The sequence below is a fragment of the Schistocerca gregaria genome, chromosome 7, assembly GCF_023897955.1.
Source record: "Schistocerca gregaria isolate iqSchGreg1 chromosome 7, iqSchGreg1.2, whole genome shotgun sequence".
NCBI classification, from domain to species: Eukaryota; Metazoa; Arthropoda; class Insecta; order Orthoptera; family Acrididae; genus Schistocerca; species Schistocerca gregaria.
Window position 1 is genome coordinate 472327210 of NC_064926.1, and position 144179 is coordinate 472471388.

Consider the following 144179-nt stretch of genomic DNA (forward strand, 5'->3'; position numbering starts at 1 on the left):
ACCCTCAACTAAATATAGGTCCAAAATGTGATGAAGCAGTCAACCTGACAATCTACATGGGAGGGAATAATGCTCCAGGAAAAACACACGTCTATATTGAATCTTCTCAAATTTCCACGAGACCACGAAAGCTGTCCAACACATACTAAGTATTAGTCCGCTATTCGGCCGTCTAGAGTTAAGTGAGCTACATTCCTGCACCCCATAGGCATCTCCATTCAGAGAGTTCACCGTTAGCTGGAAACGTGAATTATTCCCACCACAGGTAACTGGCGCTGCTCACCAACCACGTTTAGGCAGTATCATCATCCTAGGAATCCGTCCACACATATATTTTATCATTGTACCTACAATTAAATATTACGATCGTGGCCACAATTGGACGACATTCGTCAGTGAGCGAAGTATCAGAAATACACCCTGGTGATGGCTGTGGCTCTAGAAATAGAAATATCTGTACCATTCTTATGACGTGACATACTCTTCCCTTTGCTATCACAGTATTACACGCCAAATCCATACCTTCCTTACTACTGAACATAGTCATTTCCTTTGCACATGTCGGAACACAAACAGATATTTCACAATTCTGATGCTCAAGGCGAACCTATCACGCATCCCCTACTACTGAGTATAATACTCTGCCAATAACTGATTTCTGGCTATATGAAATAATACTGAGAGAAAATCGGTAGATGTCTCGTAAATTCTTCCTGCGAGTGCGACCACTGTGTCTTAGAAAGAAAGGCATAATCGTCTCACAAACCGTCAGATATTAAGAACATGATCGCAACCACCATATTACTATCAGAAGCGGTTTTGATTCTACAGGTGTATACAAGTATCCATGTTAAAAGCTTTACCCGCTTTATAAATCGACTTACACGTCATTATCTCCGAATGAAATGGTTTTTCCAGTTAAATACCGTGGCACTGGATATAGATGAATATAGCTGGAGTGTATATTATCAGACCAACAGTGCAGTTACACGCAGCACACGATGCAATCTCGTGATAAAATCAAAGAATTTTGAAAGTAATTCGGATATCGAACGTGGTATGATATTTCTTCAGTATTTGTAACGTATTGTGTCTTGACACCCTGTCAGAGGTTCTGCTATGTATCCAGTGGAGTATACAGTAGGTGAAGTTTGATTGAGGAAGATCCCAAACTGTAGATGGTGTGCGGACTGAGGTCGTGAGAAATGTATGCAGGCTTTTCAGATCTCTAGTGTTACACTCTCCGCTAGAAATGCTATCTGGAGTTATGAATCTTGCCATTTAACTACATACCAGCGTTCGATCCTATGGAGAAGTCCTTTAAGAGATCTTATTAAATATACAGCTACTGACCCATTGCAGGGAACAGCGTAAAGTTGCAGCGCCTGTACTGTTGGACGATGACTGTATCCTGTATCCCACAAGCTTTGATATAAGTATAAGAGACCCTCCCCGTGACCGTGTATCGTTGTTGGTTGAAACACTTTTTTTCTGCTGCAATGTTTTGGTGCTAGCCACCCCCTCCCCCCCCCCCCCCCCCCCGCCACCTACCCTCACAGTAAGTGTTGCCCAGCTTTTTCCAACTCAAACAAGCGATATCAGTCAATCATTATGTGGTAACCAACAGCATACCAGTGGACGGACGAGATAGAAAAGACACCGTCGATGTACTGTAACAATAAGCATCACAGTTAATAGTGCGTTCAAATTTAGCAATTTTACAGTAATTTCAACACCAACCAATGATGCAGCAGCATGTTCCCCAATTCCAGTATCATATATCATAGCTAAACCATCTCTTCTCTACTTTGCGAGTATCATTGCGAATGTACATAGATGACTGTGCAGTATGTCCATTCATTGTTGATTCTAGAACACATATATCATCAAAGTATTCCAGCCAGGTCTTTACATATCTCTAGCACCTCGAGCATAGTGCTTAATTTCCGATCGATCTCTATGCAGATGGGAGTCACAGAGCGTTCTCACAGTCTTAGGATAAAATTAGAGATTGGAAGAGTCCCTCACACTGCCTTTGGAGAACCCGCCCTGCAGCACAGTTAGCGATTTAATCTGCAGTCGACCAGAAGAAGACCACTACATTTCACGTCTCATGAATGAAATGAGCTTGCTGAGACCTCACCCATCCAAGTACACAAGATTTCTCCAGATGCGCCCACATCGATGAGGTTAGTACTCCTATCGATACTTAGTAACAGATTTGAAAGTGTTGTGATGTAATAGCAGACGGTTAAGAAGAAGAAGAAACGAGTGATTTTTACGCACGATGGAGCTCCAGACAGAAGGAGTTCGAAGCATTTTACGTAAATCAACTACACTGTCAATTTGAAAGTATTGTTCTAGTGTCTGGGATCTGTACCAGGAGGTTATTGGTAAGAGAGAACATAAACACACGCACTGCTAAGGCTACACGGTTATCCACTTAAAACCGGCTATAATGTTAGATCGTTTGAGTTTCCGACTTATCAGTCATGTCAAATGCTGCACTGTTAACATTCCCAGTTCATGACATACATCCTTCCTGCAGGTTTCTCTACGATAAACTAGGGTAACCAATTGTAACACAAAGAAACCACTTCTTTAAAATAGCAGCTCTTTGTGATACACGCACAATATAGCTTTCCAGAGATGTATAGCGTAAACTGTTCACATTCTATCACAATTCAGAAATTATACTGTACCCACATCAGTCCTATACAGGGTGTTACAAAAAGGTACGGCCAAACTTTCAGGAAACATTCCTCACACACAAAGAAAGAAAATATGCCATGTGGACATGTGTCCGGAAACGCTTACTTTCCATGTTAGAGATCATTTTATTACTTCTCTTCAAATCACATTAATCATGGAATGGAAACACACAGCAACAGAACGTACCAGCGTGACTTCAAACACTTTGTTACAGTAAATGTTCAAAATGTCCTCCGTCAGCGAGGATACATGCATCCACCCTCCGTCGCATGGAATCCCTGATGCGCTGATGCAGCCCTGGAGAATGGCGTATTGTATCACAGTCGTCCACAATACGAGCACGAAGAGTCTCTACATTTGGTACCAGGGTTGCGTAGACAAGAGCTTTCAAATGCCCCCATACATGAAAGAGGGTTGAGGTCAGGAGAGCGTGGAGGCCATGGAATTGGTCCGCCTCTACCAATCCATCGGTTACCGAATCTGTTGTTGAGAAGCGTACGAACACTTCGACTGAAATGTGCAGGAGCTCTATCGTGCATGAACCACATGTTGTGTCGTACTTGCAAAGGCACATGTTCTAGCAGCACAGGTACAGTATGGCGTATGAAATCATGATAACGTGCTCCATTGAGCGTAGGTGGAAGAACATGGGGCCCAATCAAGACATCACCAACAATGCCGGGCCTAACGTTCACAGAAAATCTGTGTTGATGACGTGATTGCACAATTGCGTCCGGATTCTCGTCAGCCCACACATGTTGATTGTGAAATTTTACAATTTGATCATCAGAATCGAGGAAGTACAGTACATACTGACGAAACTAAAATGAGCTCTAACATGGAAATTAAGCGTTTCCGGACACATGTCCACATAACATCTTTTCTTTATTTGTGTGTGAGGAATGTTTCCTGAATGTTTGGTCGTAGCTTTTTGTAGCACCCTTTATAAACGATCGTTAGTAACGGAGAATACCTCTTACAAGGAAACAGATAAACGCATAGCAGCAGTGTCCAGCATGTTAAATTACAAGTCATGCCGCCACTAACTCTGTAAACAGCACATCTGTCAGGCATATGTATACACAGGGATTACAGTGTCTCACAAACACTTACCGCATCTTAGTTATGAAACTAAAGTATCGTATTTACACCCAAGATGCGACAGAGGAGTGGTGTACATCGCATAAATCTTCGTTCATTTAGAGGAATGTGTCACGTTTCATCACACATGACATGGAAGTCCTCTGCTGACCGAGAGGTTTACTGTCAACGATCGCAAATAGACACTCCTCTAAGACCCACACAGAACACGAGGTTGTATACAAGTCGAACGCAGGCTATGTCACACGACTGATGCATCATGAGAAAACACCAGGAAAAAAATGGCCAAATGACATGCACTAACCTCTCTCGCTCTCTCTTTCGAATGCCTCATCAGTCTACCATTAAATTGTACCTCATTACAATTCCATCTCAACTGACCACTCCATCGACTCTATGTCATCCTTTAACGCAGATGCAAGTAAGTTTAGAGGCAGATGCTAATCTGTCTTCCTGAAAAGCGTCAAATACAGTAGTGAACTCGCGTGTATCACTGATACCTCAATAGAAATGCAGTAGAAGGCTGCCACGACAGAAAAAAGTAACTGTTTCCCTGGTTTTCTCGGATTCCTCTTGCTGAAGCATACTTGTTCCCATGAACAATTGTCCTGTGCCAACCAAAATACACGCAAGTACTTCAACAATTTACCCACATTTCGGTGTATGTTCCATCAATTTATACCTGTTTTTAGCTACTCTAACGAATTTATGCCAGTTCTACCCATGCGATCATGACATAACCTCTCGTTCCGTGTTCCGAAATTGCTTGTAAATGTATTATAGCTCCCAACACTTAGTGCAAATGCACCGATCGGGAGGCGTAGTATAGCACTGTACTCCATTGTAACCAGTCGCCTCCAACCCACATATTCCACAGTTGCAGAGCGTCTGCTCTGTTTTCTGTATGTTAGTGTATGTGCATGTGTTACGGATGTGTGTCATATTAGCAGCAGTGAGAACGTCATTTATACCATGCGATGTCTAGTTTTCTGTGGGAAGCAATGTATCAGAAAATGTTAATGTCAGTTTAGAACCTGACACAGCCCTCGAAGTCGTGGCGGAAAAAACAAAATGTATGGCAGTGTACAAAGTGAGTTACAGCAGAAAAAATAAACAGTGTATCAAGCAATGACACAGGTAGGGTTTCTTCGACTTTAGTATACTGTAGTTTGTGGGATACAGTCGTCGTCCTACAGTACAGGCGATGCAACATTACACTGGTCCGTGCAATGGATCAATACCTGTATATTAAATAATATCGTCATATGTGCTCCATGCCAGCACCTGAACGGTATTTGTTTTCAGTATGTGGGAGGAGAGAAATGCGGTAAAAATCTTATCGAGTTCCCTTATCAGGTGAAGTCAGTGGAGCTTTTACAGTTCGTAGACGGTTCAGAATAACGAAGATAGCATGTTTGGGCTGATAGACGAGATTGGGCCATGAGGGATGCGGATGTGCTTCGAACAGCAGTAATGGTATATAATTTGGAGGCGCACCACAGTGCAGTAGCAAAACCCTCGTCCTTTCCCCAATTCCCATAGTCTTTTATAAAACCTCGCGTTGCAGGAGCAGGCTTCATTTCGCACTGACCTTACACATCGTATGTTGTTGGTGGAGCTACAACATGTTCCTTTTCCCACTACATGGTCAAAACACGGCCTGTTCTCACTGTCTCAGGTCACTCTGTTTCTACATGGGTTGCAGAAGGTGGTGGCTATAACTCTCTCTGACTTCTGCTCAGCTCTGACTTAAATTGAAACGATCTCATGCGCAAAGCTGCAGAAATGGCAGCAGTTGTACGAGGCACAGGGACTACCTAAAATTTTACTATAGTTGATAGGTTCGAGAAAGGTGACTCGTTTCGAGATATGACAGAGCCAGAAATATGATCCACAAGTGACAGTAATCCTTAAAGGACGTCTTCATAGGAACCAACGCTGGTACGTAGTTAAATGGCAAGACTTTTTCATAATTCCAGACAGCATTTCTACCAGAGAATGTAACACTAGAGATCTGAAAAGCCTGCATACATTTCTTACTACCTCAATCAGCACACCAACTACGGTTTGTGACCCTTCTCAATCAGCCTTCACCTACTGTATACCCCTCTGGATATATCACAGAACCTCTGACAGGGCATCAAGACAGAATATCTTAAAAGTACTGGAGAAATATATAGCGGCGGCATGAGAGAGTTGTAAATACCGGTTTCATACCACATTCCTTAGCCGGATCACTTTTCAAGATTCTGTGGTTTTGACAGAAGGTTGCTCCGCGGGCTACATGTAACCGCACTGTCGGTCTGATAATGTACACTCCAGTAGTCACCACCTTTATTCAGCGTCGCAGTTCAAAAAATGGTTCAAATGGCCCTCAGTACTATGAGACTTAACTTCTGAGGTCATCAGTCCCCTAGAACTTAGAACTACTTAAACCTAACTAACCTAAGGACATCACACACATCCATGCCTGAGGCAGGATTCGAACCTGCGACCGTAGCGGTCGCGCGGTTCCAGACTGTGTAAGGTGTCAGGCAAATCCAACACCTTCCGTGAAAACCCTGACATAATAAGCAAATCTAGTAGTATGTCACATAGCTCCGAATAAATCGTGACATTAAATTAACCAAAGTAATACAAGTAACGATTGAGCAAATGGAATACCACAGACTAACACAAGAATGCCTAAATGCATGTCGTACCTTCCCACCGTGAGACCGATGCAGTTCCGAGGGGAGAAACGAGAACAGAAGCCGAGAGCAGAACCCTGTTGAGCTAGAAGGCCCTACGATAAGGGACGAACTGGACACCCACGTCGCAAACTAACCACTAGCGCCACACAACCCGCACGTTTTAGCGTGAGACTTTTTCGCGTCTCTGTTACGTCAAGGACCACCCCCCAGCCCATGTTAAAAGCTAGAGCCCTCCAGAAGAACAGTATAGATCATACGATAACACAAAAAGCGCCAATACCACCCGCAAGTTTTAGCGTGAGCTTTTTCTCGTGTCTGTTACATTTGGACCACTCCCCAGCCCATGTTAAAAGATAGAGACCTCCAGAAGAACAGTATAGATCTTACGATAACGCTAAAAGGACCACACCAGCTGCAGGTTTTAGCGTGAGACTTTGTCGCGTGTCTGTTACGTTGCAAACTTTAAAAACATTGCCCCACCACGAAAAGTATAACGTTTCTCATTGGATAGACAGAATGTGCGTAGGCGGAGCTTAAGGTTAACATTGAGACCCTGATTGGTCAGATGCAAACACAGCCAGATAGGTTTTTTTAAACCAACTTCGGTAAATTGTAGTAAGGAGAAGTTAGAAGGAGTTAGTTCCGAGACGGCGTGGTGAGCGGAGCTGTGCTGCCCGTCGCTGCCCTGACGCTGCCTAAACACTGACAAGGTAATTAACGCACGCGACGCCGCATTTTTGAGCGCATCGGGCTTCACTCAGAACTGCAGAAGTATCATCTGTTACACCTCCTTTTTGCGTAATACTAGTGTCGATCGTCAATTAAAGCTCATGGTGTTCACATTTGCCACTTGAAGTAAAAATCTGAAACGCGATGATTTTTCTTTTATATAGTTATTGAGAAGCCACATCAGCCACTGTAATTTATGACAAGTTAGATAAGTAATTAAAGATAATTGAGGGTCGCTGTAGACCATTTTGATAGTTTTCTCTTTTGTGAAACTTAAATTAAACATAGAGTATAGATGTGATATGGCATAGGTCATCCTTCGATCGATTGTAGAACTTGGAAACCCATTCAGGGATTATTCGTTCACATTTTTGTTGAACGCAGTTGGTTTTTACCATCCTGTATTAAAACCTTTCCTTTTATCAATAGTGCAATTTACAAACGATGTTTTGTGAGTAGAATAAAATTTCCAATGGTAAACTTAACTGCTTTTTCGAAATTATTTTACCAGCTAACTAAAAATAGGAAAGCATTGAACCCTTTCCACTATATTTAGTTAGTATTAAGATTCTTTTACAGGGAGTGCAGTGGAGCTGACGCTGAGATCATTTAGTATTTGGTTATATCATCGCTAGTCTCACTGAACTCTTCTGAATTCTACATGTCATGTGTGGTCTGGCGCCTCCTTACCAGCAACAGGTCCCAGGTTCAAACAAGTCAACTCCCTAAAAAACACCCTCAGAGCGTCGTTGCGCGAAAGTGGTAGGGAGACACGATATAGAACAAAACAGACACCACCATGAACGTTTAGAACTGTAGCGCCTAGAACCACTCGGACACCACTTAGTGTCGCGCTATTTGGCTGGAAAAACCAATTCATTTGGAGGTCTAGACATAAGTCGACTTATAAAGCGGTTATAGCTTTTAACATGGATACTTGTATGCACCTGTAGGATCAAGACCGCCTGTGATAGTAACATGCTTGTTGCGATCGTGTTTTTATCATCTTGCTGTTTGTAAGACACAGAGGTCGCACTTGCAGGAAAAAGTTACGAGACATGTCCGACTATAACTGATGTTCTCTCAGTATTATTTCATATCGCCAGCAATCAGTTATTGGCAGATTATTATAATTAGAGGTAGGCGATGCGTGATAGATTCAGCTTGAGCATCAGAATTGTGAAATATCTGTTTGCGTTCTGAAATTTTCAGAGGAAATAACCATGTCCATTCATAAGGAAGGTATGGATTTCACTTGGAATACTGTGATAGCAAAGGGAAGAGAATGTCAAATCATAAGAATGTTACAGATAACTCTTATTTCCAGAGCCACAGCCTTCAGCAGGGTGTATTTCTGATACTTCGCTCATTGTCGAATGTCGTCCAATTGAGACCATGATCGTAATATTTAATTTTAAGTACAATGATAAAATACATATGGAGCTGGCTTTCTAGAATGGTTATTCTGCCCATGCGTGCTTGGAGTGCAGCGCTGGTGACCTGCGGCGGTAATCATTCCAGCTAATGCTAGGTGCTGTCTGTATGTAGAGGCCTGTTGGGGTGCAGGATTGTAGCTCACTTAACCCTGTCGTCCTCTAGATGGCCGAATAGCGAACTAATACTTAGTATTTGTTGTACAGCTTTCGTGATATCGTGGAATTTTGAGAAGATTCAATATGGACGTGTGTTTGTCCTGGACCATTACTGCCTCGCATGTAAATTATGTGGTTGACTGCTTCTACACTTTTGCATCTTTATTTGGTTGAGGATACATCGATTGTGTTTTGTGTATCTATCAGGTGATAGACAGGTGTAAGACATGTTCGCTGATTCTCTAGACATGAGAAACACCTTAGTTGACTTTGTATATTTTTTGGTATGATTTGGAATCTGTTACATCCCTGACACCTGTATTTGCGAGTGCAGACAGGTCCCGGCAAGAAACAGTAATGCCTTTGTGCTGAGGTCTAATTTGTAGAACAGTTCTGAGAGTGACTCCGGTCCACTGAAGGCACTCTGGTCACGTGTGGGGGAGGGGGGAGTAGGCGGATGACCACACGACGTCGTCGAAATATCTAAAGCAATGAGGGTGTACCTTTGGTGCATGTGCTTATGTTGTCTGTCTTCACAGTATATGTAGAGTGTCTGGCGGAGAACAGCTATGCAAATGATGTAAAAAGTGTGATTTTGTATGCCACAGGATACGAATTGTATGTTTATTACACCGACATAGTAGGACGAGATGTATTATCAGGTTGGAGATCAGTATCACGCTCTAATATTCAAGCACCCGTCCTCAGTGGCGGAGTAGTGTTATTGAGTAAAGAGTCTTCGTGTATTTGACGATATGTAGGCCACTTAGCAGGGTTTAATTGTCGGTGCAGTATGGTGATATGTACAAAATAGTTTTTACCACTGAAAGTCTCATCTGCAGAAGGAAAACAAGGGGGTCAGTGCTTCCACACCATTGGCATCAGCAATTTGGTGGGTAAATTCAATAAGAGCCAATCATAATGCTGCATTCATTCATAAGATGCAGCAGTGAGATCGTTTGCGTTTTTGAAATGTTTGTTGAAAGCAGTACTAAACGATTTCCACGAAGGATAACACATGATGGTCGGGGTGTCCCATTAGGACCATCAGGAGGAACGCATTCGTCATTATTCTGTGCTGTTTTCGTGGTTCTGTTATTTCCATGCAGACAAGCTGAGACATCACGAAAGCTCCTACAAAAGCCACCATTAACTATTTATGGGACACTGTACAATTTCCGAGAGATCGACTTGGCTCTTATTTTATATGGCCATGTGATCTCAGTATAACATTGAGAACATTTTACATGTGCTTGCGATGGTGTGTAGTTATGTGAGTATTTTGCAGCGATGCGTCAGCCATGCTTGGCTGGTAAATGCGTCCATGGCTAGAAGCAGCTCCTATTAGGGTCGCTAGGAACAATGCTGCCTGTGCTCTAGTGGGAATAAATGGAATGGATAGCTACACCATCTGTGAAGGTGAGTCGCTAGGCAATTAGATCTTCACTGGACTGCATATAGATTTTTTATTTTTTATTTTTTGGTTTTAGGGTGCACAACTACAGTCGTATTTCTGAGGGTGACTTTGCGCTTATTTATATTGACATGTGATGTCAGTACAACACTCAAAGAACTTTAACTGTATACCCGAAAACAGACGCAACTTTCAGCTGGTGTCAGCAGTGGTGGGATAGAGTGGCTCACGCTCTGGCACTGGCTTGCGTCCAGCTGGCCCTGCAAAGCATGTGCACACATTGTAACAGTTTGCTGATACGTTGCGTTTTTTATGTGCACTGAGTGTTTGTGTACTATATTATTTTCAGGTGTTTAAGCATTGTGAGATTGTTATTTTTTGACAATTTACGAGTTGTTTTCGTGTGTGCTGCATTATTTTGTGAATAGGTTTGCAGGCTGTGCAACGCATGATTTTGTCAGTTAACGCTTAGCAAGTGTGTTTACTGCGATCTCAAGCACGTCAGAGCGAGTGTTTTGTATCAATGTAATAAATAAACTATGTGCAATCAGTACCTAAATAAATTGTTCCAAAATAAATAAAGTACATTCCTTTCTCTCTCCAGCATCTCACAACAGTCTGAGTCCTTTTCCCGCCTTTTGTTTCCATTCCAGACCGCCATCTTGGATTACATCACAGAAGGACGATGGTGGCCTCTGCTGGCAGTACTGTATACTACGTCAGTTGGTCTCTGGACCTTGTGGTGAACACAGTGGATGGTCGTACTGCCCCAAATTGTTTAAATGAAGACTGCCTGCAAAATAAAGACTTACATCCATCTTATCCAGCACAGGCTGAGTCCTTTTCCCTCCATTTCCCCCCAGGCTGCTATCTGGGAGGGATGACAGTGCCCTGTAGTGGCAGCACTGTATACTAACTACATCAGTTGGACTCTGGACTGCATGGTGGACACACTGAATGGAGCTACTGCCTCAAATTGCTTAAATAAACACTGCATGCTAAATAAAGCCTTACGTCGATCCTATCCAGCACAGGCTCAGTGAAAATATGGTAGGGTCAGTGGTGTGAAATGGAGGTTAGTTAAGTACTGCTGTTCAGGCGAATGTTGGGTAACATCAAGAGCAGTAGACAATAATGTAATGGGAGCAGGATTCCTGACAATTGGATAGGAAGAGCTGAAATTGAGTTACCATGACCACTTGAGTGATAGGGTTATTTTCACCAGTACCGGCAACAAACCAACGCCAACAACAATGTTTCACATATAAATGGCAACATCACAGACAATGAAGCCATGGAGACAGAATATGAGGTTATTTAACGTGTAATTCTGTGCGTAAAGGGAGTTAAATATCTCATAGTTATGCGTTTTTTGAACGCTGTAGTAGGGGAAGGAAGAGAGGACACAATAAAACAGAGACATGGAAAGATTTCAGATAGACTACAGACATTCCAGGATCATGTATTGTACGATAAGGCTTAGCCAGGAAAACATGTAGACTCAGATCATAGTTTAGTAGGTATGAAGAGAGAACTGTCCAGAATAATAAATATAGAAAGAAGTGGGATACTGCACAGGTGACGAATGACAATATGTGCTTGAAATTCTCTAAGCGTTATAATTACTGCGAAAATGAATACCTCAGTAGGCAATTATAGAAAAGTTGACTTCATTAAGAGGTAGAATTACACTCCTGGAAATTGAAATAAGAACACCGTGAATTCATTGTCCCAAGAAGGGGAAACTTTATTGACACATTCCTGGGGTCAGATACATCACATGATCACACTGACAGAACCACAGGCACATAGACACAGGCAACAGAGCATGCACAATGTCGGCACTAGTACAGTGTATATCCACCTTTCAAAGCAATGCAGGCTGCTATTCTCCCATGGAGACGATCGTAGAGATGCTGGATGTAGTCCTGTGGAACGGCTTGCCATGCCATTTCCACCTGGCGCCTCAGTTAGACCAGCGTTTGTGCTGGACGTGCAGACCGCGTGAGACGACGCTTCATCCAGTCCCAAACATGCTCAATGGGGGACAGATCCGGAGATCTTGCTGGCCAGGATAGTTGACTTACACCTTCTAGAGCACGTTGGGTGGCACGGGATACATGCGGACGTGCATTGTCCTGTTGGAACAGCAAGTTCCCTTGCCGGTCTAGGAATGGTAGAACGATGGGTTCGATGACGGTTTGGATGCACCGTGCACTATTCAGTGTCCCCTCGACGATCACCAGAGGTGTACAGCCAGTGTAGGAGATCGCTCCTCACACCATGATGCCGGGTGTTGGCCCTGTGTGCCTCGGTCGTATGCAGTCCTGATTGTGGCGCTCACCTGCAAGGCGCCAAACACGCATACGACCATCATTGGCACCAAGGCAGAAGCGACTCTCATCGCTGAAGACGACACGTCTCCATTCGTCCCTCCATTCACACCTGTCGCGACACCACTGGAGGCGGGCTGCACGATGTTGGGGCGTGAGCGGATGACGGCCTAACGGTGTGCGGGACCGTAGCCCAGCTTCATGGAGACGGTTGCGAATGGTCCTCGCCGATACCCCAGGAGCAACAGTGTCCCTAATTTGCTGGGAAGTGGCGGTGCGGTCCCCTACAGCACTGCGTAGGATCCTACGGTCTTGGCGTGCATCCGTGCGTCGCTGCGGTCCGGTCCCAGGTTGGCGGGCACGTGCACCTTCCGCCGACCACTGGCGACAACATCGATGTACTGTGGAGACCTCACGCCCCACGTGTTGAGCAATTCGGCGGTACGTCCACCCGGCCTCCCGCATGACCACTATACGCCCTCGCTCAAAGTCCGTCAACTGCACACACGGTTCACGTCCACGCTGTCGCGGCATGATACCAGTGTTAAAGACTGCGATGGAGCTCCGTATGCCACGGCAAACTGGCTGACACTGACGGCGGCGGTGCACAAATGCTGCGCAGCTAGCGCCATTCGACGGCCAACACCGCGGTTCCTGGTGTGTCCGCTGTGCCGTGCGTGTGATCATTGCTTGTACAGCCCTCTCGCAGTGTCCGGAGCAAGTACGGTGGGTCTGACACACCGGGGTCAATGTGTTCTTTTTTCCATTTCCAGGAGTGTAGAAAACTTTGACCAATATAGGTAACTGGAAGTTTTTGTATTCCGACATAACTGACGTCAAGGACTGTGACTAAATGTAATTTAAAATGTTTATTTGACACCACGAATGGTTATCAAACCACAGCCACTGTAACAAAACAATTTTTACAAGGTTAGATAACTTGTTTCGACGCACTGAGTCTTCATTTTGAAATTTAATCGCAAACATGGGAAACTGCATTAATAATTACAATCACGCTTCTTTCTAATTTTACGAAAAATCCACTAGGACCAGTAAACTGAACCAAAGGCAGCAGAAACAGGTAACAAGACGTCTTGACAAGTTTTGGACTCTCAGTCGTTTCACATCTTAATGCATTGTAGATGAAAACTCCGTTAGGTTGAAAGGAATTATATACTCTTACAGTTGCTAGAAGGCGCCAATGTCAAATTTCTATGAAAATGTCTCTCACTAACACTAAAACACAAACAGAAGGTGCTACTCATTATTTACAGCCTTTAAGGACAGCTGACAGAATGCATGGTCGTAGTATACGAATTGTAAGAAGTTAGAGCACGACGTTTCCTTACAGTGTAGCATTATGACAATCTAAGTATTGTTATAAATACAGTATAAAGTGATAATCCTACTAAAATTGAAACAAATAAGCCCTTGTTCACAATTTTTAGGTTTCAACACTTCTAAGAGCGCCTTCATCAGAATTTAAACGTTTAAAGTGGCCTATAACATAATTACAAATTTATGAGAAAAGAAATTTTTTATACAAAAGTGTAAGTACTGGCTGACAATACAAGACAAAGACAGCAATTAAATGCCACGTATTAAATAAATAACAGGCCAGACGGGCTTTAGTCACAAATATTTTTTAAGAGGAATGCATGAAGGCGAGCCACTATGGGCTAAAGCCCTTCTGGCCTGTTATTTATTTTATACGTGACTGTCTCTGTCTTGTATTGCTAGTCAGTTCTTACACTTTTGTATAAAAAATTTCTTTTTCCATAAATTTGTAATTATGTTATAAGTCACTTTAAATGTTTAAATTCTGATGAAGGCGCTCTTAGAAGTGTTGAAAGTTGGTTAATAAGACCAAAAATTTTGACCGAGGGATCATTTGTTTCAATTTTAATTTATAAACGGTCTCTGAACCAAACAGCCGTGTTTAAAGCCTTTTAATAGTCCTACGTTCACTATTATGATGCCATCTGCTACCCATTATTAAGTAGCTATGTGCAAATACATCTGTAATGTACTGTGTTAATACAAAGGTACTACCATCACATGTAGCAGAAAGGGAGGGTTGGGAGGGGGGAGGGAGAATAAAGAAGTGATTCACATTCGATGATTTGTCTTTGACTAAAGTACGAAAAATGTATAACAAATACATAACAGTGCCACAGTGACATTTCTTCTCAGTGCAGCACTATGGCAACATAAATGTTGTTGTAAATACAGTATAAAGTAGTAATCCTATGCTAATCATTACAATGACGCATCTTACTCTCTATTACATAGGTACACACATAATAAGCAATCAATACCAACTCATTACATCTGTAATGCAATGTGGCAATACAAAAGTATAATCGTTATAGGGATTGAAAAAGAAAGTGTTGGAAGAAAGGGGGTTTAACAAGTGTTTCATGTCCAATTTCTTTTCTGTTTGACCTAAGGTGCAACAAACGTGCAGCCAGCACAGAAAAGTGTCAGAGTGACACTACATTACGCAGCATGTAAAACAGGGCAGATAACATGTATATTTTATAATAATAAAAAAATAATGTGGTAGGCAGCTCAAGATCTGAGTTATATATGTAATTCCGAACATTGTATATAACCATGTCTAAGTGACGGCATATAACTAAAACATTCACATATTAGGAAGACAACATATATTTTATAATTAATAATAAATGAAGACGAAAAAACAGCAGGTACCGTCAAGTCTGTACTACTCCATATGTGCATTGTTGGTAACTTGAGGTCTAATTAACTGCATGTCACATCATGTAATACACTCTTAAAAATTATAGGTTATTTGACAATGTACATCTTCTTATTTCCACAAATAACTACAAAGGCAAATAAACAAATACAGTGGCAGTAACAGTGAAATGAAGACAACACCTCAGTGACAGTGAATACTGAATATGCAATGAAATATTGATTCATAATACAGAGCTGTGTCAAAATGACATATCATAACAACACATATATGCAAGGTAAACCACAGTATTCTCACCATTAGGACAGACAAGTGATATATCACAATAAGTTATCTATGAAGAAATTTTTGGAACATAATAAATATGAAACTTCCTGGCAGATTAAAACTGTGTGCCCGACCGAGAGTCGAACTCGGGACCTTTGCCTTTCGCGGGCAAGTGCTCTACCAAGTGAGCTACCGAAGCACGACTCACGCCCGGTACTCACAGCTTTACTTCTGCCAGTATCCGTCTCCTACCTTCCAAACTTTACAGAAGCTCTTCTGCGAAACATGCAGAACTAGCACTCCTGAAAGAAAGGATACTGTGGAGACATGGCTTAGCCACAGCCTGGGGGATGTTTCCAGAATGAGATTTTCACTCTGCAGCGGAGTGTGCGCTGATATGAAACTTCCTGGTAGATTAAAACTGTGTGCCCGACCGAGACTCGAACTCGGGACCTTTGCCTTTCGCGGGCAAGTGCTCTACCAACTGAGCTACCGAAGCACGACTCACGCCCGGTACTCACAGCTTTACTTCTGCCAGTATCCGTCTCCTACCTTCCAAACTTTACAGAAGCTCTTCTGCGAAACATGCAGAACTAGCACTCCTGAAAGAAAGGATACTGTGGAGACATGGCTTAGCCACAGCCTGGGGGATGTTTCCAGAATGAGATTTTCACTCTGCAGCGGAGTGTGCGCTGATATGAAACTTCCTGGCAGATTAAAACTGTGTGCCCGACCGAGACTCGAACTCGGGACCTTTGCCTTTCGCGGGCAAGTGCTCTACCAACTGAGCTACCGAAGCACGACTCACGCCCGGTACTCACAGCTTTACTTCTGCCAGTATCCGTCTCCAACCTTCCAAACTTTACAGAAGCTCTTCTGCGAAACATGCAGAACTAGCACTCCTGAAAGAAAGGATACTGTGGAGACATGGCTTAGCCACAGCCTGGGGGATGTTTCCAGAATGAGATTTTCACTCTGCAGCGGAGTGTGCGCTGATATGAAACTTCCTGGCAGATTAAAACTGTGTGCCCGACCGAGACTCGAACTCGGGACCTTTGCCTTTCGCGGGCAAGTGCTCTACCAACTGAGCTACCGAAGCACGACTCACGCCCGGTACTCACAGCTTTACTTCTGCCAGTATCCGTCTCCTACCTTCCAAACTTTACAGAAGCTGTTTCGCAGAAGAGCTTTTCTGGCTTCTATACTTAGATTTTCTATATAACCTTGATGTATTTCTGAACTTAAAATTTATTTTAATTGTTTCTCCAACAGTTGTCTTTTTTTACTGTTTACTTGTTTACCTGCAAGGTTCACTAATATTGGGTAGAATTTATGTTGTTTTTTTTGGTTGTGTGTGGAGTAGTTTTGTTGTGATTAGAGTTTTTGGAATTGTCTTATCTTTCTTCTACGAACTGTTCCCATTCTTTGTACAGCAGTTTTTGTTTGACTTTCGACCTTGTTGATGGACGGACAATTCTTCCATATGATTAATGATGTTTGGAAGTTGCAAATGTCTTATATAACTCGTGATTTATCTGTTGTTTTGTAGGGCATAGGTATTTAAATTCGACTTTTAACTACATTTTATGAACACCATGCAATGCTTTTTGAGCGCTGAGAGAACTGTGTTTAACCTTTACGCTGTTTAGGTGCAATATATTTACATTTGCACGTAGTGTTGAATTTTATGTGTTGTATGGTTTTATGAACGTTCAGGTGAAGTCTTCTCAATTTATGGTATAGACGACATGGAAAATTTACAAAACGAGTATTTCTGTGGTTCCTGCAGAGGATGGACAGGCAAACAAACTTGTTAATAGCGTCCATACTTCGGTTTCTGTTGTCACTGTTACATATGAGTACACGCGGAAGTTCTTGCCTGAGCTACAGTAGAAGCAGCGGCAGTAGCCGTCACTGCCCACAGAATGTATTTCCAACATACCGAAAACAGTGCCGTTCGACATTTCAGGGTCACAAGTGCAGCCTGAATTCGAGCCGCAGGGAAGCTCCGCAGGAGTTGCATTCACGCCAGTTGTACACACCACACATACATCACGATGTCGACTAACCGTTCGATACTTTGCCTAGGAGACTTTGGCGTCTCCCATCTCTCGTCGTTTTCTTCGTCGTCGTAGTGCTGCCCACAGCTCGTTCTAGCGGTGTCTCGCTTCTTGTAGTTTCTCATTTAGTTATACCTCAGGGACGTTACCGCTACGCAAATATCTTTGTAAAAGAGACGTCTGAAGCCTAGCCTAGTTAAGAATCTTTCTATGTGGTTCTCAGTTAACCTTTTGTAAAATTCTAGCCTGGATAATCGTAAATGTTAAGAGAAGCCAAGCTGTTATTTTTACGTAATGTTCTGGATTTATCACAGTTGGTAGGAACTGTTCATGCTAATATTCTGTATCTTTGGCTAAAATGTTCATTCTTGCCTATTATGTGAATATATCTGTCATTTGCATCAGTTTTTTTTTTTGTTTTTTTACATGAGGTTTTCAATAGAATAGTCCACTCGAGAGACATCATCATTATCTCTGCATCTTTTGGCGAAGCACGGTGCTCGGTTGATAGCATTGGGCCTACTGAGGGCTGCTTGGATTGAGCTCCTTAGCTACAGTTTTCCGAGAGCAGAGTCCCTGTCGCAGGGAAGGCTCCAGTGGCTACTGACTGGGATGTATTGTAGCAGCAGTAGTAGTAGTAGTAGTAGCTTTATTCATCCGTATATCTCTTTTTACAATGATATAGGACATGTCAAAGTATTTACAAATTTAGATTAATTTAAAATAAGCTAATTCGTATACACATATATTTACAGGCTTCTAGTTAGAAACAGTCATTAGATTTACTTCTGGTATACAATACTTTTTTTGCAAATAACTTATTAAATAATGTAATGCCACATTGTTCACTCATATCTCACTATCAGTCACTGAAAACACTATACACACATTGTTTCATAACACTTCACTCACTACACACACACACACACACACACACACACACACACACACACACATACACTGGTGATCTCTGGGCCATTTTCTGTACTGCAACTACCGATTTGCTTTCCTGAGAAACTGAGTCGCCATCCCTCGGTAATGAGTGAGATTCTGAGCTCAGAAAGAGGAAGAGGTGTTAGTTTTGTGCTATGCATTACTTGGGGATAAGTATTTCTAGAAAGGAAAGAAAGAAGGAAAAAAGAATAAAGTGAAGGTGTTAGGTGGAATGTTGGATATTTTATAATCAATATTATTATTATTATTTATTTGTATAACATATTTTATCAAACCCCTACTCTGTTTTAGCAAAGTACTCCTTGAATGTATAAAATATATTGCATAACCGGTACTTTTTAGCTGCCTTTTTAGATAAGTACATTTTGGCTATTTCTTTAATCTCTTTTGGTAATTTATTGTACAGTTTTATTACTTGGTAGAAAATGCTGTTTTGAGTTTTATGTTTACTTTCTCTTGGTAAATGTAAGTTGAGTCCATCTCTTGTTGCATGGTCATGGACAGAGTATTTGTGCAGTAATTACCAATGTTATTTTTGATGTATACAGCTGACTGGTAAATATATTCACATGGAGCAGTTAAAATCCCCAGTGTCTTGAACATATCTTTACAATGAGCTCGACTAGTATTTTTCGTTATTATTCTTATGGCTCTTTTCTGGAGTCGGAGAATTGTGTTCATACTTTGTGCATTTGTTCCCCAAAAAGGAAATCCATAGATAAGAATTGAGTGTACATATGAATAATATGTAATGTGGTACTCTTTCTTCTGAAAGCGACTTCAGTCACTCAACAGGGGCTCATTTCTCACTTTCTTCCACTGGTGACCAGTACTCTCCGTCGCTCCACAACAACGCGCGACGAACGGCAATCATCGTCTCAGTCGTACCTTACGACATCCTAAAGTGTGGGAGGGGAAAAAGTAGATGTGTGAGGCAGCTGTGGAGGCACAGAGACGCCCGAAGCCACGGCGCAAATCCCTTTCTCCGTGCAGTCGCTAGACGTGTGTACGCATTTCTCCTCTTTATGAGCATGGGGTCAGTGTGAAACGTCCCCTTAGAAAAATTATACTAGACTGGTCTATGTGAAACGTCCTCTTTGAACAATTATACACGAATGTGCTTAAACTGACACACAATATTTTTAGGGCAACGCAATCTGACTTCCAAAAATCCCTACGAAAGAATGGCCCTGACTAACATTAACCTATATGTTTCACAAGTCACTTACCGCACAAAAATCTTCGTTACTCGAACTACTGCAATACAGCTAGCGCCACTACCGCCAGCTAACTAAAAGATTCAAACTACAGAAGTCACTAACTACTCAGGCACAGTTAGCAAATGAAAGATTTTAATAGAGAACAAACAATGTATTTACCTTAATAGTCATAATATAAATATCACTTCATGAGACCAATTGTTACAAATTTCAAAACTCCGCCATCTCTCTCCCCACGTCCACCACTGCTGGCGGCTCACCTCCAACTGCGCAACGCTACGCGCTGTTAGCATCCAGCTGCCGCTGCCCAACACTACAATGGCAGACAACAATGCAAACCAGCCACAGACAGCACATGGCACAGCCAGTGATTTTCATACAGAGCGCTACCTGGCGGCGGCGTTACCAATAAAAAAAAACCTAAACAGGTTACGTACATAGCCCCCATGCTCACCACAAAAATTTACAAATTGTTTTGGGCCGTGGCCAATACAGATTTGAAAAATTTTTTCATAATTACAATGACAAAGAAATGAAATGCACACACTTATCGATACAATGTTGGTCAAAAACTAAAATTTCCTCACAGTCCATAAAGACAGTCCTGATCATTCATCAAAGTAAAATTTCAGTGTTTTTCTCAAAGTCTGAGTAGTAAAAGAAAATGAACACGGAAGTAGTGGATTTCCATGCAGTCTTGAAGAAGTAGTGTTGTCCTTCCAACGGAAAGACATTGCTGATTCTTGACATGCAGACAGGTAATGGGCCACAACAGAGCAAACCCACAGCAGAGTCAGTCGAAGTTTTGAAGAATATTGGTGGTAGGTCATCACAGAGTAGACCCCTTGTAGTCCTGGTACAGACTACGGTATTGGTGGGCCACCAGAGGTGCAGACACGCTGTAGACCTTGTAGAAATAATGGTATTGGTGGGTCATCAAAGGTGCTGACCCACTGCAGTCCTTGTAGAAATAATGGTATTGGTGGGTCATCAAAGGTGCAGACCCACTGTAGTCCTTGTAGAGACGGCCAGCAGCCATGTGTTGCAACTGTGCAGGTGCACAATCACCATTAAAGAGGCTTGCAGAGAATACAGCAAGTCCATAAACCACCACTTGTCCACTCACAAAAATTGTTTTTGAAATGTCCTTAGAACCAGCAATGCTGTTATCCAGTCCCTTACTGAATTATTAACACACGTGCAAACACTATTAGTCCCTACTTCTCACATATTGTCCATATACTATGAACAACAGAAATGTGTGCAGTGAAATGTAACTTACAAGTTACTTAATTTGATGAATAGGTGTCAATTACAGTTTTATAACATGAGAATACAATAACAAAGGTACAAAATATAACATTAAAGAACATAATAGTACAAATAACATTTGCAGTAATACAGGCTTTACAAAAGAATCGAAATAACATATACATCAGTGTTACAGGAATTATGACAGGAGCACATACATAAAAAAAATCAGAATAAATTTCGAAACATCAACTTCACACATGAGCATTAAAACAAATAGAATAAATAATGTCTAAACATCTTTACAAAGTAAATAACATGTTATTGATGCAAATTATATTTGAGGATAACAGTATTCCTCATCATAGTGAATGTAGCTTAGTATTAGAACAGAAAAAATTCTATGAAACAGTACACAGAGACAGGAAGAAAGTAAATACACAAGGGTACACAAACACATAGTGGGATAACACAAAAGGAAAGGACAGGGTTTGTTTTCAGGGTAACATTTGGTACTGCAGTTCAACCAAAACTTCATTCTGTAGATCTTTCGTCGTATCTCAACATCTGTTTCCTCCAAAAAAATCCTATCCAAGCATGCTTACTGTATTTTGTTCACATCATCTTTCAAAAATAGTTTTTCTCCACTGTACACTACTTTTTTGGCCAAATCATTTTCTTATAGCTTCTCAATGCTCTTCTTACAATTCATCATAGTTAGATTCTTATATAGTCTACCTCCTCTTAAGCTAACTTAAATCTACTGAGCTCAGATGCTAAACTAAGGGACGAGGCAAAGCAGCAGCACAAAACAAATTAATACAAACAGCAATGTCCCAAAAAAATGGAAATTGGTAAAGTAATTGCAATATTACAACTAACATAAGGCGCTGTGCAGCAAACAAGAAAAACAAATCCCTAGTGAAACTGGCTTAACAGAGTAATACAAAGTCAAATTCAGTAACATTACGCCTGGCACACAGCAGCAGCAAATGCAATAGCTTATAACTAAACATGACAAAGCTCAAGCAGGAAAAATTGTTGCACTAAAGACAACAATGCAGAAAAGGGAAATGTCTATTCACATATTAATATCTATGTCATTAAAGTGGTGCACCACAAGAAGTTATCCTACCATAAAAATTACCAAGTACTTGAAAAGAAAGTTATGTATGCAGTTCCTGTGAAGGGAAGTCTTTTTGGTGCTCCTTCGTTTTTTTAAGTACATCGTAAAGTTATTATTTACTGCATCTGTAGGCATAAAATAACTATATTAGTACATCTATTAAATTGTATTTTAACCAACGCTGCAGTGCAGATAGAAACTAGATATTAAACAAAATGAGTAAATAAATATATAAAGCAATCCATATGGCATTTCTCTTAACTAGCAAGACAATAGCCATGTGATGTTTCTCATCGGTTCATTAGGCATTTTAGTAAATATCATAAATTAAGAGCTCCACAGTATAATCATATGTTTTCAAGTTTGAGCGTGTCGTATTTGCGATGCTTTCTACAAAGGAATGAATGTCAATAGCGAGGATAATAGCCTCTTTTTTTTTTTTCTTTTTACCTGTGTCTCTGAAAGGCACACACTAATGGCTTTATTTTTGTCAGGTGGTTGTCGCGCAGCTGGGTGCCCACAACGCATTACGTGCAGGTGGTCACTTAACTGTCTTATCGAAATATTTACGATACCAGTTTCCGCTACAGTGGCAGTCTCATATAAAAAAATTCACAGTTCAAGAATTAGCGTTACACATCAGTAGAAACAAAATCCTATTGATATAACAGTGTCCAAAAATTTTCGTCGGCATTGTAATACATTCACACATTTACATACATTTCATAACTCTTAAAGTACGATTCTTGGTTTCCAACAACCATTTTCACAAACCAGAGTCCCTAACCTCTACTCATTATTTCTTACCTTATTCGTCGACACTTCTTCAATATTCCATCATAACATATAAGTAGCATAATCAAATAAATCATATAGCATCAGCCTATTGATCATAAACATACCGCAACAGCGTAATACACATCGTCATCATAACATCATAAAACCTCAGCCAAATCTCAAAATCGTCATAGCTTGTTCCAATAATTTCAAAACCTAAAAAAAATTCTCTGCTCATGTCAAAAGTGTCATATACCTCAACCGTACTTTAAAAATCATAATCTCATACCCAATTATTTCATTCAAAGCTCTCATAGTAATACAATGGTTCCGAAAATGTATGAACAGTTCACAAAGTACAGACAAAATACAATTTCGTAAGTGTGAAGTTATCCGACAGTGTAATTACGTAAACATGTGTCACTGATGTAGTAAAAAAAAATGTTTGTCTCTCAGTTAAATGATCAGATAGCTGTGCAATTTATGTGTTAGATAAATATGGTACCGATGTGTAAAGTTGTATAAGCAAATACCATATTAGCTAGGGCTCCTTGTGCTTGCCAAACACATGGTACACAAAGTAAGCGTGTACCCCCCTGAGGATTAATGTAATTATATCCTCAGGTGTTACAGATTACAGCAATGGAATGAAATGTATCACGGAAAACCTTTGTATCACTGTACTTCAAATATCTTTAAAAATAAGTGTTTTAAGTACAAAATTAATCACTCAAATACGTGTACTGTAGCGATAAACTGTGCGTCTTGTTGTAAGGTAATTATGTGGAAGTGTCGTAGTTATCGTCCTCTGTAAGCAAAGTTCTGCTGAAGTCAATGTACTTACCTCATAATAAACGAAGTGAATTGCTTTGCGTATAAATATCTTAGTTATTACGCTTATTGCCGTGATGAAGAAAGTACTGTGCTGTAACGTATTGCTGTGCTATGGAAAAGGCTGTCTAATTGTAGCTATACAACAAAAGTTACCACTAAAACATGTTTTACTTTCCAGAATAATTCAGAAAAACTGTGCAGATATAAATCAGATATACTGCAAAAGCACATTGTAAATTGTGTCACACATTAGTAGCGTCGTGATATAATCGTGTAGCTATCAAAGAAATCAAACGCTAAGTCATCTTTAATCTCACAGAAAGTATTTCAAATAAAGAATGTCTTTTCAACTGAACTAAAATGTTGCATTAAAACCTCATTAACAGTATATGTTCAAAGTATGTAAGCCTTCTATTCGTTACGTAATAGTGCAACTAAAAAGCAAGAATGTACAAATAACAACACTGTGTCGTCTGTTCACTATAACAATGCATTCGTAATTTCTGTTTAAAAATGTTCCCTAGGTTCTAGACTGTATAGTTAACTTCAAAACATTGTTGCATGTTAACAGTTTCTCAGTGTGACAAAGCATACTAGAAATATGAAGTGAAAAGTTTTATGGCAAAGACAAAGTTAAAAAGCAGATTATATTTCAATAAACGGTTTTACATGTGAAATGTGGTGTAAACCTTTACTCTTCCTAGTACGCAGAGTTTCAACTTCAACGCAATTATTTTGTGGTATACGTCGGATTCTGTAAGGTCCATTGTAAACTAGAAAGAATTTGTGACTCACGTGTTTCTTCTTATGTGACAATGAATGAGCTTTAATGAGAACTTTCTGACCAATATATAATTTCTTTGCATTTGCTATACCGTGTAATTCTCTCCTTTTGTCTGCAGCATAATTTATATTTTTAATAGCAAAGTCAATAATGTCTTTGTGTCGAAGTTACGCGTATTCGGAAAAGGTACAAGCTCTCTGATTCTGTTCGGTGGTTCTTTATTCTTCAGTACAAGAACAGGTGGTAAAGCAGTGGAGTCATGAGGCATTTCATTCAGCACGTTTTGAAATAAGTGTAAATATCTGTCCCAATGCTTTCTGTGACAATAAAGTCTGCAAAGCTTATTGATTTCTTTCATAATCCGTTCAGACGGGTTACAATGTGGTGAGTACAATGAAATAAAAACAGATTTGATTTTATGGTTACGAAGCATGCTTGACCAAACAGCAGATCTGAATTGCGGTCCGTTATCTGAAATGACTTTACTAACGTGTCCAACTTCACGTAAGAAATTTCTAACAAAGGCGTTGGATACAGACCGTCCAGTGGCTTTACGTAATGGAGTGAAAGAAACAAATTTTGAAGTAAGTTCAACAGCGACTAGAACGTACGAAAATCCATCAGATGTTCTAACAAGCGGTCCCAAGAGATCAACAGCAGCAAATTCTTTTAATTTAGTAGGAATGATAGGAAACAATGGAGCACGATCCGAGACAGTAGATGGTTTCGCCTTTTGACAAAGTTTACAAATAGACAAGACTCTTCGAATTCTCTTTTCCATATTGTTAAAATAACAAGTCGTTCGAAGAATATGATAACATTTTCGTGGACCAAAATGTGCATAGCTGAAATGAATGGACCAAATGAGCTTATTAACAAAATCGTCTGGAATGCATAGTACCCATAGCTTGTCATCAACAGAGCATCGTTTGAACAGTATGTTGTTTCTAACCAGATAATAATGCCGAATCTGTGTGTGTGTCTTTTCATGCCATTTACTTTTGATGTCTTTCCAAATCGGATCTTTATCTTGTTCGTGAGCAATGTCCTTTAAAGATGTGGTGATGAAGTTTTCAAAGGCGACTTTCTGAATGTAAAGAATACTGAAATTTTTCTCGAGGTTGCTTTCTGTGTTACTTTTCTCAAGCCCAGCCGGTGCACGGGACAGTGCGTCCGCAACAATGTTCTCCTTGCCGGGAATGTAGACTATTGTGAAGTGGAATTCTTGCAGAAACAATGCACAACGTTTTAACGTGTCATGATTTAATTTTGAAGACATAAGAAATTGTAATGCACGATGATCACTGTATACTTTTACGTGCTTACCATAAAGAAAGAAACGGAATTTGTTAAATGTCCAAACGATAGCTAAAGCTTCTAATTCAGTAACTGAATAATTTTTTTCAGATTTTGTTAGCACTGGGCTAGCAAAAGCAATGGTTTTCTGAAAGGTAGTGTCATTTTCTATGGCTTCTTGAAATAAATGGGTACCAAGACCGACTTTAGAAGAATCCGTGCTAAGGCAGAAATCTTGTGAGAGATCTGGATGAGCTAGTATTGGCGCGTTAAGTAGCGATTCTTTCAAAGAAATGAATTCCAACTGTGCTTTTTCGTCCCAGTTCCAAATAGTATTTTTTCCAGTGAGAGAACAAAGATTTGGTGTAACTAGAATTTGCATATTCAGAAAACGACGGTAAAAATTTACGAGACCTAGAAAACTGCGGACTTGTTTTTTTGTGGATGGAACTGGAATGGTTCTGATTGCTTCTAACTTTTCAGGATCCGGCTGAATGCCTTCAGAAGAAATAATATGTCCCAAAAACTTCACTTTTGTCCTACCGAATTCAGACTTTTCCAAGGTAACTGTAATTCCAGATTCTGCAAAAATATGTAACACGCTATTGAGGATGCGATTATGTTGTTCCCATGAGGCTTCTGCTATCAGAATATCGTCCACATATAAGGTGATGTGACGTTTTAAGAGCTCAGGTAATATGGAATTTTAGCCCGCGAATGAATGCTGCTGAGGAAATGTTCAAACCAAAAGGAAGTTTCCGAAACTGATAACAAACGCCGAAACAAAGGAAAGCTGTGTATTTTCTACATTCTGGATGATGTTCGATCTGATAAAAGCTGGATGTGAGATCAATGGAAGACAACACTTTTACACCATTAAAATTTTGAAGAAGTTCTTCCAACGTTTGCGGCCTTCTGTTTCAGGAATAATGATAGTATTGATTTGTCTCGAATCTAAGACAAGCCTGATCGATCCATTTTTCTTCTCAACAACATGTAATGGATTGTTGTATGAGCTTACTGCAGGCTCAATAAATCCCTCGTCAAGCATAGATTGTATTTCTGTTCTAACACGTTCCCTATAATGTGCTGGAATTACATATGGTCTAACAAAAAAATTTAGTATGCTCACGAACACGAAATTGGTATTGAAATCCCTTGATTGTTCCTGTTTTGTGAGTAAAAACTGTGGAATGTGCTTGTAAAATCTCAAAAATGTCCTGCCTATCAGTGTCATTACAATTCTCAATTGTTTGAATTTTATTCTGAATTAACTCATTAGTTTCAATTGTGCCGCCGATATCATCCCTGTCAGTACTTGCAGAGCGACTGTTAGTGCCTAGATCCGTAGAAAATTCCGAACTGTTGTCTAACAGAAGGTAAAGCCGATTAATTTCCTCGTCATGGTTTGAGAGCCAATCTTCAAATTTCAAAGCTATTGACTTACCTTCTTTCTCTAAACTTATTTCAGCATCGTGAAAGTTTAAGATTGCTTTGTATTCATTCAAAAAGTCTACCCCCAGTATAACTTCCGTCGACAATAATGGAACAATAAGAAAGTTCATAGAGAAGCTGTGGCTTTGACAAAAGAATTCTAAGTTGGTTTGTTGGCGTACATCTACACTTTTTCCAATGACTGCACCTTGTAATTTAATCTTGCGTAACGGAAGTGTGGGGCAATCGTTCGATTTGTTGCATTTGCTAAAAGCTGTTTCACTAATTACTGAAATGGGACTGCCTGAGTCAAGTACTGCCGTAAATTTTACGTCATTTGCTGTAATGTGAATCACAGGATATGCAATGTTGTTATGTTTTACGTCGTGTTCCTGGAGTAATATGTCCCTAATGTCTTCCATTTTAACGTAATTACTAGCTACGGCAGCTGCGTCGTCAGTTTCATAAGTACGTTTTGTGGCTGCCAGCGGTATGGGTCATTGCCTATTGTGTCTTTGTTGGCGCGCGTCGTTATTGGGATTTGGAGACCTAACTTCTACAAATTCACCTTGTCGAGAGGGCCCTGCTCTGTTTGAATCCCGCCAGTTCTGCTACAATTCAGGTCTGTCGTTACGATCATATCGTCTGTCGTCATGTCGGTAGATTCCATAGTTTCTTTCTTGTCGGTCACGTAGTGGAGAATTTCTCTCTGAATCGTAACTGCGCGCTAGACCGTTGCGTCTTAAGTTATTCTGTCTCCCTTGATAATAATTATTTTGGTTCCCATATTGTTGTTTCTCTGATTGTCTCTGTGATAGTCACTACTGCGGAGAGGTGATCTTTCCCTGTAATTATTGCTACTCTGCCAACGGTTGTCATACGGGTGGTGTCTGTTTTGGTCCCGATTTGTGTTGTGAGAATAGCCTTGTCGTGTCCAGTTATTATTTCTTTCATCGCGGAATTGCGACGGATGTGACCTGTATTTGTTGTGTTCCTGTTTTCGCGTTATACGATTGTCGGTGTCAATTTCTAATTCTTGTAAGAGTCCCTGAAAAGCTTCAATGTCGTCTTTGCAACGGCCTGCCAAAATAATATGCCGTAAATGTTCAGGCAATTTGATTAAGCAAATGCGGATGAGTTCTGACGGGCTGTATGGGTTTGAAAGATACTGATTCTTATGTAACATGTCTTCAAAATATTTCACAAGACTTGAAAATTCAGATTGTTTGAAATTTTTCATCATTATGATGCCATGTTTTACTCGGTCTTGTGTGGCTTGAGACCAATATGCTGAGAGGAAGGCATGGTAAAATTCTCCTTCACTGTGGCAATCGTGAATGACCGATCGCATTCTTACAGCTGGTTCATTCTCTAAAAAGCCACACATAAATTCTAATCTGTGCTCTAATGGCCAGTTGGGGGGGACACAATTAGAGAATTGATGAAGCCACGCTTGTGGATGAATGTCGTTGCCAGAATTCTTAAATGTTTTGAATTTACGTGTAGTAATGAACAGCTTATAGTCAAAATCATCGTGTCGGCGGGTCGCATGTCGGTCATTGTTACGTCGTTTCGGCGGTTCCATCTCAAAATTCGGTGTACTTTGCCAATTTCTTTCATAATCTCCAAAGTGCCCTGTGTTATTATTTTGTGTCAGTTCCGTATTTTTATGTCCCTCTTCCCGTATTGGTGTGCGAGAGTCCTCTGAAATACGTAATTCTTGTATTACCTGTGTCAGCTGATCTTGTACTTCCCGGATTTCTCTTTGGTGTTGCGTATTAATTTGATTTTGATTTTGTTTGAATTTCCTAATTTGTTCGAACTCTTCTGTGTCATTAAAGACTACCGGTTTTGTGTCATTCAGATTATCATCTACCTTCGTAGATAAATTATTTAGCTGATCCGAAAATTCAACTACTTTCTCTGATAATGAACTAATGTCCTCCATGTGTCTTTCTGAACCAATTTTCAGACTATCTACTGTGTCCTTTAAGTGTTCTTGAGATTTTGCAAGTTGCGTAACCGAATCGGTAGATGCAACTGAGTCAATTTTAGCTTGCAAGGTCTCATGATTTTCATGAACAATTGTTTGCTGTGTTTGTCTCTGATTTTGTTCCATTGTGCGTAACTTTTGAAGCTTTTGCTGTGTTTGTCTCTGATTTTGTTCCATTTGTTGCATTAATTGCAATAATAGTGTATTAGTGTCTGGAATCTGTTTTTCTATGCTTTTTGGCAGTGCACTTTCACCGGCAACATTTACATTTTGACAGGCAGAAAATGTGTCTTGACTCATTTGAGAAAACGGTGAGGACCCATAACCTAAGTTTACAGTATTTGCAATATTGTGTTCTGTCATTTCGGATTCCTGAGGCGAGCTGTTGCCGACTGATCGATCGATAATTCTTCCCTGTTCACTACTTGTTTCATTGTCTACACCATTATTTGCCGCCCGCTCCATTTCCCTATGCACAATTACCAAATTACTACTTCGAATGTCTGTTAATTCACTACACAGTGGTGCTGATAAGCGACCCTCGTCGTCACTATTATTTCTCAGTTTACTTTGGAGCCTTGTGTTACGTTTTTCACACGCCATTATTGTCACAATATTTCACACGATAACACATAAAAGCACAATTTGAAGAGCAAAAATAAGAGAACACATTAACATAGCACTGAAAATAATATCTAGTTAATTGCAAGCGAAATACTTGGTGCAAATCTACATGCATGCCACAACTGTTTTACTGTAAAACAATGAAAGACTGCAACTACAAAGGAAATTCTCTCTATGATTACGCGCTAGCAATAAACAAAGGCTACACTAACTACAGAAACTACAAGAAAAAATCAGAAGATTCCAATGAGGTATCCTTGGCTAAGGGTCGACATATGAAACGTCCCCTTAGAAAAATTATACTAGACTGGTCTATGTGAAACGTCCTCTTTAAACAGTTATACACGAATGTGCTTAAACTGACACACAATATTTTTAGCGCAACGCAATCTGACTTCCAAATATCCCTACGAAAGAATGGCCCTGACTAACATTAACCTATATGTTTCACAAATCACTTACCTCACAAAAATCTTCGTTACTCGAACTACTGCAATACAGCGAGCGCCACTACCGCCAGCTAACTAAAAGATTCAAACTACGGAAGTGACTAACTACTGAGGCACAGTTAGCAAATGAAAGATTTTAATAGAGAACAATGTATTTACCTTAATGGTCATAATATAAATATCAGTCATGAGACCAATTCTTACAAATTTCAAAACTCCGCCATCTCTCTCCCCACGTCCACCACTGCTGGCGGCTCACCTCCAACTGCGCAACGCTACGCGCTGTTAGCATCCAGCTGCTGCTCCCCAACACTACAATGGCAGACAACAATGCAAACCAGCCACAGACAGCACATGGCACAGCCAGTGATTTTCATACAGAGCGCTACGTGGCGGCGGCGTTACCAATAAAAAAACCTAAACAGCTTACTTACAAGTGTCGTATGGTTACAGTAACTTAGGTCCGTCCCAAGATTATTCTGGCAATATCTTCCCTAATGTTGTTACTGTGACACTTACAGTATGGATCGATTTGTGAGCACTTGTAGAGACCTATCGATTGATGTAGCGCAGTATGTAGGGAGTGCTCCTCGAACAATTTATCCTCTATTTCAGAATACATCATATCTTCTAAGCCTCAAACGGCGTCTTTGCTTCCTCCATTATCGAGTGCGGTATGACTGAATGTGAGTTGCGTGAGTAATACGCTTTATGGCCAGTTAACATGAAGAGGAGGGGCCGGCCACTGATTTTAGACAACAGGTGCTAGCAGCAGAACCAGAAATGGGTACTGCCTTCGTTTTTTGCTAATGTCGGCGGTTACTCTGTTCACAATAGGCAGCCGCTACATTACACTCGTAGAACACCGTAAATCCGTTGACGACTCTTACTTTCACCATGGTGGTAATAGCCAGTGAGAGAAAAAACAAGTGTACAGTGAGATGAGGTGTTTGTTACTAGGCAGCGGTGTCTTCAGCCGCGGCATACCTTGCAACCCGCCCCTCCTGGCCCCCGCGGCTCAGAGTTCCAGCACAACTTTCTGCTAACTGATACCTCATGCGGCCTCGGTCTGCAGTGGGCTCCATGCGGGCCCTGCGTGTCGCTGAAATGTGGGCGTGCGAGGAGCCAGCGCTCCCCTCCACCCCGCCGCCCGCATGCTATAACACTGTGCAGCCTCTCACAACTTTTGTTTAACGTCATCGGGTTTCCGACTGCTTTGGTGTTACCTTCCAACATAAAAAAATTGTTCAAATGTGTGTCAAACCTTGTAGGACTTAACTGCTAAGGTCATCAGTCCCTAAGTTTACACACTACTTATCATAAATTATACTGAGGACAAACACACACACACCCATGCCCGAGGGAGGACTCGAACCTCCACCGGGATCAGCCGCACAGTCCAGGACTGCAGCACCTTGGACCGCTCGGCTAATCCCACGCGGCAACATTTTTCATCTTGTCTCTATTCCTCCTCTCTACGTAATTACTGCAGGATAATGAGTTCTAGGTATAATCTCGGTCTATCCTTGCCGTTTCACCTCTCGCCTCCTCTTTTCTGCTCCAGGTTGAAAGTTCCTCGATGCTGCAAGGAACGCCCCAGTAGACTGCCCCTGCTTGCCATAAAGGTTTTCCAGACGCTTCTTTTCTCATTTACATATATATATATACTTGGGTTTTTAGACGTACACGCTCAAGGGCAGTCGGCTTAATTCGACAAGTTCAAACGGTTCAAATGGCTCTGAGCACTATGGGACTTAACATCTACGGTCATCAGTCCCCTAGAACGTAGAAATACTTAAACCCAACTAACCTAAGAACATCACACAACACCCAGTCATCACGAGGCAGAGAAAATCTCTGACCCCGCCGGGAATCGAACCACGGAACCCGGGCGCGGGAAGCGAGAACGCTATCGCATGACCACGAACTGTGGATAATTCGACAAGTGACGGTACGTCACATAAATGGACATTTGGAGAAAGGGAGAAGAAGTTTTTTTACTAGATGTATGAACCATAAATTATCTACAGACTAAGTACGTCTGGGCGATTTATAACAAATAGTAAAGATTATAAATTATTATTATAAAACACAAATATCGATGTAATAAACAAAACACAGTGTTTCTCTATACTCTCTGTGTAACATAGGCCATGCTGGCCGCGGTGGCCGTGCGGTTCTGGCGCTGCAGTCCAGAACCGCGGGACTGCTACGGTCGCAGGTTCGAATCCTGCCTCGGGCATGAGTGTGTGTGATGTCCTTAGGTTAGTTAGGTTTAAGTAGTTCTAAGTTCTAGGGGACTAATGACCACAGCAGTTGAGTCCCATAGTGCTCAGAGCCGTTTGAACCATTTTAACATAGGTCATGAAGATGAGATTGATTGAAGGAGCTCTCATGTTCTGTTTCGTCTAGCGGTAGGCCGCCATTGTAGTGCTGTCTGATAATTAATGTAAGTTTTGTCTGTATTTTTGAAAAATATAATAGAAATTGTTATTATAAATGTGTATTATTGACTTAGTTGGCACCTCTCATGATCGCAACCATTAATTATAATTAACAAAGTTTTTACAGAACTTCGTAGTGCAGGGAGCTCATCTACCCTAGCAGGCGTTAGTCGGCCATTACGCTGACGATTCATGTTATTAAATGTAAATGCGACAGACTTCTCAGTTTTGATCTTTAATTAATTTCAGAGTTAAAGACAGTAGTGATAAATTTCATTTACTAAAATTCACAGCACTGAATGAGTTCAGTATCATTCAATTTGGCCGCCTAAAGGCAGATAAGATTCTTTCCAATTTTGCCTTGCAAATAATGAATAAGAAATATTGAAAATCATTACATTCCGCAATATCTCAGATAATCTTTGTGTAGTTTGGTACATAAATAACCAGTAGCTCCTGAGAATCATATTAATAATAACAGTTTGCGTAAGAATACGCATATTTCTTTTTCTATATAGCAGCGCTCACTTAAACTATTTATTAGAAGGCGCTGAGTCGCGCTTTGTGTTTAAAAAATATTATATCGTACGTACTTCGGGGCAGCCGATGATCGTAAGAGTGTTATCGCTGCATAAGTTAATTAAACGTCTCATCCTAGCCCACAATATTTAAAGCCACACCAACAAAAATTATAAAAATATATAATTATAAAAATAAAAATTATCCCGTGATTAAGTGTCCACACACAAACACACATATACACGTTTATACCCTGATAGACAGCAACATCTTTTGCCGGAAACCTCGCTCCTTTACCGAAGAAAGCTTTCTGTGCATGTACAGTCACGCTCAAAAGTATCCGAACGACCTGAACTACATTTCGCCTGATTCGCATACAACAGGACAAAGGCGTCTGTCTAGCAAGTCCCCTAATCGCTCTTTGGTACAGTCGTTTGACTATTGAAAATGGTTCCAACAAGTCATCACTAGAAAACACTGCTCTGTCTCGCAATAACTCATGATGTAAAGTAATACCACGATACTGCAAATATCAGGGAACACCTTATCACAGATAAGACTGTCCTTAAGGACTATAAACTCACATTTATTACAATAAATGACATACCTGAAATGTTACCACTCTCATTATTACGTCAGATAGGTAATGCACGTAGTAAGTTCGTCGTATTCATGATTTCCTCTGCAAAGTAGCATACCGCACATATTATTTAACACTAATAGACATCAAAAATTTAACTTATCCACGAGCTGCTGGTTAAGAATATGTATGAACTTCAAATGACACGACCAACCCTCTCGTTCTGCATATGGATTCAAACCCAGGTCAGGCAGACCAATGAGAGATTTCATGACTAACGCAATTTAACTGTCATTCCTTATAGGCATACAGAGAGTGATATACCTCGATTTTAGACAGTTACAGTTAGCAAATATCAACTTTAAATTACATAACACAAAAAATTCCTCCCCAGCATCTCTTGTCCCTCTTAACGAACTACGAGAGATCTTAAATATTGCTTCTTCACAAGTAACTTACTTGAAATACCGTGAGGTAAAGCTTTGTGAGAAAACGAACGTTAAATATGGGCTTGTTGCACCAGCAGCGACATGTGAGCACGTTTGAACTAGAAAGAATATGACGAAGAGTTCAGTGCTGACTGGGAATAGAGCCCCACACGTATCGTTGTTGACTACACACAAACAGACGTCAGCTATGGGATTTTTCTGCATCAGCAGCTCGGAATAACATCTTGAACTTACAGTGATCGCGCAAATAGTTCTGTGTCCCACTGGGAGTCAAAAACGTCAGATATCGTTAGTGTTGACAACGAATGAAAAAACATTAAAAATCAAAATTATTATCCACCAGCAGATAGGTGTTCTCATGCTACAGCTTGATAATACATAATGAAATCTTTAGTGCCGGGCCAGGATTGGAACACATTCACACGTAAGATGTGGATATGTTGAGGAATCTGCAGTTTCGAACAAACGACAAATTGTAGCCGAGCTGTATTCCCACGAAGGGATCAAATTCCGCGTTAAGGGCGGTCTGAGTTGTATTCTCAGTTCAGAACCAATTTCATCGACATACAGAAGCTCAGATAAAAGATGGAATAAGTGTCCTGTGACTCTACATAACGTTTATTTCGTCACTAGAAATAAATAACTAGTATAAGAAAGGTTACTGGTGATAGAGTTCCTACATGTCGCCACTCCAGACTTTGTTGTGGCCCAACCTAACGTCTACTTGGCAGAGAAGGAACATCATCTTTAATGTGAATTTCAGACCACACTGACATTATATCTTCTTCACTTGGTGTAGCCGGAAGAGAATGGAATCTTTATCTCCTTATCTAAAATCATTGACTGAAGTGGGAATCGAACACAGACCACAGGTATAAGAACCTACCATCAGTCCAACAGACTACCAAACTCTCTTTTCTGTGACTCATTTTTCTATTGTAACGCCGTTGCGCCACACTGGATGAGAATTCTGCCACACAGGCTCCCTGTAGTAAATTGCAGCGTGTTCAGTAAATTCATTTACTTGGTTGACCGAATCACCATGAACTAGCTGCCTCGGCTACCCAGTGCATCATTCGACTCTATTTTGTAATCACCGAAATAAAATCACGTAACTGCCACCTACACAGAACTGCCAACAGTGTAGGATGCAGAAATTTAAAGAGGAAGTGTTCCTTTCCACTTGAGCTATTCTATTCCGCTATCTGTTCGTGAAAAATGTCGTGCCGCGAAAAATAAAAGCTGTGACTGTTTCTGTCATTGTCAGAAGTCTAGACCTGGCCATTTGCATTACCTCGCAGCGCTGTGGTATGCAGAAGTTCTGGTGGAATTGTTCTTCAGCTCTGGACCTGTTGGAGCTATGTGTCAGCTAGTAGCGTAATGGTAAGTGTCGTGTACCCTAGATAAGATGTCGCGAGTTCGGATACATTTACTACTAAACTTTTTTAAAACGCAATTCTGCTGTCTGCTGGAGTTACCAATCTAATGGAACTTTGAACATAATTCCCTTCACTTCTCAACCAAAAATAGTCGCATGTGGAAAAAGGTCTAACTTCTGTGACATTTTGTTCTTTTCAGGTTTAATAGACAGCCAGGCAGCAGATGCATCTCGAAGCTTTTGTATTGTGTATGGGGGAGAGCGCATCGTGCCCAAGTAAGTCAGAAAAGTATTTTCTACATTAGCTGTCGTGTGGTAGTGGCATTTTATTCTTCTTCAAACATTGTTTTACCGCTTTAACTCAGAATAAGTTTTCTACATCCAAGTAATCAATAAACTGCATGTGCAGCGTGAGACTGTTGTAGATAACATCAGAGAATTCGCATATATCGTTGATGATTTAATTTCGCTCTCATGTTTACTATTGTTTCAACAACACTAACGGAAACCTTACGAAAACTGTGCAGGTCTAGAGAGACTTCCTAGCACTCACCCCAGTACTACAGCCGACTTTGCTAGCGATGGTTCACTGACTTCTACGCTCTCATTTGCCGAGACGATAGTTAGCATAGTCTTCAGCTACGTTATTTGCTACGACCTAGCAAGGCGCCATTATCTGTTTCTATTGATAATGTAAATCATGTACCGTCAAGAGCGACGTTCGTCATTAAATGGATTAAAGGTAAGTATTCCACCAGCTACGTCCGTTTTTCTCAATTCTAATTCCCTTGCCATGTTCCAGACCTCAAGCCAGCCTGCGTGAGCTAAAACCGTGCATTTCGGCCTCCTTTAGTAACCCTGTGTTGGCTCTCCTGCCAACCACAACATTGGCGACGAGAATAAAAGTGTTCTTATCTAAATTGCCCTGATTTACTTGTGTAATGGCTTCGCTACAATTTCCAGATGTACTGTCCGAATTTTATCGCTTACAGAATCAGCAGATGCAGGCCTTGCTGGATGCCCTTGGACAGCTCGTGCAGGGTCAACGTGCAATGCAAAACGATGCGGCAGCCGTTGCTCCACCACTACTGCAGCCACAACACGGTGTTGCACCAACTTTTCGACCTTTTGATGCTGCACTGAAAAGATGGACGGAGTGGTCACACCAATTTGGATTCCATCTCGCCGCCTACAGAATTTAAGGTCACGAGCGGCAGCCTTTTCTCCTTTCCTCCGTCGGGGTACAAACGTACCGTGTGATAGTCAAATTATTTCCCCGACGCGACGTAGCGACTCTGTACTATGAAGAAATTTTGTCTGCATTAGATGCATGTTTCAAAGAATCAGTCAATGTAGTTGCCAAACGGTATACCTTCTTTCGTACAAAACGTACGGTAGGTCAGACTAATCGGGAGTGGGTTGCAACCTTGGAAGGCCTTACTAGGGATTGTGCTTTTGAGTGTCAATGTGGACTCCCTTATTCAGATACTATGGTACGTGATGCAATTGCGCAGAACGTTTCTGATGTTCGTATAAGGGAACAGATTTTCAAAGTAGTAAATCCCTCCCTTCAACAAGTGATGCACATATTGGATCGGCAGGACACACTTGACTTTGCTCAGGAATCATTTGAAACTTCGCCAGCAGTGTGTTAGGTTAACCGGCCCGCCGGGCGAGCTGCAAGGAGCAATAAACAGCCCTGGCGCCCGGCCGCGCCGCTGCCGCCAGGCTCTCAGCCACGTGTGCCGCGCCGGCATGCAAATGCAGTGATCAAATCATGCCTGCGGTGTGCTACTAAACATTCGCGAAAGAATTGCACGTCACGCCAAGCTATTTGCTTTTATTGTAATAAAAAAGGACATGTTCAGAGTGTTTGCCAGAAAAAGCTCAGATCGGAAACTCAAAACCGTTCCAGGCCCTTTGCTTCGCGCCGGAATCGGAATCGAACCAAGGATGCTCAGGCTCGCGAAACTTCGCCCATGGAAATTCATGTAGTTCATTCCACTCCGCCCAGTGCCACTCTCTCTAACAGTGACTGTGTTCGTCCCAAAAATAGTGTGCGTCGACATCGCCCGAACTCCCGTCAAGTCGCCAGTGATTATGTACCAGTGTCAGTTCACGTTGCACGAGACAGCCGCTCTTGTCGTCAGCAGGACAATAAACTTTTTGTGGACTTGGACATTAACGGCAAAGTGATACCATCCCAGCTCGATACCGGAGCTGCAGTTTCACTGATCAACCAAGACACAAACTGCTGGGCACACCTCCGTTGCGTGCCGCAAATGTTAAGTTAACTATGTATTCCGGTCCAGTGATCCCTGTGTTAGGACAGTGCAGCCTTCTTGCAACATACAAAGGACAAACAGAACTTGTGTCATTTTACGTCCTTCGTTTTTCTTCAGCAGTGAACTTGTTTGGTTTCGATTTATTTCAGTTGTTTAACTTGTCTATAGTAAATAAGGTCCTATCAGTGAACCAGATTGTGCCTTCAGACAGTGTTCCTCGTCTAAGTGAAGAATTTGCAGACATTTTTGTACCGGGCCTCGGTTTCGCTAAGAACTATAAGGCACGTTTGGAACTGAAAGTAAACGCGCAACCGAAATTGTTCAGAGCGCGCAATGTTCCCCACGCATTGCGTTATGAGGTCGCAAAAACATTACACGATTTGGAATCACAAGGTGTAATTGACCGTGTGCAGGCTTCTCTCTGGGCATCACCCTTTGTAATTTTGCCAAAACCTTCCGGAAAATTGAGACTTTGTGTGGACTTCAAAGCAACAGTGAATCCACAACTTGTGATTGCAACTTTTCCTTTACCCCACCCGGAAGATCTTTTTGACAAACTGTGCCCGGGTAAATATTTTTCGAAGTTGGACCAAGCAGATGCGTACGTGCTAATACCGGTGGACGAAGAATCCCAGCGCGTTTTGGTGGTTAACACGCATCTTGGTTTGTATCGATTCAAACGACTGGCATTCGGTTGCGCATCCGCCCCTGCATTGTTTCAGCAACTTCTACAAACTGTTTGTGCGTCGGTCCCTACTGCAGCAAATTATCTGGACGATATTGTGATCTCTGGAAAGACCGAAGAAGAGCATTTGGCCAATCTCAGAACATTATTTCAGGTCTTGCGACAAAATGGTCTTCGCTTGCGCAAGGACAAATGTGTGTTTTTTGCTCGGGACTTGTTATACCTGGGACATGTAATCAATGCCCAAGGCATACATCCCAGTCCCACTCACCTTCGTGCCATACAAGACTTGCCTTCCCCGCAGAATTTCAAGCAGCTACAGAGTGTGCTGGGCAAAATCAACTATTATCATAAATATGTTCCACATGCCTCTTCCATTTCACCTCCGCTTCATCGCTTACGCCGTAAGGGTGTTCCGTTCGTCTGGACGACGGAATGCGAGCGCGCCTTTTGCCAGTTGAAATCGGCGTTACTTTCCAATACTTGCCTTACGCCATTCGATCCCCAGAAGCCCCTTTTGTTGATGGTGGATGCATCGGCTTTCGGGATCGGTGTTGTGCTTGCGCACAAAGATTGATCGCAGGATCGCCCTATTGCCTTTGCGTCCAAATTGCTCTCGTCTGCGCAAAAAAATTATTCACAGATCGAGAAAGAAGCATTGGCTCTCGTATTTGGTGTTACTGAGTTTCATGACTTCTTGTATGGTCGTCACTTTACCATAATCACAGATCACAAACCTTTGACATCGCGTTTTCATCCGACCAAGCCTATACCTCCACGTACATCGCAGAAATTCATTCGCTGGTCTATTTTCCTCTCCCAGTACCGCTACGATATCTTGTATCGGTCCACTGCTAAGCACGGAAACGCCGATGCGTTGTCCCGTTTGCCTGTTGCTGAGGATAGGGCATTCGATTCCTCCGAACTTGCTTGCATGTTCATTGATGCGGAAACCGATGACGTGGTCGAATCGTTTCCGATTGATTTTCGTCTTGTAGCTACAGCCACAGCTGCCGACCCTGTCCTTGCTACCGTTCTGCGTTTTGTTGCTACGCAATGGCCATTGTCAAAGTCACGGATCGGGGACCCGTTGGTTCACCGATTTTTTGCTCACCAGGAGAGACTTTTTGTACGACGTGGTGTTTTGCTGTTGCGTTCTGATAATGATCAGTCCAGGGTCGTGGTACCACGTTCGTTGCAGTCCTCTGTCTTACAGCTTCTCCACCAAGGACATTGGGGTATAGTGAGAATCAAACAACTTGCTCGTCAACATTGTACTTGGTTCGGAATCGATGCCGCGATTACGAATACGTGCTCTTCTTGCATGGTGTGTGCCGAACACCAGTCAGCACCACCGCGGAAATTCTTTGCATGGCCAAAAGCCACTTCCCCTTGGCACCGCTTACACATCGATTTTGCTGGTCCATTCTGGAATGCACGATGGTTGGTTGTGGTAGATTCATTCAGTAATTTTCCTTTTGCTGTCCGGATGTCTTCCACGACGTCATCTGCCACCATCCAGGCGTTGTCCGCTATCTTTTGCATTGAAGGTCTTCCACAGACTATTGTTTCCGACAATGGACCACAATTCATGTCCGCAGAATTTCAGTCCTTCTGCAAGCCAATGGTATTCATCATCTGACGTCCGCGCCGTTTTTGCCACAGTCGAACGGTGCCGCTGAACGACTGGTCAGGACATTCAAGTCACAGATGTTGAAGTTGGAAGAGTCGCATTCTCGGGAGGACGCGTTATTGTTCTTTTTGTCCTCGTATCGCTCTCAGCCCCGAGATGGTCGGTCGCCGGCTGAGTTGCTCCACGGTCGCCCTCATCGAACCTTGATGTCTTTGCTACATCCGCCGCATCAGGTTCCTGTGACGCGGCAGACACCTGCTTTTGCTCCAGGTGACGTTGTCTACTATCGCCACTACCGAGGTTCATGGCGTTGGCTCGAAGGGCGCATTCTTCGCTGCCTCGGCAGCGCTATGTATCTGGTTTTGGTGGCCTCTGGCGAGGTGCGTCGGCATCTCAATCAGCTGCGCCTCTGTCGTCGCACGGGATCTGCCGCTCGCCGTCTGCTTTCAGCGACCGTGCCGTCCGGACAGCGCCCCGGGGACCCATCTACTGGCTCGCCTCAGCCCCAGGTGTTACCGACGCTGCCTTCCATTTTGCCCCATGGCGACGCCGCCGCCGTCTGTTCTCCCGCCGGCGACGCCCGCAGTGGACGCGTCACTGCAACCGCCGAGCGCCTCCCTGGGTCACGCGCAGCCGATCGCTTCCCGTGACCAGCTGTCCTCCGACATGGAACTCTTGCCGGCTCCTCTTCCCCCGTCGGGTGCCCCGGCCCGATGGAGGTCGACCCTTCGGCCCCTCCTGTCTGTCTACGGGCGCATACATCGCATGTTGGCGTGCACCCTGGAGCAGGTTTTCAGGCGTTTCCTAGCTCCCCGCGGTCCGAATGGCAGGATGCGGGTGGCACAGCCTCGCCTGTTGTTAGGCTCTCCACCTCGTCGCATACGTCAACATGGGGTCTTCCTCACGGCGGGCGGAAGCCTTATGCCACAACCGTACGCCGATTTGCGGGAGAGGAGCGTGGTGTCACCGCCAGACACCACACTTGATAGGTGGTAGCCTTTAAATCGGCCGCGGTCCGGTAGTATACGTCGGACCCCCTTGTCGCCACTATCAGTGATTGCAGATCGAGCGCCGCCACACGGCAGGTCTAGAGAGACTTCCTAGCACTCGCCCCAGCTGTACAGCCGACTTTGCTAGCGATGGTTTACTGACTTCTACGCTCTCATTTGTCGAGACGATAGTTAGCATAGCCTTCAGCTACGTCATTTGCTACGACCTAGCAAGGCGCCAATATCTGTTTCTATTGATATTGTAAATCATGTACCGTCAAGAGCGACGTTCGTCATTAAATGGATTAAAGTTAAGTATTCCACCAGCTACGTCCGTTTTTCTCAATTCTAATTCCCTTGCCATGTTCCAGACCTCACGCCAGCATGCGTGAGCTAAAACGCGGGCATTTCGGCCTCCTTTAGTAACCTTGGGTTGGCTCTCCTGCCAACCACAACACTCAGAATAAATTTTCTACATCCAAGCAATCAATAAACTACATGTGCAGCGTGAGTCTGTTATAGATAACATCAGAGAATTCGCATATATCGATGATGATTAATTTCGCTCTCATGTTTACTATTGTTTCAACAACACTAAAGGAAACCTTACGAAAACTGTGCACTGTATTATAATAAATGAAATAAAACTACCCACAATAACCTAACGATGAATGTCTGTTTTAATAAAACTGAGTATCTGTACACAAGCATGCCTCCATCGACACGATTTAGTAAAATACTACTCACTTAGATTTTGATTGGGTCTGTGTTTAATTGGTATGCTGCGTCATACTCAAGAGGTATGCAAATGTGACATGTCCCAAATATAGTTATGTATTTCTAGAAACCCAAAATTTACTTGTCACCAGCGGAAAGAGACGTTACCTGTTGTCCAGCATTGTAAGTTTTTCACCATTGCACTATGAACCGAAAGTATTTTCTTGCGATTTCCTTATTGATGTTTGATCTGACTGCTTGTAGCTCTTTCACAGAAGGATCAAAAACGTTAAAGTCCATCACACTGGAACTGCGAACCATAACAGACGCTTTTTCACAGGTCAGCACATTACCACAGGGCTGGCGAACAGATACATGTGTGAGCTTCCTCTTACGAGGCCAATAAGGGCTAAAACTCATAAAGCGCTATTTAGAGGACGAGATTAGTTGCGATTTCCACTTGCAACGACTTTCCTGGGCTGAAAACCGTAAGTTTACAATCTATTGTTACACCTCAAGCGATAATAACTGATAGTACTCAATGGAAATGACAGGTAAAATCAAGTCAACTTTGAGGCTTAATTCCGTGCACACAAGGAAGTAACTCGCCGATCACAGAGTTGCCAAACATGCGTTGCCTTGTTGCCAAATCTCTGTTACACTACCAGCAGGAAGAAGCCGAACCGGTGTGATTCTACAGCGGGCTGGGAAGTGACCATAGCTGGTGTCTCCAAGTCGCAGTTGCTATGGCCTGGAATACGTAATGCGACTGATTCGCATTTCTGTAACTAGGTTTAGGGACTGGAGCGTAGTTACTAAAAATACTCAGAATTGACTGCAAACTAAGCGTCATAAATCAGTAACTCTCATAGTTGTTTTTATATTTCTTTCGCAAGTGTACTCGAAACTAAGAAACTCATTCACAAGCGTTTTCGTGCCTCGCCGATAGTAAGCACAACAAACAAATTAAAAAAAAATATGTGTGTGTGTGTGTGTGTGTGTGTGTGTGTGTGTGTGACAGAGACAGAGAGACAGAGAGAGAGAGAGAGAGAGAGAGAGATAGGGGTACAGAGAGAGAGAGATGAAAAAGAATGAGTGAGAGAGAGTGTGTGTGTGTAAAACATTGTTGTAAAGAAATTGAATCATGATATGTAAAGAAATCTTTCATTTAAAATGACACGTTCCACATCTTTACGAAATGTCGTATTCATGATCTATGGAACAAGAATTAATCTAATCTAATTTAATCACATCATATTGATGACTAGCCATGAAGAGTCATGAATTACCGAAATTTTGGCCATTATCAGTAAGCGAATCTAAACTTGAAAATAAAAGACGACAATTTTTGTAATAAACCGGGGCCCCTACCAAGACCCTTTCGTCCCTGTTAGCTAACCACGAAAGATGTCTGTTATACCTCCATTCTAAAGCAACAAAGTGTGCATGCATTTAAAGTTGAAGTGCAAGACGTGAAGTTCTGTGACGGAGATACGAACCCAACACGTAATCGGATTGTTAACTAAGAAAAATCAAATGTTACGTATCGGTTTTTCTTACGAGCTGCTAGGTATTTGAATCTAAAATAAGGACACAAAGTTTTGTGCCTAAGCGACAATCGAACTGCACACCTACAGTGCATCCACGAATATAGCTTAAGTGTCAGTTACTTACTCACCAACCGTAAGATGTGTGCGTGTTTGACCAGAAATAACGACACCTATTGCGATTGTTGGCAACACATGAACAGACATTAAAAATGCACGTTAATTTTCACTCGCAGAAATTCTCTGATGTTATCTATAACAGTCTCACGCTGCACATGCAGTTTATTAATTACTTGGATGTAGAAAACTTATTCTGAGTTAAAGCTGTAAAACAATGTTTGAAGAAGAAGAAAATGCCACTACCACACGACAGCTAATGTCGAAAATACTTTTGTGACTCATTTGGCCCGCATCTCGTGGTCGTGCGGTAGCGTTCTCGCTTCTCGCGCCCGGGTTCCCGGGTTCGATTCCCGGTGGAGTCAGGGATTTTCTCTGCCTCGTGATGGCTGGGTGTTGTGTGTTGTCCTTAGGTTAGTAAGGTTTAAGTAGTTCTAAGTTCTAGGGAAGTGATGACCATAGATGTTAAGTCCCATAGTGCTCAGAGCCATTTGAACTTACTTGGGCACGATGCGCTCTCCCCTATACATAATACAAAAGCTTCGAGATTCATCTGCTGCCTGGCTGTCTATTAAACCTGAAAAGAACAAAATGTCACAGAAGTTATACCTTTTTCCACATGCGACTATTTTTGGTTGAGAAGTGAAGGGAATTATGTTCAATGTTCCATTAGATTGGTAACTCCAGCAGACAGAAGAATTGCGTTTTAAAAAAGTTTAGTGGTAAATGTATCCGAACTCGCGACATCTTATCTAGGGTACACGACACTTACAATTACGCTACTAGCTGACACATAGCTCCAACAGGTCCAGAGCTGAAGAACAATTCCTCCAGAACTTCTGCATACCACAGCGCTGCGAGGTAATGCAAATGGCCGGGTCTAGACTTCTGACAATGACAGAAACAGTTACAGGTTTTATTTTGCGCGGCACGACATTTTTCACAAACAGATAGCGGAATAGAATAGCTCAAGTGGAAAGGAACACTTCCTCTTTAAATTTCTGCATCCTACACTGTTGGCAGTTCTGTGTAGGTGGCAGTTACGTGATTTTATTTCGGTGATTACAAAATAGAGTCGAATGATGCACTGGGTAGCCGAGGCAGCTAGTTCATGGTGATTCGGTCAACCAAGTAAATGAATTTACTGAACATGCTGCACTTTACTACAGGGAGCCTGTGTGTCAGAATTCTCATCCAGTGTGGCGCAACGGCGTTAAAATAGAAAAATGAGTCACAGAAAAGAGAGTTTGGTAGTCTGTTGGACTGATGGTAGGTTCTTATACCTGTGGTCTGTGTTCGATTCCCACTTCAGTCAATGATTTTAGATAAGGAGAGAAAGATTGCATTCTTTTCCGGCTACACCAAATGAAGAAGATATAATGGCAGTGTGGTCTGAAATTCACATTAAAGATGATATTCCTTCTCTGCCAAGTAGGCGTTAGGTTGGACCACAATAATGTCTGGAGTAGCGATATGTAGAAACTCTATCACCAGTAACCTTTCTGATACTAGTTATTTATTTCTAGTGACGAAATAAACGTTATGTAGAGTCACAGGACACTTATTCCATCTTTTATCTGAGCTTCTGTATGTCGATAAAATTGGTTCTGAACTGAGAATGCAACTCAGACCGCCCTTAACGCGGAATTTGATCCCTTCGTGGGAATACAGCTCGGCTACAATTTGTCGTTTTTTCAAAACTGCAGATTCCTCAACATATCCACATCTTACGTGTGAATGTGTTCCAATCCTGGCCCGGCAATAAAGATTTCATTATGTATTATCAAGCTGTAGTATGAGAACACCTATCTGCTGGTGGATAATAATTTTGATTTTTAATGTTTTTTCATTCGTTGTCAACACTAACGATATCTGACGTTTTTGACTCCCAGTGGGACACAGAAATATTTGCGAGATCACTGTAAGTTCAAGATTTTATTCCGAGCTGCTGGTGGAGAAAAATTCCATAGCTGGCGTCTATTTGTGTTTAGTCAAGAACGATACGTGTGGGGCTCTATTCCCAGTCAGCACTGAACTCTTCGTCATATTATTTCTAGTTCAAACATGCTCACATGTCGCTGCTGGTGCAACAAGCCCATATTTAATTTCGTTTTCTCTAGAATATAACATCGATAGGTGCCGTATTGGAGACCTGGGAAGGAAAAAATTAATGTTTCCTGTCGTCATTCCAGTTAAAACATCTAGCTACTGTTACAGTTGGTTGTGTTTCGATATCAATCCGATTAGGTTCTGGGTTCGAATCCCCATCCAACACAAAACTATACATCACGGCATTTCAAGTGAGTTACTTGTGAAGAAGCTATATTTAAGATCTCTCGTAGTTCGTTAACATGGACAAAAGATGCCGGGGAGGAATTCGCGTCCTTTAAAAATGTTTGTGTTATGTAATTTAAAGTTGATATTTGCTAACTGTAACTGTCCAAAATCGAGGTTTATCACTCTCTGTACGCGTAATCAGGAATGACAGTTAGTTTGCGTCAGTCACGAAATCTTTAATTAGTTTGCCTGACCTGGGTTTGAATCCATATGCAGAACGAGACGGTTGGTCGTGTCATTTGAAGTTCATACATATTCTCAACTGGCAGCTCGTGGATAAGTTAAATTTTTAATGTCTATTTGTGTTAAATAATATGTGCGGTATGCTACTTTGCAGAGGAAATCATGAATACGACGAACTTACTACGTGCATTACCTATCTGACGTAATAATGAGAGTGGTAACATTTCAGGTATGTCATTTATTGTAATAAATGTGAGTTTATAGTCCTTAAGGACAGTCTTATCTGTGATAAGGTGTTCCCTGATATTTGCAGTATCGTGGTATTACTTTACATCATGAGTTATTGCGAGACAGAGCAGTGTTTTCTAGTGGTGACTTGTTGGAACCATTTTCAATAGTCAGACTACTGTACCAAGGAGCGATTTGAGGACCTGATAGACAGCTGCTATATGCCGATTGCTTGCGAATCAGGCGAAATGCAATTCAAGTCGTTCGGATACTTTTGAGTATGACTGTACCAGTGTACTTCTGATATCTTCCATTCTTCGAATCAGTGTTTGCAACACAGTTTCAATCTTCCAGGAAGTTTCTAAACAGTGCTCACTCCACTGCAGGTTGAAAGACTACTTACCTTGCATCAACACTTCTGTTACATTTTTCAGCAACCACTCATGGCTTTATTTGCACCCATCAATTCTATCTCTTCACTGCATTGTATTTCTTATTACACATTCCTTCTTATTACTCTTCCAGCAACACTCATTCACATTGTACGCCAACATTTCGTCTCATCTTTAATAGTCTTTTGTACAGCAAGTTTCTGATAGTTTCATTTCTATCTATCCAATTGTCTAAGCCGTCCGCATGTTGGCAAGCGGTTCTAGGCGCTTCAGTCTGGAACCGCGCTGCTGCTACGTTCGCAGATTCGAATCCTGCCTCGGGCATGGATGTGTGTGATGTCCTAAGGTTAGTTAGGTTTAAGTAGTTCTAAGTCTAGGAGACTGATGACCTCCGACGTTAAGTCCCATAGTGCTTGGAGCCACTTGAACCATTGTTTAAATTCTACATACAAGCCGAGCAGTGTTCCAATGAATCTTTTTCTACTTTGACAGTTTATACCGTGAAGTATTTACAGATTTTTTTTTTAATATGAAGCTGTTTTACCTTATGGGACCCTTGCTGCTTCGATTTTCTTCACCCATTCCGCTTTGGAGAAGAAACCTTTCCGAGAGTGTTTCAGTAAGTTTCATTTGATTAATAGTCAGATTCAATTATTGCTCACCTTCTGGTATTACTGCTGCATTGTTGGTTAAACGAATCACGTTGATTTTCAAAATCATAAAGGTTGACTCCCACATTGAGATAGCTCTTTGCTTCTCTTAGTGCCTCTTCAATTCACAAATCAAAGAGCAGTGGCGACAATGAGAAACCTTGCCTTATGCTTTTCCTGTTTTGTTCCCTTTTATCACTTCATTAGTACCAACCACTCAGCACTCCTTCAATGAAAGAGAATAGATTAGGCTTCTAATCAATTAGCTGACACCTCACTGAGTAGTACTAAAAATATTATTTCCATTCCATCTTTAAATTTTAATTGTCCTTGTTTTTCCTGTATCCGATGGCAGTTATTAACGCCAGTGTTAAAACTGTTGATCGACTACCTCAGTTTCCATAAAACCCCAAATAATTCTCTGTTGATCCATTTCTTTTTCCACTTAAGTTCTTGGATAAAGTACTCTCGTTATTATTTCTGACGCATTTGATACTGAACTGATTACGCGCTAACTTCCATCTCAGTCCACCCCTGCTTTCTTCGGAAGTGTAGTAATTATATTGTTTTCCAAATCTGATGTATAATTGCATACCGCCTGTCTGTAGTAATACTGCAACAGTATCTGGTGTTGAAGCACATACGTAGGTTGGAACTTAAGTAGTTGAAACACTACTGTGGAAACACTATGCAATGGAATCTACTACTGTTGCTGATAACACACGTTGTTGACATACCTACCTTACCTCCGAGCAAATGGACTCGCCCGTCCCACGTCACTAGCGTGTGCACTTGTGAGCGAGTGGACTGACGTAACGGTGCCACTATGCTTTCGAAACAGGAACAACGGAGGTGGATCAAGTTTGAATGTGTCAGAGGACGTACTGCACGACAGTGTCATCACGGTCTTCAACAGGCGTGCGGGGAATCGGCATTGTTGTACAGAACAGTGGCACTTTGGGTAAAATCCTTCAACAAAGGTTGGAAAACTGTGGCAAACATGCATCGGACAGGTCGTCCTAGCGTCTCTGAAGAAGAAGTGCGAGCTGTTTCCGCGTTAGTAGACAGTGATCGACGCCATACAATTCGTGAGCTCACCAACGAAAAGGATTTAGCACATACGACTGTGCTTCGCATCCTGAAGGAACGCTTGGGCATTCGAAAAATTGCATCACGGTGGATTCCCGAAGACATGATGGAAATGAGGAAATGGATGCGTTACGACGCTGCTCAGACGCACTTGGAGCGCTATGATCGCGGAGGAGAGGCTTTCTGACGCCGTATCGTAACACTGGATGAGACATGGGCCGAACTGAAACGCAAATACAACGAATGGCGTCATTATGCGTCGCCGCGTAAGTCGAAAGTACGTCAGAGTCCCAGTATGGTGAAAGTTATGGTGATTCTTGTGTACAAATGTGATGGTGTTATCCTAACACATTACATTCTTCTGGGCAGACCTTCAATGCACCGCATTACTGTTCGTTTTTGGAGCATCACCTGCGACCAGCTTTGCGAAAGAAGCGGCGACACTTTCTGCACAACCCACCCATCATTTTGCATGACAATGCACGGGCGCATACAGAGCAAGCTGTGGCTGCTCTGTTCGGTCGATAGGACTGGGAAGTACCGTACCATCCGCCATACTCCCCACACTTAAGTCCTTGTGACTTTGATTTGATTCCGAAGATGAAGGAAGCACTTCGTGGTATTCGTTTCAGTACTGTTCCAGAGATTCGATAGGCAGTAGACCGCTCCATTCGCACCATCAACAGAACACGCTCTGCTAACGGTATACTACGCCTTCCACATCGATGGCAACGGGTATACACAACGCTGGTGACTACTTTGAAGGATAGTAACAGGTGTACACATGTAACTCCTTTGTATCGGTTGTGAATAAATAGTTGCCACTATTTAAGTTCCAACCCTCGTAGACCCATAGTTCAAACAGCGTGCAGTAGTGTAATAAAATGAAACACCTGCAACCGTCCTTTTGATGTTTCGATGACTCATTACACCATTATGAGGACTTAACTGACGCTGAGGGGGTGAGCTCTAATAGCGTACACGGTCGCATCAGTGACCAGCATCTGTTAACTTTTGGCAGTTGATAGTTAATGGTTGCAAACATAAATCTCTGTCACAATGTTCTAGAAGTTCACTCCCTCAGCGTCAGTTAAGGCCTGATGATGATGTATTGACTCACCGATACTGATTTCTATACAATAAATAACATCGAAAGGACGGCTGTAAGTGTTTCGTTTTATCTTGTAAGTAAAAGGCCGAAATCCCACAAACTTTCAGTCTGAAGGATGGACACACAAAAACATGGGGTGCAGTAATGGTTCCAGATAGCTGTATTATAGCATTCCAGTTCAACGCAACGTTTTACACAGCATCACTGATTTAATTTGGCATAGAAATCGAGTACCTCTCCACCCCTATCGAAGAAACAATATAAATCTCACATCGCACGGCATCCTTACTACAGAATCAATGAATGGAATAACAGATATCCTCAAACTGATTACTGAGCAAAACTACTTCCAGTTTGGGGATGAATATTATTTGCATGGACTACCAATGGGACCTCCAATATCAGAAACTTTAGAAAACAAGACTAGACTCTCGCTAATCCGCCTATTTCTAGCACATATGGGTGCCGGATTAGCGGAAGGGGCCGGATTACTTAGTGTCTAAAATTTATTTTATTCATTTATTTTGTTTCTTATTTCTTTTGAAAACATAGGGGATATAGAGTACTGTACTTCATTAAACCGAAGGATACAATCTTAAAACATAGAGGATATACTTTATTAAATCCAAAACTACATTAATTTTCAAAGAAAACTTAGTCCTTGAGCGTATGAGACAGGTCCTTAATTTTTAACTGTCGCTATGATCATACGCGACGGTCGAATGCTTTATCACGCAACCGCTTTAAAATCAATACATCGGTACTGCATGTTTCTGGTTGTTGCATAACGTACTCCATGAAGACCTCGCCAGCTGCAGCACCAGCAGTGTTAGAAATATTCATACTCTCTCCTCCTATGTCCTTTCCTTCATCACTGTCAACACTACTTTCTTGCACACTTTTGATTATTTCTTCATCTGTTAAAGTTTGGTCCGTATCACAGTTTTCCTCATTCAGCCACTTAGTAACATCTTCATCTCAATTTCATCTCGTCCTAGAAGGTTGTGGAACATGTCAGTATACACAGTAGTTGATAATTCCGAATTGACTGGCTCATCGCTGCCACTCATTACTGATTCCAACTCGGCATCAATTGATGGCCACAATTCTGTCCAGCCCTTCATTTTGGTAGCTCTTTCCACTTTATCCCATGCTTCGGCTGCTTGGAAAACAACATCACGTATGTTAATTGCTTTCCATGCCTTCAGTATAATTTCGATAGTTTCACTTCCGTTCAGCAAGGAAACGAGAAGTGAATGTCGATAATGACGTTTAATTGATTCCAAAATTTCCTGGTCCATCAGCTGAAGGCTGTCACATTGGGTGGGAGAAAGAGTGCTTCTATACCATCGGACTTTAGAGAAACATCTGAAAGATGACTGGGAGCATTCTCTATTGTAAGGATAAGTTTCAGTGAAAACTTTTTACTCTTTAGCTCTTTTAAGACTGCTAGTACAAACGTTTCATGGAACCACCGAGAGAATATTTGTCTGTCCATCCACGCTTTCTTCTGAGCGCAGTACTGCACTGGTAGAAGAGTATTTATGTCAGTGTGCTGAAAACAACGTGGATGTTGGGATCTTCTAATCACCATAAGCGGTAGTTTATGACTCCCATTTACATTAAAACACGTCATTATTACGCTCTGTTTCTGTTGCTTTTAACCACGAGCTTTCTTCTCGTTCTTGGCAGCTAATGTTTTTGAAGGAAGTATCTTGTATAAAGAGTCCTGTTTCATCAGCATTATACAAGGCATCAGCAGTTAGATCTTCATCCTCTATTATCTTCCGTACCTTGCTTACAAACTCATCAGCATCCTTACCGTTAGTTGAGCGGCTTTCTCCCGTGACTGTCAGCTCCGCACGCCATGTCGTTTTTTCCAGTTTGATAGCCAACCTTCGCTCGCTGCAAACAAGTTACTAACGCCAAGTATGTTAAATGCAGCTGCTTTTTCCTTTATAATCGGGCCACGGACTGGAATGCCTTTACTGCGTTGTTGTATTAACCATCTATAAACAGCAACGTCCAGTTCTTCATTCCCACTCTTTCCCATAACCTTTCGTTTTCCCAACTTATTATGAAAACAATCAGAATAAATAACCACAAAAAATATCTCACATCAATCCAAGAAACCTACCATACCCACAAAGACATTGCTGAGAACAAAACGTGTGATGAGTGCCCAGACACACATCTCTACAAAATGTCACGAAACAATTGATAAGACAAAACACGTTCCATTTGACTATGCTGCCATAAAGAACACATATTCTCCCCCCTCCTCGCACTCTCTCTCTCTCTCTCTCTCTCTCTCTCTCACACACACACACACACACACACACACATTTATGAGCTGAAATTGGCGCCTCCCCCCCCCCCCCACCACCCCACCCCCCCACCCCCCCACCCCCCGCTGCTGCAGTGTATGCACGGGTATTGACAATAATAATCTGTTGGCGATGAATTGATTTGTTTTGTTTTTTAATCCTGTGGAAGACTGCATACATCGACAGAAGGATGGTACTGTCTCTCAGTTACATTTTTGGACACTAATAAATCACGAGTCTGTAACGCAGGTCAGGAGGCTTTAAGATCACAGTGTCACAGTTATTGAATTAAGACAAGACCTAAGTGTGTATGACGTAGGAAAAGCCAAGAAAAGAATGCATTTTAACGATAATGCTTTATTGCATATTAACAGTGTATAAAAATATGTAATAAAATAACTGTACTCCCCAAAAAGTCATTGCTTTCGTCAATAATGCTCTTACTGCATTTGAAACAGGCTCTAACAAACAGCACAAGGAAAAGGGACGTCCACATTTAACATACAAGCAGCAACATGTCTTCCTAGAAGGAATAATACTCCCATTTCTTCCTGGAGCAGATTTTGCACAGGGGAGCATGATGTTCTCGTGCTGCTTTCATTTTTATTGAGATTTAATATTAGCTTCTTCCTTAGCTGTCATTTTTGTATCTCTGCTGTAACAAATATTATCCACAAAATTCTTATCCTGAAGCACTAAAAAGCACTTGGAAAACCATGCAGCATACTCACTCCATGCAATGTGCGTTGCACCCCGATACTTCATCCCTCCATCACAATGGAAATACGTGGTTTCATCTCTGTCACCGGAATAAAACAAACCAGCATCATTTAGTTTATCAAAAAATGTTCAAATGTGTGTGAAATCATATGGGACTGAACTGCTAAGGTCATCAGTCCCTAAGCTTATACACTACTTAACCTAAATTATCCTAAGGACAAACACACACAACCATGCCCGATGGAGGACTCGAACCTCCGCCGTTTGGTTTATCAGGACGTTGCGTAACAGCTAAAGACTCTAGCTTGGCATGATATATTTTATATTTAGGGTATCAAACCTTCTCCCGCACATCACATGTTCAACTGCACAGGGATGCTCATTCAGAAGATGAATGTGGGAGTATTTGCATTCTGCGCAGTTTGCAAGTGACGTACAAACAAACACTTCAATCCACCACAGATACACATTCAGAGATATGCCTCCCCAACAGATACCCACTATTTTACAAGGAGACTTGCAGTGAGAGATCCCTATAAACATACTCCAAAGGTCGAAGCCGCCGAACTTCCACAACTGCCCTATTTTTGTGTGTGTTTGTGTATGTGTATCCGTTTGTCGCAGTAGTGAAATGATTACACAGAGGAAGACAGTCTTTCTATCTACATATACCATTCACGACTTGAGCAGAAGTTACGTCTTTCATTTTTCGATAAAGGGCGAGTGATAGAAAAGAAAGGAGACTACATTGTTGCATTGTTCAGCTGTACATCGATTGCTCAAGTTTTAAAGAAGAGAATGTTAAAGGCGAGAATATGCTGAAGAGCAGTTTTATCCAAGAAGCAGCCTCGTATGGCCTATGTGAAGCTCGTAATAAAGGATTTGCGTAAAACGATGGTTTTAAATACATTTTTATATGTTTTTACATAAAATGTAAGACGTATTTAGTACAACGAGCTCCTAATGAGAGGGCCACTCGCTTTTTTCTCTGTTTTCAAGTATCTTATTGACTGAACTAAAGCAATGTCTATATGTCATTTAAATAAAGTGCATATCGCGGGGGTGGATAGCGCACATTTTTCCATGAGTTTTGTGTGTCTATAAATTGATCGACTGATGTCTTAACAGGCAAACTAAATTTACGTTGTTGACTCGTAGATAAAATACAATGAGTAAGAAGGTTCTGATCGAATTACAGACTTTCTTACTGTACGCAGTTCACAAATGGTCCCTGCTGCCGACATAAAAATAAATGTTCTTGAAAACTCCTAGGAGTCACACAGTGCATACATGATCGCCACAGTAGGGAACCTTAAAATGAGGGGAGGGCAATCTGCCCGATTTGGAGTATTAGTTTTGCTGGAACGACAGAAATATTACTAGCATTGTCAAACTGTAGTTGAACGTCGATTTTCGTAAAACTAATGGAGGCACTAACCTGCGGAAACGTATAGAATCTTTCTGCAGGGGTGGAAATTCGCGCATATGTTCTGGTGGGACTATCATAATCAGGACAGTACGTGCTTTGACCAGTATACAGATCTCATGTTAATGTGCGCTAGTAAGTGTTCAGATATTTCCGATTAAATAGTCTTTGTCGAATACAGAATCCATAACGTAAATTCGTGCTATAGCTGAATTAGTTTCGTAATTCCTCCTACATTTCATTTAAATAAACGTTCCCGCTGGATGCCTCAGCTGGTAGTTGTTTCTGCAGTGGGTGGGGGAGAGGGCCGCGTGTGGAGAGGCGTATTATAGAGCACAGAGCGCCGTTGTTGTAGGCAGTGACATTCACGTGGGCCCAGTGGTGAGGGTAGGGGAGGGGGAGGGTTTCTTGGTCCTCTCTTCTGACAGACGTGAAGCATTGCTGGACCGTCAAGAACAGTCCAGCTGTGCAGGGGAGGCTACAAGGCGATCCTCATGGCAGCACCCTTTTGGTGCACTTGGGAGACACTACACTGTGTGGCATTTGCTTAAATATAGACATTGCCATTATACGCACACTTTACCATCAATTATCTCACGGCACCACTAAAATGCGGAGCAGCAGTTGTGATGTCTGTACGGTGCAAAAACATAGCGCTCCATCAGCGTGGCGCAGGCTCCACTAGCCATCTGGAGACGTTGGAGAGAGGGCCGCCATTGCTCAGTTAGTTTCCAAATAAAGTGCACAGTTCTCCTCTTTCTTACACTCGGTGATAATGCTAGGAGCAGAAGTGTAGGTGCTACAATTATCTAGCGATGGCCTGCGTGTATATCTTTGATCAAAAGCCGGTAAAAATTATTAACATATTCTGAAATTGTAAATAGCGTCATACGTTCGTTTTGACAGTTACTAAAGATTTAATGCCACTTATTTACGCGTGTTTCTCGAAAACTGGGAGAAAATCGGTACAGTAGTCCCAACACGGTAAATAGCGGCATATATTGGTGTGCACACTATGGTGTCAATTGTTACACATTCAGAGCTTCTTAAGTGCGTCCTCTTGTGAAAATTACATACTTGCGGAATACTGGAGGGAAAATCGATAAAATTTTAAAGAACTGCCTATAGGTTATAAACAACGACACATTGGCGGTCATACAGGGTGTTTCAAAAATGACCGGTATATTTGAAACGGCAATACAAACTAAACGAGCAGCGATAGAAATACACTGTTTGTTGCAATATGCTTGGGTCAACAGTACATTTTCAGACAGACAAACTTTCGAAATAACAGTAGTTACAATTGTCAACAACAGGTGGCCCTGCGGTCTGGGAAACTCTATAGTACGATATTTTCCACATATCCACCATGCGTAGCAATAATATGGCGTAGTCTCTGAATAAAATTACCCGAAACCTTTGACAACGTGTCTGGCGGAATGGCTTCACATGCAGATGAGATGTACTGCTTCAGCTGTTCAATTGTTTCTGGATTCTGGCGGTACACCTGGTCTTTCAAGAGTCCCCACAGAATGAAGTCACAGGGGTTCATGTCTGGCGAATAGGGAGGCCAATCCACGCCGCCTCCTGTATGTTTCGGATAGCCCAAAGCAATCACACGATCATCGAAATATTCATTCAGGAAATTAAAGACGTCGGCCGTGCGATGTGGCCGGGCACCATCTTGCATAAACCACGAGGTGTTCGCAGTGTCGTCTAAGACAGTTTGTACCGCCACAAATTCACGAAGAATGTCCGGATAGCGTGATGCAGTAATCGTTTCGGATCTGAAAAATGGGCCAATTATTCCTTTGGAAGAAATGGCGGCCCACACCAGTACTTTTTGAGGATGCAGGGACGATGGGACTGCAACATGGGGCTTTTCGGTTCCCCATATGCGCCAGTTCCGTTTATTGACGAATCCGTCCAGGTAAAAATAAGCTTCGTCAGTAAACCAAATGCTGCCCACATGCATATCGCCGTCATCAATCCTGTGCACTATATCGTTAGCGAATGTCTCTCGTGCAGCAATGGTAGCGGCGCTGAGGGGTTGCCGCATTTGAATTTTGTATGGACAGAGGTGTAAATTCTGGCGCATGAGACGATACGTGGACGTTGGCGTCATTTGAACCGCAGCTGCAACACGGCGAACAGAAACCCGAGGCCGCTGTTGGATCACCTGCTGCACTAGCTGCGCGTTGCCCTCTGTGGTTGCCGTACGCGGTCGCCCTACCTTTCCAGCACGTTCATCCGTCATGTTCCCAGTCCGTTGAATTTTTTCAAACAGATCCTTTATTGTATCGCTTTTCGGTCCTTTGGTTACATTAAACCTCCGTTGTAAACTTCGTCATGTTGCAACAACACTGTGTTCTAGGCGGTGCAATTCCAACACCAGAAAAATCCTCTGTTCTAAGGAATAAACCATGTCGTCCACAGCACACTTGCACGTTGTGAACAGCACACGCTTACAGCAGAAAGACGACGTACAGAATGGCGCACCCACAAACAGCGTTGTCTTCTACATCTTTCACATCACTTGCAGCGCCATCTGTTGTTGAAAATTGTAACTACTGTAATTTCGAAAGTTTGTCCGCTTGAAAATGTACTGTTGTCCCAAGCATATAGCAACAAACGGTGTATTTATATCGCTCCTAGTTTAGTTTTTATTGCCGTTTCAAATATACCGGTCATTTTTTAAACACTCTGTAGTTACTAATGTTTTGAAAACCTATGTATTACTGCATGTTTCTTGAAAATCGGTAAAACAGCAGCAAACTCCATATTATGTGTGTTAAAAATCGTAAAATTTGTCACAAAGCTGATATTTATGTGCATCTCCTTTAAAAAAAGTATGGGGAAATAGCAACGAAACCCATATTTATATGTATTTTCCTTACAAGTGTGCTGGAAATCGATCAAACGGCAATGAAATGTACGTTTCTTAACCGGTTAAAAATTATCCCCGTAACTGCAAATAGCCCTATGTTGCAGAAAATAATATAAGCGTGATATTCCAGCAAACCTTTTTGAAAAAGTCTGCCAGTACCACAGGATGTTACAAAATATCATCTGAATTGATGGTGTCGCTATTGTTGCTCGAGCTAGGTCCAATACTACGAACGGTAGTCTTGGGATGCGGGGGACACTAAGGTGTGTTTGGGAGCGGTGGTGGAGATAGAGTCAGCAACTGTAGAGTGGGTGAGGGAACCACACTGCAGGAATGGGGGCGGGTACACGCCACTTTTTGGGTAATTACATACCATCTTTAAATGACAGTTATCACTTTACAGCAAAATCATTCGGACACCTGGGTAGATATGAATCCAAGTCCCCTATTAAAACCCCATCTTGCATATAAATTACAGTAATTATCATAATAGTTATTGACCATTAATTTTCATTATCATGTCAATTATTGCCCACCAATTACATTCTATAAAAGCAAAACAAGGATCCAAGTGAGCAGTTTGTTGACATAAGGGTCATTAAATCAGAGCTGGCTCAAATGGTTCAAATGGCTCTGAGTACCATGGGACTTAACATCTTAGGTCATCAGTCCCCTAGAACTTAAAACTACTTAAACCTAACTAACCTAAGCACATCACACACATTCATGCCCGAGGCAGGATTCGAACCTGCGACCGTTGCGGTCGCGCGGTTCAGGACTATAGCGCGTAGAACCGCTCGGCCACCGCGGCCGGCTCTTTTGAAGCACATCATTGCATAGTAGACAATCAAGGCCGATGTAAAACAGGAAGAGAAGAGAATCAGAGCCTTGGATATGTGGTGCTACAGAAGAACGTTGAAAATCACGTGGGCTGCTACGACAAGGTATCGATAAAGAACGGGGGTTAAGGAAAACGCTGACAAGAAGAAGGGACAGGATGTTAGGATATGTGTTAAGGCAACAGGGAATAAACTGCTTGGTAGGAGAAGGGAACTGTAGAGTGGAAGAACTATTGTGGAATACAGAGACTGGAATAAATCCGGCAGGGGCAAGTGGTGGTCTGAGATAAAGAGGGCTGGGGCAAGAGGCGATTTCGTGGCGTCGGTCGGAAGACTGATGGCACAAAAAAAAAAAAAGAAAAAAAAGTGAGATGTCGAGGTCACAATGTCAGGAATCAAAAGACTTATTTAACGCGTAATGTAAAAGCTCTATGGGTAATTAGAGTTTTAGGTTTCCAAGGGAAATACCTGAGCCAAATCTTCAATTATCTTCCATTAATTTTTACTTGCGTATGTAATAAATTCTACAGAATACAGCAATGTGGAAACGTGTGCAAGTATGTTTAGGTCTGTAATCTAAGGTTGAGAGTGGTAGAGGGAATTTCAGGGTACTGTTTTACAAATGTGTCACTGACGAATTAAAGCAATGCTTCGATATTGTCTACACGGCAATCCGTCATTCAAGCAATCTCACAAATGGCGTCCCACGTGTTGCGTAGCCGTGCTTTGGCGGAACTCGAAAGCTCTGACGTCGCGAATGTCGCGCCGACGAGCAGCTTAATGTTCGACATCACAGTATCTTTCGCCATGGGAAAATGCTGCGGTGCCTCTCCAGCACAACAGCCCCCGTCACTGGCAGAAAAACCGGGCCTTTTGTCTTGGGACACCGCCGAGACCGCGACGTCACTATTATACATTTCAGCCTCAGGTCACAAAAACAGCACCATAACCGCTTCCCAATTCTCCGTTAGTCATCATCAGATTATCTGAAATCGCTACTCAACACCTCGTCAGAATGTGGCTGGAAGGGTCAAGAGTTGGCTCACAGTGTAACCACACAGGAACCTCTAAATTTGTCTCTGAAATTATTAATAGAAACACTTTGCCTGTCATTGTGGTACTACTGTGTGTACTTACATACAGATCCCACACCTTCTTTGAATGTTTTGAACGTATAATGAAATGGCATAAGTCCTAAAGCGATTTATTACTATATTGAGTCGAAAGTGTAGAAGACTCTGTGAGAAGACGTAGACTGCTAGCTATTATGACTGCAATACAATGAAGGTAGCATTAAACAGACGAAATTAGCATTTACTGCACCTCATGCATGGATTTGCAAATGATTAGCATTTTAGAGCGACCAATGAACACACCTAAATGACACATTGTCCATTTGATGGAACGAGGATACGTTGTGTTCATCTTGTTAATCCTGCTTAACATTTCAACAAACCCTTTGGAGTCTTTTACTCTTTAGTGACTTAATTATTGCTTTAACTTCATCTTTTCTTATTTCCTGTAATTATGTGTATATTGAGCAAGCAGTAAAGGAAACAAAGAAAAATTCGGAGTAGGTATTAAAATCCATGGAGAAGAAATAAAAACTTTGAGGTTTTCCGATGACATTGTAATTCTTTCAGAGACAGCAAAGGACTTGGAAGAGCAGTTGAACGGAATGGACAGTGTCTTGAAAGGAGGATATGAGATCAACATCAACAAAAGTAAAACGAGGATAATGGAATGTAGTCTAATTAAATCGGGTGATGCTGAGGGAATTAGATTAGAAAATGAGAGGCTTCAAGTGGTAAATGAGTTTTGCTATTTGTGGAGCAAAATAGCTGATGATGGTCGAAGTAGAGAGGATATAAAATGTAGACTGGCAATGGCACGGAAAGCGTTTCTGAAGAATATAAATTTGTTAACATCGAGTATAGATGTAAGTGTCAGGAAGTCGTTTCTGAAAGTAATTGTATGGAGTGTAGCCATGTATGGAAAGAGAACAGAAGCTTTCGAAATGTGGTGCTACAAAAGAATGCTGATTAGATGGGTAGATCACATAACTAATGAGGAGGTATTGAATAGAACTGGAGAGAAGAGGAGTTTGTGGCATAACTTGACTAGAAGAAGGGATCGGTTGGTAGGACATGTTCTGAGGCATCAAGGGATCCCCAATTTAGTATTGGAGGGCAGCATGGAGGGTAAAATCCGTAGAGGGAGATCTAGAGATGAATTCACTAAGCAGATTCAGAAGGATATAGGCTGCAGTACGTACTGGGAGATGAAGCATCTTGCACAGGATAAAGTAACATGGAGAGCTGCATGAAACCAGTCTCAGAACTGAAGACCACAACAACAACATGTGTAATACAGTGAGCTCGAACACCAGCCTTCAAGAGTTCTATGTGTTTAACACCGGTACGTGTCACATCACCAAAGTGCTTTCGGGCTTGGCTAGCACTTGGATGGGTCACTGTCCGCGTTTGCTAAGTGCTGTTCGCAAGCGGGACGCACTCAGCCCTTGCGAGGAACTACTTGATTTAGAAGTATCGGTCCAGTCGCGAATACTGACGGTGGCCTGGAGAGCGCTGCTCTGACCACACGACCCTCGGTATCCGACGCCTTCGTGGTGAGTATGAAACGACGGCCGGTTGGTTCAGGTGGGTCTTTAAGGCCTGTTCGGACGATGTTTGTTACTTTTGTGTATTTAGTTGTACCAATAAAAATTTGATTTAACTCGCCCACTGCTGACAAGATTAATAAACGTTTATAACCTCTCTGGTGGTTGACGAATTGTTTCATTCTCACACAATGGGCGCTTAATACGTTGAGCACCAACATTCTGTGCTGATACCTGTTTGACGATTGGCCATAAAATTTTAATATTGTTCCAGGAGCAGTCTAATCTCTCGGCCTACTACGCTGCATTAACTAGTCTGGTGAGATTTATAACCAGTATTGTCTGTAATGAAATTCGGTAACCGGTGTCTGACCATGCACCACTGAGGTTATGCTCCCATTTTCTCCTACATGATACTCCAGTGTCGTTAGTTATACAAGTGCATTACTCATTAGTAGTTCATATCTGCCTGAAGTGTTTTCAAGGAGAAAGTTCATCAACGAACGTTTCTAGAAATTTATTACGTTTGTCATTCAAATATGGTGTATTATAGACTTCTTACGATGTTTGATTTTCGAATTTTTAATTTTTTGTATTGGAAGTAGACTCATACAACTAAATTCTTTGTTCGCTACGTTGGTATATCAATCTGCCTTGGTTCGTTTTAGTATTACTGCATGTGCATCGCGATCTGATAGACAATTACTAACTTCTCTCACATTATGTCCATTGGGAAGGGACCAATATACGAAGATACTGTCTACGATTGTGTTGCTGTTTCCCTGTAGTTTGAAAGTACACTGTCACTACCAGGTTGCAAGAGTCAAATTAACCTATTATCAGTCTTCCGCTATTGTTTCGCTGAAATGGCGCAAGAACTTGTATTCGGCAGGTGACCGCCTAGCGCTTCTATAAGCAGAAGTTGCGATACCGTGACGGTGCTCTCAGGACAGCATGGTTGCCCGTATCACGGGAAAACTGGGATTCGACAGTGGAACTTTGGCCTCGACTTGGAAGTCAGTTCGCTACCTCTACCGGGCAGAGGCAGTAAGTCTGTAAAGGAAACCTTGCATTCTGATGGTTCTGTAGAGTTCCCGCAGATCGTCTTGACGTTACTGACCATGTTCTACTGTTGAACGTGTTCAGAATGTGCTCCATCGGCAGCCCAATATAGCACCTGCAAGCTGCGGGACAGCTCGACACTCTTGAGTTACGGCTGCCATTAGAATGGATTCACAGGCAGTCACAACCGCCTCGAGCATCTCATCCAACGCACGTGGCTTTGTGAGTAAGTGTTGTCCTCCAGACTTCCCCACAGAAACAAGTATAATAGTGTTAGATCACAAGATGTGGGTGGAAACTTGACACTTCCTCGTTGGCCTGTTCACCTCTCAATAAACGTTTCATCCAGGAGTTGCCGCACGTCACGCTGGTAATGTGAAAAAAAGAAAAAAAACGATTAAGAAGAAGAAGACGGAGACGAAGAAAGAAAAGAAGAAGAAGACACGTCGATCCTGCGACATTATACTGTACTTCACACCCGTCATCGTTCCATCAAAAGATAACGGCCCTACAAGTCAAATACAACATACCACTTTCTCTCTCTCTCTCTCTCTCTCTGTTGTGTGTCATGTCGCTAGTGGGTGACTCCATTCAGGAGACTCGTGCGTAAGTGATGCGGAGAACACAGCACTCCTCGCCTGGTCGGAAAGAAATTTCCAAGTCACCCAGAATCGAATCCAGGCTCCCTTTGTTTGTCACTCAGCCATCCTGACTCCGCAGCCACCACGGCGGACACCACAGCTTACTAACAACGTAGGAAGATTAACGGCTCATTTTCCTGTAACATGGGGACTATCTCTTGCGCAGTATACACATTTAGGGCGACTGATGGTTCCACTCAGTTTAAACATCACCTCATCAGACCAAATAATAGCATCCGTCAGCTGTTTATTATTGCAGATCCATCCATAGCCGGCGGGAGTGGCCGAGCGGTTCTAGGCGCTACAGTCTGGAACCGCGTGACTGCTACGGTCGCAGGTTCGAATCCTGCCTTGGGCATGGATGTGTGTGATGTCCTTAGGTTGGTTAGGTTTAAGTAGTTCTAAGTTCTAAGGGACTGATGACCTCAGAAGTTCAGTCCCATAGTGCTCAGAGCCATTTGAATCAATCCGTTCATAAAATTTGGGTCGCGAACCCGAATCACCATCATTGATCGCGTAAAGCACCCAGGCAATGTAGGGTTTCTACTTGGTTTCCTTTAAAATGAAGTGAATACTTGATTTGATTAACCTGATTCACCTGCAGCTTTCCGGTTAACGCCTAGATCACGCCCTGCTTCAGTCACGGCGCTTCTTATATACTGCTGACAGGTCGGCAATGCGTCGTTTCGCGTAGCCAGTGGGATGATAAGTTAACATAACCCATGAGAGGCGAGAAGAGAGGCAATGTATTTCTATGTTAGTCTGCAGGCTTTCGTGGCCGTTGTCACTGAAGTTTGTAATCTTCTGGGTTATTAGGCCTACTACTAGAACTGTTCTAGCAATAGTGGACACAGGAAGATCCTGAGGAAGATCCCACCTGAGGGGTCGAAATGTCGATTGTTTTAGAGGAAATATGAAACTTGTTAATAACCCAGAAGATTTTAACTTCAATGTATTTCTAGTGTCGAAATTGAAACCAGCGTCTTCTCTGCTGTTTTTCGGTGTATTAGTAAGTTTCGAGAGAAATAATATCTGATTGCGGCAGCGAGTGCTATAAAGTGGACTGACGTTGGTGCATGTCTCATGGATTAATTACAGAGACACGAAAATGAATCAAATGTGGTGCTGAAATGAATACGCTGTCAATCTACGAGAGCACATTGAGTAAGTGGATCAATGTTTTTTTTTTTAAATTAAATACTCGGAGAAGGTGGTGGATCAACGTTTATTCATAACAGAGTCACATATATATTAATAAACATTGATCCACATACCTTTTCCCAAGATTCAATTAAAAATTCATTTATCCAACTACCTCACCCCATGATTTAATTAAAAAACATTGATCGGTTTACTCAATGTGCTACCGCAGATCGATTGTGTAGCATCACAGCGCAGAGAAATATTTCACTGTTTTTTCGAATGTCTCATGGATTGCGACGCTGTGCTTGGTTTGTAGAAAGAAGTGCAGTTTAAACAGCTGTGACTTAAACAACGAGCAATTAAATTCAATACCCTCGTTTACAACAATGTTTCACAGTTTATTCCGGATGTATTATTTCGAAACACGTCGTCTGCCTGTTGCTCTCTCTCATTGGCTGCGTAACACAAACTGCTGACACACCTTCTTTTGTTCGCATTATACCGCACGGCAAGCGCTGACAAAATTCCTACACTAAACAGGTAAGTACGCCACTAACCCTATTCAGGACTTTTAGCTAGCTTGCCGCATGGACTTCTTTTGGAATTTTGCGAAAGCTTGTACCACTGCATCCACCTTTCTCCCATCCGCTCCTGATTTTTTTTCTGCCTCACCACGCCTTATTCAGATCACGTACACCCCCTTCCACCTCAAATTTCTAACGTAATTTCGTTATTGTTACATGTGACGGTAGCGCAGTGTCAAACTCTGTCCGTCATCGTCTCTGCACTTCTTTCATGTTTTCACATTTCCAATAACACTTGAAAATCCACTTGCCTTGCTCCAAGGACAAGTTTCCAGCCTTCTTGTTATTTACATGTAGTTGCTGGCAGCTGGAAACAAATGAATACCTACGCACAGTAGTCATGATAGCACCATATAACCACCATAGGCTCAGGTTATCGCCAATACCTCCTCAATTATTTAAGTATGTAAACACCTTTGTGGAAGACCCTGTATTGTCGTTACAATGTTTTGATATGTGAACTGTTTAGAGTAGAACATTCCACCTGGCTTATGTAACCTCTCCTTCCCACTGCAACGAACTCCTTGGATAGAAATCAGGTAAAACGTATCCGCTGACAGGTAGCTTTGTATTTCTTCGCTACGCAAATGCTGGAAAGAGTGTCAGCGTGAACATCTATCAGCATTTCATGTACTCTGCTTCTGATTCCCTTAATATTTCGATGAGATGAGTGGACTGAACCTTCTGATCTGCATTCTCCACTTATTAACCTAAATTCCAGCAATGAAGCAACAGTGTGAGCCGAGATTCACGAGATATATGTTTGTGTAACCCGTGATTGCTTTTCTAGAACAGACTTCCTTCCTACAAAACGGTTATAGCTCGTGAGTATAAAAAAGTGACCATGTTTTTATAACAGTCCGATGTCAGCTATGTAGAAAAATAACTATGAACAGCCGACCTGCAACTCTTCTGGAAAACATAAGAAGCCTTCTTTTTATTCCAATAGCTAGGTTCCCTTCGTTGCTCCAGCCTGCTTAATGAAAACGAAAGCAGACAAAGCGAGAACGGGAATTGTCAGAAATTGTAATCCTAAATCTGTGCCCAATGTGCATTTTGGAAGATATTGTAATAGTTTCCTGCCAGTTAAACCCACATCAACTGACTAGGTACATCATTTTAAAAACAACATTTCAGCAACAAGCATGTTAAAACTTTTTTAAACTGTTCGATTCCACGGTGGCGGGCTGGTACAGAAACCGTATTATAAGTTGATAGTAAAAACAGTCGTATATTGCTGATTTGTTATTTATTTATTACGTATTTCGCCCGGATAGAGTTTCATCACATACTGTTAAAATTAATTCCAGCGACGTATGTCACATTACAATAAATGTCAACAGCACATGTCACGGCAATAGGAACATCAGAACCAAACGTACTGGTGTAAAACGACAAAAGCAGCCATAGCAGTAAAATATTTGTTGAAATATTTGAAGCGTTGAATACAAAAGTACTTACGAAATGTTATTCTATAAAACTGGGCATAAGTGTGCGTCGATGTCAAAAAGACTGGAAGAAATATTCCCATTCTTACGCTTTAATGTGACAGAAACTTTGAAGGATTCGACCACGAACAGAGTTGAGTGAGAAGCATTATCGGTAAGTAATACGTCTATTACGACCAACGGGCATGTGATATTACGCTAATATTACCTCGCTGCCGACAGTGTTTTGAAACGGGGTGTACCTGCAGTGGCTCCCTCAGTTACGTCAACAGACCGTGTCCCTCCCTCCGTGTCAACAAACATTGCCGCCCACGCTGAGCAGCGGTGGGGTTATACGTATCAACAAGGGGAACAGCTGTGCTCGGATGTGGGCGCTGCTGACGTGCGGTGGAGTTGTCTGGCTGACGAACAGATTATACAACAAACCGTATTGATACAGCTCTTAGCCAGAGACCAGGCGGAAATTTACCATCGGTATTAGGCTGTGTGATTTGGGACAAATCAGTTTCAGAGTTGTGTGAACAGATTGACTTTCATCAGAAAACTAATATTAATCATCACCTACAAGCTAGCTACGACGCAGAAGTAAATAAACAGCTAGTAGTCCTGTCGCATTGTACACAAAAGAGCACTGCACATCACGAATGAGTCACCTGTTTTACCTGGTGTAGACTTTAACATGTGCACTAGGCTTCATACTTTTTGTCTGGAACATATTGTTCCAGAATTACATTAATAACACATTCCATCCAAGAGTACGGAAGTTCACTGAGGCTTTTTGCAGATGATGCTGTGGTGTATCGAGAGGTTGCAACAATGGAAAATTGTACTGAAATGCAGGAGGATCTACAGCGAATTGACGCATGGTGCACGGAATGGCAATTGAATCTCAATGTAGACAAGTGTAATGTAATGCGAATAAATAGAAAGATAGGTCCCTTATCATTTAGCTACAAAATAACAGGTCAGCAACTGGAAGCAGTTAATTCCATAAATTATCTGGGAGTACGCATTAGGAGTGATTTAAAATGGAATGATCATATAAAGTTGATCGTCGGTAAAGCAGATGCCAGACTGAGATTCATTGGAAGAATTCTAAGGAAATGCAATCCGACAACAAAGGAAGTAGGTTACAGTACGCTTGAATACTGCTCAGCAGTGTGGGATCCGCACCAGATAGGGTTGATAGAAGAGATAGAGAAGATCCAACGGAAAGCAGCGCGCTTCGTTACAGGATCATTTAATAATCGCGAAACCGTTACGGAGATGATAGATAAACTCCAGTGGAAGACTCTGCAGGAGAGACGATCAGTAGCTCGGTACGGGCTTTTGTTAAAATTCCGAGAACATACCTTCACCGAAGAGTCAAGCTGTATATTGCTCCCTCCTACGTATATCTCGCGAAGAGACCATGAGGATAAAATCAGAGAGATTAGAGCCCACACAGAAGCATACCGACAATCCTTCTTTCCACGTACAATACGAGACTGGAATAGAAGGGAGAACCGATAGAGGTACTCAGGGTACCCTCCGCCACACACCATCAGGTGGCTTTCGGAGTATGGATGTAGATGTAGATGTAGATGTATTGCCTATAGGTTTCGGGCTGCACGGGATTAGCCGAGAGGTCTTAGGCGCTGCAGTCATGCACTGTGCGGCTGATCCCGGCGGAGGTTCGAGTCCTCCCTCGGGCATCGGTGTGTGTGTTTAACCTTAGAATAATTAAGGTTAAGTAGTGTGTAAGCTTAGGGACTGATGAGCTTAGCAGTTAAGTCCCATAAGATTTCAAGCACATCTGAACAGGTTTCTATTGGATGTAAAACAGACTGTCTATCTGCAAATCCCCTCCGAAGCGTTCGCTGCTGGGACTCCTCCTTTCTGCCGCACCATCAGATCGCCTGGAAAGTCCCTGGTTCTACAATGCGTCATGACTCGAAAATCCCGCCCTACTTAGAAAATCAAATGCACACCAAATAACATGTCGCCTTGCAGGTGCACACTCCCCATTTCCTTTGGTTTGATGTAAGCATTATTTCGTGAGAATTGAACATATACCCCTTTTTTTGGTCGTATAATGGTTAGATGTTCCTACACATGCATATAGAAAACAACGCTAATGTTATTAGAATCATTCGCCATTTTCCAGTGACATCTAAACACGGAAAATTTTGGAAAACCATACTGCAAAAGTTATTTTGAAAATTAACTATCGGAAACTAACTATTAGAGAAAACTGATACACACGAAGGGTAGAATCGTTATACAGCGTGTCTAAGAAATGTTGTTACAGCTTCTAGACACCTAGAGGTTACAGAGTGTTTCTCGAAGGACATATCGAGGATGGAAACCCTGTCCAACGACGCTACAGAGCGTTGAAGTTCCAGGTACAGCAACCTGCCACTAGCTCACACCTCCGGCAAGAAACGTGACTTTGTAGGCTGATGGATCGCAGGTGGAACGCCTCGCAATGTTGTTTGTTATCCAGTGGTCACGACTGACTGCCACGATCGCCAGTGGAGAAAATGGGGCTAGCTGCTGTGTAAAAAAAGCCTCGTCTCCTGCTAATGTGATGCACTGTTACCTCGGTGAAAGATCGTATCGGACTCAGGTTACCATTAGCGTTTATTTTTCTCCTGTAATCCTCTGAAATCTCCATTGATTTACGATTGTTTTTAATCTTCTGACTAGTTTGATGCTGCCCGACAGCTTTCCTGTACCAAACTCTTCATCTCAGACTAGCACTTGACAACTACGTCCTCCATTATTTACTGATGTCTGCCAATCTCTGTTTTCCTCTAGAGTTTTTGCCCTCTACAGCTCCTTCTAGTACCATGGAAGTCATTCCCTAATGTAATGACAATGAAAAGAACACCCTTAGCTGCTTACAGGCGTTGACATACGTCAACGGGGACAGATGAAAATGTGTGCCCCGACCAGGACACGAACCCGGGATCTCCTGCTTACATGGCAGACGCTCTATCCATCTGAGCGACCGAGGACACAGAGGATAGCACGTCTGCAGGGATTTATCTCTGACACAACTCCCGCAAAATCCACATTCTCAACGTATTGTCCAGCACTACATTCGTAGTGCCCTCGCCCATTATACTCATTACTCGCGGCGCGTTGCCGATTCCCGTAAGAGTTCGGGCACTGTTTGTGCATTCGCACAGAAGAAGAAGATGGTCAAGTGGCCGGTGAGCCTTAACTATATATATATACTAAGATGGTATCTGTCTTTCATCTGTCCCCGTTGACGTATGTCAACGCCCGTAAGCAGTTAAGGGTGTTCATTTCATTGTAATTTCATTCTAACGAGCTGCATGGTCACCAATGGTATCTGTTCTTTCGGACATATCCGAAAGAACAGATAGAATCTTAGTAAATATATTCCCTAAAGTCTTAACAGATGTCGTATCATCCTGTTCCTTCACCTTGGCTATCAATGATACGATTCGCTGAAGACATAGCTATCCTGAGTGAAAGGAATATACTACTTTCCTCTCCATTTCTGACCAGAACCTCCTCATTCCTTACCTTACCTGTCCACCTAATTTTCAACATTCGTCTTTACCACCACAACGCAAATGCTTCAATTCTCTTCTGTTCCGGTTTTCTCACAGCCCATGTTTCACTACCACAAAATGCTGTGCTCCATACGTACATTCTCAGAAATTAAGACCTATGTTTGATACTACCAGGCTTCTGTTGGCCAGGAATGCACTCTTTGGCAGTGCTAGTCTGCTTTTGATGTCCTCCTTGCTCCGCCCGTCATTGGTTATTATGTTGCCTAGGTAACAGAATTCCTTAACTTCATCAACTTCGTTACTATCAAGCCTGATGTTAAATTTCTCGCTGTTCTTATTTCTGCTACTTCTCATTCCTTTAGTCTTTCTTCGATTTACTCTGAATCCATAATCTGTACTCATTAGGGTGTTCATTCCCTTCAGAACATCATGCTATTCTTCTTCCTTTCACTCAGGATAGCTATGTCTTCAGCGAATCGTATCATTGATATCTTTTCAACTTGAATTTCAATTCCACTTCTGAACCTTTTATTTATTTCCATAATTGTTTCTTCGATGTGCGCATTGAACAGTGGGGGCGAAAAACTAAGTCCCTGTCTTACACGCTTTTTAATCGGAGCACTTCATTCTTGGTCGCCCACTCCGATTATTCCCTTTTGGCTCTTGTACATATTGTATATTAACCGTCTCTCCCTGTAGATTACGCCTATGTTTCTCAGAATTTCGAACATCTTGCACCATTTTACATTTTAGAACGCTTTTTCCAGGTCGACAAATCCTATGAATGTGTTTTGATTTTTCTTTGGTCTTGCATCCATTATCAACCTCAACGTCAGAATATCCTCTCGGGTGTCTTTACCTTTTCTAAAGCCAAACTGATGGTCTTTTAGCACATCCTCAATTTTCTTTTCCATTCTTCTTGGACGCATGAGCTCTTAATCTGATTGTGCGATAATTCTCGCACATGTCAGCTCTTGCAGTCTTCGGAATTGTGTGGATGATATTTTTTCCGAAAGTCAGATGGTATGTCGCCAGACTCATACATTCTACACACCAACGTGATTAGCCTTTTTGTTGCTACTTCCCCCAATTATGTTTGAATTTCTCCCTGAATGTTATCTATCTCTTCCGCCCTATTTTGATCGTAAGTCATCCAAAGCTCTCATAAATGCCGGCCGCTGTGACCGAGTGGTTCTAGGCGCTTCAGTCCGGAACCACAAGGCTGCTACGGTCGCAGGTTCGAATCCTGCCTCGGGCATGGATGTGTGTGATGTCGTTAGGTTAGTTAGGTTTACGTAGTTCTAATTCTAAGGGACTGATGACCTCGATGTTAAGTCCCACAGTGCTTAGAGCCATTTGAACCAGCTCTCATGAATTCTGAATCTAATGCTGGATCCCATATTTCTTCTAAATAGATTGGTGTTTCTTCTTGTGTCACGTCGGGCAAATATTCCCTCTCATAGAGGCCTTCAGTGTACTCTTGCCGTCTATCCGCCCTCTCCTCTGCATTTAACAGTGGAATTCCCGCTGCACTCATATTGTTACCACCATTGCTTTTAATGTCACCGAAGGTTGTTTTGACTTCCCTACACACTGAATCAGTCCTTCCGACAATCATTTCTTTCTCGATTTCTTCACATTTTTCCTGTAGCCATTTCGGCTTAACTTCACTGCATATGCTATTTGTTTCATTCCTCAGCGACTTGTATTTATGTATTCCTGCATTTCCCTGAACATTTTTGTACTTCCTTCCTTCATCGATCAGCTTAAGTATTTCTTCTGTTATCCATGTTTCCGTCACAGTTGCCTTCTTTGTATCTACGTTTTTTCTGTCCAACTTCTGTAATTGTCGTCTTTCGAGACGTCATCTATACTGCCGACTGAGCTATTTCTTATTGCTTTATCTATAGTCCTAGAGAACCTCAAGCGTGTCTCATCATCCCTTTGTACTTCCGTATCCCACTTCTTTGCATATTGATTCTTCCTTACTAATCTCTTGAACTTCAGCCTACTCTTCGTCACTACTATATTGTGATCTGAGTCTATATCTGCTCCTGGGTACGTCTTACAATCCCGTATCGATTTCGGAATCTCTGTCTGACCATGACGCAACCTAGCTGAAATCTTCCCGCATCAACTGGTCTTTTCCAAGTACACGGCCTCCTCTTGTGATTCTTGAACAGAGTTTTCACTATTACTAGCTAAAATTTATTACAGATCTCAATTAACCTTTCCCCTCTTTCGTTCCTCTTCTCAAGCACATATTCTCCTGTAACCTTTCCTTCTGCTCTTTCCCCTAAAACTGCATTCCAATCCCCCGTAACTGTCAGATATTCATCTCCGTTTATGTACAGTATTGCCTTTTCAGTATTCTCACATACTTTCTCCATCTCTTCATATTCAGCTTCAGATGTCGGCATGTATACCTGAACTATCGTTGTCGGTGTTGGTTTGCTATGGATTCTGATAAGAACAACCCAATCACTGAACTGTTGACCGTAACGCACTCTTTACCCTTGCTTTATATGCATTAGGAATCCTACTCCCGCTATACCATTTTCTGTTGATGTTGGTATTACTCTATACTCAACTGGCCAGGAATCATTGTCTTCTTTCCACTTCACCTCAATGACCCCTACTATAACTACATTGAGTCTTTTCATTTCCGTTTTCAGATATTCTAGCGCCCTTACCAAGTATAAGCTTCTACCATTCAGTCTCTATCTCATGGTGAGCTCCTCCTTGGCAGTCCCCTCCCGGAGATCCGATGGGAGACTATTCCGGAATCTTTTGCCAATGGAGAGATCATCGCAACACGTTTTCAGTTACAGGCCACGTGTCCTGTGGACACACGTTATGTGTCTTTAACGCAGTGGTTTCCATTGCTTTCTGCATCCTCATGCCACTGACCATTGCTAATTATTCCCGCCTTTAGGAGAAGTTCCCCACCCGAAGTACAAGAAAGTGCCCTGAACCTCTGTCCGCTCCTCTGCCCTCTTTGACAAGGCCGTTGGCTAAGTGAGGTTGACTTCTCATGCCGGAAGTCTTCGGCCGCCAATGCTGATTATTAATGAAAACGTAAGCGGTGACGGGTTTCGATCCCAGCACCGAGGATGTTTTGATTGCTAATCAAAGACGCTACACCGAGACCACGTGTTAACGGGAAATGTTAACTGTCGATGTTAACCCATGTCCAGAATCCTCAACCACCAGAGCATCCCATTCATAGGAGACGAGTCCTTTCTACGCAGCAGCTAGCCGCATCTTCTCCACGGTCAATCTTGGCAATCATTTGTGATCACTGAAAAACAAACAACAATGATAGACGTTCCGCTTATGCTCCTTCAGCGTACGAAGTCGCATTTACTGCCGAAGGGGTGGACTGGTGACAGGTCCGGGACCCACAACTTCGACGCTGTGGAGCGTCGTTGGATGAAGTTTCCGGACACGGGTTGCTATCCTCGATATGTTCCTCGAGACATCCTCTCCAACCCCTCGAAGCTCGTCGCAACATTTCTGCGACACCCTTTATGTAGGACGCACTCTTTAGACAAGATATTTTTGATGTGATAAGCAACCATGTTTGTACTAATGCTATACTTGTTTTGTCTGCCAGAAATTTTATTTAACTTGTGTTAAAGCAATTCGGGCTACCCTGTGATCAGACCTAATAGAAAGTATGTTCTCGCCTTGTACTTGAATTACGTAACCATTACGGTACCTCACCTGAACCTCTCGATACCAGTAATATTCTACTGTATTTCTGTAGAAGTAGTTAACATATTTCTGAGACAACATTCAGATTTGATTTCATTAATGTAGAGGTACTTTGATACATTGATATGTTTATGTTGCATTGATATTATTCTTAAGTGTATCCTTTCTTTTGTCGCTATGATCTTTGACGTACTTGTAACTCTGATTTTTGGGCGCGTAAGCGATTATTACTAGTTAGTTTGAGTCGGACCTTGAAAAAGTCAAGTCTTGGACGTGATGTTGGAAAGACGCATATTGTAGTCAGTTTATAAAATGTGAACTTTAACAGTGAGGAAGATGTTTTCAAGTTTGTTATGCATTGTTAAGTGATTTTTTTGTGTTACGTGATATTGCAGCAAAAGAAATAAAAAAGAAGTGTAACTTAAATTCGGAGTGCTGATTACCTTTTTAAGTCACCATTGTGCTAACTTTGAAAGGTGTAATCTTCAAGAATGGTTTGTGAAGCGCATTTACAAAACTTTTGAATATAGCAGAATAAAACCTAGGCCTCTTTGCAACCGAGCTTGGAATCATCACCACCTAGATTTTCGACGATTGAGCCATGATTTTACAACGAAACCAGCGTGGGAAACACGAAAAGATGAGTGCCTAGTTTATTCATTTTTACATGAAATGACTTTATTAACTGTGCTCTAATGACACCTGCCACATAATAACTTTGTTGTTGCCCGAAAATGCAGTATTTAGGAGCATAAGCAACACCACAATCATTAAATTTTGACCTTTGTTGTGGTAGGATTGTTAGAGCCTCTACTCACTCCACAGTTACATCAGGGACCAAACTGCGTAGTTGTGGAATACGTAGAAGTCACAGGATACTTCGTCTCACTGAAAAGGGTGTGATAAAGGGGTTGCCCAAAAAGCGTTATGAGAAGTTTAACAAGAATTATTGGAGAAAACACTTAGCGTAAGAAATTTCGTTTCAGCTTTTCTCTGTGGCCATATCGCGGTCACTCTATCAGAGAGAGGCTCACTCCCTGATGTCAGACCAAGCTGTTCAGGACTTCTCGCGGGTTTGTCCATTCGTGAATTTTCTGCCTGATAAGTAGCGTTGTACATCCCTGCACGTTTCAAGTCTATTTGTAATACATTTCTCAGTTTCAGTGTCTCGACATTAACTTGACTGCGACTTTCGGAGAATTCCATGATTTGCTTATCTAATCCGGTTGGTTCTGTTGCGCCATGGTGCTGCAAGCAGACTCTGGCGACCGACTCAGCAAAACGGCGTCAGAAGGAGCGCTTCACGAGACGCTCAGCAACTAGGGGCGCTGGCGCAACAACATATATTCAGCACGCTGACATTGCGGAAGTCACCGCCTAGAGCAGGCTCGTCCAAACTGTGCCCCTAGGGTGCCAGCGCCCGCGATCGCCCGCGGCCAGCGCCCCTGGCGAACTCGTATGCTGTCGCAGTGGGCGAGCCGTGTCGTTATCAGGAGAAAGAAAACTGGCATTCTACGGATCGGAGCGTGGAATGTCGGATCCCTTAAGTTAGATAAAATGGGAATTAGTGAATTTCGGTGGCAGGAGGAACAAGGAAGGAGTATATAGTGGGTCTATGCAAGGGCGATGTACTTGAGGGCAATATTATGGAAATGGAAGAGGATGTAGATGAAGATCAAATGGGAGATACGATACTGCGTGAAGAGTTTGACAGAGCACTGAAAGACCTGAGTTGAAACAAGGCCCCGGGAGTAGACAATATTTCATTAGAACTATTGATGGCCTTTGGAGAGCCAGTCCTGACAAAACTCTAACATCTGGTGAGCGAGATGTATGAGACAGGCGAAATACCCTCAGACTTCAAGAAGAATATAATAATTAAAATCCCAAAGAAAGCAGGTGTTGACAGATGTGAAAATTACCGAACTATCAGTTTAATAAGTCACAGCTGCAAAATACTAACACGAATTACTTAAGACGAATGGGAAAACTGATAGAAGCCGACCTCGGGGACGATCAGTTTGGATTCCGTAGAAATGTTTGAACACGTGAGGCAATACTGACTTTACGACTTACTCTAGAAGAAAGATTAAGGAAAGGCAAACCTACGTTTCTAGAATTTGTAGACTTACAGAAAGCTTTTTACAATATTCACTGGAATACTCTCTTTCAAATTCTAAAGGTGGCAGGGGTAAAATACAGGAAGCGAAAGGCTATTTACAATTTGCACAGAAACCAGATGGCAGTTATAAGAGTCGAGGGGCACGAAAGGGACGCAGTGGTTGAGAAGGGAGTGAGACAGGTTCGTAGCCTCTCCCCTATGTTATTCAATCTGTATATTGAGCAAGCAGTAAAGGAAACAAAAGAAAAATTCGGAGTAGGTATTAAAATGTATGGAGAAGAAATAAAAACGTTGAGGTTCGCTGATGACATTGTAATTCTGTCAGACACAGGAAAGGACTTGGAAGAGCAGTTGAACGGAATGGACAGTGTCTTGAAAGGAGGATATAAGATGAACATTAACAAAATCAAAACGAGGATAATGGAATGTAGTCAAATTAAATCGGGTGATGCTGAGGGAATTAGATTAGGAAATGAGACACTTCAAGTAGTAAAGGAGTTTTGCTATTTAGGAAGTAAAATAACTGATGATGGTCGAAGTAGAGAGGATATAAAATGTAGACTGGCAATGGCAAGGAAATCGTTTCTGAAGAAGAGAAATTTGTTAACATCGAATATAGATTTATGTATCAGGAAGTCGTTTCTGAAAGTATTTGTATGGAGTGTTGCCATGTATGGAAGTGAAATATAGACGATAAATAGTTTGGACAATAAGAGAATAGAAGCTTTCGAAATGTGGTGCTACAGAAGAATGTTGAAGATTAGGTGGGTAGATCACGTAACTAATGAGGAGGTATTGAATAGGATTAGGGAGAAGAGAAGTTTGTGGCAAAATTTGACTAGAAGAAGGAATCGGCTGGTAGGACATGCTCTGGGGCATCAAGGGATCACAAATTTAGCATTAGAGGGCAGTGTGGAGGGTAAAAATCGTAGAGGGAGACCAAGAGATGAATACACTAAGCAGATTCAGAAGGATGTAGGTTGCAGTAGGTACTGGGAGATGAAGAAGCTTGCACAGGATAGATTAACATGGAGAGCTGCATCAAACCAATCTCAGGACTGAAGACAACAACAACAACAACAATTGTTAAAGTGATAAAAGCGTTTTTAGAAAACGATTGTACAAAATTAATTGTATGTTATATTTTTTGTGGCACAAGCAGGAAACAGGTGGGCAAAGTTTGTGCGCAAGTTACAAACGATCGCTGAGAATTGGGAGAGCAGGGCAACCCTTTGCTGCTGGGAATCTCATCAAGGATTGCATGGTCGACTCGACGGCTTGTATTTGTCCACCAGACCCCACGGAAAAATTTGAAAAAATAGCTCTTTCGCCTCAAAATGTTGCACACAGAGCCGAAGATATGGTCTCAGGTATGGAGCAGCAATTAATGGAGAGAGTGGAAAACTTCATTTCACTTTCTTTCGCTCTTGACGAGTTCTTCGATTCTTGTTTTGGATATTGTTGTCTAAACTTTTGCGTAGTAATTCTGCGACTCGAACACTAGTTGTTACCTAAACGGTAAATGGTTTGCTTGTTTTACCGCTCATCTGCCTCTCTCATAGGGGTGCGCTTCCTCTGTTATTTTGTTTGCGTTGGATCTGTCTGCGGAACAGTCCACCGCAGAGCAGTGCTGTGCGGTCTCACTCGCTCCTCAGCTCTCTCTCTCTCTCGCTCCTATGGCGACACTACCGATACACGGTCGCGGACGGGGCGCTGAACTGCACTGCCTTGGATGAGCCTGACCTAGAGCTTTTGAAACGAGGAGCTGAGTTACCATTACTTTGTGCCAGGACTGTCGAGTTGCTGGTTTCAAGGAAAAACTTAAACAGTGATGTCACGGTAGCGCAACAGCCGAGCTCCGCGCCTCGACTTGGAGGGGAAAATACTATCATTTTCCAAACGATAGCGGACCAGGCCAGCACATATACCACAAATTTAGTTATCACGAGCTGCCAGTCATGCTGAGAAAATTGCTCTGAGCACTATGGGACTTAACTTCTGAGGTCATCAGTCCCCTAGAACTTAGAACTACTTAAACCTAACTAACCTAAGGAAATCACACAACACCCAGTCATCACGAGGCAGAGAAAATTCCTGACCCCCCGGGAATCGAACCCGGGACTATATTGTTCCGTCATATATTAATTTTTACAGGACTTTTATGAACTTTAATTACTTGTACAGGGAGGACATTCATTATTTGAATCGCTGAAGCCTGAAACGGCAAATTAATATATCTTAATCAAATTGTCATTGGTCAATTTAGCCTCACATTGACTGTTTGAATAATTAGGGTATTCATTGCCCTGGAGCCTTATATCTAAGGTAAGCTAGTGTTTAGATCAATTTAGACACGATAGTAGCTTGCCTTCGAGATTGTCTGGTTCTGTTGTAAAGTTTGTTAATCGTTCTTTTCTTTCTGTATTTCCACCTTAGACAAATTTTGGAAAAGTTGCTTTTTGTTGCGACGCAGCAGCAAAACTATTATTAAACTCATTCTGTATAACTTGGTCATAGCAGAACGGATATTAGTAACTATATTGTTCCGTCATATATTAATTTTTAAATTTTTACAGGACTTTTATGAACATTAATCACTTGTACAGGGAGAACATTCATTATTTGAACCCTTTTGATTAAGTGCAGTGTCGCCATGACTATGATTTGGTTATAAATTTTCTTTGCAATTTGAATTAAAACTGTCTATGAGATGCGATGTTATAGTTATTTTGGCATAAAATGGCTGACTGAGTACCCGTGTTTACTTTCCTCGTGGGGTCATTTGTTATTTATTGTTATCATTACAATCTGTTATACTGAGTTCTGAATTTAAATGAAGTGTGTATAACTATGAATGCTGCTGCCCTGCATGTTCCACTCTACAGCACACTAGCGTTGCACCGTGTGTCGTTTTTGTTCATAGTGTTTCATCAGGTACTGAGAACGAAGACGTCGAGCACAAATGGAAAGCCGGCCGGTTTGGCCTGGTGGTTCTAGGCGCCACAGTCTGGAACCACACCTACCGCGACGGTCTAAGGTTCGAATCCTGCCTCGGGCATGGGTGTGTGTGGTGTCCTTAGGTTAGTTAGGTTTAAGTAGTTCTACGTTCCAAGGGATTGATGACCTCAGAACTTAAATTCCATAGTGCTCTGAGGCATCTGAACCATTTTAACAAATGGGAAAACATTCATAAGCATCCTTCATCATTCCTTAGACAAATACGTTCTGAGCATGGTCTTAAGTAATGGGAATGATCCAGCGTTGTTTAACAGAAGCACCAGAAAAATACTACATAAACAAAGAGATCTTCATGAGGGATTCAAGAAAATTCAGGACCTAGCAGACAAACAGAACCTGAACGAAGCGAAAATGAATGTAGGGAGATCAGTGAGGCTAGCGTTCCATGACTTTGAAAGTAAATTTTGTAGACTGATCTGATGGAAAACTCTAGAAGTTCTTGGTCTTACGTAACTTCAATAAGCTGATGTAAATCATTTCGTCAGTCACTCAGTGGACATCCAGGCGCCGAGACTCCCGAGGCGGTCAAAATACTGAATTTTCTTCTTCCGAAATTGTTTAACTGCGGGTAATCGTAACACAGTCCCTCCTTTCAGTCGTCGTACGAACCTGGAAATGCGAGATCCTGAGAACCGATGGCGCAGTAGAAAAGTAACTACTGGAAAGGCATCAGGACCAGATGAGATAGCTGCAATATTCTACAAAGATTATTGGTAAGAACTTGCTTACCCTCTAGCAGCAGCTTGTCGTAGATTTGCTGGAGAAACGAACGCCACATGGGGTCTGGTAAAAGCACACGGCATTCCCGTCTTCAAGAAGGGTCATAGGACAGATCCACATAATTGTGGCACTCTTTTCTTGACGTAAATCTATTGCAGAATTATGTGTCATGTTTTGAGACATTTTTGGAGAAAGAAAAACTCCTCCTTATAAATAGAGCCGGCCAGTGTGACTGAGCGCTTCTAGGCGCTTCAGCCTGGAACTGCGCTGCTGCTACGGTCGCAGGTTCGAATCCTGCCGCGGGCATGGGTGTGTGTGATGTCCTTGGGCTAGTTACGCTGAAGTAGTTCTAAGTGGTAGGGGACTGATGACCTCAGATGTTAAGACCCATACTGCTCAGAGCCATTTTTTAAAAATCGACATACATTCCGCAACCAGAAACTCAGCTAACTCTGTTTATCTATCAGTTTCATATCGCTATCGACAACGGTGTTAAGGTTGATTCCCTATTACTTGACTTCAGGAATGCGTTTGACACCCACCCTCACTGCTGTTATTGCAAAAATGCGAGCTTACCGAGTATTGGCTTCCTTACAAACAGAATTCGTCGCTAATAACGGAACAAAATCAACGTATGTAAAGATGATTTCCGGAGTATTCCTGGAAGTGTGACGGCACATCTTTACTATTGTTCCCAGATAATAGTGTTGTCTGTAGGAAAATAGCAGCCTCAAAAGACAGCACCGATTTACAGAATGATGTACAGGTATTAATGAATCGTGCTGGCTCCGGCGGTTGACGTTGAACGTAAACAAAGGTAACAAACATGCGGCACATGCATATCAAAACGCATCCATTATTGTACAGCTACAATATTGAGAAAAATCGATATCTATGCGTAACTATCCAGAGCGTCTTGAAGTGGAATGACCGTGTAAGACAAATAGTAAGAAAATCAGATCCCAAATTAAGATTCAAAGGAAGAACAATAAGAGAAGTTAATTAATCCACAAAGGAAATGGATTAAAAGGCCCTCGTTCGACTGATTCTTGAACACTGTTCAGCAATCTTGGATCATTTTGAGGTAGTAGTGTAGAAGTAATCCCACGAAGAGCAGTGCCTTCCGTTAAAATATCGCTTAGGCGGCGCGAGAGCGTTACAGAGGCGCTAAAGAAACTTGCGCACCACAGAGAAGTTCACTACTGAAATTTCGAGAGAGAACTTTCCGGAAGGAATCGGGCTTCCTCCTACACACAGCTCTCAAAATGACCATGACGAGAAAATTGGAGAAATTAGGAATAATGCAGAGGCTTTGCGAAAATCATTCTTCCCCGGCTGCATTAGCGAGGATGTTAGTGATATCAGCAGTACCCCGCGTCTCACACCGTTAGGTGGTTTCCAATGACGTACGAATAGATGTAGACGTTACCACAGCGGTTACTCAATCCGCCGCAACAAGAGGTGCCGGCAGCTTTTTGCTGGTCTGGACAGGTGGAGCTCGGATATCAGTGCTAGATCCAGCCCGAGCTTCATCATTGTGGTGTGGTGAGTTGACATTTTTCCTCTCTTGTTCGTGTGCAAGGGGAATGGTTGGAAAAGCGGACTGTCATAGGAAGTTGAAGATGCATTTTCTGAGGCTTGAAGAACGTGCCAACGTTACCCAGTTCCGAGAAATGACCAGGGAAGATTTTGTTGGCTTGCGGCGAGTGAAGTGCACGTAGGCACACCAATTGGGCTACGGCGTCGCCTGTGCACAAACTCTACTTACTGTCACACATGCCAAAGAATGGTCATTTTGCTAAGTAGTGTACAGAATCAAGGTGGCTTCTGATCAGATAAAAAGAGTAGAAGCAGTGTCTTATGACTGCCTGTATTGTTTTTTGTCTCTGTTTTTTCTGGCTTGTATTCTTATCGGTGATTAGAGATTAGACAACGCCGGGGCCCAAAACACGAGCGATGGCAACTCACCAGCCAGTTCCACTTCTCGTGAATCAAGTGGCTCATTTGAGGCCAGATAACACAGTTGTGAAATGCGCTATCTGCTATGGAGTAGTGTAGGAGTTTTCCCAGTTCGACCGCTGCTTGATTAGGCACCAAGGCCGTCAATTCGGCTATCAAGAGAGAATGTGTTGCCGTTTAAAGGTGAGCTAGAAGCAGCCGCAGGGTCGGGTTTTAGGTCAGACGACCAGTTATTACAGACGACCAAGTTGCTCTTACGGGAGAAGCTAAGGCGTATGTCATATATCACATGGACTCGAGAGCTTGAGGAATCAACAGCTTAAGCAAAGGCTCATACAACGGTGTAAGAAACAGAATAGTACAACTTCGTTTCGGGAACTGCTGAGTGAGTTGTCAGAGAAGCGAAATCAATCACTGACATATTTCCTCTCTAGGATAGGATGATAAATGCTTATATCTACGAGCTGACGGGGATTGACGAGTCGACCAGAGCTATCCTTTAGGATCCAGAGCACAGAAAACTGAAAGCTTTTTTAAGAGGGCGTCCAGAAAATCCGGAGCTCCTCACTGCCACCATCAGGGTAGACACAGATGTGGAAGAAATAGAGGTCGTGAAGAGGTATGAGACAAAAGGGGTGTGTTCTCTGCAGACGTATTACATTATGGATGTGGACACATGGTCCACGTTCAGAACCAATGTCCCCAAGAACAATGTCACAATTGTGGATGGGTGGGCGCCGAAAAAATGGCTGCAAAAGTGAAAAGCGAAATGAGCAAGGGCGACGTAAACCGTCATTAAACGCTAATGGGATTCCAAAGCCGCAAAATAGCGTTCGCGATAAGTTTCGTTGCTATGAAGACGTCAGAGGCGGAGTGTTGCTTAGTTGGCGTAGCAGGCAGAAAGAATCTTAAGTTACTGTTAGACACAGGAGCTCAAGTGTCTGTGGCGAGTCTGGACCTCTCGAGTAAGAGGATGTTTCAGTCTCTGTGCTAATGTTCCAAGAAAGTAAGAGAGTTGTGCCCCATGCAGGTGAAGGGTACTGCACAATCCGTGGTTTAAGTTTTTAAATAAACCTAACGAAAATTGATCTATGGTATCGTACCATGGAAGTTACTGTGACATTCGTGAGACTGGGGAATCTGTTGCCAATGACAAACTGTCGGAAGGTACTATTGTCATGAAGGCTGAATCAATTTAGCCATGTACGAAATCATTAAGACTGAATTCGCGTTAAAAAGTGCACCAGGATACAGGGAAAGCACCTTGGGTGAGCGTAGGTGCGGAATTACCGACCAATATTTTACATGTCATAGCCCCATAAGATGACAGTGGAAATGGAAATGAGTGTTTGGTGTCATTGGCGCCGGCTGCCATGACCGAGCGGTTATAGGCGCTTCAGTCCGGAACCGCGCTGCTGCTACGGTCGCAGGTTCGAATCCTGCCTCGGGCATGGATGTCCTTAGGTTAGTGAAGAAACGGAAAATGCATCTCGATGTTGTATGAGTATGAGTGTTGTGCGTGTTGATGACAGCGCGGATTATTTAGGGACCTATGATGTGAGTTTGTCAAAACGACTGTTAGTTTCTTACTTTGACGTTCAGAAGGAAGACGATCGAGAAATGCTATATGTGGACCGAAGCCATAAGCAAACCGTCACTACAGATGCGTTAAACGTAAATGTCCAGCATCTGGAAAGAAAAGAGAGAGTAGCTTTGGAGTGGCTATTAGTAGAGCTTGAGGAGTTATTCAGTCCTAATGGCCGAATTGCTGACAACATTTCCAACACAGCACAGGATTACGACCGGAAACTATATACAGTACCGCGTTAATTACAGCAAGAAATGGAAGAGTTTATTAAGCAACAACTGAATGACGGTATATCACAAGAAACTACTAGTTCCTTCGGAGCACCGGTGATTACCATACACAAAAAGTCGTCAGATGGCACAAATAAGTATAGATTCTGTTGTGATTATTGCTACATGAATGCTAGAATAATTACGGATGCCTAGCCAATCCCAAATTTTACTAATACCCTGAATAACGTGGGCCAGTGCAAGTACTTTTCCATAACAGACCTGTAAAATAGTTACCATCAATTGGAAGTAGTGCCAGAAAACCGGCTTGCGCGTCACGACAGTTAAATAAGGCCGAGAGGTATTACTCGAGCATTGACAAGAGAATGTTAAGTTTGATATAAGCAGACTATCACTGCCGGTACGAGCAAGAATTTCGATGACTTCAGCACAGCATTCACGAAACTGATGGCATCAGCTGTCTCGGAATCGCCGATGCCAGCACCCGGCACCCGTGCAGTATCATCCCTCCCCCCTCTACCTGCTGTCAGCGGCGTCACTCCGACAGCTGGAGAGCAGGCTCCACCCTCCTTACTTGGAGCAAATTTATTACTTATGATAGGATTGTGAGTGCGTCATCAATTACCATCTTTACGTCCGACCCGTAATAAGTGCCTCTAGCGATCATCTGCTAATAGCTAGACTACCTGTAAGTATTTTTCAATTCCTTTTGTTATAACAAAATGGTTATATTTAGCAAAATCGACCAATCTGCATGCATGGTTCACAACGCTGTACGATCAACTAATAACATTTTGACATTCTCATATTTATCGTGTCTATACTTATGTCCTGTTCATTATTATTCAGCGACGTAGTGCTACCTAGGCACCAGCAGCGGACCCTCTCCACAGGATGTCTCCTTGGCATGTCAGCCCTGTTGTCATTCGTCTACGCTGTCACACAGACACAGCAGCGACCGCCTGCAGCGCAGAGGTCCTCCGGCCTGACGCCGGCGCAACTGCTGGATCCGGACACGGGGGTGTTGCACAACCTACCACTGACTGAACCACAGAACCAGCTTTATAAGTCGAACTGCCAAGAAATCAGGCAGAATATAGTGAGCCGTGAGCAGCTCGCATTCTTGCCGTTCATAACTTGGCGTCTTGTTATAGCGTAGTGGCGTCTTGTATCCTTCCTGTGTTGATGGCGTCACTGCGTTTGCTAGGACTGTTTGTTCGCGAGTGGTAGCAGCAGCGATTATCGATAGCCAGTACTGTGGTACTATCTTTGGTGCCACGGCTAGTATTTCCGGGACGTCGTGTGTGTCAAGCAGTGGGGCTTTGAACGGAGCAGCGAGGAGGTCCGCAGCGCGAAGCAGGCCTGGACTGCTGTCGGACTGAGGGGCTGTAGCCGACGACCGAACCTAGGACGTTTGAAGTTGAGTGAAACTGGTCCAGTACTGAAACTCCACTGTCTGAGATCTCGCTCTTGTTCGCGTGTTGCTGCTCCCAGGGCCGGTGAGACCAACCGCAAGTGGAGTCTGTCAGGTTGGTGGAAACTGTTAGCCGCCTTTTACTCCTTGATGTTAGTTTGGATTTACTATTATTCTTATTAGTGAAGTGCAACCAGCGGTATTTTCTGCCTTGTGGGCGCTACGCCCCAGTTACCTGCCTTGGAGGTTAGCGTACTTTTCCGGCAGTGTACCTTTCCTTGTCGTGTTGATGCTGTCCAACACAGCGTGTAGTTCGACAGCCTCTTGAATTGTATTGTGCATATGCTTTTGGGAGGTCTACTTTGGTTCTAGTGTTTCCTCCGGCCTTCGGTGTGTTTCTGAAGACGCGGTGAAGTTCGTCTTTTCGCCCTTGCCTGAAAATATTACATTGTAGTACCGGTGATCGGATGTTACGCGGACTGGTTAGTCGGTCGGTCGGCGCTTAAGCTTCCACTAGTGTGAGTTGCCATCGTGTTACGTGAGTACAACTCTTGGCTGCCTGTCTCACCGCTTACACAGATGTAGTCACCTTTCTCAGGTCGATCCAAGGAGCACTGTCTGTAGATCACTCCGTCTTATTTGGTCAAGATGTCGTAATTGTTTAAAATTTACCCTAATGTTTTAACATGTTACTGCCTTCTCCATTTGTAATTCCGGCCTTCAGACGTTAATTGTTTTTAATACTGCTTGTGGCCTTCAGGAGACAAATTATTTTCGATTTTCACTTAATAAGGCCTGCAGCCATCACTATAACCTGTTACAGTTCGTTAAGATAGTTTAAAAAAGATTTTAGTATTTTAAGATGCAACTGCCTTCCTTACTTGTAATTCAGACATTCAGCCGTTCAGTATCCTGAACATTGCTTGTGGCCTTCATCCCTCAATAATTTTGAATCATTTCTTAATCAGGCCTTCAGCTGTTAATTCTTTGTAACATTGCTTGCGGCTTTCAGCTGACAAATAATTTTAAATCCTGTTTTAGTGAGGCCTTCAGCCATCACTATAGCTTGTTACACGTTATTAAGATTATTAGGAAGGGTTTTAGTATTTTTAAAGTGTAATTGTCCATCTTAATTGTAATTCCGGCCTACAACCCTTGTTGTTGTTGTGGTCTTCAGTCCTCAGACTGGTTTGATGCAACTCTCCATGCTATTCTATCCTGTGCAAGCTTCTTCATCTCCCAGTACCTACTGCAACCTACATCCTTCTGAATCTGCTTAGTGTATTCATCTCTTGGTCTCCCTCTACGATTTTTACCCTCCACGCTGCCCTTCAATGCTAAATTTATGATCCCTTGATGCCTCAAAACATGTCCTACCAATCGGTCCCTTCTTCCCGTCAAGTTGTGCCACAAACTCCTCTTCTCCCCAATTCTATTCAATACCTCCTCATTAGTTATGTGATCTACCCATCTAATCTTCAGCATTCTTCTGTAGCACCACATTTCGAAATCTTCTATTCTCTTCTTGTCCAAACTATTTATCATCCATATTTCACTTCCATACATGTCTACACTCCATACAAATACTTTCAGAAACGACTTCCTGACACTTAAATCTATACTCGATGTTAACAAATTTCTCTTCTTCAGAAACGCTTTCCTTCCAATTGCCAGTCTACATCTTATATCCTCTCTACTTCGACCATCATCAGTTATTTTGCTCCCCAAATAACAAACCTCCTTTACTACTTTAAGTGTCTCATTTCCTAATCTAATTCCCTCAACATCACCCGAGATAACTCGACTACATTCCATTATCCTCGTTTTGCTTTTGTCGATATTCATCTTATATCCTCCTTTCAAGACACTGTCCATTGCGTTGAACTGCTCTTCCAAGTCCTTTGCTGTCTCTGACAGAATTACAATGTCATCGGCGAACCTAAAAGTTTTTATTTCATCTCCATGAATTTTAATACCTACTCCGAATTTTTCTTTTGTTTCCTTTACTGCTTGCTTAATATACAGATTGAATAACATCAGGGAGAGGCTACAAACCTGTCTCACTCCCTTACCAACCACTGCTTCCCTTTCGTGTCCCTCGACTCTTATAACTGCCACCTGGTTTCTGTACAAATTGTAAATAGCCTTTCACTCCCTGTATTTTACCCCTGCACCTTCAGAATTTGAAAGAGAGTTTTCCAGTCACCATTGTCAAAAGCTTTCTCCAAGTCTACAAATGCTGGAAACGTAGGTTTGCCTTTCCTTAATCTACTTTCTAAGATAGTCGTAGGGTCAGTATTTCCTCACGTGTTCCAACATTTCTACGGAATCCAAACTGATCTTCCCCAAGGTCGGCTTCTACCAGTTTTTCCAGTCGTCTGTAAAGAATTCGCGTTAGTATTTTGCAGCTGTGACTTATTAAACTGATAGTTCGGTAATTTTCACATCTGTCAATACCTGCTTTCTTTGGGATTGGAATTATTATATTCTTCTTTAAGTCTGAGGGTATTTCGCCTGTCTCATACATCTTGCTCACCAGATGGTAGAGTTGTGTCAAGACTGGCTCTCCGAAAGCCGTCAGTAGTTCTAATGGAATGTTGTCTACTGCGGGGCCTTGTTTCGATTCAGGTCTATCAGTGCTTTGTCAAACTCTTCCCGCAGTATCTTATCTCCTATTTCGTCTTCATCTGCATCCTCTTCCGTTTCCATAATATTGTCCTCAGGTACATCGCCCTGGTATAAACCCTCTATATATTCCTTCCACCTATCCGCCTTCCCTTCTTTGCTTACAACTGGGTTTCCATGTGAGCTCTGGATATTCATGTAAGAGGCACTATTTTCTCCAAAGGTCTCTTTAATTTTCCTGTAGGCAGAATCTATCTTACCCCTAGTGAGATAACCCTCTACATCCTTACATTTGTCCTCTAGCCATCCCTGCTTAGTCATTTTGCACTTCCTGTCGATCTCATTTTTGAGACGTTTGTATTCCTTTTTGCCTGCTTCATTTATTGCATTTTTATATTTTCTCCTTTCATCAATTAAATTCAATATTTCTTCTGTTACCCAAGGATTTCTATTAGCCCTCGTCTTTTTACCTACTTGATGTTCTGTTGTCTTCACTACTTCATCTCTCAGAGCTACACATTCCTCTTCTACTGTATTTCTTTCCTCCATTCCTGTTAATTGTTCCCTTATGCTCTCCCTGAAACTCTCTACAACCTCTGGTTTTTTCAGATTATCCTGGTCCCATCTCCTTAAATTAGCACCGTTTTGTAGTTTCTTCAGTTTTAATCTACAGTTCATAACCAATAGATTGTGGTCAGAGTCCACATCTGCCCCTGCAAATGTCTTAAAATTTAAAAACTGATTCCTAAATCTCTGTCTTACCATTATATAATCTATCTGATACCTTTTTGTATCTCCAGGATTCTTCCATGTATACAACCTTCTTTTATGTTTCTTGAACCAAGTATTAGCTATGATTACGTTATGCTCTGTGCACAATTCTACCAGACGGCTTCCTCTTTCATTTCTTCCCCCCAATCCATATTCACCTACTATGTTTCCTTCTCTCCCTTTTCCTACTTCGAATTCCATTCACCCATGACTATTACATTTTCGTCTCCCTTCACTAGCTGAATAATTTCTTTTATCTCATCATACATTTCATCAATTTCTTCATCATCTGCAGAGTTAGTTGGCATATAAACTTGTACTACTGTAGTAGGCGTGGGCTTTGTGTCTATCTTGGCCACAATAATGCGTTCACTATGCTGTTTGTAGTAGCTTACCCGCACTCCTATTTTTTTTTTTCATTATTAAACCTACTCCTGCATTACCCCTATTTTATTTTGTATTTATAGCTCTGTATTCACCTGACCAAAAGTCTTGTTCCTCCTGCCACCGAACTTCACTAATCCCCATTATATCTAACTTTAACCTATCCATTTCCCTTTTTAAATTTTCTAACCTACCTGCTCGATTAAGGGATCTGACATTCCACGCTCCGATCCGTAGAACGCCAGTTTTCCTTCTCCTGATAACGACGTCCTCTTGAGTATTCCCCGCCCGTAGATCCGAATGGGGGACTATTTTACGTCCGGAATAGTTTACCCAAGAGGACGCCATCATCATTTAATCATACAGTAAAGCTGCATGCCCTCTGGAAAAATTACGGCTGTAATTTCCCCTTGCTTTCAGCCGTTCGCAGTACCACAACAGCAAGGCCATTTTGGTTAATGTTACAAGGCCAGATCAGTCAATCATCCAGACTGTTGCCCCTGCAACTACTGAAAAGGCTGCTGCCCCTCTTCAGGAACAACACGTTTGTCTGACCACTCAACAGATACCCCTCCGTTGTGGTTGCACCTACGGTACGGCCATCTGTATCGCTGAGGCACGCAAGCCTCCCCACCAAAGCAAGGTCCATGGTTCATGCGTCTTCTGAAATTGCTTATGGCCTTCAGCCCACGAATAATTTTCAACCGCCGACCCGAGTGGCCGAGCGGTTCTATGCGCTTCAGTTCGGAACGATTCTGCTGCTATGGTCGCAGGTTCGAATCGTGCTTCGGGAATGAATGGGTGTGATGTCGTTAGGTTAGTTAGGTTTAAGTAGCTCTAAGTCTAGGGGACTGATGACCTCAGATGATAAGTCCCATAGTGCTTAGAGCCATTTGAACAATTTTCTCTTTAAATTTCAGCCTTCTTAATCAGGCCTTCAGCCGTTGATTGTGTCTAACATTGCTTGTGGCCTTCATCCGACAATAACTTGCAATTATTCTAATAAGGCTTTCAGCCGCCATTGTTGTAACTCCTTAAAAATGATTGTTGAGAGTTTCGTTTTTTTTAATGTATGTCTTTTCTGTGCAACCAATGGTACCTGTTAGGGCCCTTCCACACCTTTCCTGCTTACCCTAAGTCCCAGGTCTCACATAGCACGAAAATGAATAGCTATTACTATAATAGTCGGTTGTAAACTGACCATTATATATGTGTCCTACTTTTCTTGTATTTTTCAACCCTACTAGTCATTAACAGCTTACACATATTTGGCTTAATTGAGACATATACTGGCGTAACACCGCCTAAAGCTGACGTAACGTATTAGCTGTGGCATAACATCTTGCATCGGCATGTACGCCAGAAGTGAGCTGTTGCTAAAATTATTGACTAGGTACCACCAGAGTAGCGACGAGCAACGTCATTTCGTAACTCTCAAGGAGTAGGAACCAGTGTAACCAGCGCAATCTGTCATTTACCTGTCTACAATCGTGCGCTTCTGTTCCCAGCCGCCAGCTGTATGGCTCCGCTCATCTTAAGCACTCTGCTCTCCACTCTAGGACTGTTCTGTGTAATTAGAGGATTAGGGTGCAGATACTAAGATCGAAACAATTCCTAAGAGGAAACACGCCCTGCACTGTCTTCTGTGCGCATCTACATTAAATATTCTACTGGTTTCGTATTTCTGCAGGTCTCAGGCTGCCCCTAAACACATGCAGCTCTGCCGAGTTGGTGACTGATAAAATGTTGACTAACTTAAGAAACTTCCTGGCAGATTAAAACTGTGTGCCGGACCGAGACTCGAACACAGGACCTCTGTCTTCCGCTGGCAAATGCTCCCCACGATATCCTTGCTTAAAGGAGCGCTAGTTCGGCAAGGTTCACAGGAGCGCTTCTGTGAACGTTGGAAGGTACGAGACAAGATACTGGCGGACTTACATCTGTGGGGCTGGTATGGTAGTCCTGCTTGGATAGCTCAGTTAGTAGAGCACTTGTCCGCGAAAGACAAAGGTCCCGAGCTCGAGTCTCGGCTTGGCACATAGATTTAGCCTTCCAGGAAGTTTCATATAAGTGCACACTCCGCTGCAGAATGAAAATTTCACTATGTTGACTGAGTACTTTTGCAAGCCCCAGTATGTCAAGTCATTTCACCTACTGGTCAATTTGGATCTCAGGTCTTAATAGAAATAAACATTGTATCAGACGTTGACTATTATCTACTCATCTATGATTTTAATTATTTAACAACAACAAAAAAACAACGACACTGTCGGTACCACATCTTGGGGCGTGTGGTTTCTCTATTTAGTGTGTTAAACTTGGATTTATAACTACAGTATTCACCCTGCACATATGAAGAAGACATTGTACTACTCCACTGTTGGTACAGCGAAAGCAATGACATTAGCACGTCACATGTCATCCTTGTCAAGTGCGGACCAGCCGTAGAAAAATGATGGGAAAGGCCAAAATACCACCTTAAAGAAACATTGATAGAACTAGCTGGGCCAAGTAGGGGTTAGGGACACTGAATCGACTACAAAGAAAGATAAATTTTAGTCACTCTCCATGTCTGTAAACACTGCAAAGCATGACCGCCACACGTCTTTTACGTCATCATTCAGTTAGCGATACATACAGCAAAAAAAGAAAAGTTCCCTGTACCTCGAACGTGATTCGCCCTGTCACGTGACATACACAACAAATGTCTGTGTCTCCCCCATCAAAACTGACAGCTGAGCTACCCACATTGTTTCTTTGCCCAGAATACTACGTGCACACGTGTGTCAGCTCCGCATCTTATTGCATACCTGTAAACCAACACTGAGACTGCAGAGCAACAGCAAGCGGCGACACAGCCGGCCAGCATTGGACTGAGCGCGCGATGCAAGGCTCTGCTCCCCCTACCGCCCTCCCCCCGCCCCTTCCCCATTTACCCACCACATCTCAACTCGACAGCCGCGAGTGGTAGCCGCTCGGTCTCAGGCGTCTTGTCACGGTCAGCGCGGCTCCCCCCGTCGGAGATTCGAGTCCCACCTGGGGCATGGGTGTGTGTGTTGTCCATAGCGTAAGTCAGTTTAAGTAGGATTAAGTAGTGTGTAAGCTTAGGAACCGATGACCTTACCAGTTTGGCCCCATAAGATCTTACCACAAATTTCCAAAGTTTCAACTCTAGAAACACACAGCTGTGTCGTCTAAGGAGTGGGAATCGCGAATTCAGTGCGCAGCCGATTTCCGGAAATGTGCTACTAAGCACCCGACAACCACCAGCAATGGTAGGCCTGCGCCACTGAGTATGGAGGTATATAGACGGCCTGTGTGTTGAACAGGAAATTGAATTACTATTAAATAGAGGTGTCATGATATTTTCTTTGTGTAAGCACACACACACACACACACACACACACACACACACACACACACACACACACACACACACTGCCTCGTGATGACTGGGTGTTGTGTGATGTCATTAGGTTAGTTAGGTTTAAGTAGTTCTAAGTTCTAGGGGACTGATGATCACAGATGTTAAGCCCCATAGTGCGCAGAGCCATCTGAACCACACTCACACACTGCCTATTGCTACAAAAAGTAAGCATGTAGCCCATATGTAAGTGTGTATACTCTTGTTGCTGGTTTTCACCATCCAGTCAGAAAATAAAATATTGACCCAACACAGTACTGACCACTGCAGCGAACAATTATACTAAAAAAAAGACCACATGGATTTTTTACTATACCCAATATCTTAGATTTATGTCCACTGATACAAAATGTCACTCCATGACCACATAACAATCATTGACAGACTAGAGACACTGCTTTGATGTCTGTATTGCTTGCGATATTGACAGATGGTGTTCACACTTCTACATTAGGAATATACACTCCTGGAAATGGAATAAAGAACACATTGACACAGGTGTGTCAGACCCACCATACTTGCTCCGGACACTGCGAGAGGGCTGTACAAGCAATGATCACACGCACAGCACAGCGGACACACCAGGAACCGCGGTGTTGGCCGTCAAATGGCGCTAGCTGCGCAGCATTTGTGCACCGCCGCCGTCAGTGTCAGCCAGTTTGCCGTGGCATTCGGAGTTCCATCGCAGTCTTTAACACTGGTAGCATGCCGCGACAGCGTGGATGTGAACCGTATGTGCAGTTGACGGACTTTGAGCGAGGGCGTATAGTGGGCATGCGGGAGGCTAGGTAGACGTACCGCCGAATTGCTCAACACGTGGGGCGTGAGGTCTCCACAGTACATCGATGTTGTCGCCAGTGGTCGGCGGAAGGTGCACGTGCCCGTCGACCTGGGACCGGACCGCAGCGACGCACGGATGCACACCAAGACCGTAGGATCCTACGCAGTGCCGTAGGGGACCGCACCTCCACTTCCCAGCAAATTAGGGACACTGTTGCTCCTGGGGTATCGGCGAGGACCATTCGCAACCGTCTCCATGAAGCTGGGCTACGGTCCCGCACACCGTTAGGCCGTCTTCCGCTCACGCCCCAACATCGTGCAGCCCGCCTCCAGTGGTGTCGCGACAGGAGTGAATGGAGGGACGAATGGAGACGTGTCGTCTTCAGCGATGAGAGTCGCTTCTGCCTTGGTGCCAATGATGGTCGTATGCGTGTTTGGCACCGTGCAGGTGGGCGCCACAATCAGGACTGCATACGACCGAGGCACACAGGGCCAACACCCGGCATCATGGTGTGGGGAGCGATCTCCTACACTGGCCGTACACCTCTGGTGATCGTCAAGGGGACACTGAATAGTGCACGGTACATCCAAACCGTCATCGAACCCATCGTTCTACCATTCCTAGAAGGGCAAGGGAACATGCTGTTCCAACAGGACAATGCACGTCCGCATGTATCCCGTGCCACCCAACGTGCTCTAGAAGGTGTTAGTCAACTACCCTGGCCAGCAAGATCTCCGGATCTGTCCCCCATTGAGCATGTTTGGGACTGGATGAAGCGTCGTCTCACGCGGTCTGCACGTCCAGAACGAACGCTGGTCCAACTGAGGCGCCAGGTGGAAATGGCATGGCAAGCTGTTCCACAGGACTACATCCAGCATCTCTACGATCGTCTCAATGGGAGAATAGCAGCCTGCATTGCTGCGAAAGGTGGATATACACTGTACTAGTGCCGACATTGTGCATGCTCTGTTGCCTGTGCCTATGTGCCTGTGGTTCTGTCAGTGTGATCATGTGATGTATCTGACCCCAGGAATGTGTCAATAAAGTTTCCCCTTCCTGGGACAATGAATTCACGGTGTTCTTATTTCAATTTCCAGGAGTGTATATTTTTGGAATCGCTTGTGGTTTCAGAGTCCACGCTAGAGACATCAGAAGCAGTGATTTTCCTCCGAGCATCCACATCTACATCGACTGTTTAGAGTTTTCATATGAATTATGAAACGTAGGCTAGAGCACTTGCCTAAATAACGATAAGATGACGAAATTTCTCCTAGCTCTCCACACTGGGAGAGTAAGTTGTTCGGACGCATGTATATGCAAACACCGTATTAGTTTACAACCCCCCACAGCAATAACAGCCTTCCATCATATTTTCTCTTTATAACTACACCTCACAGCTATTAATCTGACGTGCTAATTGTTCCCCGCTGATGAATAAATCCCACGAAAATAGGGAACGGGTTTTGCATCTGATAAATAATTCTAGATTGGATAAAGGACGAAGGTAATCGCGGGTATTATAACGAATGTGTATTGAAATTAGCGTAGTGTGATAGAGCTGTAGCACATTGACACATATAATGTTATCTAAAACGCTAACACGTCGAAGAGCGGTCGTGTGTCAAGCGTATAACCTCTCAACAAGCAACACGTCGAATGCGCTCGACACATTGGCTCCTTTTGGTATCTAAATCTTTGCTAGCAAGACATTTAGAGATGTAGAACTGTTCTTTGCATCCCTCTTGCTCGTTTTTGTCCTTATCTATAACACTTGCAAAGAAAACCGCTAGGACGTGGTGCTTTTGGCAGCCATAAAAATAGCCAATACTGAACGTTTCGCACTACCATCATCTTAGTCAGTCTTGACTCTATAGCAAGAATCCGTTCCAGTAACGTAGCTGTCGAATAGAGTTCCAGTTCTACGCGATTCCACAATGAGTAGCTAGACATCAACTCATTCTAACCATTAACAAATGTTCCGTTAAAAGAAACTGGCAGTCTTGTACCGCATATATATCTCATACTGAATTTTATATGTAATTTGTTTGTGACGAAAAGACAGTCATCAGGCAGAACAACATAGAATGCCATCAAGAAATCGTCTACGATAGAACTACGTGAAATTTACGATTATACACCAGCTGCACCATTCACTACAAACATGAAAACTTGTGCCGATTCGGATTTTATTGCGAGCGTTCGCCTTGACCACTTTGGCTTTTCCAGCACTCCTCCAGGACCGATCCAAACCCCCATATGTACTAGTGTCTGCGTCCTATACTGCTCGCACAATACGTGATTCCCACACAGGGAGAGAAAATGTTTCCCTCGTCCATTTGCTCTTGGTGGGGCATGAAATGCAGTTATTGCACTGTCTGTGTCTTACAGTGTCTGTGTAGTTCAGTTAAAATAGCCTTCAGATGCATGTAAGATACGGGCAATGCAATAACTGTAATGTCAAGCTAAGGCAAAGTGACGTTGTACGTGTGGCAGGCGAGCTGTGAGGACACACGCTTCTTGCGTCCCTGCCGCTGCGGGCCGAGCACCAAGGCTAGTGGTGAGTAAACTTGGTGGGAAGGCCGGTTGCTAGAACATGTCGGGCATAATATCGACAAAACAATGGCCTACCTTTCCGTAAGGACGATCTAGAATTTATTTTTGACGGCCAATAAGCACGACCAAAGCCTTTCAAAGCAGAGATGTTTTCGCGAGATGAGGTAAAACTAAGATTTCACGAAATCATCGGGATTGGGTTGTCGATAGTTATTTGCACAGTCTAAGTGAAGATGATCAACACAAAACGCCGTGAATGAGTCGTATCCGCAGCGGGAAGACGGTTTAATTTCAACCATTGTGATTGGAACGCTGCGGAGGTAACAGCAGAAGTAGCGGGATTCGTCGCAGATCCATAACGGTCTTTGAACATCCCTTCAAAGTGACTACAGGGCAAATCAGTTCAGCTCTAAATACGTACGGCACACTTACGACACGGTACTGAGTAACAGGGCGATAAAATGGGCAAGTTTCCAAATCATTCCTGGCCCGAACGGTGTTAGGTTAAGATTGACCTTTAGCGACATGTCGTCTCATACGCGAACGTCTGGCGGTGTAGAACGATCGCAGTGTATGTAGGGCAGCGCCGAACCTGTTCAGACTGTGATAAGGAATAACTCGTACGATTTTAATGTCTGCAGAGGAGGGTGGCCCAATTACCTGTGGGAGAAGAAGTTGGCCCCACGCAGATTTTGACATTATCTGTGACACGTTGTATCTATCAAGAGGTATCCACCCATGCAACAGATAGAAGTGGACGAGACACAGGAAACGAGACTGGACAGAGGACCCGAGCAGTGGCGCAACAGCGGGCCAGCGTCGAGCGGACTTGGGAAGATAGGCATTTGGGCGTATGGTGTGGTGTGGAATATGATCCGTCGGATGGAGACACGAATGAACAACCGACGGTAGGTATCGGGGTAGGGGAAGTCCACGGAGTTAAGGGACGCACCGACAAGGCAATTACCTGTCCGTGTGACAGAAATTCTACAGCCCATAGGTAAGGACAGGGACACTCTGCGTCCCCTCAAAGAATGATTCCAGCACTTGCATTCAAAACAGTATAAGGAGCGGCATGAAGCTCCAGAACTAAATGTTGGATGTTGCCCTATTGCAACAGATGACGAACCTACCTAAACAGTCATTGGATACATAGCTTTCACTCACCGTGCGAGACCTTTGGACAGCATTACTTACAAAGAAAGGAATAGTGGCGAAAGACGTGGAGTACCTGGCTACAGCATAAGCTGATAGCTGTGAGCGAGTTCAGTTTATCCAACAGTTCCTCATTTCTTACTATATTACAGACCTTTAAATTTGCAATGCGCTCTTGTCCCTGTCAGTAAAATCTCGTCTAACGGCACATTCCCAGACGATGTGATCCGGGGTACCGATTGCTACACATTCACTAGTGCCTGTGGTGCGCTGTCGTACTTTTGAGGTAGCTGGGATGCGGACCATGTGCCGACAGGTAGTGTATAGCTCCCTCGATCGGAAGGAAACATGTCATTCACGTTCTCTCTTTTACGTTACGAAGGAACTGGTAGGTTTTGCTTCCTGTTTCTGCGTTGTTCCACATTCCTTGCCATTGTCTGTCAATGCACGCTTCTATTTCCTTATTCGATATGGTTCTTGTACTCAGTACATCCTTTACCTTGTCTACATCTACATATACGTGGATACTCTGAAAATCACATTTAAGTGCCTGGAAGAGGGTTCATCGAACCACCTTCCGAATTCTCTGTTGTTGTTGTTGTTGTTGTCTTCAGTCCTGAGACTGGTTTGATGCAGCTCTCCATGCTACTCTATCCTGTGCAAGCTGCTTCATCTCCCAGTACCTACTGCAACCTACATCCTTCTGAATCTGCTTAGTGTACTCATCTCTCGGTCTCCCTCTACGATTTTTACCCTCCACGCTGCCCTCCAATGCTAAATTTGTGATCCCTTGATGCCTCAAAACATGTCCTACCAACCGATCCCTTCTTCTAGTCAAGTTGTGCCACAAACTTCTCTTCTCCCCAATCCTATTCAATACCTCCTCATTAGTTACGTGATCTATCCACCTTATCTTCAGTATTCTTCTGTAGCACCATATTTCGAAAGCTTCTATTCTCTTCTTGTCCGAATTCTCTATTATTCCAAACTCGTATAGCGCGCGGAAAGAATGAACACCTATATCGTTCTGCCCTCTGTAGGTCGGTGTCAACAAAATATTTTCACATTCGGAGGAGAAAGATGGTGATTGGAATTTCGTGAGAAGATTCCGTCTCAACGAAAAACGCCTTTCTTAAAAGACATCAAACTCGCCTTTGACAGTATAAAATATTTACTGTTACTATGTCAGAATATAAAACTATCTGACAGAGTACATGTCGTCGTCAAAATGCAACCTTTTGACTGTGAGAGTCCCACTAGATGACGACGACATGTACTCATGTCAGATAGTTTTATATTCTGACAGAATGTAATTTTGCAGTGTTACTTGAAAATGGCAATAAGGCCGAAATTTGCAATAGTAACAATAAATATTTTATACAGTCAACGGCGACTATGATGTCTTTTAAGAAATATTATATGACTGTGAATCTCAACCATCATACGTCAATCAAAAACGCCTTTCTTTTAATGATGTTCATCCCAAATCCTGCATCTTTTCTGTGACACTCTCTCCCATATTTCACGATAATACAAAACGTGCTGCCTTTCTCTGAACTTTTTCGATGTACTACCTGCTAAGGATCCCACAGGGCGCAGCAGTATTCTAAAAGAGAGCGCACAAGCGTTCTGTAGGCAAAATCCTTAGTAGGTCTGTTACTTTTTGTAAGTGTCCAGCCAATAAAACGCAGCCTTTGGTTAGCCTTCCCCACAATATTTTCTATGTGTTCTTTCCAATTTAAGTTGTTCGTAATTGTAATACCTAGGTATTTAGTTGAATTTACGGCTTTTAGATTAGACTGATTTATCGTGCTTTTTGAGCCAATATTGTGCACCTCTCTTTCTTGCTGCTAGGTCTAGAGGTAGCGAGCCCATTATCACCAGCAGCACCTCAGTCGGTGTCGTTTGACCAGCGCCTGTCAGGAGCGGGAGTGAACTACCTGTGCGCTCGGCGTAGGGCCTGGGCTGTCCTCACTTTTCAGACTGTAGCAGCCAAAACGCTGGACCCGTAGCCCACAACAGGCAGAAGGACTGCGTTGTGGTGCGGTTTTTTTTGCGTTTGGTGTCAGCTGAAAACTTCTTTGATCAGTTGTTACTTTATCTAGCATTTAATGCCTCCCTGGCAGTAGATTTCCACATGTGCATGAAAGTTTCGCTTGTCGTCGATGTTAATTCCATTGTACCTATATACTTCTTTTCTTTTCACAAGTCGCTCTTTCATAGTGAGTGAGAGATTTCTCGTTCATGTTAATGTCCCTTTTAGTAACATACATACTGATTCGCGCGCTGCTGTCGTCAGTTTGTATTCTACGCATAAGTCGCATAGTCTTTCAAGGACTACCCTACTCTTTTCCTCTGATTTAGCCCTTGTGTTGGGAGATACCATAATCGTCTGCATAGGCGATTCAGCATCTAGTGTTTGTTATACTCTGAGGCTGTTTCAGTAATGGCTCTATGCCAACATCCCAGAAATCTGGACCTCAAACAGAGCCCTGCGGGCAGCCTCTTGTGATGTCTTTCACAATTTAGTTTCCAGGACATTCTCCTTGGACCTGCTTGTCTGTGCAGTGATCTCGAAGAATGTTATGTAGACAACTTGGACAGTCCATCCGTCTCTTGAACAGGGGAGGCACCCAAAAATTATCAAACGCCCTAGCAATATCAATTATTATGTCTGTAACATACTTGCAGTCTGGACTGTTCACAATATTCATTGCGTGATTTATCGCATCCTCAGTGGATTTCCCTTTCCTGAAACCGTACTGCAGCGGGCTCATGCCTACTTACTGTCTGTGATCCCTCAGGCAGCGAAACAGAAGCTTTTCCTGCACTTTGACAACAGCATTTCCCAAGAAAATTGTGCTGTAAGATTTCGATTCTCTTGTATCTTTTTCTTCCCCCCCTTTTTTTATTATAATGACATTCAAGATTTCCCAGATTCAGGCTATCCGACGCTGAAAAAGACATTCGTTTGATAAACTGTTACCTACGGCAAAATTTGGCCACTAGCTGATGCAACACTTCTGTCAGTATTCTGTGTGGTCCTGGTGTTTTCTTTTTCTTTAACTTCGCTGTTGCCAGTCGCACTTCCTTCCGGACAAAGGGAACCACAACACTGTTACTGACGTGTTGCTATAGTTATTTATAGCGAAAATGCTGATGGAACTCTTGTCTTCCATCATTGTGCGGTCCGCCAACAAAGTTCTGAATAGATTATGAACTGATGTTTCCCAGTCTGTCGTCATAGTGCTGTCAGATCTTCTGATTGTTGATAATAAGTGTATGATCGTACCTCATTTGTAGCAATTTTGTATGGAAAACGTCTGTTAACCGTTAGGTCTTTGATGTACATCTCCCATTTTTTACCTCTTCTTTGGTATAGTAGTCCTTTATATAGTTGTTTGACGGTTTGATAGAAAATCCGTCTTCTTCGTTTCCCATAAAGATATATTATGGTATCTCCTCTCCTGCCTTGCTATACTTCTGTAGGGCAGGATTCCAGGCAATTTTAAACCCTTTTGTCTATTTACAGACGCAATCACATTCTTATGACACAGTGATAACCGGTTTCGGCCCATTTTCAGATTCTATAACAATGCAAAAGAAAATTTGTATTAAAACCTAAAAATAAGTGCAAAAAGTAATCTAACTGAATTTGTACGAAATACATATAGTTCATACCTAAAGGCGTCATACACTGAACACAGGTTTATGCATTGTCATACTAGCTAAAAATGTAAAACACCGGTCTCACATAGGTATAAAAATTTGTTAGATTTTGTTCCCCCTCTTTGCGCTAGATGTACGTGTCCTCTATAAGATAGTCTTTATTTTTCAAAAGCCTAAAATATGACAAATTTGCTATTAATATATAGGTCGAATGTACATAAAATTTAAAATTACAGAACAGATCTTTAAATCAGTGAAAAAACATTTCAGAACAAGGAGGAAACATTGCTATAGATGAAAATAGTAGTAGCACTTGTAGAGTGTATTTCCGACGCCCGATGGCGCTGCATTTCAGGCTATTGCCTGTTTATGGCGTTGTCCATTAGTACTTCAGTGACGACATTGGCAGGACGACGAGTGTAGTGCTCTGCTACAGGTGGATGGCGCGCCCATCCCTCTTAAAGGTTGTTGACATCTCCTGCGGTCCGCACTAGGTAGTGCAATACTGAACCGCCGGAATGCTCCGCCACCAGCTGAAGCACGTATGTAGTAAAAACGATTGAAGTATGCGTCTGTTGCAAATTGACTGTGTTCATTGAGGAGTTTGTTAGGTTCTCTGCATCTCGTAACATAAATCTCCAGTTGTTCTAAAATGTCTAATCGTTTACTTTTTGTACCTTCATGTAGAATTTGAAGTTGTTCATCGATGTTACCAATATTACGACCCTCCTCTTACGTGTGTAAGCTTAGCGCTGTCTTATTATTGGGATACGTGTGTTCTCTAAACCTTACATCAAAGGACCTGCCCGTCTGTCCAATATAGCTTTTCTCGCATTCATGACATGATAGTTTGTAGACCCCCGATTTACTATATTTATTACTTTTCCGTGGCAAGTTATGACGCACTAGTCTTTTTAAATTAAAGGAAGTCCTAAATGCAATTTTATCCCCGTGTCTTTGGAATATATATTCGATTTTATCTGATGTTTTGCCTATATATTTCACAGTGGCGTTCTTATCCTTTTCTAATGTCGGTTTTACCTGCCGTTTCTCGCTCCTTTTTATCTTATTTTTAATTTTGCTATATATGGAGTTAACTATATCTGGGTCATAATCATCTGCAAGGGCGACCTGTCTTAATATGTCTAGTTCTTTTTTCACTTCAGTTTGACATAATGGGAGTCTTACTATTCTGTGTAATATTGAACGCCGGCCGGGGTGGCCGAGCGGTTCTAGGCGCTACAGTCTGGAACCGTGCGACCGCTACGGTCGTAGATTCGAATCCTGACTACACTGTTCGCTATCTTCATTTTCTTTATTCTTGACTTTTCTTACGGGTCTATTAACTCTGTCAGACGTGAATGTATTTCATTCGCATCTTTCTCGTCATCGTGTTTGACTGATACTTGGAAGCACGCAAACGGCGATCAGCCAGGATTCACACATGTCACGAACTACTCAGCAAGCCTGCTTCATCGCAGTTACGTGATGACGGCCTTAAGTCATTTTCAGTCAGAGTTGTGGCCGACTGTTTTTGCTGACCATACTGCGTGCATTTGTAAAATCAGCCTCCAAAGACAAGAATCCTAGCGCGTGCGGGGATGCTGAAAGCTGAACGTCTCGCATTTGGACGAACTGGAATGCCGTTAAATATTTGACACGACATGTACACTTTTTTGTGAAAGAAAGTTTCCTCGATATGCCTCAGCGCTAGAGTAACTGTTAAATTGTGAAAAACCGGCCCTCGTGAAATAATAACATGAGAAGATGTAATGGTGCAACCGCACGGTGGACTTGTATTTCCAGTTCCTCCGGCTAGACGCACAGGTTGACATCACGGTCGTGAAGTGTCTCGTAGTGAATTTAACTCGAGACATCCGACACACTGTTGCACTCAATTACAAACATACTTATGAAAGAGAGTAATTTTATTTAATATTAATATCTATCTCTTACGCAACAAGTAACACATTTAATTAGATCCTTACGTTTCTTTGTCAAACAAATATGTTTCATCTTTATCTCTCCTAAAACCAAAGGAACACTTTTAAATACGCCTATGATGCTTGAAACAGACAGTTCCCACACACCAACGCGTTGCTACATTCATCTACATCTACATGACTACTCTGCAATTCACATTTAAGTGCTTGGCAGAGGGTTCATCGAACCACAATCATACTATCTCTCTACTATTCCACTCCCGAACAGCGAGCGGGAAAAACGAACACCTAAACCTTTCTGTTCGAGCTCTGATTTCTCTTATTTTATTTTGATGATCATTCCTACCTATGTAGGTTGGGCTCAACAAAATATTTTCGCATTCGGAAGAGAAAGTTGGTGACTGAAATTTCGTAAGAAGGTCTAGCCGCGACGAAAAACGTCTATGCTGTAATGACTTCCATCCCAACTCGTGTATCATATCTGCCACACTCTCTCCCCTATAACGCGATAATACAAAACGAGCTGCCCTTTTTTGCACCCTTTCGATGTCCTCCGTCAATCCCACCTGGTAAGGATCCCACACCGCGCAGCAATATTCTAACAGAGGACGAACGAGTGTAGTGTAAGCTGTCTCTTTAGTGGACTTGTTGCATCTTCTAAGTGTCCTGCCAATGAAACGCACCCTTTGGCTCGCCTTCCCGACAATATTATCTATGTGGTCCTTCCAACTGAAGTTGTTCGTAATTTTAAGACCCAGGTATTTAGTTGAATTGACAGCCTTGAGAATTGTACTATTTATCGAGTAATCGAATTCCAATGGATTTCTTTTGGAACTCATGTGGATCATCTCACACTTTTCGTTATTTAGCGTCAACTGCCACCTGACACACCATACAGCAATCTTTTCTAAATCGCTTTGCAGCTGATACTGGTCTTCGGATGACCTTACTAGACGGTAAATTACAGCATCATCTGCGAACAGTCTAAGAGAACTGCTCAGATTGTCACCCAGGTCATTTATATAGATCAGGAACAGTAGAGGTCCCAGGACGCTTCCCTGGGGAACACCTGATATCACTTCAGTTTTACTCGATGATTTGCCGTCTATTACTACAAACTGCGACCTTCCTGACAGGAAATCACGAATCCAGTCGCACAACTGAGACGATACTCCATAGCTCCGCAGCTTGATTAGAAGTCGCTTGTGAGGAACGGTGTCAAAAGCTTTCCGGAAATCTAGAAATACGGAATCAACTTGAGATCCCCTGTCGATAGCGGCCATTACTTCGTGCGAATAAAGAGCTAGCTGCGTTGCACAAGAGCGATGTTTTCTGAAGCCATGCTGATTACGTGTCAATAGATCGGTCCCTTCGAGGTGGTTCATAATGTTTGAATACAGTATATGCTCCAAAACCCTACTGCAAACCGACGTCAATGATATAGGTCTGTAGTTAAATGGATTACTCCTACTACCCTTCTTGAACACTGGCGCGACCTGCGCAATTTTCCAATCTGTAGGTACAGATCTATCGGTGAGCGAGCGGTTGTATATGAGTGCTAAGTAGTGAGCTATAGTATCAGCGTAATCTGAAAGGAACCTAATCGGTATACAATCTGGACCTGAAGACTTGCCTGTATTAAGCGATTTGAGTTGCTTCGCAACCCCTAAGGTATCTACTTCTAAGAAACTCATGCTAGCAGATGTTCGTGTTTCAAATTCTGGAATATTCCATTCGTCTTCCCTGGTGAAGGAATTTCGGAAAACTGCGTTCAATAACTCCGCTTTAGCGGCACAGTCGTCGATAACAGTACCATCGGCACTGCGCAGCGAAGGTATTGACTGCGTCTTGCCGCTTGTGTAGTTTACATACGACCAGAATTTCTTCGGATTTTCTACCAAATTTCGAGACAATGTTTCGTTGTGGAACCTATTAAAGGCATTTCGCATCGAAGTACGTGCCAAATTTCGCGCGTCTGTAAATTTTAGCCCATCTTCGGGATTTCGCGTTCTTCTGAACTTCGCATGCTTTTTCCGTTGCCTCTGCAACAGCGTTCGGACCTTTTTTGTGTACCACGGGGAATGCGTTCCATCTCTTACCAATTTATGAGGTATGAATCTCTCAGTTGCTGTTGCTACTATATCTTTGAATTTGAGCCACATCTCGTCTACATTCGCATAGTCAGTTCGGAAGGAATGGAAATTGTCTTTTAGGAAGGCTTCTAGTGGCACTTTATCCGCTTTTTTAAATAAAATTATTTTGCGTTTGTTTCTGATGGATTTGGAAGAAATGGTTTTGAGCCTATCTACAATGACCTTGTGATCACTAATCCCTGTATCAGTCATGATGCTCTCTATCAGCTCTGGATTGTTTGTGGCCAAGAGGTCAAGCGTGTTTTAGCAACCATTTACAATTCGCGTGGGTTCGTGGACTAACTGCTCTAAATAATTTTCGGAGAATGCATTTAGGACAATCTCGGAAGACGTTTTCTGCCTACCACCGGTTTTGAACAAGTATTTTTGCCAACATACCGAGGGTAGGTTGAAGTCCCCACCAACTATAACCGTATGAGTGGGGTATTTATTTGTTACGAGACTCAAACTTTCTCTGAACTGTTCCGCAGCTGTATCATCGGAGTCTCCAACACATAATTTACAAATTAAAATACCGACAAGTTACTGTTCTCTTTTTTTTTATCCAAGACCTTGACCTCGTGTGACGACCTACTTCTGCTAAAGACAGTCCAAATCAATCCAGCAAGCACACTCGTCAGACATTCCGTCGACATCGATGTCATTAGAGACGGAGCACAAGTTCGGATTGTGTCAAGGATAGGGAAGGAAATCGGCCGTGCAGTTTCAGAGGAACCATCCTGGCATTTGCCTGGAGCGATTTCGGGAAGTCACGGGAAACCTAAATCTCGGTAGTCGGGCGTCGGTTTGAACCGTCGTCCTACCGAATGCGAGTCCAGTGTGCTAACCTCGATAGATGTCACCAAGTGGAGGCTTCCACCTAATAAATACCACCGTCATGCATGTACTCGTACCAACTGGAGTACTCGCAGCTGCAGGGCTGTCGGAATGACCACTCGTGTGGGAGCCGAGTCGTCGAGCAACAGGAGGAGTCCTTGCAGGGGAGATCGTGCCAGCGATGCTAGACGCTTGTACGGCCTTATCAAGGGCAATTTTCCACTCTAGGGCACTGGATCACGTTGACGACGGCAGCCAAGTTGGGATTGTGGTTGATGTCTTGCGCGACAAGTTTTGTTTAGTGAGGCGGACGAGCAGCGGCGTCAGCTGCCGTAGTGTCCGTGAAAGTACGCCTCTGCATCCTCGTCGAACTCAGTCATTGCCCAGAGGTAGGTGCGACAGCAGATCCGCGACTGCGCGTGTTGCGGCACCGAATGTCATAGGAGTAGGCCGAAAGTAAATGGGCCAACGTTGAAGGAGCTGGGCGTTGCGGGCGGCAACAGCTGCTGTAGCGCTGAGAAACGACAGAAGGGGTTTGTGTAGCTGCCGTCGATGGAAGCGATTGCTCCAACTCACGGATAATGGGAAGACACGTTTCAAGAGACGGATCCTTAAGATTGATGAGTTCCATGTGATGACCGTCGTACGAGGCAGGAGCAAGTATCGTATCTCGAACAAATGATTCAGAATTGGATTGTTTGCCAATGGACTTAGAACACTGTAAACCGCAGTCTTTGGTGAGACCTTAAAGACAGGTAGTCCATTCCTTATATGACTGATTGACCTGTTTGCGGCAATTGAAAAAATTATAGCGTGCTGCGGTAACACAGACTTGTCAGTCAAAATATTCCAGTAGACGTCTCTTAAAAGGAAGTGCATGTTGTTCTTGAAATGCCCTGCTTAACCCGCAGGACAGGACAGATGGAATAAATTGTAGAAAGGGGCCAAAATAATGGGCTGTCAGTTACATTCGAACATACAACTTCATTATTTGATCAAACATTACAAGAGCCCAGCTTTAATCTTTGGGACTTAATTACTTTAATTTAAAAACGGCTGAAGTCCAGTAACTTAAAAAATGCTTCAAATGGCTCTGAGCACTATGGAACTTAACATCTGAGGCCATCAGTCCATGCCCGAGGCAGGATTCGAACCTGTGACCGTAGCGGTCGTGCGGTTCCAGACTGAAGCGCCTAGAACCGCTCGGCCACACTGGCTGGCAATAACTTAAAACGCAAGCAAAATCAGCAATTCAAAAGGCAAGCCTTATCTTAAAACAGTTTAAAAAAATGGTTCAAATGGCTCTGAGCACTATGGGACTTAACATCTGTGGTCATCAGTCCCCTAGAACTTAGAACTACTTAAACCTAACTAACCTAAGGACATCACACACATCCATTCCCGAGGCAGGATTCGAACCTGCGACCATAGCAGTCACGCGGTTCCGGACTGAGCGCCTTAACCGCGAGACCACCGCGGCCGGCAACAGTTCTTTACGTAGGCTGAAGTAGACGTGATAAATTCAAATCGGCTGAAGGCCGAACACTTAAAACTCCAAAACATTATTTTTTTAAAAAAAATACTTACGTCCTTACGGGAAACAGTACTTTAATTTAGGCTGAAGACCTGAAGAACACGCAACTGAAACTCAAACTGGCTGAAGGCAGAAGACTTAAAAATTAAAAAGTTTTATTTGAAACGTCAAAGGGATTACGTGTAACAGTACTTTAAATTAGGCTGTAGGCCTTACGAGTAAAACAATTCTAATTTGGAACACAAAACCGGCTAGAAGCCATACAAGTATGAACAACAAGAACAAATTTTTTAAAAAGTAAGGCAGTCCACACAAGGGCGCCCTGATGTTCGAGGGTCAGACTGTAATTCTATCACTAACACTCGCTTAGGTGAGACAGGCAGTCGGGCCAACCATTCACTATCCGACGAGAACCCAATCGACCGACAGTCAGCTGACCCACCAACAATATAACTTCCACTTCACCCGACCAGGGCACAACAGGGAGTTCAACGGAACAACGTAGGAGATATTGGCTCCCACAACCAATCATACACGAAGCTGTCAAACTACACACCTTGCCGGACAGCAACAACACGATGACGAAACTACACTGTCTGAAATTTACGTCAACGCCCAGGGCATTTAACCGGAACGTTAACAGCAATAAAGCGGAAGATTCCGCTGGTGCACTTCAATTCAAATAACCAGATACAGTGGAACTCCACCTGAGGGTGGCTAGAATTTTCCAACTTGAAAATTAAGTTGTTGCTGGCGGGAATATCCCAACAGCTAACAACGAACACCAAACGACACAATGTGAATAGTCCTGGCGTGCTGGTAGGTTAAATCAAAACTCAACTTTCGTGTCCAGTGTCGGTGAGCGATGGACCTCGTAACAATGGGAACAGCGCCACACACTCCGACACCGTGTTGAGACCCCCAGCCAAACTACGCGTCGCCGAGAGTTCCTCGCTGCTCCTTGCCAACCGACCGACTCCACCCGTCAGCACGGAGACAGCACTAAAATAACTGAGCAGTCGACATCACAAGCTACACACAGTTTCACGAACACTTGCACGGCAGCGACTGCGCAATAAAAAAAGGACGAATCACGAGTGGGCACACGCAGGCAATCCATAAGCGATCGCCGGCCAACGTACACGTCGTCCGGCAAGAAGACCGACCGACGTCCAACCAAAGTCGCCCCTCCTCCAATCTCATGTGTGTCGGCAACCGTCGGGCAAGTCATGGCAGTCCGGACCTCACTGCTGCCGCGCCCCGACTGAACTTGTGCCGCGTGCCGACTCAAGCATTGCCAGGTCCGAACTCACTGCCGGCGTGTCCCAACTGACTGATCGACACACGACGACTGGCAAGTAATAGCAGTCCAGCAACGATAATACGGCAGGGCTTATATCCATTGGTGCTGCTGCTGCCGCACACGGTCAGGCGAGGCAGCAACTCAGTGACACCAGTAATAAAAATTAACATCACGAGGTGGAAGAACGCTCAAAACAGGGTGTTAAGTAATAGATGGCACGAACACTAGCCACGCATGGATCAGTTATGATTGAGGGTTTAACTGTTGGAGGAGATGAAACGTCTCCGGCCCTACGTAGGTGAGGATGTATGAGCACCACTGTTCGGCCCTTTACGATGTCGTGGGCGACGAGCCATTGTTCCAGACGGGAACTGTAGCCCGCCGATAGTTCAACCTTTTTATCAAACTGTGCAGGAAGCACCAACTGAAGTCCATAGATGGTGGACGAAAATTTCGCCAATGGTCTGGATAGGCCAAGCTGGGGTATCGGCAGATATACGCTTGAACAATAGCTCCACATTCCGCTACGTCTGCTGAAAGACACAGATTAAGTTCTGGGAGAGATGTAACGACTGCCATGACAGGGCTGTGGGAGGCCCTCTGTCTAACAAGACTCCTCACCGACAGTTGTAGTGTCACTCTCCGCAGCACAGGTAAACCGCATCAAGGATATAACAAGTCTATTGAGCAAAACTTCTCCTTCGACAGTGTGGAAATAAGGACAGAGCGTAACATAACAGATACAGGGCTACCAGCATAGTTACTGACAAAACTGTGGGTCCTAATAAGGTCAGGCTGACAAAAAGCTCCGAGGTCACTTGACGCAGACTAAACTCGCAGGGAAAACACTGGCGTAATGCTCCGTTGAGAACTAAACACTACCTGAAGCCAAGTCGGGAGTAACACTCACTGAGCACTGAGTTCGGCAATGAAAACTGGTTGGAATCCAAGTTAATGATAACTGGCTAGATGCTAAGTTCGTGGCCCATTAGCTTGAGTCTGAGGATAACGACGGTTCTGGGTTGAGTCGAATTAGATGTCACTTACAGTTTGGGGTCGAAAGCAGGAACGTGCAACTCAGAATAACTTTACTTATGATGAACACACTGTAATGTTACGGAAGATAATGTTTCTGGATATAAGCCGTCATGAGAGTTCGAAAGAATAAATGACACCGACTTTCGGTAGCGGCGTTAGTCCCTACGATGCACTTGGAGAGGAATCCTGTTTGACTGCACTTGGACCAGGACAGGCCCTCCAACCGTGACTCACTCGGGCCGTGCTGGCTTACACAGCTACCTGCGGCGAAATGATGCTGGGACTATTTCCCTGTCAAGTGTCGCGCGGACGTAAGTAAGTTCCCTGTTGACGACGCTTGACCCCGCCGTGTCGGGCTCGCGATGCTGAGGCGGACGAGGGCAGTGTTGGCTGCACGCTTAGTGGAGCTGCCAGAAGGGTTGCCGACAGAGTAGGCGATAGCTTGCTACATGACAGCAATTTGCCAAAATTTACCTCATTATTTTTAAAATTCTCAATTCTTTGTACCACTCATCTTTTTTCTCGTCTTTTTAATTTTCCGTAGGATACAACATTGACATTATCGAGACGTGTTCTTTCATCTGTTTCATTATTTTTGCTAAATGCCTTTCATTTCCCAGTGCCAGTTCAGTGAGAAAAGATTGAAACTTAAATGTTGCCGGTGACGAAGTAGCCGGCGCGAGATTCCTGGCACTGTGCTACTTGCTCACGTCCAGATGCTTCAGAGTTTTCCTTTGCTTGTGACATCGTCGCATTTTGCTCATTTATAGGCTGACAGGGGGAGGCCACGACGCTCGCATCACTGATTTACTTCGAACTTTTGACACCTTTATAAGTCCGTTTAGATAATGTAATGTGCAAGTATTAAGGGTGCTAGGACGATGTCGAGAAAATCGGAAGAGAAGTTTGATCTGTCATGGAAGTACTGGTCCGTTGTAATCCTGAGTGCTAAATGGCAGCAGTGATGTGGTTAGCGTTCAGGCCCCATAATCGCTGGATCTAATCCTGCTCTTGCTTTTTTAAATTTTAATTTATAATTTTTTAACATTTGTCATATTATTTCACACATAATGTATTTGAAAGGTAATATAATGAAAAGACACTGTATTTGCAAAAACTTTTGTTGAATTTCCAGTGTTTTTTGGTTGTTCGCTACTCTTTATTATCACAACAGACATTATTTTTACAAACAAGTATACGAAAAGTGGGCCTGTCGTGATTTCCAAAATCCCTTGTATCTACAGCCGCGTAAGGTACCGGGACCTACTTTGCAACCGAAGCTTCGATCTGCAGACACAGGTTTCCAGAGCGAGGGACAGGTCGTGAAATCCCAACTCAAACATCGATAAATAAATCGTTTATTGAATAATAGAACGAGTTACAACGTGCCACAATATGGAGGTAATATACGATTAATCATCGGATGTGCTTTCGGCCTTACAAGCTGCAGGATGACACGGGAAACATAAATTAATACGGCATCTATTACGTCGAAGGCACCGCATGCAGAAGGAATCTTCAGAGTTTCTAAGGAAGAAAACAAAGCTCGCTGATAGTTTCAAAAATTGCTCTTGCATCCGACAATTTAGACACGAACAATGCGAAACGCAACATTTTCGTAAATATCGGTGTCGAAAATTGATGTTGTACGATTGAAAGTACGCCGAAGAGCCAAAGAAACTGGTACACCTGCCTACTGCAGTGTAGAGACTCAGATAGCACACAGAAGTGGTGCAGCACGACGTGGCATGGACTCAACTAATGGCTGAAATATTACTGGAGGGAATCGTGCGGTGCTGTCCATAAATCCGTAAGAGGGGATGGAGATCTCTTCAGAACAGCACGTTGCAAGGCATCCCAGACCTGCTCAACAATGTTCATGTCTGGAGAGTTTGGTGGTCTCCGAAAGTATTTAAACTCAGAAGAGTGTTCCTGGAGCCACTCTGTAGCAATTCTGGACATATAGGTTGTCGCATTGTCTTGCTGGAATTGCCCAATTCCGTCGGAATTCACAATGGACATGAATGGGAATGATGCACACTGTAGAAAGTACTGTAGAATACTACAGTAAAATTAAAGGTATCATTGCATCGTTACAGAGTGTACTTGGACAAGTGATAAAAACACGTGAAGAATATATGTACTCCTCGATGTGTGTCAAAAGCAACTAAAGACGGTGACATTTAACAAATGACAGTGACAAAAATGAAGTAGCTGAGTTGAGTATGGGATTAACATCTAGTATTACAGCTGAGGGGTGAGACGGAATCTGATATATCCGCAACCACTCATGGTAGTAAAATGATAAAGCTTCGAATAATGCACTGGACAATCAAATGATTTGAGATACCCGTTGCGTGCAGGATGCAAAGTGTGTTTTCTTTACACAGGGAGACGTTTATGTGGGACAGTTTACCTACAAGTGTTCCATTATAAGCGCCTATATATCTCTTTATATAAATTTTATGTACAAATTAACCTACTTAGAAACCTGCAACCTCTTCTGTGGCCTTATCTAATCTTTCTTGTGTTCACAAACGTTGCCCCACTCATTCGAGCATATGTTTTCTTGACTTACTTGTACTAGTATTAATACAGGGAGCTAATGATTATTTCATAATTATTATCGTACTGAATTCAACAGGGATCATGGATCACGGTTAGCACATCGGCATAGTGAACAAAAGGCCTGGGATCGAGTCCCGGCCTTACGAATGTTCATTCATTGCTTCAGTCTGCATATATGCATCATAGATCTTTGAGACTTGAGAAGGTCACTGGAACCATATAGTTTCATTTGATTAAAGCAGCTATGGTTGGGTTCCAGGAAGGATACCCCATTTCGTTCTATGCTGACATGTCATTCAAATGCTGTTGGAGAATCTCTGTAGGGCTGTTTGAGTTTAGGGGAAACACCAAGCGGGATGGGTATGAATGGGAATTTGGATTGAGGATGGAGGCGTGCTAGGGTAGTCTGTGCAGGTGTGAAAAGTCACTGCACCAGGGTGGCGTAGTGGTCAGCTCATCTTTTTAGTGAGCAGGAGACCCAGTTTGAAATCCTGGCATTACAAAGTTTTATTCGTCGCTTCAGTCTGTGTATACAGGATGAAGAAAAATTCGCACACTCGGACTTAGTAGCGCGATTCTTCACATACTGGCAATAGAGAAATTTCGCTCATATAATTTTGTAATGCGCGTATTTCGAGCAGTAAATGTACGTTAAGGAATGCCAATCGTGCAACCCTGTAATCATATGTACCGTAACTTCTTCTTTCAGCAAACAAATCAGTGCTGCGCAGTTGGTGCTGTAGATAGTGTTTTGGGTTAGCATGCAGGAAGTCGAGGCTTGGATTCTGGGTCGAGGTTTAAATGTTTCTATTTATTAGAAGTAGTCTATGTGGTACGGTATCTGGCGTTTTAATCGTCATACAGAGTTTCATCTACATCTACATTTATACTCCGCAAGCCACCCAACTGTATGTGGCGGAGGGCACTTTACGTGCCACTGTCATTACCTCCCTTTCCTGTTCCAGTCGCGTATGGTTCGCGGGAAGAACGACTGTCTGAAAGCCTCCGTGCGCGCTCGAATCTCTCTAATTTTACATTCGTGATCTGCTCAGGAGGTATACGTAGGGGGAAGAAATATATTCAATACCTCATCCAGAAACGCACCCTCTCGAAACCTGGCGAGCAAGCTACACCGCGATGCAGAGCGCCTCTCTTGCAGAGTCTGCCACTTGAGTTTGCTAAACATCTCCGTAACGCTATCACGGTTAACAAATAACCCTGTGACGAAACGCGCCGCACTTCTTTGGATCATCTCTATCTCCTCCGTCAACCCGATCTGGTACGGATCCCACACTGATGAGAAATACTCAAGTACAGGTCGATCGAGTGTTTTATAAGCCACCTCCTTTGTTGATGGACTAGATTTTCTAAGGACTCTCCCAATGAATCTCAACCTGGTACCCTCCCTACCAACAATTAATTTTATATGATCATTCCACTTAAAATCGTTCCGCACACATACTCCCAGATATTTTACAGAAGTAACTGGTACCAGTGTTTGTTCCGCTATCATATAATCATACAATAAAGGATGCTTCTTTCTATGTATTCGCAATACATTACATTTGTCTATGTTAAGGGTCAGTTGCCACTCCCTGCACCAAGTGCCTATCCGCTGCAGATCTTCCTGCATTTCGCTACAATTTTCTAATGGTGCAACTTCTCTGTATACTACAGCGTCATCCGCGAAAAGCCGCATGGAACTTCCGACACTATCTACTAGGTCATTTATATGTATTGTGAAAAGCAATGGTCCCATAACACTCCCCTGTGGCACGCCAGAGGTTGCTTTAACGTCTGTAGACGTCTCTCCATTGATAACAACATGCTGTGTTCTGTTTGCTAAAAACTCATCAATCCAGCCACACAGCTCGTCTGATTTTCCGTAGGCTATTACTTTGTTTATCAGGCGACAGTGCTGAACTGTATCGAACGCCTTCCGGAATTCAAGGAAAATAGCATCTACCTGGGAGCCTGTATCTAACATTTTCTGGGTTTCATTAACAGATAAAGCGAGTTGGGTCTCACACGATCGCTGTTTTCGGAATCCTTGTTGATTCCTACAGAGTAGATTCTGGGTTTCCGAAAACGGCATGATACTCGAGCAAAAAACATGTTCTAAAATTCTACAATAGATCGACGTCAGAGATATAGGTCTATAGTTTTGCGCATCTGCTCGACGACCCTTCTTGAAGAGTTGGACTACCTGTGCTCTTTTCCAATCATTTGGAACCTTCCGTTCCTCTAGGGACTTGCGGTACACGGCTGTTAGAAGGGGGGTAAGTTCTTTCGCGTACTCTGTGTAGAATCCAATTGGTATGCCGTCAGATCCAGTGGACTTTCCTCTGTTGAGTGATTCCAGTTGCTTTTCTATTCCTTGGACACTTATTTCGATGTCAGCCATTTTTTCGTTTGTGCGAGGATTTAGAGAAGGAACCGCAGTGCGGTCTTCCTCTGTGAAACAGCTTTGGAAAAAGGTGTTTAGTATTTCACCTTTACACGTGTCATCCTCTGTTTCAATGCCATCATCATCCCGGAGTGTCTCGATATGCTGTTTCGAGACACTTACTGATTTCATGTAAGACCAGAACTTCCTAGGATTTTCTGTCAAGTCCGTACATAGAATTTTACTTTAGAATTCACTGAACGCTTCACGCATAGCCCTCCTTAGGCTAACTTTGACATCGTTTAGCTTCTGTTTGCCTGAGAGGTTTTTCTGCGTTTAAACTTGCAGTGAAGCTCTCTTGGCTTTCGCAGTAGTTTCCTAACTTTGTTGTTGAACCACGGTGGGTTTTTCCCGTCTCTCACAGTTTTACTCGGTTTCCAACATTTGGAATGTGATTACAAGGTACGACAGATAAAAATCTGATATTTATAAAAAGTACGTCCATCAGGCTAGATAACACAAGGTACAATAAACAGTTTACAACGGTTCCTCTACAAAACAGTTACGTACTGTAAACACAGAAATGGAGTTACAATCGTTTTCATTTGTCACTTTTTAAGGAATCCTTTTGCACGTGGTGGACGTGAATTGTTTCGCTCCACTGCATCAACTAGATTCCAGACCTGTTCTCTGCATACCGTGTCCCAGTAGCCCCATCGAAATTATTTGCAAAGCACGTTGCTAGCCCTACAGGTGACGTAACGTCCTAACAGAATCGAATGAATCTGAACATTGCAACAATAATAGTTGGTATTAATCGGAAGGGCCATTGAGGGAGGGTGAACACAAAACAAGTTTGGAATCTAGTAGATTCGGAACTGCGAAACAATTCGCGTCCATATCGTACAAAAAGTTTCATTAAAAACTGACCTATGAAAACAATTGCATTTCCATTTCTGTGCTTTTAGTACGTAACTGAAAATGTTTTTTAGAAGAAGCACTATATTCACTGTTTGATGGTTAAGACGCCAGATACCGTACCACGCAGACAACTATCAGCAAATAAAAACAAATAAGCCTCGACCCACAATCGAAACCTCAACCTCCTGTGTACTGACACAAAACGCTATGAACTGCACTACTTGCAGAGTACTACTGCTATCTCCTGACAGAAGTAGGTACTGTACACTTGATTGCAGGGATGTCAGATTGCCAGTCGTTAACGTCCGTTCGCTGCCCGAAATATGCCCAGTACGAAATTTTGCGAGTGACTTTTTGCGTTGCTAGTGTGTGAGAAATCATGCTGCGAAGAAGTCTGAGTGCGCAAACTTTCCATCACCCTGTATACAGCACAGATGTTTGAGACTTGAGTAAGTCGTTGCAACTATGCAGCGTCATTTGACTTATGAGGATGACGCTGCATTCCATCTGGCCTGCATGCATCAGTTGGTTCGGCTGGGGAGGGAGTCATGGAACCGCTATACCCACTACTGAGGCAACCTGGCCTAGAACTGTTGCGACTGGTCTCTGGCATCTTGGAACTTGGCAGTCGGATGGAGCTGATAACCCAACTATTTCCACACACATTCTCTCGTGGATAGATCTAGAAAAATGGCACCACGATACTGTCGCAAAACAGGCAACGGCGTATGTGATGCAAGATGCCTGGACATACCACTGTGCTCCCAGAATTCCCTCGATCACTACCAGCCATGACCTGAAGTAATACCCGATCACTCACCGTACCATGACACCACTAGTATCACCTCCGTTCCTCCAATCCATGTGTGGCATACAGCAAACCAGTGCTTAACAGTATTGGTTAAAAACAGTATTGGTTGCAATTTTATTTCTTTATTTTTCAACTACGCGTTTCGCCCTATTTAGGAGTCTTCATGTTATCTTAATTTGGTATTTCTTAGGAAGATCCTTTAGTCAGTGTAGGCAAAGGGCATCGTCGAATATAACAGGCCAACATCGCCTTCATTAAACTCAGTAAAAACTTTTCTAGGTGGACACGAGTGACACCAAGATCTGCATAGCGCGTTCCCGTTCACAAATCAAGATAACCTGAAGATGCCTAAATAAGGCGAAACGCACAATTGAAAAATAAAAAAAAACCAAAATTGCAACCAAGACTGTTTTTAACCAGTACCACTCTTCCTCTTCAAAAAGAATGGTAGAATGAGACCTCTCTTGCATGGGTCAAAGCAACGAAATGTTTTCAATTTTTTCATTGTGTTGTAGTCATTCTTCCCTTTCCTGTGACGTATAAAAGAGCTTATTTATTTTGCTGTTGTCATTCATTGGTATTACACAGGCATTTGATGTAGTTCTTCAAGAAAGCACAAGCTTTCTGCCACCATATCACTTGTTGTTATAGCTATGTGACTTTCGTCTACTTCGTTTCGTGTTTGTTTGTAGTTTCAAAGTGTTGTTGTTTGTTTGAGATGCTTAGCTTGTGTGTGTGTGTGTGTGTGTGTGTGTGTGTGTGTGTGTGTGTGTGTGTGTGTGATGGAGAGAGAGAGAGAGAGAGAGAGAGAGAGAGAGAGAGAGAGAGAGAGAGATTTATCGAGAGATAGTTTATTTATACAATTTCTCTATTGCGACGAATGCTATTTTGTTGCACAAAGATGTGTATTCACTTGGTACTGTCTTCTCTAGGACTTGCAAAAGATGATTAACCTAACGAACGTGTTCGTTGGATATATGTACTTTTTACAGTTTGGTAACAAGTTATGGTCTGTTCTAAAATCCCGTTAATAAATTCATCGTTCTTCAGCGTAGCGTTAAATGTGCAGTATTGTACAGTTGAGTAGAGGTCTGGAGTGGCGGTACTCTAGCCCAGAGCAGAGTCAGGGAAACGCCCCATCTCAACACACAGTCGTCTCCCACCCAGCCCACACCCGTCCCTCTACCCTCCCTGACCTCTCCCCCAATATCCTGTCTCTCGAGGAGCAAGTCTTAAGAGATAAGAGACGTCGCAGAAAATAAGTCGGAAATTGAATCTGTGCTCGTAGACGTAATACGAACCGGGTATCATCTCTGGGGAAAACTCCACACAAGGTCACTATTTCCCGCCGATGTTGTGTGTAGACGTTTAATGCGAAACATGTTTCGATATCTGTTTGAACATACGCATATGTGAAGCTTCAGCTAGAAAACTAACTTCGGGGTACATGATAAAGGAAGTGTGTGGGTGAAGAGAAGGGTAATTGCGGTACCCAGTATTCAAGAACGTGAGCAAAGGGTAAGTGAGGCCTACATCAAAACTGCTGCCAGTACATAATGAAAATATTTATCACCAGCAGACATTCGTAGGTTTCGGGTAAATATTTTTTTCTTCAATTTGTCTGCGGGAACCAGCCCAACATTAGGAAACTGATTACAAGGTAAGACAGATAAAAATCTGATATTTATAGAAAGTACGTCCATCAGGCTAAATAACACAAGGTACAATAACAAGAAACGTACGGTATAACCACATTAATCACATCCAAGCAAACAATATGTACACAGGTTGGCAACTATTCAGAGGTTATTCTTATAGTAAAAGCATTTCCTGGCAGGGTCAACATTTAAGAAGTTCATATCGGAATAAAAAGGGCTGGGTCAGCAATGTAATTGATTCCTCCTTATGTTCTATACAATTTTGACAGTGACTCACGATGTGAATGGTATCTAGTTAGCAACCTCAGTGTAAGCGAAGTTGTTACTTTAATTAATTCCTGATTTAATTTAATGGCATGTAAATCAAAATGTGTATCTAATAATGTCCGCCTCATAAAAGTTGAAAAAGACAAATTTACTTTATTTTAATCATTCAACACTAGTGTCAGTGTGTGAATTCTGACTTTATTCATAGGAAGTGTATGTTATTTTCTCGTAAATCCATTAAAGATTCGAATGAAGTTGTTACAAATAAGTCTTGGATTTCTTTTAAACATTCCATATGAATAGCCTATTCATCAATTATATTTCGTATGATATGAATAGGCAAAGAAACTGCACTTATCAATATCAGGCATAGGCATGGTACCCACTTTAGATATACAGGAATTACCAGCATGTCTGCATTGAATGAAAACAGAGGAGGGGAATCACGCTTGTTTGAACCTCAAGGAAATACAAGTATAAGTACTTCTTCGCTATGAGCCCCACTGCGTATTCAGCATAGAAGTCTTAGCCCCATCAAGAGCAAGTGCCAAACTAGAAAACATCCGTTAAATTAAATAATCCCAAAATTAAGAAAAAGGGCCCATCAATGTAGTCGTTCATTCTATTCCGCAATATTAGAAATTTCCAGTGATTGGAAAACAAACAAATCCTGTCTCTTCTCTGAAACAAACTATAACACCCCACACGTCACTTATCTGGTTTTGGTGTATGTTTACCCCAGGTAAATGACTAACAGATCAACAGAGAGTGCAAAACTGCTGCAATGTCGGATAACGCAAAGAAAGTAATAAGGCCCTATGACTCCTGATTGAACTGTGGTAGCAGTGTTGACATTAATTGGTTCAGAATTGATCCCTTTTCATTAAAAAGGGGTGCACATTGATGTTATATTGAGCTATTGAACACCAGATGCAAATGTTGAACATAAAATTTATTAAGAAAGTGACTTGGGATTTCAACTACTTGCTTGAAAACACATGAAGTCGATTAGCACAGATTTATTTTAACTCACGACCTTCAATCACCACATTAGATAACTCTCCTAATAGGCAGTGGTAATAAATTGCGTTTGCATGGAATAAAGTGCGACAAATCAAAAGTAATTCCTATCGACTGACCCAGCCATAACGCGCAGTGCCAGAAAAATTCTACAATACACGGCCCATGAAACCCTCATGGAAACTTTGCCGATGTGATCCAGCAAATTAATTAGTGGCCAGAGTGGCTGCAATATCACCGAATTCAGCATGGTGGAGTGGTGTCATTGTGCGGACGTCGGCCGACCTCATGGTGCTGCAAGGCTGCGCTCGTCTATTCACTCCTAGCTATCTTGCTCAGTACATAGCTGAACCAAAACTTTCTATCTCCAAGCTCAATCGTTCCATTTGCTAAGTCCTAAACTGCAGAGATGCTCACTCTTTCTCAGGTAAGCTGAGTAAGGAATGCTATGTCCGCACTCTAGGCAAGCTGGGAAAGGAAGACCGCTCTCCGCCTCGGTTTCCCCTCCAGCAAAATCACTTACACCAGTTGCAGTGCAAGTCATGTTAATTATGCGTCGCTTCCCAGCGCCAACCAATGCCTGCTCTGGGAAGTGAACAAATACCCACAAAATTTCCCTTCCTCTCAATGTCTGCTATTTAGCTCCTCCCAGGCCAACCATCAAGGTTAGCGTCTGCACAAACACCAATTTTTCCGGAATTCTGACTCCCAGGAGAGTACTTCAAATTCCTTGGTCCAACATTCCCATCGGAGGCCGGCGTATTTCATTCTGTCCCTCTTCACCTGATTTACTTCAGACTCTGCGGACCATGAATTCAGCGTAAAGTTGCTGTAGTCATGAACATGCATATTTTGACCTCTGTTGACCACTCGACCGCAGCTTTGCGCGACTTTCTCCCATGTTTCACTGAAAACAGGACGATGGACATTTATGAACAGGCATACAAGTTCCCGGTACACCAGCATTGGGTCAATCACCCACTCACTGTCACTCATCTTAAGGCAGCTGGAGGCCGTGCCCCGGTACCGCTTTCTCAGAGCTTGAGCCGCCCTAAGCTGCCTATTGTCGCTTCCCTTCACCACTCCCAAGCCGTGCGCCGCCATCATTTCTGGGTACTTCCCTGGGGTAAACTAGCCTCCAGTAAATCGACGCGTTTCCACAAAGTTTTCATGTCGCGTGAACTACTTTAAAACCATCACCCGACAATGTTTATTCCAATATGTCCATACTATACCATCAACAAGATGCATTGTGCCTTGTCAGTCATTTTGTTCAGCTCTACAGTTCGCTCAACGAAAGTTAGGTGATCTTTAATGACTTCATGTAAGGGGCATAGTTATTGCCATCTTACAAAACCTAAGTTCGGAAATTTGCACATATATATTGTACAATCACTGAAACGGCAAGTATTTACTGACGAGTTACGCAAGGAAGACCCTGATTTCTATCATTGATACTGTGGCGTCCTAGCTGAATTAAAGACACAAACCTTCAAGTCTGCAAAATCGAAGAAGAATTAAAACACAGTTCTGAATTTTGTACAAGTGCACTCCATAAATTTAGTTCATGCACTGAAAGCGATTTCACTTTACTGATTGTACTGCAGAAATAAGGTTTCTTGTTACTGAACATCACAATGTAACCAACATACTCATAGGCCAAGTATAGCTGTCAAAGACACAGTAATACCTTCAAGCCCATAGCGGAAATTACTGTTAACATAAGTAGCGCGATTTCCTCACAATATCCAAGCCGCTAAAATAAAGACTGTTAACGTGAACATAACAGATGGCGTAAGTTCAACAGACTATCCGAAGACACGTCGGCCCTCGCTCAGTATAAGCAGCAAAATGTGTTCCCTGCGAACGAGCGGGCAACGGCCCTGACTCACCGCCGCAATACGCACGGAATATCACGGATATCAGACCAGCTGTGAGGCTGAAGAGTTTTTAGCAAACAGAACACAGCATGTTGTTCTCAATGGAGAGACGTCTAGAAACGTTAAAGTAACCTCTAGCGTCTCACAGGGGAGTGTTATGGGACCATTGCTTTTGACAATATACATAAATGACCTAGTAGATAGTGTTGGAAGTTCCATGCGGCTTTTCGCGGATGATGCTGTAGTATACAGAGAAGTTGCACCATTAGAAAATTGTAGTGAAATGCAGGAAGATCTGCAGCGGATGGGCACTTGCTGCAGGAAGTGGCAACTGACCTTTAACGTAGACAAATGTAATGTATTGAGAATACATAGAAAGAAGAATCCTTTATTTTATGATTATATGATAGCGGGACAAACACTGGTAGCAGTTACTTCTGTAAAAAATCTGGGAGTATGCGTACGAAACGATTTTAAGTGGAATGATCATATAAAATTAATTGTTGGTAAGGCGGGTACCAGGTTGAGATTCATTGGGAGAGACGTTAGGAAATGAAGTCCATCAACAAGGGAGGCGGCTTACAAAACACTCGTTCGACCTATACTTGAGTATTGCTCATCGGTGTGGGATCCGTACCAGGTCGGCTTGACAGAGGAGATAGAGAAGACCCAAAGAAGAGCGGCGCGTTTCGTCACAGGGGTATTTGGTAAGCGTGATAGCGTTACGGAGATGTTTAGCAAACTGAAGTGGCAAACTCTGCAAGAGAGGCGCTCTGCATACGGTGTAGCTTGCCGTCCAGGTTTCGAGTGGGTGCTTTTCTGGATGAAGTATCCAATATATTGCTTACCGCTACTTATAACTCCCGAGGAGATCACGAATGTAAAATTAGAGAGATTCGAGCGCGCACGAAGGCTTTCCGGCAGTCGTTTTTCCCGCGAACCATACGCGACTGGAACAGGAAAGGGAGGTAATGGCAGTGGCACGTAAAGTGCCCTCCGCCACACACAGTTGGATGGCTTGCGGAGTATTAATGTAGATGTAGATGTAATTCGTTAGTAGCACGAGGTCGAACCAATGTGAAAGACCAGTTGTGCGAAAGCACACTGCTTTCACTTCATCCTTACTCTCAGCGACGGAAAGACGACAGCCACCATATGCCGATATATACACATATGAAACAGCAATAAATAAACTAACAGCTGTATTTTAATCCCTGATTTATTCCAGAGGCCTGCATTTTTATCTCTTATTTACTCTACAGACCTCTGGAATAAATTTGAGATGAAAGTACTGCTGTTGGTTTATTTACTGCTGGTTATATGGCATCCTGTGAGCGCTGGCGTAGCTCCCGCTATCAGGCAGCGAACCGCGTCGGCACCGCACCACTGATTGACGACACAGCCAGACACTAGCGCCCCCCAGAAGCCAGGCGACACGGGAGCCGAACTGTTTCACGAGTCTGATTTTGACGCTCTCGACCTCTTCCCGACGTACCGAGACAACTTTGTCACGTACGTGATGCTCACGGAGAGTCCGGCACATGAGTTGTATGCCACGTGTTTACAGCGCTGGGAACTCGGTCAGTGAGCAGTGGACCACACTCCGCAAGAGAGGAAGGAACGATCGTTAACTGTGCCTAGAACGACATGAATGAATAAAATGAAACGTAACTAGGATTACAGACGATTACTCCTGCTTCCAGCGCCCAGTGACGTGCTAAAGTGTCGGTAAAAAATCTGCGGTATAGCAGTAGCGTCTTTCACTACTAATCAAAACGTCCTCCGTCCCGGGTTTGAAACGCGCCACATTTTAAATTTTGATTCGTAACCATTACTGGCGGCCGAAGACTTCCGGCATAAGAAGTCATCCTCATTCCGCCAATGGCATTGTCAAAGAGGGCAGAGGAGCAGACAGAGGTTCAGAACGCTCTTATGTTCTTGGAGTGGGAAACTGTCCCTAAGGCCGGAAGAATCAGCAATGATCGACGCCATGAGGATGGAGGAGGGAATGTAAAGAACTGCATTAAAGACGCATAACATGTATACAGAGGACAAGTGACGTGTAATTGAAAAAGTGTCATGATGATCTCTCCTTTTAGCAAAAGATTCCGGAATAGTCCCCCATTCGGATCTCCGAGAGGGGACTGCCAAGGGGAGGTGACGATGAGAAAATAGCCAACGAAGTCGGGGCGTAGAATGTCAGAAGCTTGGATGAGGTAAGGAAGAAAATCTGAAAAGGGAAATGCAAAGGCTCAATCTACAAATAGTAGGGGTCAGTGAAGTGAAATGGAAAGAAGGCATGGATTTCTGGTCTGATGCGTATAGGATAATATCAACAGCAGCGGAAAATGGTATTATGCGAGTAGGATTCGTTATGAATAGGAAGGTAGGGTAGAGACTGTGTTACTGTGAACAGTTCAGTGATAGGGTAGTTATTATCAGAACATACAGCGAACCAACACCGGCAACAATAGTTCAGGTATGCATGCCGACGTTGCAAGCTTAAGATGAAAAGATAGAGAAAGTGTACGAGGATATTGGAAGAGTGATACATTATGTAAAGGGGGTAGAAAATCTAATACTCATAGGGGACTGGAATGCAGTTGTAAGGGAAGGAGTAAAAGAATAGGTTACAGGAGAATATGGTCTTGGGACAAGGAATCAGAGAGGAGAAAGACTAATTGAGTTCTATAACAATTTTCAGCTAGTAATAGCGAATGCTCTGTTCAAGAATCACAAGCGGAGGAGATATACTTGGAAAACGCCGAGTGATACGGAAAGATTTCAGTTAGATTACATCATGGTCAGACAGAGATTACGATATTAGATACTGGATTGTAAGGCCTACCCTGGAGCAGATACAGACTTAGATCACAATGTGGCACTGACGAAGAGTACGCTGACGTTTAGCAGATTAGTCAGGTAGAATCAATACGCAAAGAAGTAGGATACAAAAGTACTAAGGAATGACGCGATACGCTTGAAGTTCTCTAAGGCCGTAGATGCAGCAGTTAAGAATAGCCTAGTGGGCAGTGTGGTTGAAGAGGAATGGAAATCTCTAAAAAGGGCCATCACAGAAGTTGAAAAAAAAAAAAAAAAACATAGGTACAAAGAAAGTAACTGTGAAGAAGTAATATAAGAAATACTTGAGTATATAGGAAAGCCACAACAGCCATCGGTGAAATAAAGGGCAATGGTGGTAACATTAAGACTGCAACAGGAGTTCCACTGTTAAATGCAGAGGAGATTGCGGATACGTGGAAAGAGAACATTAAAGGTCTTTATGATGGGGAAGATTTGTCATGTGTTAGAAGGAGAAACAGAAGTCGATTTAGAAGAGATCGGGGATGCAGTATCAGAATTTAAGACAGCTTTAGAGGACTTAAGACCAAATAAGGCAGAAGGGATGTATAAGATTCCACCAGAATTTCTACAATCATTTGGGGTAATGACAACTAAGCGACTATTCACGTTGGTGTATAGAACTTATGAGTCTAGTGACATGACATCTGACTTTCGGAAAAATATCATCCACACAATTCCGAAAACTGCAAGAGCCGAGAAATGCGAGAATTGTCGCACAATCTCACAACAGCTCATGCATCCAAATTGCTTACAAGAATGATATATAGAAGAACGGAAAATTGAGGATGTGTTAGATGAAGATCAGTTTGGCTTTAGGGAAGGAGAAGGCATCAGAGAGGCAGTTCTGACGTTACCGTTGATAATGGAAGCAAGACTAAAGAAAAGATGCGTTCATAGGATTTGTCGACCTGGAAAAGGGGTTCGACATGTGAAATGCTGCAAGATGTTCGAAATTATGAGAAAAATAGGGGTAAGCTATAGGGAGAGACGGGTACAAGAGCCAAGAGGGAATAAAAAGACCAAGAACAGAATGGTCGGATTAAAAAGGATGTAAGGCAGGGATGTAGTCTTTCGCCCCCACTGTTCAATCTGTACATCGAAGAAGCAATGATAGAAATGAAAGAAAGATTCAGGAGGGGAATTAAAATTCAAGGTGAAAGAATATCAATGATTCGATTCGCTGATGACGTTGCTATCCTGAGTAAAAGTGAAGAACACTTACATGATATGCTGAATGGAATGAACAGTTTACATGAATTGAGGGTAAATCGAAGCAAGACGAAGGTAATGAAACGCAGCAGAAATGTGAACAGCGAGAAACGTAACATCAGAATTGATGGCCACTAAGTAGAAGAAGTTAAGGAATTCTGCTATTTAGGCATCAAAATAACCAGTGACGGACGGAGAAAGGGGGACATAAAAAGCAGATTAGCATTGGCAAAAAGGGCAAGAAGTTTCTGAGAATGTACGTTTGAAGCACAGCGTTGTGTGGTATAAAACATGGACTGTGGGAAAACCGAAACAGAAGAGAATGGAAGTATTTGAGATATCGTGCTATAGGAGAATGTTGAAAATTAGGTGGATTGGTAAGTTTAGGAATGACGACGTCCTGCGCAGAATCGGAAAGGAAGGGAGAATGTGGAAAACACTGACACGGAGGAGGGACAGGATTATGGGACATCTGTTAATACATAAAGGAATAACTTCCATGGTACTAGAGGGGGCTGTAGAGGGTAGGAACTGTAGAGGGAGACAAAGTTTGGAATACATCCAGCAAGTAATTGAGGAGGTAGGTTACACCTGCTACTCTGGGATGAAGAGGTTGGCACAAGAGAGGAACCATCAAACCAGTCAGAAGAATGATGACTTAAAAAATAATAATAATAATAATAATAATAATAATAATAATAATAATATTAACTGATATTCCGTCCATACTCGATAGACCAGTTACACTTTTATGGATGATAAACACAAACTGTAGATGTCCTACAGCATTAGTTTTATTTTTTTTTTTGAATGTTTAGCGGCTTACAAGAGTAACTCTACGCAATAACGAACTGTAGTTATCAAGAAGTATAGTGTACTTGTGAACCACTTTGAAAACTGTGAACAGAATGATATATTTGAAAGACGCCCCCATATATCTCCCGTTTCCCCGTTTCCATCATCAGAGAGCAGCTCCGGCTGAGACGCGAGCCCGTCGAACAGAAAGCATCGACCAGTCGAGATGGGACGTAAGATGGATAACAGAACTGACAGTCGTGTAGGAAGTGTCACGTGAAAGTGTGTGTGTGTGTGTGTGTGTGTGTGTGTGTGTGTGTGTGTGTGTGTGTGTATGAGTGAGTGTGCGTGGCAGAGAGCCGTCGCGTAAGGGGTGCAATGGAAAAATATGCGAACCGAAACTTCTTGTGTATTGATTTTGGTGTGACGTTTCGGCTTAGTTTACAAAGAGAATTTTGCCTTTTGTTTCTTATGGAGGAGTGAATTTGGAAATTAGCATAAGAGACTTGTTGCTTGGGGCGCCAGACGTGTAAAAATTCTAACCAAACGGCGCTACTTAAATTTAATACTCGCAGTATTTCCAGTTCTGATTTTGTGCTGGTTCCTTTTTCTTCTTTTTCGAAATATATTATCCCTTCTTCGGCTAGTTTCCTTCATATGTTTTCGACTTTTTTTAATTTAACCAAAAGCTTCAATTTCCTCTTGAAATCAAAACCTTCTTCTTCTTATGGTTGTGTTATTATTTAATCCGTGACATGTTCTCATTTCATTCGAAATAAGGGAACTAAGCTATACTTCTCCATAAACTTGAAGCTTCCTCTGGAAATCAATTGTCTTATGTTTCCGTTGTTTTATAAAAATTGTATGACTGGGCCAAATTTTCTCTTTTTCTAAATGCTGCTTACCATTTTGTCCCTTTCTGGTGCAAGTACAATTTGAACCCAGTTACAGATTCACCACCATCGTTGATGACGGAGTTTATGTAGGAATATGTAATTCATGTGATTGTTGTTGTATTTGAAACAGGTAACGTTTTGAAATCCGCGTACCTTATCTTCTTGGTCTTCATTTCAGCCGTTGTTGTCGTTAACAGCACTGTACATTTAAATTAAATCCATTTCCATAAGCCTAAGGTTCGTGAACAGCCGACTGTTCACTCAGACACCGTTTCAGTCAAGTATGAATGTGTACAGTGAGGGTTTCCCACGAGTCTCGGCCGGCGTCGCCCTGATGCCGTCGGAAACAGATATTTAGGAACGTGTAAGCAGCCGAGCGGAGCGCTGAACTTACGGTCGCATCAGGAAAGTTAGAGCACACTAGTTTCTTCGAGTTTTATTTTGCTTACTGGTGTGAGGACTGTTCCCATAATCTTTTTCGTAGTGAAGCTCTCTTCGTTTGAAAGTTGTTATCCGTTCCCGGCGTTTGGATATTTGGAGGGCAATGCGTGAAGTCTTTTGTGACTGTCGTAACAGAAAATTGTCAAAAGATCTTTCATAACACACAAAAAAATTCTTTTCGTATGAAAAGACTGTTACTGGCACCAGAGTTAGTGTCTAGTCCCTAGCGAATGAGACAGGAAATGAAATCCAAGGTAGCAACGCAAATGCTGAAATACTTAAACCTATTTTCAAATGTTCCTTTACATAGAAAAAAAAAACAGGAGAATTGCAATTTAATCCTCGTACAACTGAAAAGATGAGTGGAATCAGCATTAGTGTCAGTGGTGTTGAGAAACAGCTGAAAATTGGACAAATCTGCAGAGCCCGCTGGAATCCTTGTCAGATTCAATATTTAATTTGCGACTGAGTTTGCTCCTGTTCGAACTATATAGTAGATCCTTCGCATAAAAGACCGAGCACAATAGCTCGAAGAAAGCACAGGTAACATCCGTCTACAAGAATGGTTGCGGAAGTGACCCACAAAACTACCGTCCTGTATCTTTGATATCGATTTGTTACAGAATGTTAGAACCTGTTATGAGCTCAAACTTAACGGGGTATCTTGAACTGAATGGCCTCCTCCACGCTAACCAGCAATTACACCGAAACATCGATCATGGGAAACCCGACTCGCACTTTTCTCACATGACATACTGGAAGCTTTGGATCAAGACAGTCATGTTGATGAAGTATTTCTTGATTTACGGAAACCGTTTGACTCAGTACCACACCTACGTTTATTCATATGGGGTATCAATCGAAATTTGTGCCTGGGCTGAGGACATTTAGTAGGGAAGACACAGCATGTTATCCTGGATGAAGAGTCATCGTCAGATGTAGAAGAAACTTCGGATGTTTCACAGAAAAATGTGTTACGGCCCTTACCGTCCAAATTGCAAATTAATTACCATGCAGACAATATTAATAATAACATCAGACTTTTTGCAGATGACACACATATCTATAACGAAGCGCTATCTGAACGAAGCCGCATAAATGTTCAGTCAGATCTTGATAAGATTTCAAAGTGTTGACACCTTGCATTAAATGTTCATAAACTTAAAATAGTGCACTTAAAAAAAGAAACAATGTACTATCCTACGACAATAATATCAATAAGTCAAAGCTGGAATTGGCCAACTCATATAAATACCTAGGCGTAATCCTTTTTACGGATATGAAATGGAAGGATCACATTGGCTCGGTTGTGGGTAATGCAGGTGGTAGATTCAAATGGTTCAAATGGCTCTGAGCACTATGGGACTTAACTTCTGAGGTCATCAGTCCCCTAGAACTTAGAACTACCTAAACCTAACTAACCTAAGGACATCACACACATCCATGCCCGAGGCAGGATTCGAACCTGAGACCGTAGCAGCAGCGCGGTTCCGAACTGAACCGCCTAGAACCGCTCCGCCACAGCGGCCGGCTCTAGAATATTGCTCAAGTGTGTGGGTCCCCTACCAAATAGGACAACGCATACAGAAAAGCGCAGCACGAATGGTAACAGGTTTGTTTAACCTGTAGGAGGGAGTTAACGAGATGCTGAAGAAACTGAAGTGGCACACTCTGAAAATAAGGGTTAACTAACTCGAGAATGTCTACTACGCAATTTTCAAGAACCGGCTTTAAATGGCGACTCGAAGATAACACTACAAACTCCTACGTACCTCTCACATAGGAATCCTGAGGACAAGATAAGAATAATTTCAGCACATACAGAGGCATTCAAACAATCATTCCTCCCGAGCTCCCTGCGTGAACTGAACGGGAAGAAAGCCTAATAACTGGTGCAATGGAACACACGCTCTGCCACACACTTCACTGTGGTTTGCAGAGTATGGCTGTAGATACAGATGTAGTTTTACTAGTGTGAGTAATATACAAGGCTTTCCGTTGTTTCGTTGATGCTGACTGACATGCTCGTTCTTTCAATGATTTTATAAGTTTTTAACTATGACAACAGTGTTTTTGTGGCGATCTAGTAACCATAATCCATCTTCATTTGACCGTTGTGTTAACTGGTCTATGGCTACACAGAGTAGCATCCCTTTCCACATGAACCAACCTATATACTTCTTTATTTGAGAGATATATTTTCAGTCTATGGATATTATTTCAGCTGTATACCACGTTTCTGAAAGAGCCAGACTACTGACGTATTGTGTCATTTGAATAAGATTTAAGTTTCTATGCTGTTCGCTATGGAAGCGCTTCTCACTTTTCCACCATTGATTTGGAATTACCCTCAACCATTTGGTTCATGTTCTTCTTCAGTTTAACGCAGAGCACTTCCATTTCGTCGCATTCTGTGAAGAGATGTGGCTTAAGTTGTGAAGTTTCGTTCAGCCATAGGAATCAGTTTTTGTTGTTGTTTACTGTTGCTCCTGCTGCTGTGTTATAAGTATCCATTATTTTTAGCACCTTCCTGGTGTCCTGATGCTGCGTGATTACGATCGTCGTGTCGTCGGCATAGGGGTTAAACGCTCAACTTTGAGGGCCCACACGTAGTCCAGAGGTTTGTCTGATGATTAAGCGGACCACTAGTTCCAGGGAAACTGTACTATCATTGATGACGGGAATCCCTGCCGCACTGAGAGCTGAACTGACAAATCTCCCGTGAAGTGACCGCTCTCTTGTATTTTGGATTCTTCAAATAACCGTGACTGACTTTCGTGTCTCCCAGAGAGCAATGTTCATCAATGATCCCACTGTTGAGAGCACTAAAAGTACTGGCCAGGCCCAGTTATCTCTGGATAAGTCTTTCTCAGTCTTGTGGCTATTATGCGTGCCATTATTTTTGGCCTGTAATCAACTATTCTGCTTGGTTCATTTTTCGAATTTATTTGCCCCACTTTTTGTTGCTGTTTCATGGGCTTCGTAAATTCCGCTTTGATAGCTGACAAGAAGACATTGCAAAATTCATACGCTATGACACGAACGCCTGGACTCCTATTTCATTATGTGTATTTTATAACAACTTCAGTTTCTTCTTCAGATATGGGCTCTATCAACACAGTGACATTTCCGTGGCGTGGTTAAGTCGTGTAGTTTTGTAACAAACTTGCTGACTTTGTACGATCTGATGCTTGTTTTCCGAACAGTCTTCGCAAATAATCCTTAATATTTTCGATATTAACGCTCTCTTTCCCTAGGGAAGGTGTTACATTTCCGATAAATCTCCGCCTGCACTGTTTCCGTTTTCTAGGTGTAGATGCTCCATTACTCGTCTGGAATCTATCTCTTAACTTTGCAAGTAAGTATTTGGCTTTAGAGTTCTTTTTCCTCTAGTTCTAGGATATTCTCACGGAATTTTTTAATTCCCGACATCGATAACCACTTCTTCAACTTTTCGAACAATGACATAGTTTTTCCTTCAATGGCACTGATCCTCTACGCTAACTTTTTAAATAGTTTACGAATTACAGGTTTCACTGGGTTGGCCCATCATTCAAGAACACTACTAAACAACCGTTTCCGATGTACCCATGTAGAACTCAGAGGTACGTGAATGTAGTGGTATCGTGTGATTGTCGGTTGGTCTATGTCACTTTTAGCCCTCCATTCATGTTACGTAATGGGCCACACTTAGGGGTTGACCCTGTTGTGACTGCCGATCTTACTACACGAATGAAATTACCCATCATTATTATGACCCCTGTTGTGTATCTCATAATTTACGGGGTAGTTTCACTAAAAATCCTTTCTCTGCTACATCTGTTATTTGTCCCTGATGGATCATAAAGCTTTAACACTGTTATTTCGTTTATTAAAGCTTTGATAATATGTCCATACGGTTGTTTTTCTAAGTTTTCCAGTTTCATTCCCATTGGGTCAAAATGAGGTAACTCCTACCGCTTAAGTCGACATTTTTGTGCACATTGTATTGATGCTGCAGGTTCATTTCCTTGCAAGCTGCTTCACGAAGGAAATCAGTCTCTGCGTCATTGGTCTTTAAGACATTCCCCAGATTCCTCAACTTTTTTCACTTGTTATTCCGCAGATACTTTGCTTGTGTGCAGTGAACACTCTCCTATTGACCATTTCAAGCTACTTGTCAGTTTTCATGTCCAACTATATTGCCGTATTCAATTGTCTTGTCCGGATTCATTTTCACTAAGTTCACTTTCCATTTCTCCCTTCTCGTCGTTTTGGTGTTCCCTTTCCACATCTTCCATATTTTTTTCTAAGAGCTGCATTTAGATTTGGTTTGGCTTTCACTCTTGGTGCCTTCGCATCACCTTCAGATTTTATAGTCTTCTGGTTTCTAATACTTCCCTCTGCTGCCCTAAGTATGTACTTTTCATAACGTGTGGTGATTATGACTGTTCCCTTATAGTCTTGTACTTTATTAGCCGACCACAATATTACGGCGGATAGCCTCGTGTGGCCGTTACCGGAAACTAGCGGTGACATTACACTAAGCAATTACAGCTGTCTTGAAAGACAGTTGTGAGTATACAGTCAACTTTCTACATCTACATCTACATCCATACTCCGCAAGCCACCTGACGGTGTGTGGCGGAGGGTACCCTGAGTACCTCTATCGGTTCTCTCTTCTATTCCAGTCTCGTATTGTACGTGGAAAGAAAGAATGTCGGTATGCTTCTGTGTGGGCTCTAATCTCTCTGATTTTATCCTCATGGTCTCTTCGCGAGATATACGTAGGAGGGAGCAATATACTGCTTGACTCTTCGGTGAAGGTATGTTCTCGAAACTTTAACGAAAGCCCGTACCGAGCTACTGATCGTCTCTCCTGCAGAGTCTTCCACTGGAGTTTATCTATCATCTCCGTAACGCTTTCGCAATTACTAAATGATCCTGTAACGAAGCGCGCTGCTCTCCGTTGGATCTTCTCTAACTCTTTTATCAACCCTACCTGGTGCGGATCCCACACTGCTGAGCAGTATTCAAGCATTGGGCGAACAAACGTACTGTAACCTACTTCCTTTGTTGTCGGATTGCATTTCCTTAGGATTCTTCCAATGAATCTCAGTCTGGCATCTGCTTTACCGACGATCAACTTTATATGATCATTCCATTTTAAATCACTCCTAATGCGTACTCCCAGATAATTTATGGAATTAACTGCTTCCAGTTGCTGACCTGCTATTTTGGCTTGTCCTCGTCAAGTATCACGACAAAAGCTCACGATAAGCCGATCGAAGCGCCCTCACTCCCAGATGAAATAACATTTCGGCCAACTTATACATCTCTGCGTAGATGTTCCACTCACAGCTGTTGTGGTTTCACTCAACTCTCCCCGTGTTTTTTCCTGGCGTATTGTTTCCTACATTTGTTGATGTTTGCTTTCCTACAGTGGACGACTCAAGGCGCTCGCCACGCCTGTTTGTCGGATTGTTGAAACGTTATCAGACTTCTTCTTCCATGGTATCTGAGCCAATTTTTCTTTAGGGTCTTCTTCGGAGCTCATATTTCCCTTTTCTAACAGCTGCTTCTTGTTGTACTGATTTAGGTGAGAATAAGGTCTTTCATTTTTTCATGGCTGTTTCGTTTAGATGCTGCTGAATTGAAATTTCATGGAATTTGTAGCTGTTTGCAGACTGATGTTTATAGATTTCATTCTTTTGACGTTGTCTGATTTCTTGCGCACTTCATCTGTTGCTCGTCTCTTTTTGAAGGGTGGATATTCCTCTTCAGCTAAAAGAGGATCTTGGTCAGTATATTCCATGTGAGAATTCCCGATGCTGCCCGTTGAAGGAATCAGTTCTTGTGCCTCTAATCTTGTCCGCTGTTGTAGATTATTTTGTACACACTTGCTGTGAGAGTTTTTTCGAAGATGCCCTGGTTCATTAAACACCAAACATGCAAGTGTTTCCCAGCATAGACTCTAATAAAAAATAAAATAAACCGATGCAACCCGAAGGATTTATTAGACTGGAACGGAAATTATTAGATGTGATGCACATGGACATAGAAACAAGTGAGTACAGTTGCAGAAAAGATGGGCTATTTATTCAAGATAAATAGCTTCATAGATTCATCAAGTAAATAACGTGTTCCTTCATCTCTGGCTCTTATCAATCAGTTATTCCACTTGACTTTGATTGACAAAATTGCTTGATGTTCTCTTGAGGGATGTAGTGACAAATTCTGTCCAGCTGGCGCGTTAGATTGTCAAAATCATGACCTGATTGGAGGGCAGTGCCCACATTGCTCTAAACGTTTTCGATCTGGGAGAAATCCGTCGAGCTCGCTGGCAAAGGAAGGGTTTGGCAATCACCAAGAAAAGCAGTAGAAACTCTACGTGAGTGGATCGGCATTATCTAGATGAAACAAGCCGAAGATGGCTTGCTACCAAGGGCAACAAAACTGAATGTAGAATATCGCCGACGTACCGATGTATCGTAAGGGTGCTGTGGATGACAACCAAATGGGTGCTGCTATGAAAAGAAATGACACCACAGAATGTCACCCCTGGTTGTCGGGCCACATGGTGGACGAAAGTCAGGTTAGTATCCCACCACTGACTCTCCAGACACGTCATTCGCTTGGAATCTCATTGACAGTAATTGACAGTAGAATAACTGTCTTCAGTGATGTGTCCCGCTTATAATTGATCGCCTATGACGAGTGAAGAAGTGTCTCTATCTATTTATTTATTTTATTTATTTACACGTCAAGTTCCGTAGGACCAAATTGAGGAGCAAATCTAGAAAGGTCATGGAACGCATCAGTAGATGAAATTACAACATAAAGGTAATACCATATAAAAGTAGAATGTTTATGAACCCGAAAAAAGTCAGTCCATAAGTTTAAGTAAACGCAATCAACAATACAACCAGAGTCAGCTTACTTTTTTCAAAGAACTCTTCGGCAGAAAAGAAGTAGTGACCCATGAGGAAAGCTTTCAGTTTTGATGTGAAAGCGCGTGGATTACTGCTAAGATCTGAATTCGAGTGGTAGCGTGTTGAAAATGGATGAAGCAGTATGCTCCACAGCTTTCTGCACAAGAGTTAAGGAAGTCCGATCCAAATTCAGATTTGATTTCTGCCGAGTATAAACTGAGTGAATTCTTGGGAATAAGCTAATATTGTTAATAAGAAATGACCGTAAGGAATATATATATTGAGAGGCCAATGTCAAAATACCCAGACTCGTGTACAGAGGTCAACAGGAGATTCGTGAACTTCCACCACTTATTGCCCGAACCGCCCGTTTCTGAGCCAAAACATTCTTTTAGAATGGGAAGAGTTACCCCAAAATGTAATACCACACGACATAAGCGAATTAAAATAACCAAAGTAGACTAATTTTCGTGTCGGACGATCACTCACTTCAGATACCGTCCCAATAGTAAAAATGGCAGCATTAAGTATTTGAACAAGATCCTGAACATGGGCTTCCCAAAACAGTTTACTATCTACCTGAACACCTAGAAATCTGAAGTGTACAGTTTCACTAATCATATGCCCGTTCTGTGAAATTAAAACGTCAGGTTTTGTTGAATTGTGTGTTGGAAACTGTAAAAACTCAGTCTTACTGTGTTTTAGCGTAAGGTTATTTTCTACAAGCCATGAACATTGGTCATGAACCGCACTATTTCAAATCGTGCCACTGTTGCACACAATATCCTTTACTACCAAGCTAGTGTTATCAGCAACCAGAAATATTTTAGCTACCCATAATCATAGAGGGCATATCATTAATATAAATAAGAAACAAGAGTGGCCCCAACACTGATCCCTGGGGAACCAGCCACTTGACCTCTCAGACCCCACATCACAGTCATTCTCAACATCGCTGTTTGCTGCTAAAGTAAGAGGTGAACCGACTGGTCCAATTTCTGGAGCAACATTTTGTGAGCAACACAATCACACGCCCTAGTTAAATAAAGAAATTTGACTAGCGCTCGAAAGCTTTTGTTTAACCAATCCAGCACGTCCCAGAGAAAAGAGAATATAGAATTTTTCGTCGTTAAGAGACTTCTAAAGCCGAGTTGTACACAGCCTTTTCAATAACTTTAGAGAACACTGATGGCATAGAAATAGGTCTAAAATTGTCTACGTCATTCCATTCTCCATTTTTATAAAGTGGCTTTACTACTGAGTACTTTAATGGCTCAGGAAACTGACCATTCCTAAAGGAAAAATTACAAATATGGCTAAATACAGGGTAAACGTGCAGCAGAGTAGTTTAATATTCTGCTGGGCACTACATCATAACCATGAGAGTCTTTAGTCTTCAGTGATTTAATTATTGACTCAATCTCCCCCTTGTCTGTATCACAGAGGATATTTCAGACATCAATGTCCAAAAGGCTAAATTTTTATTTAATTCACCAGCAATGCTCGGAAAATTACTGTTAAGTACTGTACATATATCTGATTTATCAGTAACAGAAATATTTTACTGTGAACTGTCTTTATACCATCGACCTTGTGCTGCTAACCAGACCCTTCTTTCACAACTCACCATATGGTTTTAATTTTATCCTGTGAATTAGCTATTATATTTGCATATCACATACTCTTTGCCTTCCTAACAACATTTTTAAGCACCTTGCAATACTATTTGTAATGGACTACAGCAGTTTTATTGTGATTACTTCTAACATTTTGATATAATTCTCACTTTGTTCTACACAATATCCTTATCTCACTAGTCAGCGACCTGGGTTGCCTATTACTGCTAGTACCCCATGTAGAACGTTGTAATAGAAAGCAACTCTCAAAAAGCATGAGAAATGTGTTAAGGAAAGTATGATATTTATTATCTATGTTATCGGCACTATAAACATCCCGCCACTCTTGTTCCTTAACAAGGTTTAAAAAACTCTCTATTGCTGCTGGATTAACTTTCCTACATAGTTTGTAATTACATGTGACATTTTTTTTTGAGTAGAAAAGCCTTTCAGTGTTAAAATTTGTGCATCATTGTCTGAAAGGCCATTCACGGTTTTACTAATAGAATGCCCATCTAGTAACGAAAAATGAATAAAAATATTGTCTATGGCTGTGCTACTGTTCCCCTGTACCCTATATGGAAAAAACACAGTCTGCTTCAGATCATATGAATTTAACAGATCTACAAAAATCCTTTTTATTGCACCACCACACACAAAATGTATATTGAAGTCACCACATATAAGTAGTTTCTGTTACTTCCCACAGTCAAAAGCCCTCTCTAACTTGAGCAGAAATGCTCTGAAATCAGAGTTAGGGAACCTACAAACAACAACAATTAGAAGTTTAGGTTCGCTCAATCAACTGACCCTGCACAACATTCAAATATCTGTTCAACGCAGTGCTGCGATAGGTCTATGGACTCAAATGGAATACTGTTTTTTACGTACAAAGCCACTCCCCCACCCCACAAGGAACTTCTTGAATAACAGCCAGCTAATCTGTATCCTGGTATAGGAAGCCTCTGAATCGTCAAATTATTTAAGTGGTGCTCCAACGTACCAATAATTTGAGAGTCAACATCTGTAAGGAGTTCACTAACTTTATCTCTAATACCTGTTATAATTAGATGAAATATGCTATTTCCTTCTATACTTGGAAACATGACAGCCTCTGAAGGTGAGCCCTTAGTTAGAGGGACTTCCTTTAAATAGGTACACCTATCAGCTGACTTCAATCTAAAAAACGTGCACCTCTAACACCAACTACTACAGGAATTCTTCCCTTAGTGATCCCACGACCACCCACTACATTATCCCCTATAAGCTTTGCCAGCCTCCCCTTCCCATATCTATTGAGGTGCAGGCCATGCCTAGTGAAACCTGATCTGCTGATAGAAACTACTGGGACCACCGAGATGTGACGCATGCTCTCTGCCATCAGCGCCCTCTCCAGTTCCATGTTAACGCGCCTAACAGCAGCATTACGATGAGGCTGATCAATACGCTGAAACACTTGCACGAGATGCACATTAGTGTCATCAGTTTGAGTAGCTATCTTTGGGGTCACCACCTACATCATATACCCGCCTCTATCACGGCTGTTCCCTGCTCCACCCACTTTCACCACCTGATCCTCATTTGTAAAATTCTTATATAACTCCCCTATGCTGTCAATCACCTGAGCAAACCCTGCACTAGGCTTCACAATGCTAGTGACATGTTACTCACGCCCCAACACTTCCTGCAACTACTGGCCCACACCTCTAACGTGCGAAGTACCTATCAGTAGAAACTTCTTCTTTCTGTTTGACTTTGCAACTAACCTTGGCCTCCCATCTGCTGAAAGCTGCTGCGTGTTCCCTACATCTCCAGCTACAAGAGGTTCCTCTCCACTCAACTCTGACAGTTGGTCAAATCTATTGTATATAGACAAAGTATAACTGTCTGAATACCTCCTCCTCCTGGTTGCCTTCTTGCCAACTACCAGTTCCCGTTCCCTACCGCCCTTCACCCTTCTCAACCTATCTAGTTCCACCTTTGCGCGTTGTAACTGTACTTGAAGAGCACACTTCTTACGCTCCTGCTCCTCTATCAACTTATTTCTACTACAGATTCTGCATTCTCAGGAGAGGATCTCGCTAGAATGCCCACTGGCTTCCCCACTGCACTCCCCCCAATGAAAATACTTTGAACAAATCCCACACCGTAATTAACTATTCACAAACCTAAAACAGAGCCCACACTGCTCACTCGTGGTAAAATTTTACAGTTATGAAAAAAAAAAAAAATTATACGCCGACGTTACCAAAATTCAGTTATACCAGTAGAACTATTTATAGAACTAACAACAGCGCTCTCTAAATTCTCTGTCTACTAACAAAGCAACTACTAGTACTAATACTACTACACCACAGCTAATACCAACACCAACAAAACTTCACAGAATTATTAGCTAAAACCACAAATTCAACACTCCACAAAGTTAAAACACTGAATGAAACTTTTACTGAAATATTTCACTGGAAACAATAAGAAATGTCAGCTGAGATCTAAAGCATGAGATTTACTAAACGACTTCAACGCACGGAAAACTCTAAAAAACACAGCGAGCGAACGGTTCCAAAAGTTTATTACATTGTTATTTCACCACAAACAGCACAAAACATCGCTGAAAACTATTAAATTTAGTAACTGTATAACAGTGCACAAATAACTTTGTCAGTAGTTAGATTTATACCAGCTACAGCTGCAACTGCACGATGCAAAATGTAAACACATTACTGAGGCGTGAGGCTTGGACGAACGACGTAAGCACACTCTCTAGTCACACGACGAGATCATACAACGGACTTAAAGTGAATTTGCTAGAGAGTGTTTTAATAGAAGTGACATAGCCATATAGTTATGCATCAAGTTTTATAAAGTGAATTAGGACATGGCTTGTTTTAGGCAAACATTTGAATAATATTTCATGTTCTGAAGAAGACTATATTACTAACACTGCAACCTAGGTAAACGATAAAGTTAACCTGCAACTGTAGGCTGTATAGTCTTATATATACAGACCACTCGAGTCAATAACACAGGTGAAAGATTGATATTAATGAAAATATACTAATAAGTTACTTTTACACCAAATATTAACACAAATAAATTTTTAAATAAGTAACTGAAGGCTACAACCTTGTAAATTATTGGCTCTGAGCACTATGGGACTTAACTGCTGCGGTCATCAGTCCCCTAGATCTTCGAACTAGTTAAACCTAACTAACCTAAGGACATCACACACATCCATGCCCGAGGCAGGATTCGAACCTGCGACCGTAGCGGTTAGGCGGTTCCAGACTGTAGCGCCTAGAACCGCACGGCTATAAATTATTGACGAGCAACTTCAACAACAGTGCAGCACACGTGACGTGACACCAAAGATCACTATTTGAATTTATATTAGAAACTACCTGTGTCAAGTCCGTGTTGTCTAGTTCTGGGGGAAGATTTAGCACCCTGACAGTTTTCAGTTCGCTATTTGCGTCACTCTTGTCAATATACTAATAGAAGCAGCACTTAATTTAGCCAAAAGACAATATTTTTCATGATTTTATTTACATATCATCAGCTTAAGTCCCTCGTCCATGGAATAGGATGGACATCCATAAGTTCAATGTAGTTTCTTACCTTACATTTCAGAGATTTACTTACTTAGCTTTGCCTCTAGTTCTCAATGTTTCTCCTGCGACGTTCATCCCATTTATAACCTCTCTGGTTACATCAATTTTCGTCTGCATTTCTCTGGCCATTAATTTCTGAAACTTCTCTGCTTTCTAGTCATTCTCCATAATGATAAATACTTATAGATAATGGAAGAGAGAGAGAGAACTTAGCAATGGAAGAAATATTGTTCTACTCTGCTGAAGTGCACAAAATTGTCTGACTGTGAAGTTTCCTAAAGCAGAGGAAACCCCTTACACATTTACATTAGGACAACTTATCGTCCACTGTCATTCCTACCTCTGCCTCTGATTCTGATTCGTTTTCATTCTGATAAAACCTCCATCCATGTCCTGCTTCTCTTTGAATTCTCGAACCATATAGATTTATATTTCATTCTTCTTTGTTGTGATGATTCTCGTGCCTATTCTGACGTTCAAGTGTCCCCTTTATTGACTCCTTTTAATGAAAGAACGGTGTCATGACCGCCTTTCCTTCGGTAGATGTTTTCAAATAACACAGTTGAAAATTTACTTCACAGCTAAATAAATTTAGAAAGTTGACACCTATAATCAGGTTTTTACTGAATTATCGAATGATCAAAAATTTGTGCCCTATGACAACCTCATCAAATAGCACCTGCAGGGTGACTTCATGCTGCATCGATTTGGACTGTTTCCCAGTACCTCCATAAATTTTAACATTTGAGACTGGAAACACTGCCTTGTCCATTTTGTTTAGCACATTGAATAATTTCTAGCAAGATCAAGGAAATACCGAACCACTGATTACTAATAACTCACTTTCGAAGCCCCCTGTTACTATTTTTATCATACATCTTACATCATTTATATGGGTACTGGTACTTCATTCGACAAATATTTAATTATGTTTTTCCTACCATCTGTTATGTTGTTATAAGATTCTCTTTCTTTACTCTTCCCATAGGAAGACCAGCTCTTGAAGCACTATATCATGGAGAGACACAAATCTGCTTGTCTTCATGCCATTCGACCTTAGAGTCTAAAAGTTTTAGAAGATTATTATCCAGTTTTAGGAGCAGTTTTTACTCAGAATCTCCATCAAATAAAAATGATGTTGCCTCCCCCCCCCCTAGGGCATTTTCTGTGCTTTCAAATTCGGTTGCTTGCACGAGTTCTCTCACTACTTTTTGGAAGTATCTGAAGTCTTATTTTATTGCTCGACGTCCAGGGTACAGAGCTCGCATTGGTTCAGACAATCCAGGCACTATACAGCGAATACATAGACGATATGCTGGTTAAAACTAATAAGGAAATTTCAAAGTTATCACGATCTGTGTTACAACGCTCACTTGCTACTTTGCTGCATTTATTCGTCTTCATAAATTTAGTTATTTTGATCTGCGTGGATATGTGTATCTGAATTCGTGCATACAATAATTTATGTACGTTTCCTTTAATAGGCTGTTCTGCGATGCATAGTTCCCATACTCGCCGACTTAATGAAATGTTATACCCTATTATTGTTTTACACTTTGTTTGGGTTCTTCAAACAGTGACATGATCCCTCTGTTACCTGCCGCACCTACTCCCTCCGTGAAGAACGTCGGGGTTGATGGGACTCCTGCCTCTTTGGACACGCCTCTCAAACTGCAGTAGTGGCGAGTGCCTCGCTCTGTTGACCAGCTGCTTCGACCTTAATTCTCAGGGCGCTCGCGAGTGTAGCTTTTGGCTCTCGGTCCAACACTGCCGATATGCAAGAGAAGTTACTTGCAGCAGAACACACTATCACATTCTGTACGTGCCATGCCAGTCTTGCTGCCACACACTGCCAGGATAATTTTGGAAATGCTGACACTTGCTGAATGAACATAGTTTCACAACAATGTGACAGCTCACATCGGAACGCTAAAGACAGCCAACATACTTCCTTGCATTTTAGCAATGACGTCGTAACTGGCAACAGCATTGTCTGACATTCTCTTAATCTGTGATTATGTCACAAAGGAAGAACACTTACAATCACCAAACAACTTCACTTCCCACACGACTTGATTTTAGACAATACCATTTATGAGATATGCACAAAGCGTATTTTACCACAACTGTGAGTGTGCCTCTGGATACGTTGGCGCGCTCCAGACTCCAGCTTAGTTATCCTGGAACAATGGCGCGTCCTGGTCTCTGTTGCCCCATCAGGGCGGTAATGAAGTGACGCTACTAGATTTAGACGCTACCGCCCCACTCTGCAGCAGTGGTGGAGCCCCCTCGGTGTGGCCGTTCCTGGAATAAGATCAACTATCTGAATTAAAATGTAAATGTCTCTTGATCTTCAAAGAACTTACTGGAATTCGGCCAGGTAGTATTAACAGCGACCGCCGATATTTCGGCGGGAGCACACCCCGCCAATTTCAACACGAACTGCAACAGATTGGCGATGTACAGACAAATTTAAAACCTCGGTTCTCGGACTAATGCAGGAAAGATAACACACACACACACACACACACAAACAAACAAAAAAATTGAGCGCTAGTGCCACTAAAGGTGACCAAAGTCAGAGGTATCGTTTGTGTGACTACGAACTAGCAGTTGAGGTAACATTGACTCTGTCCCTCTGTTTATTGACAAGGGAGAGAGCAGGATTCCAAACAGAGTTTAATCAAAAACCTCCATCCCAGTTAACGAGGTTCCTCGCTAATTTAATCTCAACTGCCTCCTTAATAACACTGCCCCAATAGCTGGCCGTGCATGTCAATACCTCGGTGTTGTTGTATAACATGGGGTGTCCAGTATCCAAGCAATGCTCGGCAATAGCAGATCTACCTCTCTGCTACAGTCGTGTGTGCCACTTCTGCTCGGTACATCGGTCTTCCACGGTCCTGATAGTTTGACCAATATACGCCATGCCACAGCTACAAGGAATGCGATATACATTCGCCTTACGCAAACCAAGATCGTCCTTAACGGAACCCAAAAGCACTCTAATTTTAGATGGAGGTCGGAAAACGCATTTCACGTCGTATTTCCGTAAAATACGACCGATCTTGTTGTAAGTGCTTCCTACGTAAGGCTAGAAAGCAGTAGACTTAGGTGTTGACTCAGAATTATCATCAGTCACCCCGATGTACAGTTGATCGATAGCGCAACAAACGTTCAATCTGTCTTTCACAATAACCATTTTGACGAAACGTAGCTTCAAGATTGAACAGCTCAGATGGCAAAGTCTCAGTGTCAGAAATGTCATGTGCCGTGTGTAGCAAGGTGCACAAAAGGTGATGACCAACACAAAAGGTCTACTGCCATCTTTGCATAAGAGTTTTCACTAAACTGAGGTCTCGCAGGATATGCGTACGTCCGGTTGAAGTTAATCATTAATACACGCTAAACTGGACATAGATTGGGTCGAAAGTTGAACGAAGAGTACTGATTTGAAGGACAGAGGGATGGTTCGAATGGCTCTAAGCACTATGGTACTTAACATCTGAGGTCATCAGTCCCATAGACTTAGAACTACTTAAGCCTAACTAACCTAAGGACATCACGCCCGAGGCAGGATTCTAACTTGCGACCGTAGCAGCAGCGCGGTTCCGGACTAAAGCACCTAGAACCGCTCGGCCACAGTGGCCGGCAGGAGCGAAAAAGTACCAAGGCAAGAGCCAAGGGGAAAAAACCTCTGCGGTAGTTGGGTCGGGTTGTTAGAGTAGTAGCGGTTTTCTTGCTGCCCTTGGCAGGTCACGCAAGGACAGGCTTTGTTAGCAGCGGGTAGCCTGTCGTTGCGGGGTGGTGTTACTCGCCGCTAGGTGCCGGTGCTGGCGGCCAGCGTCAGCATTCCTGTAATAGGTTCGCCATCATTTTGTGACCGATAAGTTATCTATCGGATTCACAGTGGAGGATAATGTTGGCGTTTTGTTTGTGCGACCTTGTCGGTTTCCCTACTGTAGCCTGCTGGTTGGCTTTAATACAGCTGGCATACCCAGTCAACCTTGCTGATATGCAGGGGGGTTGACGATGTTGGAGCTTGGAGGTGCATGTTAGCTCGCCACATGTGGTTATGCCCTACTAGTAGAGTCTTTGGCCGCTTGTGCTTCGACCTATGGTTGTGATCACAGTTTCCCAGAATAATGATGAAAGGATTGTTCAAGTGCCTCAAGTTCCTGAATAGTCGTGTGGCGTGTTTTTTTAATACTTCCTTGTGGGTTTCAAGGTAGAATTCATGGTGAAGTTCCACAGCGCGCTTAGCACTTCGTTCTGTATGATCTGTAGGCGGCGCAGTCATGTTCGAGAAAAACAGAGAGAGAGAGAGAGAGAGAGAGAGAGAGAGAGAGAGAGAGAGAGAGAGCCTCTCACACACGGACGCCAGAAGTAGGATGGAAGTCACCTACAGTCTGTTCACTAGCTGGACCCTGACCGCTTTCAAGTTTCTGAATCGAGACACCACTCCGTATAATTACCTTTTGACCCAGAGTAGTATCCTGTTAACACCTTAGCAGAAGTTGTGGACACCTTACCGTTTGTTTTCTGTATCGACTTCTTATTAATACAACTCTCAAATCTCGCATTAATGTGCAAAAGTACCGACAGAGGACTCCGTCATTACATTCTGAATACCGTTATTTCTAAGACGACAAGTTTCGTACCTGACTTGTAGGCCCTCCGTAATGAGAAACTGGCATCGCTCCCTTTCCTTCTGAACCGGCTATGATAAACCTGAATGAAAATATGTAATTAAATGCATACACCGTAGCAGAACTGCTTGGGTTGGGGTGATTCCAACAAACTCTGGTCACAACTATACTTGCCGGCTGAACTATTTCTGGTACGATCAAGGAAGTGCACTGAAGACTGAGACTGATACTACCAGCAACATGGTAGTGGATCCACCCAAAAATTCTGCACATTTTATCTGCTCCGTTACATGTTACTCGCAGCGTTGGTACACATGCTTTATCCATTCTATTCTAAAACGAATTTACTGCACTTAAGTTTTAAATTTCGTATATACCGGGTAATCAAAAAGTCAGTATAAATTTGAAAACTCAATACATCACGAAATAATGTAGAGAGGTACAAATTGACACACATGCTTGGACTGACATGCTGTTTTATCACAACTAAAAAAATATAAAACTCAAAAAATGTCCCGCAGATAGCGCTTCATCTGATCGGAATGACAATAATTAGCATAACAAAGTAAGACAAAGCAAAGATGATGTTCTTTACAGGAAATGCTCAATATGTCAACCATCATTCCTCAATAACAACTGTAGTCGAGGAATAATGTTGTGAACAGCACTGTAAAGCATTTCCGGAGTTATGGTGAGGCACTGGCGTCGGATGTTGTCTTTCAGCATCCCTAGAGATGTCGGTCGATCACGATACACTTGCGACTTCAGGTAACCCCAAAGACAATAATCGCACGGACTGAGGTCTGGGGACCTGGGAGGCCAAGCATGACGAAAGTGGCGGCTGAGCACACGATCATCACCAAACGACGCGCGCAAGAGATCTTTCACGCGTCTAGCAATATGGGGTGGAGCGCCATCCTTCATAAACATCGTACATTCGAGCAGGTGTTTATCAGCCAGGCTGAGGATGATGCGGCGAACCTCTCACCCGTCACAGTAGCAGTAACAAACCAGAATCACCCATTTCCTCGAAGAAAAAAGGGCCGATAACGGGAGATGTGGTAAATCCAACCCATACCATGACTTTCTCGTCGTGCAATGGAGTTTCCACGACAGTTCTAGGAGTTTCGGTTGCCCAAATTCTGCAGTTGTGGCCGTTGACAGACCCTCGGAGCGTGGAATGAGCTTCGTCGGTCCACAACACGGTACTCAACTCATCTTCCACCATCTTTTGAAACGCCCACACCGTAAATGCCCTCCGCTTCACTAAATCGCCAGGTAACAGTTCATGATGCCAATGGATTTTTACGGATAGCATCGGAGGATACGCCTAAGAGCCAACGAAACAGTAGTGTATGGAATGCCGGTGCGACGTGCGACTGCACGAGCGCTGACTTCCCCGTGCACAGAGGAACCCTCTACAGTCTCCATTTCTTCCTGAACTGTCTCAGCAGCATTATTCCTTGTGCTCTGTCGGTCAATACAGGGTCTATCGTCTCGACAATCCGTGGCTTAGAACTTCGAAATCATTCTCGACACAGCTGCATTTGTCAACGGACCTTTACTCGTTCGAATCTCCTTACTATGGCGATAGGATCGTAACGCTGAAGTAGCACATTTACCATTCTAATAATACAGCTTCACTAAAAGCGCCTTTTCAAGTAATGTCAACATGCTGCGACTGCTGACGCATCTGATTCTCTCTCTCATTACAGGTCCTTTTACACACGGTTGTCATGCGCAGTTACTGACCTTTTGCTGTCCAGCGCCATCTGTCGGACATTTTGTGAGCTTCGTTTTTTCCTCTAATAAAACACCAGGTCATTCCAAGCATGT